This window comes from Chlamydotis macqueenii, chromosome 2 (genome assembly GCF_036417535.1).
Source record: "Chlamydotis macqueenii isolate bChlMac1 chromosome 2, bChlMac1.mat, whole genome shotgun sequence".
NCBI lineage: Eukaryota > Metazoa > Chordata > Aves > Otidiformes > Otididae > Chlamydotis > Chlamydotis macqueenii.
This window is the reverse complement of record NC_141557.1, coordinates 39,046,079-39,190,257: the sequence shown is the minus strand read 5'-3', so window position 1 is coordinate 39,190,257 and position 144,179 is coordinate 39,046,079. Positions and strand designations below refer to the sequence as shown.

The window sequence follows — 144,179 nt, the reverse complement described above, 5'->3', positions numbered from 1 at the left end:
ACTTGGTGGAGAGTTTGAGCTGGAATAAAAGGGTGATGGAGTAGAGTGTACAAGGCTGCGACACAGAGAGCATGCCACTTGGGCCCAACCTTCTGTGTTAAAAGTCTGCAAAGCTATTAATACCCATGAACTGGAAGCGTAAAATGAGACCAATACAGTATCATGTCTTTGTGCATACTACACTTTGATATAGATAGCAACGCGAGATACAAATTAGTCGACAACCAGAACTTCTGCAAGACCACAAATGATTCACTTACCAGAGCTCAGCTAACTGAAGGTAATGGAAGTCAACCAGGTTAACTCCTACTCTGCATTCTCCTAACCTGTCACTCATATAGACAGACAGAAATGCAGAAACTTGTTAAACAGACTTAAACTGAAATTTTAAAAAGTCAATGATAACACCAGAATATTTTGAACAAAACCTCAGACTTGCATGTGTTCCGTTTTCTCATTTTCCTGCATTTAAAATTTATGTTTTCCTTCAGGTATGGGAAATGTAATAAAAGCAGTTAACAACATGATGTTAAGCTTCATTTGTGAACTGTTTGAGAAAAATCAGAATCTGTTCAGCCCATTAGTAAAATGAAAATTGTACAGGCAGAATTCCAGCACTTTTTAATAATTGAATCTAGATTTGTTCATTACAGTAACCTTCAGGGAACTATAGTGCAGATCCATGACACCAGCAGCTTTAATAGGGACAAAAATGTGAATTTGACAGATGCTATCAGAATTTTTCAACACTAAATTGCATTTCACTTACAGACTTAAATATATGCTCTTTATATCTCCTTACACAGAAAGTCATTAGCTTTATCTCACATTACATGTAAGGTGGAGAAAGTGACAAATACATAAGTGGTTTTCCACAGGTGAGGGCAACAGTTCGGGTGGAATCCTTCTCTGTGCCATCTCCAGGTACAGGGTTCTGAAGAGGCAATGACTGCGACAACAAAATGGCTCAGTTACTCACCCACACCTACCAAGTATTGGTCACATTTTACTACTGTAGGACAGCTTTCTCCTCTGCCTGAGCCTACCTTCACTTCCTGCCCAATCCTACGGCCTGTCTCCCATATTAACAATATTTATGCCAGGAAAAAAGGGATCTCTGTTTTCTAGGCCTGTATGCTTGCAACAGACTTTTAAAATCTTGTTTTCAAGTTCTAACTCTCACCTTATTTAAGCTGTTTCTAAAAATTTGGCACTAAATCGGTTGGAAAAAAAAAGTTTCCAGATGGAAATATTCAGATCTCTTGCTACACTACATATTAGTTGAATGGCTGCATATCTTAATCCCTCTCTATTTTGACTCCTTTCATACTTTCCTTCCAGGATGAAATCAAACCTCTTTGAAAAGGAGAGTAACATTTCCTTTGATGTGGGAGGAGGGTGGTAGATGAAGTACACAAAGGGTATCACATCTCTTGTATCCTCTGTTGCTTTTTCAGTCCATCATTAGGATGGAAATAGAGATTTGAGAAATGGCTGTGGCTATGCTTTCTGCAGACAGCTAAAGTAGACCTGTGAAAATGACAAAATACCATTCTATATTTGCAAGCAAGTGATGCTACGTTTGTGGGTAAATTTGGTCTTTTGGTAAATTTGGCAGACCATGCAATATTCCCTAACCAGAAAGCTGCCTGAGTTTCTGCACTTTGAAACTATTACATAATAGAAATGACAAAGCAATCAAAACGCAAGCAGTTTTTAGTGGTTACGGCTTTCCGTTATTTATAGCTTCATGTCCCTTTTGGGAAATGCCATCCCAAAATTAAACTTAATTTTAGTCTCCAAAATTAGGCAAGTCCTATGACTCAGTGGAGGAGAGAATGTTACACATGCATACTCCTAAATGGGGCGGGCAGTTTAGTCTATTAGAATTCATTAGAGACTGAGTCATGATTGTGAAACTGAATTTACTTAGGACAATAACCTTCAAGTGAAAATAAGTATGACAGCAAGCCAGTTCTCATTTCAACAAGAAATCAGGCAGTGTCCAAGCTTTCATAACTGCAGTAATCCATTAAAGTTCCTGCCTGGCAGGATTTAGGCTGCCTCCTCTACTTTCATACATAAGAACTTTACCACATATGATACCTGCAAAAAAAAGTCACATGGAATTGGTATTTGGCTGCCTGGAGTGTTTAGTCTGTATAATATCATTATCAAGACACTAAGAATTCATTCCCAATCTAGTTAAGGAGTAAAATTAGAAAGGGACCACATACAAAAATAACATGAATAAGTGGAAACAGCTGAAGTAATTCCCTTTGCACACAGCAAATAAAGTCTAATAATAATTTATTAAAACAAAATGTTAAATGCCAGTTGAAGATCTAAGGCCAAAGTTAAATATTAGGAGTACTATTTCAAGAATAAGAAGCCTTGAGTGCATTGCTCTTAATCACAGACTATTGACTGTTGTTGAAATAAAAAAAAAATAGCTCTTAAAGAATCAAATTGCTGTCTGTCAACAGCTTCTCAGTTTGGCAGGAGATAGCTGCACCTCACTATGCAAGAGCACAGTTTGAGTACCTACTTCTCGGGGGTTGAGCACAATGGAATCACTCTTCTGAAGTTCTGACTTTGTAAAGTGCTGGAGGAAAAGGATAACTTTGATGGTAGGGTATTTCCATCAATTCAGGTTCTGTTATGGGGTCAGAGAAGTAATGATGCTGAAGACAGGTTAGCTCAGTTTCAAACTTTGATAGCAATTGCAGAACAGCAAGCACTCGCTTTTCATTCTTTCCTGCTTGAGTGGTTGAGCAGTGTGCGGTATTCATGTACACTCAGGTGGTTCCAAATTTAATTCTGTCCCTAATGTACATAATTAACAATTAATACTGATGCTTCACAATTCATTTAAGCATACAGCAGTCCTCTGTTTTTCACAGTGGCAGTTGTGTTCCAATTCAATTGGGACCCTCCCTAAATCTATCCTCTAATAGCTTGCTTAATTTTATTTTTGTATTCCACAGTCCTTGATAACAGCAAACTAATTTCTATAACTCTGTTTGATGAAAATGTGCTGATGGAACTCATATTTCACTTCATTGACTGTAATGAGCTATTTCATCAAACTGTCCATGTGACACTATTATAGAGAAAATGATAAATTTACTAATTTATTCACTAGAAATTCCATTGGAAATTTAAAAAGGAAAAGAAAAGAGCCATGAAGTGAGTTACATTAGACTTCCACCAAATGATATGTCAGGGTCTACATGAAACAAAAGCACTGACTACTGCTACACTTAATGGAGCGTAAACATTAAGTATGTGTTGATTAATTACTAGGTTGTCTGAAACTCAGTAGAACAAAAACATGCACCACGATGCAGGTTTTCCCTTGTAAATATTTTCAAGCTTTGCCTACTCATCACATGTGGTGCTGCTACCATTAGAAATCAGTTTCATTCATATGCTTCCTCCCCATCTGTGAGACCTCTTACCCATGTTAGGCATGTGGATTTGGACAAATTCGGCAGCTGACAACCAAGCTTTTTGATTGTACCAAGTCTTCCTAATCAAGCTTTGCAGTATGCTAAGCAGCAAGGAAACAATCCCTCCAAAGATCATTTTTCCAAAGATTATTTGTATTTACCTCTTTTAAAAAGCAGGTATCTGCGAATACACTATCACATAGGATGAAACAGTGTTTTGGGAGAACAGTAGGGAGTATATAATTAGACTGTTCATCTCGTGTTAATATTAGGCCTGAAAATAGAGAGAGTATCACATGGCCTGCCTGGCTTATTTTAATTAGATATCCTCCACCTGCTATTACAGTTATGATACACGTATTGGATTGCTCTGCCACAGACCATCCTGAAACCCAGGCATCAGCCTGGAGAGCACACCAACGGGAAAACCACAAAACTAACTAGGGACAATTACTGACATTCTTCATTGCTTCCTATTTTGTACCTATGCAAGGGCTTTCTTCATCTGTACTCAAACCTGTAGCACTCTTCACCTGCAATACTAGCCTCCTGCACTTGTTTATTGTGGAAATTGATTTTGTAGGAGGTTAAAAAAATATTTTTGAAACACACATTATTTTAATTGCTTTCAAAGAAGTCTAAAAGCAACAACAAATTTGGACATAAAAGAATATTTCATATTATGGAATACTAACTTATTGGATCACATAGTTTAAGGGAAGCCATTTTACACAGGGAAGTGTGGCAGGGTTTTTTTATTTGTATGTTTCTGTTTTTTTAAATCTACTTAATGAAGATTGTCACTATCAAAAACCGCTTTCTTTGCTAGCTTAGTCCACTTGAAGGAGAAGTCTGGAAGACTAAAATCCAAAACAGATGACTGCATAAACAACCGTTTGAACAGCATATCTTGTATTCACTTAAAGATGCACCATTCATTCACACATGAAGAGAAAGCTACCGCTGGACACACCAAGAGGACTTGTCTTTTTCCTCAGAACCTGGATATTTAACATACACCACTCCCTGTTCAAAGCTGGTGACAACCTGCTGAAAGCCGTGACTGAGGAGCAATCATCTCACTGCTGCACAAGGGATGCCTTCTCAGTGTATGGTACAAGGAAAAACTGCTCAGTTTGCACTGTTTAAATCAAATCACAAACAAAGAAATCCAATGATTTAATAATGATCTAATTAACTGGCAATCAGTAAACTATACATTCAGGACCAGTATCAGGGATACAACACATAAACTACAATATTAGAAGGTCCCAAACTGTTAATAAATACCTATAAATTTCTAAGCACACTATAACTAATCCCAAGAGTTACAGCCCCCTCTACATTCACACTTACATGTACACACCACCCTCTCACAGGGCTCGAGAGTAACAAGCCCTCACCACTCTTCCCCACACCACTGATTCCCCTGCTCACACTGACATCTCGCTGGAAATGCGGGTCCTCTTGCTTTGTGTACCCATGCTGCCCTCTGCAATCTCCATGTGGCTGAGAAAGCACCCCACAGGCTCGCATGCACAGGCTCTTACTTTTTGCACCCTGTCCTGTGAGTGCAGTGGCTGGACCTCTCCAACGGAGGGGATGCTCTGTTAGGTCTAGACAGAGTTCATCATGCCAGTGGGTGACTTGTGGCAGGATCACTGCTGCTCTGTTCCCACTTCTCTCTCCCCTCCAGTCACAAATTTACATTCTGCTTTTAAACTTTTTTTTAAGTTGACTCATCCATTTATTTCAAAAGTTTCTTGGTTAGAGGGAGGGCCATGCGTGTACCTCAATTAAGTTATACCAACAGGTTCAAGTGAGGAAGAAGGCAGTGAAGAAGCTCTTTCTGAGAGAAAGGATTTATCAGCTTGGCCATATTTCTATCTTCATGCATCTAAACAGCACCTAGTCAGAAAGACTTCACACTCCATCAGTACAAGGTAGGAGGCAAGCTCAACACTGATGGTACCTGACTAAGAAGATGGTGGCTTACATTGTGACCAAACTGCCTGCTGGATTGCACTCTCCCTGCTTGGACTAGGCCTCTGGAGAAGTGTCATTTAACCTCCCGCTCTGGCTCCAGCTTTAATCCTCAAATTGTCATAATATTTAGACATATGAATGATCAGGACCCTGTTGTGCTAAGGTATCTAGTTCTTAGGAATATAACCTCCACAGGTTTTCTAGAGGTACAAACTTTACTTTAAAAGTAGGTAAACATTGAGGAATGGAAGCTGCTCTCTTTTTATGAGAGCAAGTATACCACTCTCTAATTAAGATATATAATTATATAAGTCCTGAGTATATCATGTGCCATCAGAGTCTTCCTAAGAGATTTCTTGTAATAGGCCAATTAGTAGTCCCTAGATCCCTATCCTGGAATTTGGAAAAAGTAAGAAGATCCAAGAAAGATCGATTTTGATGCTCTTAGTAAAACAGACACACACCCATCTTCATGCTCGACCATCAGTAACCACTATGCTGATGATACTCGTACAACACCCGTCTGACTAGAGAAGTTCAGTTTCAGCAAGCTTTTCATAAAGCAAAGTTAGATGAATTAAACTGTCCCTGCTAAATCTGCAGTCTCCAGAATGCCATTGTATGGTCAATTTACACTTCTTTGTTCCAGTCTCATTTTAGTCTTTTTTTCTACTATATGGATTGGTGCCACAACCATCTATAAACATGAACACAGTCCTGGCATAACTGGAGGAGAAAAAAAAAAAACAACAACAAACAGTTTCCTGTATCGTATAAAGGAGCACCTTCAGCTCGGGTCAGATTGTCTGATAGCAGTTTGCCTGCAGAGCATGGAGGCAGCTAGGAGAACCAAGTGGCCTCTGAAAGTCACTTTTTTTTCTCTCCACTCTGTAGCAGAGGAGCAGAAGACACAAACTACTGGAAACATTAAACACACTTTGGTCCTCTTCACCAAAAATCTAAGTCTGGAGGCTGTTAGTGTTGAATGCCACTGTAGGGGTTTTTCTCCCTAGTGGAGCCACAGTCCTAGTAACTGTAAACAGAGTGGGAACACAGCAGAAAGATCATAAGCCTCCCAGCTCAATACAATCAATATTAAATATTTTATCAAGTCTATTAAAAAGGATATCGGTACAAGTCTTCAAGGAAAACAAGAGCAAAAGTCATTTAATAGAAAAGACTTGTAAAATATTTTCAGAATCTGACTCTAAGCAGAGTAACCAAGCACTGGAGACAGCAACCAGCCAAGCCTTTCTTCTTTCATAGTCTTCTTATAGATGTTCCAACTCATATTCAACCTTACAGCAAGATGGGTATCGCCTGTTTATACCAATATGAAATCACCTTTTTGTCACACTCTCAGACTAGGCTCTGCCCACAGTCCTTCAAGTATCAACCATGGGCAATATTACGATGCCTCTAATTTATGTTGTGTTTCTTACAGCAGCAAGGAGAGTGATCCCAGAACCACTTTGTGGAGCAATGGACTACTAATACAATTAAAAATTGCTCAAAGAAAAGCTCACGTTAGAAAAATAAACTACCTAGCTAGTCAAAACAGCCATCTAAAACATACATTTACCATAGTTAAAAGAGCATGAGACACTTGAAAATGAAGGACTATACAAAGCAGAGGCATACAAAAGTGTAGAATTATCAAGAAATCTCATTATGAAAACTACATGCAGATTTTTGGATTGCCAAACTGTTGCCAGTGGAGCTGAAATGCCCATTCTTTGACTGAAGTGGTCTAATACCGAACTGAATAAATACAGAGCATACTTAGGAAAAAAGAGACAGCCAGAACAGGACTGTGTTTAAGAATCACCCAAGTACAGCTCAACCCCGTGGAAATTACCAGCATTCAATTCTATACTGAAATATCTCGTTTCGCATCAATTAGAACACAATTTACACAGCACAGAAGTTATTTTAGGTGATGAGTTGTCATAAAACACAATCTTTCTACAAGGCAATGAATTCTACACACATTAAGACCCACCTATTTCTTGAAGCATAAGATTCAGCTGGAATTTCAAATTTAAGCTCCAGTTTCTAACAGGATGCCAAAAAAATTCCTGGCCAGCAACCTTGAGAATAAAACATGCTTATGCACTGATTCAATTGCACTCCAGCTTTGAGCTGGCACAAACCATTCATTGGGTAGTTCAGACAAAGTTTGCAAGCCTAACCAAACAAGCTATTTCATCAGCTTAAAAGAAACTCTTGTTGACATGGCAGATCACATGCCAGTATAACTTATTTCAGTCCTGTTTGCATAGACAAGATCAAAACACTCTTTAGAGTGCTTGGAAGCCAACTACAACTTGCATGTTTGATATCTGTATGGAAAATATAAACAAATCAATTTTTAAAAATACTTAAGCATTGTTTTGGACATCTACTCTGAGTCATAGTAACCACTTTAACAACTCCTAGGGCTCAGAAAGAATAAAAATTAACAGCATTTAATAAAAGCACAATTTCTTTGGCAATTTCTAGCTTGCCAATATAACCTTAACAAGATGCAAGTTTCTAACTGGATTCAGGTGACACTTTACAGGTACAGAAGGCAATTTCTTGCACTCTATCATTATTTGGTGAGGGACAGTTAATGACCTGGCTAATCTGAAATGTATTAATGAGGCACTAAAATGTTTTAAGGAATAAAGTAGGTGTTAAAATTTCTTTGATACATTATATTCGTTTAACGGTAATTCATTTAAAAGTTGCAGGTCTTCTTAATGGGCATATAAAAAGGTTTGTAATACAGAGTTTTTTCTCATTATTCACTTTCAGAGTTCATTTACCTTTGATTCATTTATAAATTCAAGCAGGCTTTACTGTTCTTAGAAAAGGAAAAAACACACCACTTCATATACTTTGGCACATTTATGGTGGATTAGGAAAGAAAAAGACAGGATATAGAAGAACAATCTGTAACTCAAAAATAAAAATATATTTAATTATATTGCTCATTTCTCAGTCCCCTCTAATTTTTCTATCCTGTAACAATGGTACAGCTAAGGGCTGAATCCAGAAGGCTTCAGAAGAGAGAGCTTCCAGTCCCTCCAGGGGCAAGGTGAAGTCTCATAACTGCCTCTAACTATTCCAGTGATAATTACATTTCAGTAGACAGTGAACAGTTTTTAGTAAATCTATTCATTAACTCAAATTCAGGGAGAGTTTTTGCAGTTCAAACCAGCGAGAGTTTTGCTTTATTTCCTGAACAAACAAACAGAAGGTATGAAAAGGAACTAACTGCTCTAAAAGAAGAAGGGAAAGAACTAAGGAAGGCTCTGAATACTTATCAGCTAGAGAAAGAAAGAAGCAGCAGGGAATAGCACGCAATAAAAATTGTCTGAGTTACAACTGGTAGCCTTACCTACCCATAGAGAAATACTACAAAAAGTTAGAGAGGTTTTCTGGACTGGATCCTTAAAGTCTAGATGCTTAGACTCACAGGTAGCATCATAAAATCTCTCTTTTTTTAGACCTAAGGAGCTTCACTTCAAAGCATCTGCAGATTTTTGTTTGCCCCACTGTCATAAGCACGCTGTTCTAAAACCTGCTTGTAAAAATAGCTAGAAGCCTTCTTAAAGTCTAAGTCTACTTTTTCTTGTGATCAGATTTTACTCATTTGCCTTTATATCAAGGTTAGCACTTACCATTCTTTCTCCTCCATGTTTTTTTTTTTCCCCTCTGTAGTATATCTGGACCCAGAAACTTTGTCTCCACCTCTTGCTTGTTTTACTAAACTAAATCAGCAGGTTTTCTGAGACACAGAAGTCATTATTTTGGCAGCAGCTGACCACAAACAATATAACTGCATCAAGGTGGTATTACAGCTGAGGCAATTAGCCCTGTTGAGAAACACCGCTCATTAGCCCAGGAATTCAGGCTGCCTGAGACAGGCTCTGATCATTGGCAAAGTGGGCAGTTACTGAGAGCTGCAAAACAGGCATGATCCTCTACCTGCTTTGTTTATGCCAAGCATCTGGAAAACCAAACTGACTATTATTTCTGAGGGAAATGTCAGGATATCTAGACTACTGGTTGGGTCAGCAAGTTAAATTAGTATGGCTGTTCCCATGCCTTTCCCTGCTCTAGTTGGCATTTCTGTAGCAAAAAAAAAAAAAAAAACACCTTAGCCTTATGCTAAGCCTTTAAGTGACAAAACAAATTCTGTCTGTGATGATGAGAAGCCTTGAGGTAGCGCTGACAATGCTTCTGGGATCAGGACCACCCTGCACACTGCTGCAGTGGACCATTTTGTTCTGGCTGTTTCTCAAATCTGCCAACATGTCCCTAGCTTCCTTTCATATGACATACTTTCCATAGAGCATGCCAAAATTCTGATTTAGCTAACTGATCCAGCAGGAAAACCATCACATCTCTGTGAAACTGTAAAAAGAACAGAAAAGGAGTAGACATTAAACCCACATAAGCCAAGATATTTTTCAGAATTTGAAGTACTGATGTTTTGGACTGTGTACTGTTTCAAGGTAGAGTTGCCTGGATGAATTCTGTCCAGAAACAAAACTCCTAAGGTCTTACTTGCTTTACTTTTACTCATTGTAATTTTCTGTTTGTAGCTTACTACATGCTGGGACAAAAGGCAAAAGAGGACACAAGCAGCAGTTAGTTTTTCGTCATTGTTACTTTTTTTGGTAGGGACTGTCGGAGGGTTTTTTCCTCAATTATAACTGTTGCTTTGAGAAGACAGTCAAATAATGATCCCCGTAACCATGGCACAAATCTTTTTTGTTAGGCTATGTTTTACTATTAGCATTTGGCCTTCCTATGCAATTACAGTTCATCAAGCATAAAAAGTATTTGTCAGTCTATTAATTTTCCACTGGAATCCTCCAGTATTGCTCGCTTGAGTGTGCAGCCCAAGCTTCTTCGGGATCCAGCTGGTAGTGACCACTGTCATTAAAGTGAAATTCCAACTGCTGCTCAGCCCTCCCCTTCACCAGTGGCTACTAACTTTCTCATGCAAAATCTATCAAGCCAAAAATGTCTGCAACTGTTCTCAGGCCAGTGCTGAATTATTTTGGAAAGCATGACTAAAATCAGTTCAGTTACTTGAGTTAAGCTAGCATGAAAAATAAACTGTGCTTCTGCCATATGTCCTGATTGAAATTTTCAAGCATGGAAATCTTAAAAATGGCTAATTCTCCACACGTCAGTCCAGGTTGTTTTATAAATCTTTGCAGAGGAAGGAAAAATTATTCATGGCTAATGAAAAATGGTTCAGTAATTGTAAACTTATGAGCATTTTAAGTCACGCATTTGTTTAAATTTTCCCTGAAATAAGGGATGAGTTAATGCTGCTCGAGTTTAGAGCTAATCAATTACCAGTAATGCTCCTTGGTGAAGTCTGTTTTAGCATATGATTAAAGCGTGGGTCTATCACATTTTTAAGTACTTTTTCTTAAAAAAAAAATACAATAAACAACACTGACACAACATTAATGATTCAAGATCTATAATTCTAAGACATCCCCAGAAATACGTTCTTCCTCCAGTATCAACTCTACCTTATTCAACACATTCAGTACTTATGCTCACTTTCCCACACTGCGTGAATCTTGATGTACTATTTTTTCTGTTATTTAAACTGTTATCTTACATACAATATACAGAAAGAATACAGTGGCCAAAACAACAAAATAGTGTTACTGATCAAGTATCAGGGATAGGGATAGCACCAGTCTTAATGGGGAGCGAGGAAGAAGGGCTGCATAGTCAACAGGACTGTATTGCCTACAAGTCAGGGTACACCAAGCTTGTAAATCACGGATTATGGAGAAAAGTAGAGGAAACTTTGAGCCTTTGGACCCCTCCCCAGTAAACTGGCATTTGCTCATACAATGCAGGAGCCAAAAATTCCTTGAGACTCCACATAATCAAATGGAAGGAGACAAATCCTGCTTTAAGAGCTTTCATCTTTGAAGATAATTGAGGGTAAGGGAAAGCGAGAGATTATGTAAGTGGCTTATTAAATGTGTGACAGCGCCTGTCCTCTTGGATGTGTTTTATTTGAAGGCTAGAGAGGTAAAGTCCGGAGTTATGGGTTGAAACAGTCAAAGAAGTATAAAAAAGAAAATAGGGTAAAAATATTTAGATGAAATAAATGAAAAGAGCTACAGCCCAGAGCATATGAGAAGCTTAAAAGACCTACCATCCTTCAAGGAAATACCACTACCTAAAATGCAAATCAGTGGAGAGTATTGAGCTAAAGATCTTTTTTTTTTTTCTCCTCATTTCCTAACTGATCTCTCTGCTGAAAGGTTGATCCATCTAGAACTAAAAGGAGAAAAATTGCATACAAATTAAATAAAGATCTCAGAATTCAGCCTCTAGTATTTTCACCTGACCTGTTTTTCACATCATCACTAACAAGTTACAGCTTTATGTTAGAAAGGTAAAGCATCTGTGTAGTAGCAGTAGGCAGTGTTCTCATTAAGAGTAACTAGTGTTCCTACAACTATTTGAAACACTTTTTTTTTTTGCCATAACATCAAGGCCAAAGACTTGCAGAAGTAAACTAATTGTAGCAGTGTTTGTCCTAGTTGAAAACACCTGCAGCTACTCCTAAAACCTGATGGTTAATGTCACTAATCTAATCTGGGAAGCAATGACATGAAAGGTATTTCTCTGGCAATGATCTTGCTGGATAAATAACCTTGTTTCTTTTAAAGATGAAGACCAAAAAAAAAAAAAAAAAAACCAAACCAGAAACAAAAAACAAAACCCACCAACCTACAATAATATTTTATCATAAGTAATAACATTTAAATAACTATTAAATCACTGTAGAATCACCATCATGCAATCAGCACCTTCAATGGTGCATTATCATCTACAATTATTCCTTTATATTTCCTTTTTTTATTGGAGTTGCGTGTGTTCAACTGCACTAAAGCATTTCACAGCTCCATGTTTACATCGCATGCAATGCTCAGTGACCTTTCCATACAGGCCTGTTCACAGGTCTGTCGAACGTGACCACAGCACAGGCTCTCTCCCCTGAACAGTGTCCAAATGCTTTTGCAACAATTCCTGTAATAGTTCATATTGGTTGTGATTTGAGTCTGTATGCTACAGAGCTAATACTTTGTTATTAGTCAATCATGAAATGTTTCTTAATGAGAAAATGCTTGCTGCCTCAGGCTATGCTTCAGCCAATTTAAAGTCAGATCCAGTATTAGGTTTTTGTGATATTTTATTTTTACACTTTTCCTGAAAGTTCTTAACACTAATATAAGTAAATAACAGAGGGATTCACAGTTGTAGCCATTTTGATATTTTTGCATACTTTTGAAGTCATCATGTCGAGTAACGACTTCTTGCGAAAATAAATTTAAAAAAAAAATTTTAATCTTGTTAGTACTGTGAACAGATGCCAGTAATGGCGAATCCTTCTACCTCTAGCAGAGCAGACATTACTGGACAGAAGATCCATCTTCTACGTGAGAAACTAGGGGTAGGACACCTGACATAGATCTTCCCCACGTGACTTGGTTTAGTAGGGATTCTCTGATTTGCACAGGATTTTGCACCAATCCACAACAGCTGCATCTTTTCAATTTAAGTGGTTTTGTTATGTCCCTATTCTTCTCTCAGTGATTCCTTAGTGGCTAGTACACTCAAACAGGGTGGAAGACAGCAGGACTCAATTTTCCTTTACCTCAGTGGATTAAAACTTATTTTGCCAGGAAACTTAATCACTTGGCTGTAAGTTAAGGGGAAAGGAGATGCTCTGCACTCTTCTTGGTGTGGTTGTGCCACTGCACAGCGAAAAGAACAAAGATTCCTTGAGAAGCAATGTTTCAGCAACGTTCTGTTGCTAAAGGTTAAAGCTCCTCAAAAAGTCACATTTTTAAAATCACCTTTACTTCCCCACTGTGACTTTTATAGGCTGGCAACCAACAGGCTGCCAGAATGGGGAAAAGCTGGCAGCACTCTGCTGCACTGGTGCATCACCCAGCAGTGTATGGATCCCAACACTGGAGTAAGGACATACTCACCATGTGGCCATGTAGCACCCGTGCCTAATAACCTGGTGTATCAAACCTCCTGGAATGTGACAGGATTGTTCCAGCTGAAATGCATTCATGAATCTAAATCGAGATTCTAATTTGTGGAGCTATAAATATCAGGTGAATATCTAGACTCTCACTCACAAGATATTCTAAATACCCTCACTGAGGTGTCTTTTCACAAGTGTGAAGATGAAAATAGAAGACAGACATAGGGCCCTGAAAATCTTCAGTTAAACATACAACATTTCCATCTGTTATCCTTTCAGTTAATTGAATCCTTAACACCAACAACTACAACTCTGTGCCAAATCTATGAAGCAGTGCTGCCATCTTACAAAAACATGTGTATGTCCTGAGAAGAGAGCATATATACTGTGCAGCCAGATACCTTATATTTAGTAAATAACTTGTGTTTAACATTAAACCTCCTTGTGCTTCTGATGCAGTTGCCTAGTTGCAAATGCAATGTCAGATATTTTTATCTTCTGCAAAACTATGCTTCCATAAGCAATTATAATCTAATTAAAGTCATTAATGTTTATGCCCTAGGAAAACATTCAGTTATTTGTAGGCGTCTGAGTTGTTCCTGTCTTCCAATCCTTGTTGCAATTTTCGCTTTATTGAGCATTTCTAAATATCCACAAGTTATTTCACTGCCACCCCAAAGCAGTGCCACTCTGCAGTCTACGGCACTGTTTTCAGTGCTTCCATTTAGACTTAAATTGAATAAAAATGAGTAATACATCTATTATAGTTTCAGAATTGGAGATACAGCTTTTGCAGCCAGATTTTATAAAGTTTTCCCTTATAGAAAAAAATGTTCAAGCTTTTCATACCACAAATCATGCCTTAATCAGAGATCAGGACTCTCTATGCCTTTCAAGTACAAGCAGGTATCTAGGAGCGTCTGAAAGAACACACTGGTGATTTCAAAACCTACAGCACTACTATAAGGCTCTATAAAAATTATCTTGGAGCTAGGAAGAGCACATAGCAAAGTATCAGTGAGGTAAAGAAGACAGTGTTGGAAAATTTCCTGTTATTTACCAATTATATACCCAATATTATATACTCAATCACTAAATAATATTTCACAAAGTGCTAAGGTTTTCTTTTCAAAGTTTCTTTTTTTTTTTGCTAGGACTTGATCCATAGACATTAAGGCCACTATAAAGGATCCCACTGATTTAAGTAAGCTCTGGAGCAAAATTCTGTGTCTCTCTGAGGCCATGAGGTAAAAGAAGGAAGGGTCGCGTCATTACAGCAGTTTTTCTTTGCTTCCCAGGTTCGGATCCTTTGTACTTGGAACTGAGAATGTTTGGGTGCAAGGTGAAACAGCTGGTGAAAAAGCACATGATTTCATTTCAAGCAATCTAACTCAATTACTACGGAGGGTGTGGGTAGTGATCTGCGTGTATCATTGCTGTCAGCCCGAGGGAGGATCACTGCTGATGGTCTGTGACAAGCGAAACATTTTCCCGGCTGTGTCTATACTAGTCTATCACCAAAAATGTTCCCCATCACTGCAGAAAACAAGGTATTTTAGCTATAGCTATGAAAGAAGTATTTTCTCATGCAATGTAATTGCAGATTTTGAACATTTTTCACTCCATGTTGGTGTGAAACCAAAACTTCTTGAAAGTTTTCAGGAGAAAGCATGCTTTCCCTGGAACTCTCAGACCAGGTTCAACGTGTTGTACAACCTGGTCTAAACAAGGGATGTAAGGCTAAGCCTTCTTCTAACAGATCATGAGCACCAGGCTGTCTTGGGGTGGATTTTATTCTCTACCGTTGGAGGTGTTACATATATACGCTACCTACAAACACTCAGACATTTTACTGCAGCCAGGACTTGATCCCAGTAGAGTTTATGTACTTGATTGTTGTGGTTTGGGACTACACCTAATTGTCTATCTTCATCTTTCTTCAGCATAGGGTCAAGACAGCTGTCCCAAACTAAAGCTAAATATACTTCATTTTGACAACTGCTCATTTTACGACAAAAGTAATTTCAGGAAAATATTCCCAACCAGTGGCAGTAGTGCTTCTTTTGGAAGAGGTTCTAAATAGCAATCAGCATGGCCAGCCTGACCTTGTCCGAAACCTGCTCGGAACAGATTTAATTAAGATGACTAGAAAGCTAGAATACAGCCTGGCATGGCCTGTATTCTCCATAGACAATTTTTTTTAGCTGAAGTGCTCTTTAGTAGGGGTCTGATGTCCACATAGTACAGTCCCATGATCAGGGCATGCACTTCATTGTCACTAATATGAAATGAGTGGAGTTAAGTACATATTGTTACATACAAGTTGTCCTAAGTATGGATTAAGAAATAATTGTTCCTTGGAAATTTTTCTTAATATGCATAGAATTAAGAAATGCAAGCAGATATTCTGTGGGGCTTTAGTCTCAATAAGGCAAATATAACTTTATTTGCAAAGTTTTTAAAGCTGACTTAAGAATATATACAGAAGTAGCCTTCTTTCTACATGCTGTTCCAGTCACTATCCTAGGAAAAAAAAGCAAAAGCTAAAATATTTTTTCTACATTTTCAAATAGGAACACATCAAGCAATTCTGAACAGCTGAGTTGCTTGTATTACTCAGCAGAAGTGCTCGGCAACATTTAAGCATGCAAAATTTGTATATTTTTAGATTCCTTCAGCATACCTTGTTTAGTGCGCATGTCAGGACACCGTAAGTTTAAACATCATGCTGAGAAGGTTTAATTATCTGCTACTTCCATCACGTATCTCCAGCCTACACTTTACTATCCAAGCTATTAACTGAAAATTTGGAATACAACTACAGATGAAAGTGGATTTATTTGATTAATGTGTGTATACAAGTGTGAGTTCTCTTGTGAACTATTCAAGTGTTGAGTTTAATTGAGCTACAGCTGGTGCTGACTGTGTTTTCAGAGAGCAGGGATTTACTGACTGATTGACTGTCTCTCCCTTTTAACCTGGATGAAGATGCGTTCAGTAAGAAGTGAAATTTCCTGATGATACAAAACCACAGGGAGAAGAGTGAAAAAGAGAAGAGCAGTAAACGGAATAGAAATGAGTACATAAAATCAAGTAGCTTATACAAAAGGAAGAAAACTAGCCATACCAGTTGGAAAATGCATTAAATTAGGGATTTTATTTATAAATCTGCAATTCAACCTGGGGATGGAGGGACAGGAGAGGGGAGGAAAAAAAAAAAGAGCTACTATTCCAATGACAATGCAAATCTCCTTTGGAGAGCCAGAATAAATTAAATTAATGAACTTTTAAAACCCTCCAGCTGAGAACTTCTCTCCCTTGTTGCCAAAGTTAGATGCAGCTGTTCAAATCGTATCACAGAGGGAAAGCAGAAAATTGTAAAAAGAAAGAAACTAAAAAATTGTCTCCCCTGCTTGTGCTGGTCAAACATTCGGTGTGACCTGACGTAAGTACAGCTTATCCTAAGAAAAATGGGTGAAACCAAATGCAAACAGCCAGGGTGCCAACAGAAGTATAAAAAGCAATAAAGCTATCCTGTTAAAAACAAACAAGCAAACAAAAAAAAAAATCCCCCAAACTGCTACAGCCTTCATTATCTGGAAAAACACTGCAAAACTTAGCCCTTTTCAGCATTTTGACTGAATAGAAGTTCTGGACAATCATCCAGAAAGAGGCCACCACAGGGGCTCTTCCCAGCTATTCCAGGTATGCAAAACCAATGCTCCACATTCATCCTGTTCCATCTTCCAGCATTAAGAGAGCCCATCCTGCTCTTCTCTAGGTGGGAAAGTCACTTCTATACTTCAGATATTTTCTTGTTTGACCTTTGTTCTTTTTCACCAGTAATTTCATTGCTGTCTTTCCATAAACTGTGATCTGTTCTTTCTATGCAGGTTTAATACACTCTTTTTAATTTTGTTTATTTTTTCTCTTGCAGGGGAATAATACTGTAGTTTTTCACTCTACATAAGTCTTGTTGCTGCCCAGTTATAAATTAAGATGTTCTAGAAATATGGGGGCTTTTTCATGATGTATGTTTTCATTCACTGGGAAATAATGGGTTTTACACAGAAATAATTGAGGAAATGTAATTATTTAGAAAATCTTAGTAGTTCTGAATAATGGCCCTAATATAATTTTGTATGTAAAATCTAGGAAGCTGTAACACCAGAATTTCCAAATGACAGAGTCTATTCCCAGCAAATGAGACCTGACAAGTCTAAAGAACATATTGAAAGTGTAACACTGTATTCATATGCTAGCCAGAACAACTTCTCAAAAGTATCTATCCTTATCCATCTGTCTTGAATGAATTCAATGCAAAAAAAAACCAAAAAAAACCAAAAAAACCAAAAACACTAAATAATGAGAAGAAAAAAGAAAAAAAAAAAAACCTTACAAAAATGTCAGAAAATACACACACTCCCAGTAGTAACTTCTAATCACTGACTATCACGATGGCAGAGAGCCCTAAATTCCCTGAGTTCTTTGTCACAGTGTGCACAGTAAAAACAACACAGAATAAGAATGAGCAGGCACTTCTACTGTTGACACTTCTTTAAATACTGTCCTATGCCTATGGATAGAAAAGAAACAAATTGTGAGGAAAAGTTGATGAGAGTTCTCTATACTCAGCAAAGTACAGACAATATGTTTACAGTTCGGTATCCTCTCCTTTTTTTCCTCTAAGAATGTCCTTTCTCTACACCAGAAATAAATCAGGTGTCCTTCTGGATTTCTGGAAGAAATATTCTTCCTTCTGGAAGAATATTTAAGAGGGATACAAAATTGGTATAAATTTAAAGCATTAGCAGTAAAATAACAAAATACAGTATGTAAACTGTTAATAAGCTTAGGATTAACAACCTGAATTTCTTTAAATTGTACCAAGAGTGACAGCTATCGCTTCATCCTCGCAGGTTTGCGCACACATTACCAAATATACGTATATTGTATTCCCATTTTACTCCAGCAAAAGGAGATAGCCTTTGCTTCAGCCAGCAAGTCCTTTACCTCTCCTGTGCTAAAGTAATTAAAAGCAAAGCTATAAAACTTCTAATACCTCCAAGGATTTATTGAAATCCCACAATTTTTTTTTATTATCTTTCTCCAATATACTATTTATAAATCCTGCCCTTGAGACCTTTTATGCAAGCTGTTTGTAAAGCACATTCAGTTTGCAGAGTAATCTGGCTCCACCAAGTGACGATTGCTGTGATTGCTAGCCTACACCTGGACCGAAGATAACACAAATGGGTACTAAATATTAAACTAATTTGGTAACACTGGGATTTTGTTGGAGAGCTTTGAACTTCAGTAATTCATACATTTTAAATAGATTATTTTGTTACAGTGTAGATGGTAAGTGAAAACACTGAAGCATTGTAAGGAACTTATTTGCCCCACTTCTCCTGGATGATGCTGAAATTTTGTGTTACAAAAGTACCCATACCATTAGTAACTACAACAACAATACCTATGAGAATAAATGTAGTAGGGTAGAAGGGAGGCAGAAGAGCAAATTATTTCCCTCAAATTAATTCCATAACTTCCAGATGCCATGCAGGTAGGTAAGTAGAGCAAGTCTACTGGAATATGAGGAATGTGTGCAAATGAAGGTACTACGCAGTCCTTAACATAAAGTCTGAAAGAACATGCTTTGGCAGGCTGAAAACAAAGTGGATGAAAATCACAGGTGTAAGGAAGGCTATTCTAATATGTTTCTTCTGCAATATTATTTTTGAATGACAACATATTCTGAAAGGAAACTTTCAGAGGAGGTTGAAGGGCAGGGAGATACTATGCAAAGACAGACGCAGAAACTGAGATTGCGCTGGATTGCTCCATCAGCTTTGTGAAGCCACTCAGAGATCCTGGGCATAGCTTTTGCAAGCTCACAGGTGCATGAAAAAGTAGGTCTGCTGAAACTTGAAACTACCATAAGGCAGTTTATATGTTTTAAGTATCATTGTTAGTCAGCTGTAAATTTTACCATACACAGTAGGATTTCCATTATTATCATTATTACTTGCGGTTTCGTTATTTTTGGTGAGGAAGACTATGGAAAAGTCTATGGAAAAGCTAAGCAAGCTGCCTTTTGTTAGCTCAGATTTCTACTTCAATTAATTATTAGCAGAGACACCAGTAAAATGGGTCAGCAGCTATTGCAAAGTATCATAAACCCACGCACACAGATATGCACATGTGGCCACACACGTGGGGCATACAGACTATTAGAAATTAAGTTAATGTCTTTCACATTACAGTTCTCTCTGCCATTGTTCCTAGCTATAGAGGAGCACATGGGCTATACAATAACACACACAGTATTTGTTTTACTTGTGTGCTCTCAGTTACATGCTCTGCTCCTTTGAAAAGACTGGAGGAGGAGGAAGCTGGCTGAAGACAATGGGAGATAACTCAGCATGCTCAAGGGAGAGAAAGTCAGAGGGACCTCAAGAAGGAATAGACAGGAGATCCACAACAAAGAACAGTCAGGCTCCAGAAAGACTAGAAAGAACTTTCTGAAAAGGACTACACAGAAATAGTGGACACTCAGCAGCTGAAATCCAGGATCTGTCTGCAAAGTAACAGTGGGCAAGAAGAAAACAGTGCATAAATCTTATTCCTGTTCCGTTGCCTCAAGTTGCCTTAAGTTTTCTGTCTATAAAAAAGCAGAAATGCAACTTTTTATTTAAATTAAGTGTGGCTTCTTTTAAGTTCAGAAATTTTTTTTGTCTTTTGGGGGAGCTCATTATAAGATGAAAGTCTCAGGCTTTTCCACATCAAAGCTATACTCCACTCTGCATCTTGTCACAGGAGAGAACAGACAACCTTGCAGACCAATAGAAGCAGCTAGTGTCCTAGATCCTGGTGCTACTCTGAGGAAGAGCAGGGGGTTGTGAATAAAATAACAGGGAAAAATCACCTTAGAATCTGAACTGACTCCTTTTGAAGAACATAGAGGTGCTTCTTAAAGCCAGATTTTTGCTTAGATTCTCTGTCATATTGTGTTAATATGTCACTGTATATAAAGTTTAAAAAAAAAAAAAATAAAAAGGATTACTTACTCTCTTTGCTGAAGACTGGGGGGAAAAATAATCTTGGTTTGTTTTTGTTTTTTTTTTTCCACAGATTTAGGCCAGGATTCTGTCCTTAGCATTCTTGGAGTTTATTCCTTTAGAGTTACAGATTCTGTATGATTTGCGGACATAAGTATCAATTAGTGGGAAAAGCAATCCTTGGAATCTAGAACTATCAGTGCGACTGTTACTGTCCCTAACAAACACTTGCAACACCAAATTCCACTGGTCCACCCAGAGGCACCCACTCTAGGATTAAAACCATATTTACCCCAAACTGTAAACTGACTGTCCAGCAAATAGCAGCTTAATCAGAGAGCAGAAAAGAAGGGAATAGGTAGGTAGAAAACAATACAAATGAAAATAAGAAAATTTAGATCCTGGTAAAATCTGTACTCAATTGATATGTTTGGGCAGTAAGCTGGTAATTTTGCATTCAAGTTGTACCTTGGTGCAAGATTTCAGGACCAAAAAAAAAGCCTAAGTCAGCTTTCATGAGGCAACAGAGAAGCCATGATAAGCCAGCACCAAGGCAGACATGCCAAAATAGCAACTTTAGCAAAAGGATTATGGCAACTGCAGACTTCCTCACCACTTGGAATACTTACTCACTAGTAAGTATTTTCTGTTTGACTACAGAAGACCACAGACTAAGATGTGAGCATCTTTACCATCAAATAATGCAGTCTGATAAATTAAATAAAAATAACAGAATTAAAATGGGTTGGCAACTGCGTAAGATGTGGTGGTTCAGCCTACAGGCAATCAGATAAAATACAATGTCCACATCAAACTTCTATTTTATGTGTAGCAGTACCTTTCTCCTGTTTCTAGGACTTCTGTGTTTCTACATATATTTTACAAAAAAAAAAAAACCGCCCAGGTTAGCTATAATTTCTTAGCTGGCCTAAGCTGACACCAAGACTCTGTGTGTGTGTGTGTCTTTTTATTTCCTTTTCTGATTGGGGAAGCAGCCAGCATACCTGATGGAGGTGAGACAGTATCTGTAGGAATGAAACTAGGAAAGCCAGAAAAAAAAAAGTAGTTTTATCTAAACATACATAACAGAAACCTAGACAGACTCTCCTGTGACAGTCTGCATCTACTCTTTCCAAAACAAAAATAGTAGGAGAGATGTGTAGGAAGGTAACTGAATGTTGAGTGGGCTCAGTGCCTGCAATTTAATTTTCTCTACATCATAGGCACAAAAAACTGTCATTTGAGCAACTGTTTAGATTTGTGCTTATTTATTGGCAAACAATTATTTCAGTCTAATTTACCTCATGAAATTTCTATAAAATTGCCTTGTACTAAAGCATTTTAAACTTTTCTATTAGGTCGCCTCCCAACCTGTTTACATCAGAAATTGTTGGCTTAACTACAGTGAAAAACCTTCTGGGAACATATTGATTACATTAAAATTTGTGACGTAACAGCTTGATTACTTTTTTTCAGTAGTATTCCAGCATTTCACAATGATTTTATCATGCCAAATACTATGCTCTACTTGTATTGATCTAAATATTGTTAAGATTGAAGGAAATTTGGTAACAGTATCCCATTTTTCACATGTTCTTAAATTTTGAAATGCTTGAATCACACAAAATAAACTAGAAGAACCATGGAACATCCATTAAAACAGTCTTTTTCAACATACTGCTTCTGTGCTTCCTCTTTCTTAATGCAATCTCTAGTTCTTACCATACCTATTGTATCTGCATATAAGTATAAAATACCAATACTGGTATCTTTTTATTCTGATTTCTCCAGTAAAATTGAGGGAAAGTATTCTGAAAGGACAGAAAAACAGATGAAATTGTGAGAATGAAAAGCTGTAACACTGGACACTACAATACAGTTCAGAGTAAGATAACAGAGTGATAAAAGACAGCAAGATACAGACAAGCAGTAGAGAAAAGTGTAACGATAACAGAGCTTGAAGAATTCTGCCAGTGTTCTGCTTTTCTGTCAGTCAAAAATCTTGTCAAGTTTGAAGTTAACATCCGCTCCAGTTCAGTTGCCTTTCCTTATCTCTCTACCACTGCCATGCCACTTACAGCTTTTGCTGGTGACAGATTTGCTTTAACTGTTCAAATAAGCATCAGAATGTTAGTGGCAGGCTAAACTATAGAAACAAAACTACCCCAACCCTTATAAGCCATTTTAATGTCAAACATAATAATGACATTTTGGCCATACAGTTGTTACTTTTCTTGATCCTCACGAATGCTAGTCTTTCTCACTTCTTACAGAGAAAGGGCAGCCTTAGCGTGAGCTGAGATACATTATCAACAGAGGCACTGAATGATGGTTGGAGTGTATTGCTTTGTTATAACACTGACCACTCTTCTTTTGCCTCTGTTTTCTGTCTGGTATTACCCACAACATTTCCCACAACGTGTTCAAGTAATAAAATAACCCTGCTTGTTCTAATATGGGCAGTGTACCTAGAGCAGAACCAAATTAACTACTACTGGGTAGCGACATTTGCTGCTCTGTATATCCTTGGCTATAAATTATATCCTATCTTCTCTCCATTGTTCTCTGTGGCAGACTGAAGTAATTAAAAAGTGCTTGTGCAGGAGCTGCCGTGAGAGAACAAAGTATCAATCTACATCTATGTCTTCCACCTATGAACAATTCTTAGCTCTTTGCAAGTCATTCACCCATGACCCAAACCTCTGAGAGCTGACTGCAGCGATACAACCCCAGGAGGAAGGAAAAGTGCTTTTCCACACTTCAGAAAAATCCTCCTAAACTGAATATTCTGATCTAGAAGCAGAGCTGGTTGTCTAGACATTTTTTCTCTGTCCAATGCCAGTTTGCTCTAGGCAATGTGCATACAGAATGCTGCTATTCATTTCCTCTGTCTTCTGCTGTTCATCTTGTTTTAGCAGTGGCTTTAAGGAGCCAGTAAGGATTGTAAAGTACCTACTGCTATAAAGCTTCAAATAAATACCTGTATTTAGCATGTACATATAGAGTAGTTGTGTTTAAAGAGAAAGATAAAAGAAAAGACATCAATTCTAATCCCAGGCTTGCCCATATAAACCAAGACCCTCTCCACTGGCATCACAGTACCCATAGAGGGGAAGTATCTAAGAGTGGGAAGCACTCTGCTCCATCAGGACGCAGGGTTTCTGCACACATCATTATATGGTTAACATTCACCTTTAGATTATGGCAGGTGTATTAGCATTAAAAAAAGCTACACTAAACTATGCTGTGGTATCCACATTTCCATTATGTCAGAGAGTATCATCATCAAGATCCACTATGCCAATGAGAGTGCATTTTTGTCTTTGTCTCTTTATTCTACTAGTGTGTCTTTGAGCTATTTATTCATCAGGGAAAAAAAAATGGGTAATGATTAGTTGAAAGACACATTTATACAAATACAATAAAGAAAAAAACCAGTTTTGTCAGTAAATGTTCCATTCAACTGTTAACAAAACTGTAAAGCTTTTTTTAAAAAAGTTTACTCATTTAAAACTACCTGGAAACACAGAACCAGTGATAAGTCACACTTCAGTAACATGAGGTAGAGGTTGGTATGAGATTTGGGAGCAGAAAATTTGAGGAGGAGGAAGTTGCTTCTGACTGCATGTTCTGTAACTGCTGCATACTGGAGAAAGTCAGGGTTCCAGTCAACTGACAGGTGGTATAATGAAATTAAGATACATACCCAATGGAAACACTGAGAAAACATAAACGTTGATATACACTTTATTGACTCATGATTCCCCCTTTGCTCATTGTATCCATGCAGTTTCAAAATTTCAAACTGGTACTTACATTGTTGTAATAGTGCCATGGGATTAAGACACTCTTCTGGGATTCAGGATTTTTGCTGGCACTGAAAGGGAAGATTTTGTGGCAACTCGGATAAGTATATATCACAGTACTTACAATAAATTACGTCTGTAGTGGAAGGGACAGCTGTATCTGACCCATATAATAATCACTGCATATATTTTCCTCTCTGGAATCTCTCTCATTAATGGATCAAGATACTTATTAATCTTTCACCTCCTTACTTTTATTAAACTGATGAATAATTGAAAGCATTTTAGAATATATATGTACAGCAAAAAGACACTGAAACAATTAATGCAGCTGTGCTGATTGATTGATAGCTTGTTAACTTTAGCTTAATGAACATATGTCATCTCATGCTTCAATTAACGCACGCTTGTTTTCCTCTTACATATGTGGTTTTAACTATAAGTAGAACAAAGTACTTTCGAGAAAGAAAAATATAAAAATTGTAATTAGAAAGCGGTTATAGATAACTTAGAAAGAACAGAGAATACACTACTAATAACATGTTCCAAAATAGAAGTGGTCTAGAACTGTAGCAGCTGATGGGCCTTATTTGATGAATCTTTCTGAAATGTGAAAGAAATAGCACATATGGACATACCTAAAAAATAATGACACCTAGATGATACTCACAATTCTTTTTGACCTTGCTGAAGGACAAATATCAATTGTCTGGTTGTCAAAATCTTATCATTTAATAATTTCTGCAGGATTTTTAGCCAAACTTGCTCAATTTAGTACAAGACCTTTTTCCACAGATAAGTCTGTACCAGCTTCTTCAAAAAATGTTTGCTCCCTCTCTGTTTTCAGGGAAGCAGTGGATGCATCAGCATCTTACAGTCCCCAAAGCTCTCACATACCAAATATTCTTAGACTCCTGACGTGACACTTCCAAGTTGATGATAGCTACACACATCCTACTCAAAACTGATTACGACTGAACAGTCTGAAGGCAGCTCACAAATGAGCCATCTGATGGCCCAGGAGAAAAGCACTGTGAGGCAGCATGGGTGTGCAAATCACAAGAAATGAGAACAAAGCTGACTCAGCAAGCTGTAGGAACATAAATGATCTTCCCCAACTCCAAAGCTAGCAGAAAGCATGACAGTTCTGTGTGCCACTTATCAGTCTGACTTTCCAGCTAAAGGAAGGAAATACTGACAGTGCGTAAAAGCCACTTCTAAGGACATACTCTAACAGAGAACACTTTGCAGTATTAATTAATTTGGTTTTACACATAATGGTATATTGTATATACTTTTCCTTTTTGTTTTCACAGTATGCACTGCATTGCATACGTTGTAGTGTCCACCCCTGTATCTTGCTTTGTTAGAGGTAGTGAGATATGAGTCATATCTTACTACCCTATCCTAATTGAGCTATTCTGACGGTTAAAACCAGATGGCATAAACATCTGGGTTGCCTGATGCAGAGCTGGACATGGGGCAGCTGAAAAGATGGGTGGGGTATTTAAGTTGGGTATCTGGAGGTTATCCAGCTGACTGCATTAACAGAAGCTTGCTATCAGTCCCAGTTATCTCCTGGGTGCTCTTCTGTCCCAGTTATCTCCTTCTGGTGATCACCAAAACCGAATGAAAAAGTAGATACAATGAACCTAATTATTTCCCATTAGAGAGTCATACGAATTTACCCTGTTATTGGAATCAACAGGAGTTTTTAAAATATTTTCCAGCAAGGATTATCAATAACTCTCATAAGCATCCACTAAAAATGTTAAAACTCCATATTTTTTTGAAAACTTTGATCTTGGTAGCAATAAAAGTAACTAATTAGCATTGCACAGAATATTTCATCTCTGATTGCTTGCTTAGTTGGGAAAAACAACAACTTTCTAACTTTGAGCCCTTTACATAGATCACTAACAGAATGCGTTGGACACCAGCATGTAACACTACACTCAAACTCTAATGAGAAATATCTAGAATGCTCCCAGAATCACAGCTCAGACGCCAGTAGTTTGCTGTAATTATATGAAGCAACTATTTCCTTGTAATAGAAGTCAGTAAATCTAAGATGAGAGCAAATATTTTAATACTTCACCAACTCCAGTCACAGCAGCAGCTGTTTTGCCACATGAGTACACCCGCTAGAAATAAACTAATAATCTAGAGCACCTCTGGCATCAATCACAGCATCAATCTTCATAGAAGAAAATATGAAATTCCTTACTGCAAAGAGTCAGTTGAGCTAGAAAAATTCACTACTAGGAATCCCATACTATAAAGAAACAAAATAATACAGAAGGTGTAAGCTGCAAAGAACCTAACAAAAATACTGCTTTCTCAACTGTCTTGAGATGAGAACAATGCAGAAATGAGCACACCTTGGTAACAGTGAAACTGTGATTATCAGGATACAGAAATTCAACAATAAAAAACAAAAGATAACCTGCAGAAAAATGCCAAAGTGCTTCAGAAAGAGATGTAACAAAATTAATTATAACATTAAATACAACAGAAAGGAAAATTATGAAGAGAGTTTTTTTAATCTTGATATAGGTATACTCAGGGAAAAAAAAAAAAACTAATTAAGAGTAGCACTTAGATAGCAATGAGGAAAGCATGATTTTTCAATCAAAGTAAGGTTCATTTAATCACAATCAGTGTATTTGTGTTAAGCAAACAAATGACTAATAGTTAAAAGACCTTACCAGCATTGCTAGAAACTACCAATTGCTACCTGGCCAAATGCAAAACACCTGCTAGCTTTAAAGGAGACAAAGTTTGTGGGGAAAGGTATTAGTTTTGGTTAGAATAGCTGGCGCTTAGCTGAAAAAAAAAAGCAGACAGAAAGAAGCAAAAAACTGTAGAGAGAAACTAAAATTGTGTTGTTCTCATTTTCTGTAGCACTACTGACTAAGAGAATCTAACGTGTTAATTTGCTCCTAGCTTTTCACGCTAAATCTTAAAAGAAATTTTGTTTCTTTCTGACATGATCTCATGTCTCAACAGGGGATTGTCACACTGCAAGAGGAACTGTGCTGACAGGGCAACTTACTTGCTGGCAGGAAATGCAACCTCAACTTCATCATTATTTGTTGATGAAGTCAGACAGTAAGTTAAATTATATTTATTTACACTCTTGTAAAACCTACACAGATGAAGCCAGCTATTCTGAACTGGAAAAATGAAAAACACATAATCTTCCAAGCAGTGGGAAAGGATTTCTGTCATGATCTATGAGAATTTTTCAAGTTTGAAGTCAGCTTGCCACACCACATCCAAGCTGTAATGAATAAAATCAAGCGGAGTAGCTGTTAGGAAAGAAAAAATGCAGTAGCTATGAAATGCTAATTTCTCAGATACAAGAATATAAATTATTCTACTGTTAATATCACTTAGCTGATTTCTTTTTCTTCTCCCATTATAAAGCAGTGTTTAATCAAAGTTCAGCACTCCACATTCAATGTGCATAGATGTTAGCATACACTTATGAGTTACAGTTGCTAGAAAAATGGCATAATCAAATAAAAGGCCCATTGGGTGGTAGGGAGGTGAGCAGCAGCCTTGAGCCCTGCACTCCCCAGGGAGGCTTCCCTGACAGCCAGGCCAGCCTTCTCCCAAATTCACGGCCACAAGTAAACCTTACGGAGCACCAGTCGCTGCCAGGATTTTGGAACAGATTCTTTCATAAAACAAGTGTTTGAACACAGGTTTAACCCAGCAACCCGTAGAGTATTTTCGTTTCCAGCTGCTGCGGCAGGAGTTCGGAGCGCTCCACAAGAAGAGTGGGACAGGCTCGTCTCGCTGCCTGCTGCGGAAGGCGACTGCTGGAAGTAAAATACCTAAAGCTCATGGTTTTTCGCGTTTTGCTGTTTAACACACACCCGTTGTTCTGCCTCTGTGTCCTTCCACTACGGCAGCTGAGGTGGTGCGGCGCGGGGGGGGGGGGGGAGACCAAAACAGGGCACATGGGGCACGGCGGCCCTGAACCCGACTCCACCCAGAACCCCTCGGCGACACCAGCCCACGAGCAGGAGTGGCTGCCGCGAGCGAGACACCGCCTCCTCAGCTGAGCTACTGCCGGAGTGGGCTGGGCTCAGCGCGGGGGGGAGGGCTGGGCTCAGCGCGGGGGGGAGGGCGGGGCCAGCCGCGAGGCCCGGATGCGTGCGGAGGCCATGCCGTGACGCCACCGCGCCGGTCGCACCCAATGGGAGGGCGCGGCGGTTGTTTTTGAACACCGGGGAGCGGTGCCAACCGTCCGGCCGAGCGCCGGGGCGTCCGGCGGCTGCCCGCCCTCCTCACCCGCCAGCCTGGAAGCCTTGCGCGCGGGCAGCCGTTGCCGTTGTTGCTAGGAGAGCCGGAGCTCTGCGGAGGACGCCGAGCCGGAGGTGTCTGCTGCGGGCGAGCCGACGGCGGCTGGAGTTTGGCGTGAGGGCGGTATCGTCTCTGCCTGGGGCTCGGGCAGCCGCGGCCGGTGCGTGGGAGGTGCCCGGCGGGCGCGTAACGCGTTTCTGAGGAGGTACGGCTGGTCGCGGGGTGGGCGGGTGGCTGGGTGCGTGTGTGTGAGGAGGGGCTGCCTTCAGTGTTAGGGGAGCCGGGGGCGCCCGCATACACACAAGCCGCCGTGCCGCTCCGATGCGGGTGTTTGGAGGCCTCGGCCTGGTTTCCACCGCGGACGCCGTGCGTTTTGCGGTTCGGATAGTCGGCACTATTGACAGTAGCCACGCTGCAAAAACTGTTTTGAAAATGGCCGTAGCTGTGTGTCTTTTCGTACGCGTGAGTCTCTTCTATGTGTGTGTGTATGCAACTTAAAAATACCGTAAGCTTCACTCGTGTTTCTCTGTGCCTTTTGGCGTTGGGGAAAGTTGTGCAACACCAGCTTAATGAGTTCTTTGCCCTTTGTATTTCTAAAGGTAGAAAATGGCTGGGCGCTTGAAAAAGCCCTTCAAAGACAGTCTGGATGCTATAAAAGAACGAATGAAAGAGAAAAGAAATCAGAAATGGATGAGACTGGGTAAAAATAGCCAGATCTCCACTGTGAAGTCCAAAAAAGCCAGTAAGATGCTTAAATATCTTAATCATTTTCATAATTTTTTTTTATTTTAAACCAAGTTGAAATACTCACTGTTCTGTTGCAGCCAACAGCTCCTTGCAGATGAAGAGCATCCAAGAAAACAACAGAGCTCTAGCTAAAGCTTTGCAAGAAGAAAAGCTCAAACTGAGAGATGCACAGGCTACCATTCTTTATTTAAGTAGAGAGTATCAAGATCTGAGGGTGCAGATGTTTGACTTGGAAAGAAGTCTTAGGTTCCATAAGGCCCAAGGACTTGTGCAGGTATTTTTAATAATAACTTTATGATTTAGTGAGGCTAAACACCAGAATCTGCACCAATCTGCTGATCTCTTTATGATCCTAAATGTTCCATTAAAGGTTAACTCAATATATAGAACAAGTTTTTACGTATTTTCACCTAATCTGGTCGCTAACTAACTATTTTCTTTTTTTTCTGGCCACTCTTTCTTCTTTAATTAAAATCTGTCTTCTATGAATTTAACATTTTATAACAGTTGAAGGTACGTGACACAGATATCTTGTGGATTGAGTTATCTCATAATACTGATGAGAAGTTAATACATTGGTAGTTGATATTAGGGTGTGACAGTGTTATTTTCTTTCTTTTGTCCATTAGAATCAACTGTCAGCCTTGAATGAGATCATTTCAAAAGTTTCTCAGAATTTACTGGACTCAATTGATCTCCTTGGCCCAGCAAAGAATTTGTGTTCCATAGATGTAGTGAGTACCTTTTCCTCTCGAGAGACAAGATGTTACTTCTTCCCCTTACTCCTTCCAGCATAGGTGCCCATAGTTTTTGAGACTTGAGCCTTAGTTTGAAGGTACAACTAGTCCCACAGTTCACGCTATGACATGGGTCCACACTGGGGAGGGGTGTAGTAGGTTGTTAGTGGGACTGAGGATCTGCTACAAGGTGGTAGGGGCACCCTGATTTTCTGTGCCTTTGTGACTTGTTCCCTGTACCATATTCACAGTTCCTTCCCTGTCCACTATCTGTATGATTGGGCTGGTGATGAATGTGCTGAATTGCAGGATCTGAGTATGTGAGGTGCCACAGCAGTTTGTGTTAGCCAGCCAGAAAGAAAGAGTCAAGGGTTTCTTTGGCCCTTCCATGGGCAACTTGGCTGTTGTCTAAAATTTGTATATGGTGCAAGCTTGTTTCAGCTATTTAGTCACAGTAAGATTTATTTTGTTGACAGAATCAGAGTGTGCTTTCTTCAGCTCTTGAAAATACTTGCAGTGTCGTAGGACAAATACATTCAGTGTGAGTATCTTTTATTAATACCTTTTTATACTTGAAAATTCTTTCACAGTAAGCTTAATTTTCTGACTGGAAAAAGGGAAGAAACCCAATGTAATGAAGTAGTTCATTGTTATAAAATATATTGTTACTCAGTAAATACTACTTTTGATATTTTCTCTAGAGGACCTCTACAGTGTGCTGGTGGAGATGATCGAGTACATCCAAGTTGGATAGAGGCTGATAGTGAGAGAAACAAGCTGTCTAATTCTATGTCAGTGATCTGTGAAGAATCGGACTGTACCATTTCCTTAACCAAAACAGTTTTAGACAAAGGTAACTAAAGCAGAGTATCAGACATTGCTGTATTCTGACTCAGGAAAAGGAATGTGTAAGTTTAAACATGTAATTACTGCTTTTGAAATAACTGTCAAGTAATTTTCCACTTATTATCATAATGGTTAGATATTAATGTTGTTAACTGGTAAAGTTTTTGAATGAAGATGCCTAGCAAAATGAGAGAGGAATTTGAAAATGCTTTGTCTTCTATGTACCTGCAATTCAGTTTCTTTATCTACCAAACTATTCAACACAGTAAAGTCATCTTTAGTCACACACTTTCACTTATGAAATCAACAATTGTTAACAAAGCAAAATACTTGGGAAAATAAATGAGATGTACATAACCTTTCCAGACAGAACAGTTCAGAGGAAAATACTAATGTAGTATGCTTAACTGCTTTTTGTCTGCAAGCTGTATTAACAGAGCTTATCGTGATTGCCAAATACTAGTTTATACAAATCTGTGGAGAAAATATTAAGAATAGTATTAATATTTGACAGGTTCAGAGTTTGCACAAAACCTTAACAGATTGTTACTATTTAGCTTTAATATGACTTTTTCTCTCCCATTACAAGGGCAAACATCTGATGTTCATCTAGACAACATACCGTCAGAGCTGGAAAATATTTTGCCAAGTGAAGAGAATGGATTTAGTAATGTGTTATCAAAAAGTGTGTCCACCAGGCGTCACTATTCAAAAATGAGAAATCACAATGAACTTTACATTGGTGTCTTGGACCATTCAGAAGCGCCTGATTCAACAAAAGAGCTTTCTAAACAGGACGAAATTACACTTGAGGAAAGTCTAGAGAAGTGTACTGTAGAAAACATAAATTCAGATATTCCTCAGTTGAATGAAAACAAGGTAGGTTCAGAGCTGATGTTGAGGCGGATAGACTTTGAAACTGCACAGTTCAACTTAAATGGTAATTCTGATCTTAAACAACGCAAGTGTGAAAGCAGAGAAGACTGTCAAGTAAGGAAAGAGAAGCATCAAAAAGGAAAACTGGAATGCCCTAAAAATACTTCCAGACGAAGACCAAAACAAAGACAGGGTAAAGAGGCTTCCAAAGAAAAGTTAGATTTGTTGGGTGACTCCAGTGATGCTTATGACTTTCATTTTGAAGAGCGTGTCCATGTTTCACCTTTTCGACAAAATAAGGTGAATTACACAGATACTGATGCAAATGACAAAGACGACTTATCTGAAACTAATACCATCGAGTCGAGTGATGATTCAGATGATAGCCTCTACGAGCCTTACAAGAGTAAATCGAAAAAAAGGAAGAGTTCAGTGGACAAGAAAGATACATCACCAGTCCATGTGAGGCCAAGGTCTAAAAGATGTTTGGCACAGCGTGAGCAGAAACTTCATAATGGAAAAGAGACTGAGAGCAATAAATCAAGTGACAAGTCTATTAGTAAGTGTAGAAAGTGTTCTGTAATTGCTTTTGTTTCCTTAAGAGAACTTTTGTTCAAGGGATTTACACTTCTTTATTTTTGGGGTTTTTTTTGTTTGTTTGGTTTTTTTTAATAAATACAAACAGAATAATGTTATTAAAAAACCATTAGATTAATTCTTCTGTCTGCGGTTCCCCTCCCCTCCTTGCCCCCAGCAGAAATTGGAATTAAAGATATGTTTTATTTAGGAAACTGGTCAACAGTGAATTAATACTGTATTTTTGATGTGTTTAATGATGTATTAAAGCTGAGGAAAGAGAGGAGAAGAAGAGTATAAATTGTGAGAATAACAAAAATCACACTTTTGCCTGGCACTGCTTAAGGTTAATTTATTTTTCCAAATTAAAATCCTGAATATTTGATCCTCTTATGTATTCTCAAGTGGAAATATGAAGATGATAGTTATAGCTGAGAGTTACTTCACATCTATGATGTTCATTTGCATTCTCTTTTAAGCTACCTTGCCTGAATTGTCTTAAGTGTGCCTAATTTCTTCCCAGGGCAGCCTTCTGAGCCATCCCATCGTGGTCATCTCTGTGATGTTACCAATACCACTTCATTGCTCCCCAACACTGGGAACGCCACTGGTGTCCCAGAAGGACCACCATCTCCAAAACGGAAGCGAAGCTGTACTCTTACTGTGAGCTATAAAGAACCAAGTATTGCAGGGTAGGTGTCTTACTTTCCAGTTTGATACGAAGCGCATGATACTCCATCAAATGGAAGATTTGAGGGGATTGTTTAAATATTGGAAATAAGTTCTTAACAAAACATTCAAAGAGAGGTCTGATGTTAGTAATATGCAATAGTTCATGTGAAATTGAACTTACTAGCTGAAAGTTAATGTTTTGAGTGATGTGGGGAACAAAACTCAATTTTGCCTGTTTTTTGTTGTGGGTTTTTTTTTCTCCTAACAGGAAACTCAGGAGAGGAGATCCATTTACAGATACAAATTTTCTAAATTCTCCAATCTTCAAACAGAAAAAAAATGTTAAATGCAATTCTCTTAAGGAAGTATCTTTGTCAAAATACGAGGAGAAATTTGTTGTTTGTCAATAAGATTTCCCGTCATGACAGCAAAACTATGCTCACTCCATGAAGAAAGAAAATCGGTCATCCAGGAAATTATTGTTGCACAGTATCTTACAGAAATATGCAATTATTTCTATGTGTCTAATTTTAAGGCTATAAAACTAAGAAGTTTTGTTTTTAATCCAGTTACTTGCTTTAATGGTATAGAAGACATAAGGCTAGTTCTATAACTAAGGTGTTTCTGTTCAACCTCTTTTGATAGGATCTGTTCTCATAGTAGAAATATGTGATAGAGAAGATGGTGAATGTAATTTTATTACTTATACCCTGTTTGATCTCAGTGATTGGCAAAGGTGAATTTTAGGCACTTATAATCAAATGGTTTTTCTAAACAAAATCTGTATAAACATTGTTATTATGTAATGGTGGTTGTTTTATATTGAAGTTCATAATAAATATCTTAGTTTTTGGAAAGTGCTTGAAGTTGCTTGGTGTTCTTTTTGCAGGGTTTCCATGTTTGCTTCAAGGGTAGCAATGTCAGCAGTAGGCATACTGTAAGCTAGTGTACTCCTTCCCCACCATACGTGGCATAAACATTGTTTAGAACCAAGAGTGCCAGTTGTAATTTGATTATGTAGCTGGAGCTCTCAAAAATAGCAATTTAGAGTTGGTTAGTACTGCTATGAATGCAAGTTAGAATCAACTTGAATTTTGCTTTGTTCCTATCTGGTTATCTGTGAAGGTTGGTGAAGAGTGCTCTGCTTTGGTGGAGGGTAAAGTAAACTGCTCTTAGGGGACTTAATAATTTTGGCCCTGCTTTGCCAACTGCCTTTGTGAGAGGAAGATCTGCTGTATCTGAACTGGCAATAGGCAGTATGCTAGAGAGAGCACTGTTATAAACTGTCCAGCAAGATTTCAAGGCTGCAGCTTTTCTTTGCTTGAGAAACATTTAAGTAGTATTAATGGATACACAAATACAAAGAGGAAAGCTACATTCAAAATACATAATGTGAAAGAGCAAAAATACGGGTTATTTTGTTTTGCAAGATTGCCCGTCTTGACTCTCCCTCTTCCAGAGGTGTAAGATCTCTCCCTTTCCCTAATAAAAATGTATAGTGTTACCGACTCTTTCACTGGTAACTTCTTACATTAGTCTCTCAAAAGTAATAATAAAAGCTGCAGCTACTGAGCTTTTGAAAATATTTGTTCATAACACAGCCTTTGGATGTTGGGACTGAAACTTAACCTTCCATTTGTATCCTAAAACTTTAGCTCTGGGCTTTATCATCTTTATTCTGACACTCCTTAGTACTACAGGAACTTAAGCAGAATGGTTTAACTGCAGGTGCTCTTTTCTTTTGGCAAACAAATCTGTAACAGCTATTTATCAGGAAGAAAAAAAGAACAAGGGATAGCAGAGCAGCCCAAGGCATGTGTAGCGGGTGTGGGGTTTTTTTTGGATTAAGTAAGCTTGAAGAATTACTGCAGTTCTATCACACCTCCAGGAAGGTGTTGCACCCAATCTCAACTGATATTCCTAGGAGGGTCCAGGACACAGCCTAAGCCTCTTTTGACTGTTATTTGCTACCCTTTGAAGAGTACACTCTTAACATGTTGTGGCACAGCACTACAACTTAGTGGATGGGGGGTGGGGGGAGGAACCAAACCAACTCATCGTTCTCTCTAATTGCTGTCAGGTATTGGACAAGTGTAGGGTTTGTTTATAGCATGCAAAGTAAATGCACCATCTGAGTAACATCACAGTGATAGTAGGTAAGTACAAGTTCAACATGGACTGCAGTTCGCTGTTATGTGTATTGTGTCTTGTGAATAAATGACTCTCAGATAAAAATGAGAAAACAGTATGAGCATGCTTTGAGCTGAAAAATGGGAACTTTTGAACAGCTAAGCCAAAGAGGGTTGAGGAGATGGAAGTAACAGCACTGTAGGTCACTTAGTACGGAGTTGGGAATGCTACTTGGAATTGTCACAGCTTTCCATACTGAATTCTCAGCTCAGCTTAGCACACCATGCTCCCTGTGAACTCAGTGGCGTTCTTTGCATATTTTCTAGTGTAACTGGAAGATGCACTCGGGGAGATTCATTGTGCTCAGTTGTGAAATTGCTTCAGTGTATATATTTGTAGTACAACAACGAATTAATGAAAAAAGAGGCCAAAATAAGTAGGGTTTTGTACATATATAATTTAAAACTATTCTGTACCAGTACAATATATTAATTTTACAAATGTAAAGTTCATCAGCTGTTAAAGCATTTGCAAAAACACATCCTACTGTAACTTTATTGCACAGTATCTATGAAAATATTAATTCTTAAATTAGAAAACAAATGTTTCAATATAGAAGAGACAATCTGAAAGACAGTAAGAAAATCTACTCTGAAAATAACAGAATTTCACAGGATACCAAGCTTAACAGGTGCATCTGTAGGCCCAATCTACAAAACAGGATTATAGCATCCAGTACTGGCTATCAAAAAAAAAAAAAATACTCACTGTACCTTTGTTATAGATCCAAATATAGGTCAGACTAATTTCATACAAAACACTATGGCAAGTAAGTCTAGTGTTAACATTTTGAATACCTTGTGTACCACATTTACTACTTCCAGGTAGTTCCTGACATCTACTTGCTGAATCAACTTGTGATTTAACATTGCACAGGCATTTTACAGGAATATATTCTTTGCCACAACACAGGATTGGGGTTTTTTCAGTCTTATAACTATTGAATTTTACCAGTGTAACATCTGTAAATATAAAACACCAAGAATTAAAGTTAAATCTGGTTTTCACAAAAGCAATTATAATTTACAGTTACAAACTCTAATTAGAAAACGTCAAGTGACAACTTTTTGGCCTGTACTGATCTCCATTAGGAAGTTAAGTGTACCTCTTAACGGTAGTGTAAGCAGCAAAATATATATATGAGATATATATATATGAGTGCTCAATTTGAAGATATACTAACATGAGCTGTAAAATGTTAATGTGTTCCTGGGTCTAAATAATCACAGTTAGTTCATAAGCATTTATAATAAAGCTTGGTAGAAAATCCAGTTTACCACAGAGCCAGGTATGGAAGCTAGAAGCTGTCATATGTTGACTTCGTTTGTGTGCAATAGTCTTATCTCTGCTAAATAATCTACATAATTTGTCAGTGAAGAGTAGTAAATAGGGTGGATCATGAAGTGCATCAAAACCTTAACTCTACTAAGCCAATCAAAATTCTCTAGTATATGTGAATCAGATTTGCTGAAATTATTTTGGGTACTTATGTCCTGCATAAGCCAAGTTACTATGACATTACACATCTAGCCAGATTTTTTTTTTTTTAATAGTGGTTATGAGATTAAAATTTGCAGGTAAAATACTTATCAAAACCCAAAATGAACAGAAAAACTTGCATCTATCAAAGATTACAGGCAGCCCTTTTTCAGAACTGGCTGCTCTTCTCTCACAGCTTCTCAACTAGCTGAGTGTTTCTTTTAAAAAATAATATCTTATAAAAAGATTCTACAAAGAAACAAGTGTTTTAGAACCCTCCCCAAACTGTTGTTTTCCCTTACTGTTTTCTTTTTTACTGGAAAAAAAAAATAATAAAACTTTATCAAATAGGTACTGCATTAGGTAAGCTATAACATCTGTTGTCTAGGAATTTTCTTCGTATTCCCAAACATGTGCAATTTCCCACACATTTTTGTGGGGTTTCAGAGCCTGTAGCTGATAAACTTATTATGAACATACGGTAATGGGCACACAAAAGAATTTTTTTTTAATTAAATACATTATAAAGCATTTTAATAAAATATTTTTTGTAACTTCAGTATAATACATGTTTGCAAAACTAAGAGGGTTTTTAAAAGTGCTAAGTATTAAACAGAAGTTTCTTGAAACCTTAAAGTCCCATGACTCATATATAACGGCTTCTCCTGCCCATAAAGTAGGCACACTGTTTAGTTGTAAAAAAGACAGTGTTACTTGTCAATTAATCCAGCTTCTTTAATTTTTGTGTAGAAGAATTTCTCCAGTATATTGGCACATTTGTAGTATTCACTCTCGGGGGGGTTGTACTCTCTGCAATTTGTGAAGACTCGCTGCAAGTCTGCCATGAATAATTTCTTAGACACGTAGTACCTATTCTTGAGTCGCTCACTCATTGTTTTGAGATCTGTACAGGAGAAAAATAGATTAACAGCCTTTGATTCAAACACTTTTTGTATGCAATATCCCCTTAGACTGATTTGCCATTTAACATGACCTGGCAAAGCTAGGATTTGGAATTCCTAATTGCCTTCATCTGAGGCATTTAACTTCAACAGCAATTGAGCCCCTGGAACTAAGCAATATTTCACTGTAAGAATGATCTTGTGTTGAGTTTATTTTTTTCTTCTTTAAAAGATTAAGGCATCATTCTTTTGTGTTCTTATACTTCTCGGAGTTTTGTGTGGATATTAGGTGTCCCTGACTCTCTTTCTGTGAGGCAAAGCTGTTGTCACCTCTGCTGGAGGGGGCCTTAGAAGTGTACAAGCAAAGAATTCAAACATCACAAAACATGTATGTTAACCTAAAATCCTCACTTCTGTGCAAACACAGCAGAGACGAGACATCTATCCATACTACAAGCAGCACTTGCAGCTCTGAAAAAAAAGACTATATTTGTTCCACACTCTGCATATATTTTAATTACATCTTCAAAGTTTATAGTTACATATCCCCTTTTTAAGAGTCATGTGAGAACAGACCTCTCCTGCTTTCAATGCAACATACAAAACCTTTACTTACAGAACATTCTTTAAGAAATGTTTTCCTTTATACCAAAATCAGTCATCAATAAAGTACTTAAATCATCTCAGTGTTCTCCACACAGTTGCAGTAATTCTTATCAGGCATTTAAAAATTTTGTCTACATTACGAATGTTCTAGGAGTGAGTACAGGAATAGAGGTAGTGACAGGAATAGAGGTAGTGGGAGGTGTGCTGGAGGCCTAGGCTTTTCTCACCTCAGATGCTCTTACAACTATTTTTTTAGCAATGTTGAGCCAGGCTTCAGCAGCAACTTTGCAAAAACATAATAGAAACAGCGGAAATGGAGATCAACTGCCAGCAGGTATTGCAAGGAAAGCAGAGACCAAAGACCTCCAATGCAAATGAATTAAAACCTCAGATTTAAAAATACGATTGCAGGTATTTTTAGTTTGGTTTGGTTTGGTTTTTTTAAGGGAGATTTGACCTTGGTGAAATAGAGAAAAAACCCTGCCAAATTGCCAAGAAGGGATTATTAAAGAAAAGTTTGATGGATGCTCTCAGATACCTCTTCCAATGATATATAACTTGCCATTCACTAGTGTGCACAATATTTTACAAGAGCAAAGCTCATTCAGCTCCCAATAAGTCTGAAATTTCGGTGCCTACATCCATAGAAAACTCTGCCACAGGAGAGTCTCAACACTCTTTCTCTTCATTGCTAGAAAATACATTTCTGTCAGGGATATGGGAAGCCAGCTGCTGTTTTATAAAGTACACCTGTATTTTCTATTTGGAAACTATAAGTTGAATATAAAAAAAAAAATCATTAAGCCAAATTGGTATACACAGGCTAGGAGCCTGTGCAAAGCAACATGAACAAACACTTTCATTCTCTAAGAATGAATTGATAGTAGCCTGCAATGAGCTTGTATTCAATTTTCTAATAACATTAAAAGGTACAGAAACTGTAATCAGAAAGACCGAGGTGAGTATTGCATAAACAGTGAAGGAGTAGCAGGATTCACTTTTCAGTCTGCTGTAACACAAATCAAAACAAGCATCTGTTTAGAACAGCACTAAATCATCACTGAAATGATACGACTCAGCAGTCAAAAGCAAAGAAAAACATTAGCAGTTGCGTACTTCCCTTTGCAGGTAATCCTGCATAAACAATAGCTGCGTGACTTAGAAAGAAAAGTAAATAAATAAATAAATAAATAGCACCTCAGACAACTTTGGCAAATCTAAAATACAAAGAAAAAAGTTAACTTACAATCAGTTGCATGAAGCATTTTCCTAAACTTAAATCAGAGCAAACTGTTAAGAATTAGAAAACCCTGGTACTTTTGGAAAGGTTTTCTCTATATGATGTAGAAAGCTTAAATCTGTTTTTCAAAGCTACTCAAATGCTCAGGTGTTCCTGAAAGTTTGTCTTTAGATTTTTTTAACATACCATTAGGATCTGCAATGACCAGTTACCACACACAAGAATGTATTTGTACAACTCACATAAACCAGCTCAGTCCCGAAAATTTCCAGCTGACTGCACCATTTAAGAGCTTGCTAGGGCTCTCTAGAGCATACTAAGATTTCACATATGTACACTATAGATGCTTCACAAAGGTCACAAAGCAGTCATAAATTTCAAATGACAGCATCATACTCCTGGCACTTCAGAGCTGCAAGCTATTCAGCTGCAAGTAATATACATAAAACAATCAGATTACAATTTATCTGCTATGTTTTCAGCTATAAAGATTTTTAAACTCTATACTTAAAAAATGTTAATGGCATTACCCATGGGAAACCTTATAACTTCATAATATCCAGGAGCTTCTGTTCTCTTCACAGGTTCCATGAAGGGCCAAGCGCTTTGATGGCTCTTTGGTAAAGAAAAAAGTAAGGTATCTAATATGGAAACTCTATATTGGAAATCATTTAAAAATCTTCACAGAAGGTAAACTAGAACTAGCACTCACCTTCACCTGCTGCAGGATGGTTTTTAATGTGCTGTAGAGTTGATCTGGATCCTTGGGCTCCTTACTTGAAAGAAAATATGAATACAAAAAGATTAGCTTGAATCCCTTACCTTCATTCCTACGATGTGCATCTTACCAAAAAGCAACTCCAAAGTTTCAAGCATTTTATGGAAGAAATAAAATTTAAAAAACCAACAACAACAAAAAAAACCCATAACCAAAACCCAATGACACTCCCCCACCCAAAAAAAACCTCACCCGAAAACCACTTAAGAACTCATCCCTTGAAGATTATTTATCTATTTTCCAATGGGTGGAAGGAAATATCAGATGACATTGTTTAAGGACTTTTCTCACAGGAATCTCCAAACTGCTTCATCATTTTATTTCGTGTAGCACTCACCCTCTTTCTTTTCCGCTTGGTTTCCAGCCGGTCTCTCCTGTACACCAACAACATGAGACATTATATGGGAACTACAGTAGGTCAAAACATTAACTGAGTTATTGCAGCTCTAAAAAGATAAGCCATTTCAGCACTGCTGCAGTAAAATGGATTTGTTTTAATAAAAGCTACTGCTAATAAATAACATAACCATCTAGCCTACAGCCCCATTCAATTTCTTACATGCCTCTTCCTCCAGACTGCTGAAAAGATTCTAAAATATTCCTACATGAAACATCCATTTTTTTTTCAATAATTCAATACATATTTTACCACAACCTCTGTAAAGAATAATTATGTCAAAGTCATCCAGTTTGATTCCCTAGGGACAGAGAATAAATTGCAGAAAAGCACAGTTGAAAAAAATCCCACAAAAAGATGATACTTAAATGTCCTAATTCTGTTTTGTCCTGTAAGTCCATGTTTAGCACAGAACTCATCCTTGTACAGCAGCGCAGTGCATAACAGCGGTGCCAGAAGGCAATTGCTGACTACGCTGTGACACAAATCAAAGAGGGATCACATATAAATAAAATTACACACATGTGCATAAAACAGGATCAGCCTGGGATGCCTTGGGGAAATCTTGAAGACAGCGATTGTAATGGAAACACAACAATCTTCATAGAAATCAAACCAGCAGACCAAAACAATTACATTTTAATCAAGAAGAAATATGTGACTACATTAGTATTTCTAGTCTTGGACCTTTCTTGGGCTGTTCTACTTCTGTTCTACACTAAAAGAGGTTGATACGTACTAATTCCAGGGATGCTTTCTATAGGAATCTGCCGTACTCCATCTTTGAAGCAAGAAAGACCAGGATAAACTTTTCGTATCTGAGCTTGTTTCCTTTCTATGAGCTTTTTAATGATCTGTAATAAAGCAGCAGAGAAAATTAAAAAAAAAAAAAATTAATAATTTATTTGCTCAAAAGTAACCCAGAGGATACATGCAAAACTGTGATGAACAGAAATGCTCTTGTTTCCTAATCTACAGACCCACTGAAGCTGGTAACAGGGGTGAGCTACCGGGCTGAACACTGGTTCTGCAGATGAGGCTACCAAGTCTCTCAGCTGCCTACTTAGGCACAAAATGGGAAGAAACGGAGTCACTGCTTGCTGTACTGACCACAAGCTGCACAGCTCCTTGGAAGGAACCAGTAGAGGTAGGGAAGGAAATTTCCTGGAAGCAGGTTTGGGAACTGGCTCTAATTCTAACAGCTGGTGCTTCTGAACTGCTTCAGCACAGCTGGTCAGAAATTTCAAGGCACATATTGAATGCACATATTTCAATGCATGTGTATGTTCATATTTCAAAATTTTAGAAATACTTGTTCACTTGGAAGTCTCCATATAACTGCAGGAGTTGCTTAGATATCAGAGATACTGAAGATTTTCTCTCGAGGAAGTCAGAACAACGCCATTCTTTGGAACCAAAATTCTACCTCGCCTGTAAATGCCAGGAAAGGCTTTTCCAGTTCTGTGGTGCACTCTGTTCTGCTTTGCAATCTTGTTACCTCAGTTCTAAGTAATGTGCTTTGCTGCTCTTGACACACAGCAAGATGCTTACCTAAGCTTTGTGTGTCCTGAATACGTCGCTTTCAAAATGGTTTACTTCATAACTGGGAGTAAACAAATGTACCACAGTTCGAGACATTATTTTCTTTGGAAATAATAAAGATGGACATATTTTTCTTTCTAAGGACCTCGACTCCCCCACACATAGTATTTTCTCTCAAAGAAGAGGAAAAGAAAAAAATCAGACTTTCAATAGAGGTTACGAAAGCTAAGAGAAATACAGTATACAAGAGCACCATGGCCAGATTTCAGCATCATGTCAAAATACTTGCAAACTAATTGTCAAATCCACCTTAAACCCTCTTACAATTTAGGAACTAGTGGCTCTTTCTGATTAAAACAAGCTGTTCAATCAGTAACACTGATTAATAACAAGTCAGCAGGTCACAAAGCTTTGCATGAAGGGATTTTTCATATTTTTCAGAATTGACTGTAAATGAGCTACAAATCAGGCAGTGCAAACTCACAAATGGTGGTCTGTGACCGGTACCTAGTGTCGGGTGACATGGTCTTAGCAGCCATATGTATATAGAATCACTGAATCACAGAATGGTTTGGGTTGTAAAGGACCTTTAAAGGTCATCTAGCCTAAACCCCCTGCAAGGAGCAGGGACATCTCCAGCCACATCAGGTTGCTCAGAGTCCCATCCAACCTGGCCTTGAATGTTTCCAGGGATGGGGCATCTACCACCTCTCTGGGCAACCTGTTCCAGTGTTCCACCACTCTCATTGTAAAACATTTTTTTCTAATGTGTAATCTGAATCTGCCTCCCTCTATTTTAAAACCATTACCCCTTGTCCTGTCACAACAGGGCCTATTGAAGAGTCTCTCCCCGTCTTTCCTGTAGGCCCCCTTTAGGTACTGGAAGGCCGCTATAAGGTCTCCTTCTCTTCTCCAGGCTGAACAGCCCCAACTCTCTCAGCCTGTGCTCATAGGAAAGGTGCTTCAGCCCTGTCATCATGTTAGTGGCCCTCGGGACCCTCTCCAACTAGTCCATGTCCTTCTTATGTTGGGGGCTCCAGAACTGGATGCAGTATTCCAGTATTATACTCTAATTCTTTAAATAAAATCTTAGATCCCATGAAAAGCTTCACTTCTAAAATGACAAGACTAGAAAAGTCTGATGTCCAGTACTGGCCAATACCGGCAGCAAACCAAATCACTACATAATCCATTACTGTCAACATTCAAAATTCTGGTTATGTTCAGGTATCATCTTCACGGCTTTTCATTTCAGCAGACAAGTGAACATTCTTCATAAAGCTGCAGACTGAGGGCTGTTTCTAAATTTCTTTGGAATAGGGAGAATAAAAAGCCTGAACAGTGTTTTGAGTGTCCAAGAGGCAATTCTAAGATAGCACTTCCAAAGGAGTATATATTTATTCTCAGAGAAGATACAATAACATAGATCAATATATAATAACAGCTTTCTTTCTAATAATGGTAGACATGGAATGTCTGGAGGACCAAGGCACTTTGTCTACAAGTAAAGTGTCTCCAAGTGCTTCAGAACAATATGAACATCCCACCAAATAAGAGTGTGAAGTATGCAAAATAACAAATGCTAATAAAGCAGTCCCAGAACCAAAATCTTTAACTCAGGTTTTTGGAAGTGACATGTTCATGGTTTGGGCCTAGAACTGTATCACTGCAGTTAAGCATGCCTGAGATGTAACAGGCTACAAGAGATACATCCACTATCCATTCACTCCAACAACATCCCATCCCTGAAGGGAAGGTGACATGCCCAGTAGCAGACAGGGATCTGAAGAGCAACCCAACCAAGCAGAAATGAAAGGGAAAAAATTATTACCTATGTTGTGTGGACATATGAAAACTTTCCCGATGACTGAAGTTAAGAAACCTTGTAAACTAAATGTATAGCACTCAGATACTGTCTTTCTTTCTGCGAGTATGTGCCAAATAGTTCTACTGGAAGGAAAAAGATTGTTCCACGAAGAAGCATTTTAACAAAGTAAAAAATAAAGAGATTTGAAAAAATAATCCTCTTTCTTTCAAGCAAAATACAGGACATGAAGTATAAACATTCCGTTCAAAAGTCACTCTAATGAACACTACTGTCATTGGGCGGGGGGTAAGGGGAAGAAAAAAAATGACAAAACTGCGTTACAAATCAATCTCACAGGATTTTGCTTTGTTATCATCTATGACAAAATTTAGCTATGAAATACTCCTGAAAGTATTGGTACTTTTCAACGCTTCTGTTATCGTCGAGTTAGTAAGGTAGAATTTAATCCTTTAACTGCAAAATTATGGCACTGGAACTTGAATGAAAGAATTATTCTAACTCATGAAAGTATACATTCCAATGTTTTAAGTATCAAAGCAAAGCAGAGAGCTAACCTGGCACTGACTGAATTGTTTCTAAACATCTGAATAGATTATAATATTCACTATTTCATTTCATCCTTTACCTCTTTCTGCTTTTTAATTATGACAGAAAATTCCGTGTAGGGGATCCTTGGATTTAATTCACATCCCATTAATGTGGCACCCTCATAATCCTTGATGTAGCCAACGTATTTTGCTTTTGGTACTTTAATATCTTTGGAGAAACCCTGAAAAAGGAAAAAACTCAAGTTGTCATGATGTCTTTTTCCTTTTATGTTTGTTTTAACTGAAATGCTGTGATGATTTAGAACTAAATTCATCATAGTATTAAAATACAGACAATACAACGGAAAGTTACAGATCATGGTTCATAGCGTTGCAAACAACATCTCATTGAAGTCACTTGATACAAGAACAGTTAATTGCTTATATGTACAGGAAAAGAAGGGAGAAAGGGGAGATAAAGACATGGAGGAAAACATTTTTAATGTGGACAAATCTCCCTGATTTTTCCAAAATTATACTATTTTAATATTAAAGGATGCCAGTCCTATAGTCGTTAGTCAAGGAAAGTTGCTGTTGAAGTCAATGAGATTACAGTAATTTTATATCCAGAAAAAAATAATATTTTTTTAATTTTGTATTTCAAGTGGAAAAATAAGATAACAAATCCTATTAAAAGTTCCAAAGTTATACTACAGTCTTCATACAGTTCAAAAGTTACTTGGAAAACAAACCCACAAAAGAATTAACCAAGACAATAAAAATCAGTGTAGGACTCTCACTTTGGTTACATTTAATTCTTCTATTACAGGGGTATCTATGAAACTTCAGTAAAAATCAGGAACCCAACCAGGACTTCTGCCTCACAATTTACCACCAAAGGCTTCAGAATGACATGTAGACTGAGCACCTTCAAATTGGGGAAGGGACATTTCAGGGATGAAAAGAGTCTGTCTGCACAGATCTGATAGCAGGGTCACAAGCCTAGCTTTTACTCATTTTGAATGTGTGAAGAGCAAATTGTATCCGCTTTATATACAGAATCACAGAACAGTTGAGGTTGGAAGACACCTAAGAAGGTCATCTAGCCCTATCCCTGCTCAGACGAGGTTCTCATCAGACCTGGTTGCCCAAGGTCACGTCCAGTCTTAAAGACTGCCAAGGACAGAGGTTCCACAAGCTCTCTGGGCAACATTTTCCAGTATTTAACCACTCTTAGGATGGGAAGAAAAAAAAATAAAAATTCTTTCTACCTAGTTGCAGTTTCCCACGATCCAACTTGTGTCAGTTGCCTACTCCTATTGCTATACATCTCTGAGAACAGTCTGACTCTATCTTCATTCTATTGTCTGACCAGATAGTTGACACCTGTTTAATCTATCAAATCTATTTGACAGATTAGACATCACAATCTTTCCTGAACTTGAACCTCATGCTTCAAATCACGAGGAGCTGTGAGCACAGGTCAGGTAAGCTCTAGTCTGCTGTAGGTATGTCTGGTCCTTTTTTAAGACTTCTTACAGAATCAGTGAAGGAACTGAATGAATGAAGAAGCAACCAATCCATATTCAACTGTTTTTTCAGACTTGACAAATTACAGGATATACCATACACCTATATTCAGATGATTCCATCAAAGTATAATGCATTATAAACCAATATCATTACACAAGATGAACACAGAGCACATTTTGCAGATAAAAAAAATATACACATAAAACTGCACTATGCATTTTATCCACCTACTTTGTCATGTCTACTTGTTTAGTTCATCACTGCTAGATGTTAACTTCTTGCAGCAAGTGATTTCTTATATTGACTTACCTGTTTTTTGAAGTAGCCGATAGCATACTCATCAGCATACGTGAGAAAGTTGAGAATGTTGTGTTTTATGTGGTATTCCTTCAGATGATTCATTAGATGAGTCCCATAACCCTGTGTGAAATGTACAAGAAAAAGCCATTACAAAGCCTTTGGGGACTGTGCGTATTAGAAACTGTGGAATGATTGTTACTACTGACTGTTTTCCAAAATGCGGTCTTTCCTCTAGTTCCCATTTTAAAGATTTTCTTATAACTAACTTAGTAAGGTGTACTCAAGAGCAAAGTGTTTTCAGCCTTTTAAGGGTATCTTTGTGACTCAACAGAAAACACAAAATATCACAGCTTCTAGCGTCTGATTCACTATTAACCTAAAAGAGACCAAAACCTAGATTGTCTCTAGGAGTAAAGCATGGTTCTAAAGAGGTACATTGTCCTGAAAGTTGTAATTCAAGGTACACGTCTTTTTTTTTTTCTTTTTCGGTTATGCATCAACTATTAACAGTCACCTATTTCACCATATTCACATATATTGTAATAATAATTAGCCTTATCACTTAAAAATTGCAAAGCAGTAGGAATACCAAAGTGACTCCTTCTAGAAGAACCCATTCTGAGACAAGATCTCGGTTTTACTGTGTTCTGTGCACCTGTAGCAGCAACAGCCTGTGCTTCAAAGGATTTATAATCTGAACTTATCATAGGGCACAAAAGGGAACAACGAAACCATTATTACAATAATAAGCAGCAGAAAGTTATTGAGTCCACCATGAAATAAAAACCTGTGCCTTCTGACTGCACATAGGAATAATTTCCATTTTCACTCAACCCCAAAGTAAACAAAAGGTACCATTTATTCACAATTCCAAGTAAGCTATAGTCTTCCCCTTCTGCTGTAAGAGGAGTACACATAAAACAGACAGGAAAGCCCACAATAATGTGCTGTTCCTGCATATGTTCCAATTTTAACATCACAGAGAGTAACTGGACACTTAAAGAAATATACACGGAATGTTTCTGGGTACTCTGTTCTTGAAAACTGAGGACATTTTTACTTATGTACATAAGCCAGAAAAATAAATTAGAAAATATATAGTTCTGATTTAATTCATAATTTAATAGCCTCAAACATGAAAACAGCCAGATGAAAGCACATTAGGATACTGTTGAAGTTCAATACAAAAAATTTAGTAGCAATACATTTTCTTTAAAACCCTGGCAATCTGGGTACGAAATCTGTGCATTAGTCCTTCCTTTCCAGCTAGTGTTTGGAGTATCTGGTAGTCGACCTTATATTTGAAATTAAGACCTCATATGTGTAAAAATAAGTACTTCTGAATTTGAGGAAGCTCTTAAAGCTGTATGTTCACTCCTTAAAGTGGCACACATCATGCATGGTATCAAATACAAAGAAGTAGTTTGACAACTGCCGACACATTAAGTGGCACAGCATTCCTTAGAACTCGGAGGTGCTCAAGATAATCAAGAGACTTTCTAATTGCAAATTTGAGTTCTCAAATTCTTTGAAGAGGATGAAAGCCCTGAAACAAAAATTTGAATGAAAAACATTTTCCTTAAATGCAAGCTACCAGTACCTGAGCTAGCCCAGCTCCTCACTTCCCTTCTCATCAGCAGGGTGAAAGGAACAGCCTATGGGAGACTGACATTTTATTTACACCTAAAACACTGCAATTCATTCCAGTAATTCTGAAGCATCTCATCTCTGACAAGAATGTCAGCTTTGTGTCTCAAAGAAATTCCAACAATTGTGATGACAAACATTTTCTGCTGACCTATTATTTTTATAATCTTCAAAGGATTTATTCATTCACACAAACACTTGCCAAAGTCTAACAGTCATAAAAGGAAACTAAGCCATGTACAGTAAAATTTAAAATAATTTTGTAATATAGGATCAAACTATCTCAAAAACAATCCAACTTTTAAATATCACATATAAAGGAAAACAGCACCCATGTTTCTTACTCCAGCCTCAAATTGAATTAAAATAGGAATTCATTTTTCCCAACAGTAGGCAGTTCACTCATGTGAACATTTAGTTTTTCTCATTTACCTGCTGGTAGGTATAGGAATGTGGGAAGGCCAATTTTCAGAAAGATCTTCACATACAGTGAGGCACCCAGAGAGCAACAGCAGAAATTGTGCATTATGTGTGCATATGCAACGTAGGGAAGCTTTCTGGGGGGGGGGTTAGATTTATTTGCTCTATTAACTGTTTAATATCTTTGTTGGCAACAAGGACAGTAGGATTGAGTGCACCCTCTGCAAGTTCGCCAACAACACTAAGCAGTGTGGTGTGGTTGACACGCTGGAGAGAAGGGATGCCATCCAGAGGGACCTTGACAGGCTGGAGAGGTGGGCCCGTGCAAACCTCCTTAAGTTCATTAAGTTCAACAAGGCTGAGATTCAGACTAGATACAAGGAAGAAACTTTCTACAATGAGAGTGGTAAAACACTGGCACAGGTTGCCTAGAGAGGTGGGACTGAATGTCCCTATCCCTGGGAATATTCAAGGCCAGACTGAACAGGGCTCTGAGCAACCTGATCTGGTTGGAGATGTCCCTACTCTCTGCGGGGGGGTTGGACTAGATGACCTTAAAAGGTCCCCTCCAACCCAAATTATTCTATGATTCTGTGATTATATTCTGAAAGGTTATTCCTAGAGAATCACAACACACCTTTGGCAGCTTAACTTGTGTAGTGCAGTTGGTTGTTTCAGTAGAATGGAAACAGCCCTTATGAATTATCCAAGCTTAGATCAGACATACCTAAAGCATGGTCTGTTATTGTTCACATTTGCTAAAACACTTGAATACTTCTATGACAGACCACTGCTCTCTAACACTAGAGTTGAATAAAATCAAATGTAACCAGAGTACTACAAATTGTCACAGGCTTGCTGTCCCACTGTGTTACCCTTCCACACTCAGAGCTCTTCCCTTCAAAGCAAGGCACACAATTTCTGCGTGTTCAACGGCTACAAACTCTAAATTAATTCACATCTCTGCTGTAACAGTTTCAACTGAAAAACATAAAGCCACAGCACCATCTAAAGGCAAAATCCTGAATGAAATGGTTACAGTTAGATCTAACCATAGTCCTGGGAAAGCAGGAGAAATCTCCTGTATTCAGAGTGCTCTACATTCTCTCAACAGAGCAGCTAGTTCTCAACACTCGGAGAACATTTTGTGAAATGAACTCCAAAAAGAGCTTATAGAATAGCACATGTGCTTGTTCTGAGATGCAAAACTATACCTAAATTTTGGATAGATCTCATTTTCATTCAAATCATGTAACATCACAATGTGATTGAACACGAATTACTGTCACACACAAGCAATACTTATTTCAGTCAACCATGAGGTGTTACGCTACTATTGCTGACAACAGAGGAGTGAATAGTCCAAGAATGGGAGACAACTGATCACTATTTTTGTGTTGAGGAAGATTTTTTTATTATTATTATTAGAAGTAATCCTGCTATTATGCTGATGATTCTAAATCTGTGCTTTAGCTTTTGTGTAGCATATTCTGAATCAGTCTGTCTTTCAAATTCTGTTCAGAAACTCTGCAATATATTCAATGTGACTATTAAAATTACAAGCATATGCAGTGGCAAACGGAACTCAAATACATTTAATGAACTCACGTAGAGAATTATTTTTACCTTGACTTGCTCATTGGAAGTCACAGCACAGAAAACAATCTCCGTAAATCCCTGGGAGGGGAACATCCGGAAGCAGATACCACCGATAACACGACCATCTTTTATTAATGCAAGGGTCTTGTGTTTCCTGAGTAGACAAAAATAACAGCCACTTTAATTCATGTACATAGTACATAATGTGCTATTACCCTCCTTTTTCAGAAACTTGATTCACTTCTTTCCGTGATGCTAATGCAATTGAATATGCCTCTGTTAAGTCAGCTGCTTGTATCTACAGAAGAGTTTCTATTTTAACATCATGCTTTGAATTTACCACAAAATTAATCATTCATGCAGCAAGGTCTGGGCCTTGCCAAGTACTCCTAGATACTAGGATAATGCCCAATAAATAAGAGTTGTATTGCTTTCATTGCTTCTATTGCTGAAAGTTATGCCATTGCACAGTTCTCAGGATGATTTTACCCTTACTAAACTAGAAATTAATGGAGTTACAGGACAGTGAGTCTTTTCTAAGGGATTCCTGTTTCCTTGCATGCACTCTCTACAGCTATGCTATCAGTTTCAAATGCAGCTGATGAAGCAAGAAATGATACTTCATGTTTAGTTGAATCAAGAACGGAATAAATATCCATTTCTGTTGCATTTATATTGACTGCTGGGAAAGATATAACAAGGTGCAATCTGAATGCTTGTGTCAAGCATTAAGAATTTCAGTGTCATCCTCAAGGTCTGGAAAGATTTACACTGCACCTGTTCTCCAGCTTACTCAATACACAGTATCATCACATAAATTGTATAAACAATACAGTAAATTTACGGAAGATAGCTTTTTTTTTTTTTTTCAGGGGGAAGGTTAGTGCCAAAAGCGAGCCCCTTCCAAAAAAAAAAGGTAATCTGAAGAGTAGTTATATTTTATGTGCCGCTGTTGAAGGAGATTTTATACATTTCATGAATTCCTTTTTCTTGTACTTATTTTGGTGCTTTTTATTTGTGGAATGACAGCAGCAATGTAGTACCTTGAACTTTTAATTTTGTTTCCTTATGTTTGAGTTGTTTAAGCAACAAGATTCAGTAAGGATGGGCACTTCAGAAATAAGAACATTAAAGGCAATAGTAAGCAACGTAGTAGGTGAAAGAAATTTGGGAAGACAACTGTTGGACCCCAGTATCTCCTACTTGATGTAAGTTTGTGTGTACCCACTACTCAGCAGAGGTCCCCAGTGTGTGTTTATGGAGATTTACACCAGATGCTGGGGTTCTCCGAACTGTCCAGGCAATGTGCTTCACTTCCTTTGGGTCAACTGTCTGCCACAGGCACACAAAGGAGAGCATTTTCTTGCTGTAGAACTATCCATACCTCTTTCTAAAGCACAAGCTGCTCTCCAGACAGATATCTATACTGAAGATCACTTAAACTACCAGCAGTTCCTCTCAGCCTACTAGAAGAGTCTTTCCCAATAAGGGACAACCTAGAAAAAACATAGAATCATAGAGTCGTTTAGATTAGGAAAGACCTTTAAGATCATCAAGTCCAACAGTTAATCTAGCACTGCCAGGTCCAACCACTAAACCCCTCCTTAAGCTCCACATCTACACGTCTTTTAAATATCTCCAGGGATGGTGACTCCACAACTTCCCTGGGCAGCCTGTTCCAGTGCTTGACAACCCTTCCAGTGAAGAAATTTTTCCTAATACTCAGTCTAAAGCTCCAGAAGGTGGTCATGGCTCAACATCACTACTTCAAAATTTTGCTTTGATGTTCAGTTATGAGGAAACCTGGCTTCTTCAACCAGTAGCCTCTGCTTGAGATCACAGTGCTGCTAAGGCTCCTAAACTCAGACAAGATCTTGATTCTGCCTCTCTCTCTCAACCGAGCAGTGCTTACCCCAACACAGGAGAGGTAAGAGTCTGAACTGCTGGTGGCCCTCACAAGAACAGTGCTGTTCACCTCTGAAGAACCTAGGAGAAGGCCTCAAGATCAGTCTCCTGTGCCTGGAGACCAAAGTCCTGTCCAACAGTCCCCAGCACTGGGCTGTTTGTGCTTCAGGCACAGATACAGCAGCAGCGTTTATGGGCACCGAGAGAGTAATGCTGAGTGAATGCTAGCGAGCCTAAAAGCAGAGGAAATTATTCCATATATGTTTTCATAACTGCTGCAGCTATACTATCAAGCACAAAGACAAAAGCCACCAGTGGTGGAGAAAGGCTATTCCACAAACCAGGCTGGGTAGTTGGCTGCGATCAGTTCAGTCAGAGTTCCTCAAGGTCTCTGCTGACACACAGCAACGAGCCCATAGGCATCCTCCACTGTGAAGTGCTGCAGCCAGTACAGCAAACCCCTAGGCTACCATTGGGCATGGATTGTTCAGAGGCAGAAATTCTGGGAGATCATACTGGTTGGGAGGAAGCAGGCTCTGCAGGAAACACAACACTGGAAAAGTGAATACTTCTGAGGAGAACCTCCCTCTCTGCTTGAACAGCACAGGAGCAACTCAGTCAGGACACTAGGTTAGGTGAAGGACCATGTGCAACCTCTGGATGTTCCTACAGCCAATGTGTCTCTTTTCAAGTACATGTGGTGTAGAGTTGTACCCAAAGCAAGACTTGCACTGATAAAGCAAGGAAACTTGCACTGATAAAGAAAAAAACAATGTGCTTGGGTGAGGAGTGATTTCTCCCACGCTGACTTAAATGCTGCTTTCTTCATGATCAGAGACAGAGGATAGAGCAGCCTACAAGTTAGCAGGGGCCTGGAAAACACTAAAAAGCACCATAATTACTTTCTGACTTTCAGTTCTAACATTGGAAAGCACAAGATAGGTAGGAGCCTTCCCCACAGGCCCACATTCCACAACAAGAAGCCACTTGTCATTAACACAGCCACTGAGATGGTATTTAGATACAATCCAGTTACATTGGCCAGGTGCTACAGGGGCTTGAAAAGATGGCAAAAGGGTATCATGGGCAGAGCTGCCCTCCATGCCACCTCGGCTGGTCCCTTCCTACACCACTGTCTGCTACCAGCACCAAGCTCTCTTGGTCTCACTTGCCAAACCCCTCTCCAGCAGCACTCACGGATCAAAGACCAAGCGCGTGATGTACTCCTTTGGCATTCGAGGAAGCTGATGGGAGAACACGTTCTGCAAACCAACCAGCCACATCATGATCTTCTTATTGGGCTTTTGGTTCAGGGAGTTGCCAACCACGTGGAATTCAATCACCCCTCTACGCTCCTCCAGCCTTGCCGCCTCATCCCGGGCCGAGTGTGCCGAGAGGAAGTTGGTCTGTACCGCACGAAAGAGGAACAAAATCACGTTTTGGAGATTTCATGTCCTCTGACAGAACAGGCTTAACAAACAAACAAATTAAACCTGCTCTTTGTTCCAAGCCATCTTTTTACAAAAACAGAGCTGACAGTGATTGGACTAGATGACCTTTAAAGGTCCCTTGCAATCACAACTATTTTCTGATTCTGTGATTACCTTTTCTTAGCAGGAATTACACCATCAAATGAACTGGATATAAGTCTATACTAAGTGTACAAAGGCTTATTCAAACATCTCTTGGTAAAGATTAGGTAACAACAGCTACGGTTATGACTCAACAAGTTCCAAAATCTCTCAAGGGACAGCATGCATCCAGTTGAAGCTTATGCCACTAAGTTTTCATATTTTGTTTAGTCTAGCCAGCTTGGACAAAAGTAGTGGATTCACCTACACATACTGCAAATCACATATTTTAATGGCTATGCAGACAAAATCATAGTTTTTAATTTTAGTAGTGCTTTCCACTATCTATGCCACTATTGTAAGAGCCTAAAGAGAACATTTGAATTCCTATTGATCTTGCTGTTACACATCTAGCAATTTCATCCATATATTTAAACAGAGATGAAATTAATACAGACAATTTATTTAACTTTTTTTTTTGCAAGATCATTTTACAATGCCAAAACATTGTGCAATGCATGCACATACTGTTTACTTTTTAGAGCAAAGTTTGGCTGCTGTGTTTCTAGTCACTGCCAGCCTCAACAGCCAGACTGGCACGGCATTTCTAATGTGCAGAGCCATCAGTCACAGTATACTGTTTGAGTAAGAAATGTAGGTGGTTCCAAATCTTCAGCAGTCTCTAGCTAAATCTTGGCAAACAAGAGCTGCTGGCAAAACATAGCCTGGCGAAGGGAACAGAAGGAGGAAAAGCCAGCCAAAAAAAAAAGTGTGCAATTCTGTACATGGCACAATTCTGCAGTTCTGTTTGTTTTTCTTTTGCAGCAGTAAAAAAGAGCAACTGTGGAAGACAGAGCAAATAACTGTTTAGATCAGCCCTTCTGCACTACATAGAGGTTTTAACTTTAGATCTTTCATTCTGCTGCAATATTTGAACCCCATTTACCTTGTCTTATGACCTACATCCATGACAAACAATAAAAAGCATACTCTGGAATTGTTATGTAACAAAAGTATCCTCCAAAATAAGCTGGGATTTACTTTTTTACTATCACTAGTTTCCAAGTTTCTTTGCAAATGGTACACAATGCATTAAAAAAATTGTGGAACTATTCTTCACGTTAATGATGCATTTAATCAATATTTTTTGCTCACCTAATCATACTCTTTGAAAGTCTCTATTTTTCTTACTGACAGCATGATAAGTTTCGTACACTCTTAGCTTACCATACTCCAGCCATGTGGAACATTTATTGAAAACAGACCATTTACAAACAGACCAGGTCTATATATTTCTCACCTCTGGCCCAAGCATTGCTGCAGGATCTGTAATTGTTGACATTACTTCATTGATTAACTCAATAGGAATATCTCCTACAACCCTTGGTCTTTTTGAATCCTCCAGAGAATAGGGTTCATTATTTTTTCTCTTTTCCCCTATAAAACAAAACCAGGACAAATTAGAGCAACCAAACTGTCACAGACTAGCACCGTGAAGTCTAGCACTTTTGCTATATTCTTTAATTGTATGCCAAGTTTAAGGGATTTTTTTTTAATCCCTATAAAAGGGGAGAAAGACAAAGAAATGCAATCCAAACACCACTTACCACTGCTGCAATTTTGTCTTTGTGCTGGGATATTAGCATGAAGCAGGATGAATATACCTCTCCTTCTCTTATACCTCTGTAAATTCACAGTGAAACTATTTGCTTCTCTTTTTGCTTCAGCATCCTCTGCAGTGAACCTTTGTACTGCTGTCTTGGAAAGTCAGTGCTCAATACACAAATTATAGTGCATACTTTTGGACAATATGAAATCTTGTTTTGGAATTCACTGGAATTAAGTATCCATTAAAGATTTCTTTCATCCTTTTTGTAAACCAAGCAGCACTTCATACATATTTGACTTAGAAAATCTACATGAAGTTTCCAATTCAAAATATATCATGTTAATTATTAACTGCTCTACTAACTGCAGACTAACATGTAATATAGCAAAAGCAACTAGTTAACAAATTCATGAAAGAAAAATCCAGCAAGGGCTAGTGGGTACAATAGTATTGACAGAGCCAGCTGCTAGCTCAGGATTTATCCAAGCAGCAAACTGCCAAATACTAGGAAAGCATACAAACAGAAATATTACTCCATGGTTACCTTGTTTGTGTGTTCTTTTCCTAAAGATCTACTACTGGTCATTGCCAGAGCCAGGATGCAGAAATTCGCCTTTGTGACCAGCACTTAGCCGTGAGATTAAGTTGATTTGGTTTTGTTTGTTTGTTTGTTTCCTCCCTCCCCAAAAAAGAAAATCCAACAATAGCTTAAGATCTTTCTGAAACGACCAGGTGGTTTAGGGCCCACTATGCCCACTATTTTACATATATTGTAGAGATTGTTTTTCCAGAGTTATAGCACTCTAAATATATGAGGATCAAACTCTTCATTGCCCTTTTCAGACTTTCAAGCAGTACAATTGTTTTCTTAACAATGCAATTTTACTGTTAACCTCTCTTCATTGTGGAAACAGTTTATTCCTGTTCTTTATTCCTCAGTTTTTAAAACAGTTATTCATATGTGAATGGACTTTCCTTCTTATTTTCCAAGGGATTAATTTCTTGTTTTAAAATATAATTTTTTTTCAGCAGTTCATCAAAAGCTTCTGGAAATCCAGGTACACAAAACTCTTTCCAAATACTCACCACTTCCTTCACAGATATGTACAATTCATGAGTTCTAGAAAAGGCACACTGAATTTCCACATCCCATTACTCAGACATTTATTAATTCCATTCTTAATCAGTTTATTATTGTTTCTTCTAATTGTCTGAACTAGGAGACTTACAATTGACAGTTTCCTGAATTCTCTTAGAAATCCTTTAAAAACTAGTTTTGCATCTGTGTGTTTCAATTTTGTAGCGCAGAGGGCAATTTCAATGACAGCTCAGCTGCACAACTTAATAATTAGTTTGTCAATTCCATATTTCTTTTCACACTCTCAAAAAATATAATTCTTATAATGACTACTTACTACTCATTTTGCTGATGTGTAATTAAAAAAAAAATCTTCTCTTTCCCACTTTTAAGACCACTTCCCAATTTGTGTCTCAAAGAAAGCTGCCATTTAGAAGCCACCTTAAGTTTCTCTATAGTGAACACTGAGGCTAAGAATTCATTTAGCTCTTTCTGCTTCCTTGAGGACTTTACACGAGCTCATGATCATCTCTCTGACCTACAAACTCTCTTGACAGGCTCATTAATCCCGAGGTGTTTAAAAACGGATTTATTAGGAGAATTTATGCATTCAACAACTTTTTTCCCCCCACACTTTTTTGTTTTTAACCTGACCTCATTCAGGTTTTAAATTTAACCTGGCTGGTGTGTTTGTGCTTCTCTTTATTGCTCAAATAATATTGCTCAGTATCTTCAAAGATTAAAAAAAAAAATAACCACAATGGCACGTTCTAATCTGTCTTTATTTAAACTAAACTCTTCTTCATGGCTTATAAGACATGTACTCCAAGTAAAGTGTTTTTCAACAGCCTCTGACACCAGCAGACCTTTCTTCATTTTAACTTAATTTAAACACACCAAGGGTTTTTTTTCAAATACAATTGTAATTTCTGCTAGTTAAACATTACCATAGTGGAGAAAAAAAAAAAAGGTGTGTGTATGTCTTTTAGCAATAACACCTCAAGGTCGTGAAGGCAATGGTCACCATATACTGCAACTACTGATAACACTGACAGAAGTCCGAAAGCAAGTCTCCCTCTTCATTACCTAGGTTTGTGTCAAGGGCAGAAGAAACCTTGCAAGCCGGACTCATATTCCCACTGCTGGGTTGGTCCAGAGATGAAGGGCTTGCACTGTATGAAACAGATCTTGCTACCGGAGGAGGACTGATAACTGCAACGGCATAAAAGACAAACACAAAAATATCAGGACATGGAACCCATTACAGTGCTGATTGTCACAATGAGGGGACCCAACTTCACACCCGCCACCTGAGAAGTAACAGCTAACGTTGTGCAACAGAGCAATGACACCAGTTCACAAGCAGAGACATTAGAGCTTTATCTCAACATATTTTTCTAAACTTCTACCTAATGAGGGACCGTATTACTGCTGGATGACAAGAGTTAGCTTTACTTTATTGCAAATATCAGGCTTTATTATTCCACAGTGCTGAGCACAAGCTAAGAAAACAAACTTCCTTCACACACCTGCCAAGTCTGCTGGCATTCAACCTCATGAAAAAGCTTTTTGTGGGGGTCTACTGAAAAGCAAATTTCATCATTCAGCTTCAGCTGTCCATTTTAACAGTGTTCAAAGACTGGTTGGACAAATCAGACTCAATAAAGGGAGAAGCTGTTGCACCAGTTAAGAGGATGAAATTATTATCTTAAAAGGCCACAGACTAATACCTCTCTCTCTCTCTACTGTCTCTATTTTTTTTTTTTTAAACACTCATCCCAAATCATCCAGTTTTCATTTGTGTCAGGACTTCTGGCAGGCAGATGGAGGGTTGAAATGACAGCTCGTAGTCTGGATATCTACAGTCTTTCTCTTGGCATGCCTTTATCCTGGTGTCATCACCAGCAACAACTCCTTTGCGCCATATTTGTGCCAGTGCTTAAGAGGTGTACATTAAAATGAAGCACTGAAGAAATGTACATGGCAGAATGAACTCTGAGAACAACATGATTTTAGAGTTGCAATGAACTTGTGCCTAAGGCATCATTCACCAGTTCATGGTACAGACTGGCAATTTCTCACAAAAAAAAAGCGCCTGTATCTGTCACAGTGGAATTTCCCTACTACTCTAGGAAATTTACTATCAGATAAAGTGCTGACATGATGGTTTTGTTCAAAGGATAACCAACAATTAATTCAAAATACTGAATTGTTACAAAATATGGAATTAAATACCTGAACACTGAAGTCAACCCCTGAGCTGCATAAATGGATTTTTGAGTAGGAAGGAAGAGGAGAAGGGGAAAGTTAAAGAAAACCATCATCAATGTCTCCCTGCAATTTTAGGGATGACTTACACCTCACTACCCTAACTGAGGAAAAGTGAATAAAGATGCAGAATAGCCAATGAGGCACATGAATAAGAAACAAAGCAAGGAAAAGCCATTAAAAAAACCTCAAGATAATCAAAGGGATGCGTGCAAAGGCAATGAGACATCTGATGTGGAAGGTCCCTACGTCCCTACTTCTAGGGAGTCGGAGGACTGGCCTGGATCCTCATGTGAGGGGACCACTGTCCAGAAGTGACTCACCACGGCCATTTAGCCACTGACCACTCTCACTTCCCACATTGAAACTGCTTGGGCTGCTTGAACACTTGGGCGATTTGCCTCAGCACCCAGTCTGTCCCACTGGCACCTTCAGCTAGCTGGATTTCCTTGTCAAAAATGGGATCTTTATATGAGGAAGCACCAGAGAGTCAGACACCTGTGCTTACTCAAGGCAGAGAAATTTCAGTATAGCCTGGTATTTATAAAGCTATATTTATAAAGCATATCTAAGTCTTGTTCCATAGAATTCATCATTTGTACAGGTTTATCTCTATATTCAGGTGCTCCCTAACCCATCACTAAATGCAAATTACCTGTCTGGATTCCTAGCTGGCCAGTTCGGGAACTAGACACCATGAAATCCTGATCCCAAATGGGAGAATTCTGGCTGTACACTTCTTCTTCCAGCATCGACAGAAACCTAGGCACAAAATCAGGTGAAATATTAGCTCAATAGAATCATCCAAAACAGGTTCTTCTTCAGAATAAGCATTTGCAACTTTTCAAAAGAAATTGAAAAGTATTTAATGATTCAGTAATAAAAAGCTGTTGGTCAATTTCTTTAAGAAAAATAAACAAACACACACACACACAAAATCACAAGCCAGACTAGACATTAAGTATCTTAATTCAGTAGAGTGCTTTCAGATATGAAAATGTATAGTTGATTATAAGCAATATTTACCTAATTTGCAAATGCAGAAAGAAACAGTTACAAACTACTTTTATAGAACAAAACTGTACACTGATAAGAAAGCTATGAGTTGACAGATGCCAAGGTACTCATGTTACGCAGTGACATGTCTATTTTGATAAACCAGTGTTTTGCAGATGCATTTGCTTTCTGCCTCTTACAGATTTATAAAATCACAGTGTTAGTTAATAACATTGCTTTTAGGAAGATATTTTCATTCCTTTAAGTGTGCTACTGTAACATTTAATTGCATGTTTGTGCCTGCATAACAGTATTTTTAATCTTACTTTGGTGCACTTACAGAAACACCATGACTTTAAACCTCTTTTAGCATTATTATGTGTGAGAGAAATTCCACAGATCAGACTATCCAGCATGCCTGCCTTCACAGGGCAAATACATCAGTTCCCTTTCAAAAGCAAGATAGCTGCTTATCCCACAGCTGCTTTGCACAAAAGGGATTTTCAGACCAGAAGTTGACACGACACATTTTTACTCTCCAGAGTCATCTATATGTATAGAAACTGTCCAGCTGAAACCAACAGGACTGTTGAGTAAGACTTTCTCAAACAAGATAAGGATTTTCAGGATCAAGTCCTACTCTTGTATTTTATATATAGGCCATTTATACCTAAGCACCGCCATGCGTGATGCTTCCTGCTATCTATGGCTAAAAAGTTTGTAACAGCTATTTGACCATCTGTGGTGGAGGAGAACACAAATTAAACTTTAGCAAACGCCACCTTTACAGGCAAGCACAGAGACTCTGCGCTCAGACCCCTCGGTGACTGTTTCCTGGGCACACAGAGACATAACCTGTGGGTGCTCCCTTTGCCCGGGACAGAGCAGCCAGCGCAGCCGGGAGCCCTGCACTGAAACCAGGCACCTGCTCCGCACTCTGAGCAGCAGCTCCTCCATCGGGTTCACACTGTGCAACACCAGCAGAGAGACAAATGCTTCAGACGAGCACGGCCCATAAAAGATTTAAAATGCTATTCATATTTCCCACAGACCATCAGCAAACGGTGCTTGTCTTTCTTTTTTTCCTCGCAGAATATTAAGAGGAACTGCAGTGAATAATAATGCATTTCAAATTACTTAACTAGGCTGTAAAAGGCAGTGGAAACGTATGCACACCTCCTTCCTCTGCAAATCTGCTCCTTGTATCAATGTGGTGTTAAATCCTTTTTTTTATACCTACTTTAGGGCCAGATCATGATCCTATTCCCAGATATACACAAACACTCCTGTATTCATAACAGTCTACTCCAGAGAGAGTTTACATTCTTCAAAGTGGTAAAAGCCACTATTAATAATAGTAGGAGCAACAAATCCCGGCTCTACCCAGCTTTGGAAAGCTCATATTGTTTTTTGTTCCCCTGAGCACTAACCCAACTCCAGCCCCAGACAGTAGTTTGCACAGCATCAGTGCCACCAGCAATCCTGTAGGTTCAGTTCCACTGGTGTCAGGAGGAACAGACTTTCAAAATATGGGCTAGAGAGCCAAGCCATCCTCACAAATAAGAATATTTTTGAAGTGATACGCTATTTTAATAGGAAGTATACAATGAATGATCCTGTCACCAACACCCTTAACCAGCAGTAAAATGTTTAAAATTAAGGCCTGTCAAAGTTGAGCATGTTTCAAGACAAGTCATGAAATACGTAATGGTTGTTGTTTAATTGAGAGAGATTGTCATCAATAGTCCAGTACTGGAACAAATAGTTAATACGAAATTCCTGAGTTTAGGATTCATTGATGCAGCTTCATACTTTTTCCCTACTGCAATGTTTAATTAAACTGAAATTCTTAGGTGTATATAAACTCCAGTATAACACTCCCTTTTTTACTGCTCCATCACAAATCAGAAGCAAGCATATGTTTTCAGAGATCTGGACTATGTGGCTTCCAAGGACTACAGAAAAAGAAAGTAAGTGACCAACAACACCTTCTAATAGGCAATAAGCAGAATCCCCCAGCAAGAGGAATAATCCTTTCTATAACGTAAAGCCCTAGGACAAAGCCAAGCAAGCATTTGTGTACACCAAGTACATTAGTTCAAGCTATGGCAGAAAAGACAGCTGCAGTATCTACTTGTTACTCAATAAAAGGAGAAGTAATTTTAAGCCGCAGGTAATTTTTCTATTTCCATGCCAAAGTTGCATACTAGTGGTTAACCTTGAATGCAGGCACATTGCAACCCCTTACTTTGGAAAATGAGTGAGGATTAGTGTTCGTTTCTCTTGAGGAAGCTTGTCTTTTTCTTGCCTGGCCTGCTCCAGCAGTTGCCGTCTCATTACAGTAAAAACAGAGCGAAGCAATGTCCTACCGAAAACCTGGGTGGTTTCATACCGAGGTAGACTGTCACAGAACTGAGGAACATTGCAATAACAAAGCCACCTGTAAAGGGGAATAAAAGCCAAATAATTATCACCATCTAACATATGAATTAACGTAATAAAACCACTACCCACATCGTTTATAACGCAGCTGAGAGCTATATGACCATATAAATCAGTTCTACACCGAGTCTGGACAGAGTTAAGCAGCATTTATATTGCTCAGTTTTTTAAAGAAATGACAGCCAAGTACTTTTTAAGTTTCCATATATTCTTTTCCTCTGCAGTCTAGCTTCCACAAAGTGCTCTTGTTCCAGATAATAACCACAGATCACATAAAATTCGCGTTGATGTCAGGGATTCTCTCCACAGCTCATTCATTTAGCCTCTCGTGTCTCCTGCCTGCGACTCCAAAGACCCTTAGCCTGGGCCCATTTTCTCCTCTGTAAATGTCTGCATTTCCCCACACAGACACAAAAGGCATGACACTTCTAACCAGCTCCATCCCAGTCTGACTGGACTCCCACTCTGCTCTCTCACCAGCTGGCTTTTTCCCATTACTCCCTGACCCAATACTCCTTCATTTACCAGTAACTCCCTCTGTAATGAGTTCGCATTAAGAAGTACATATGAAAATACAGCATGTCGTGTTACTCTTCTCAAAAAAGGGATCATGAGACTGAAGAGGTAGATCAGAAGTACACTGACTATGTAAGTCACAATATCTGTTAATTTTATAAACAAGATTTCAGTATCTGCGTGTAAGTGAACAGTCAACAGCTTCTGTAGATTTAGCAGAATCAGACCACAACCACTATGAAAGCTCCAACAATTAAAAAACAAGTTAAGAATTGGATGCAACAGACTGTGCTGGATCCTGCACTGGTTTTCTCATCCAGACCCAAACTACAGCCTGTCTCAAAATGCTCTCCCAAACTCTCATGTCTTAATCTTTGCAAATACAGGAGTTGCAAAAGAGTTGTCAGACACAGTTGTTCACAGACCTCCACTCCCTGTTCTTGGCTGATAAATCACACCTCTCAAAATACAAGGATGAGTGTGAAACTCTGATATAGTTTCACTCAAATCATCAGGTTTTCACATGAAGTCGGTGACCGCAAGAACTCATGAGGTGCACCCATGGCGTGCACAGTGGCTTCCTCAGCAACCAGAGCAGTGCCCTGAACACAGCGGAGGGGAGAAGCTCACACTGACAGGTTAGATCAGATGGAAAGAGGTGGCACTTTGGGTTGGAGGGAACCTTAGGGACCGTGGGCAGGAAGGTTTGAGAAACCACAAGCCACAAAATCATTAACAACAAAAATTACCAACCGAAGCCAATGCTAGCTGTTAATTCCTAATAAAAGTTGACTCCAATCAGCCCTGGCTATCTGACATCTGTATCACAAACAAATGGAGGTCAATGACCCAACAAACATCGTCTTTGGAGCCCCACGGATTATCGGTTACTTTACGCCAGGTCATTATTTGAGGTGACAAGTCCTCTCAGAGCATTCCGGTTGGACACAGACACAGCCCAGCCTGCTGTATCACCAGCCACGGCCTCAACTCACACCAGAGTTTGCTGTTTTCCTTCACAGAGCTGAGGTTTGTCAGAGGAAAGGCCACCAGGAAAGTGGGCAGAAGGTGATGCTCATCCTCAGCCAGGAAAAACGTCCCTGGCCATTCCTGGGAACAGGTGTGCTGACAGAGACGTGAGCTGGTCAGCTGCTGCTGGCACTCATGGACCGCATCTCAGCTGCAGGAACCTTAACTGCTGTCCCTGCACTAACTGAAAAAGACATTGTGCTGCTGTTATGAGAAAAGTCAAATTAAGAGAGACCCAGATTTTTATCCTAGCTCTTCTTCCCCCAGTGACTAAGTTATTCCTTTGAATTATGACAACCTACTAAAAGGTCATAACAAGAACTATCATTTTAAGGAACTCAATAGTACCTATTCACCACTTAGCATTCAAGCACTTACAGAATTATTTTGGTTTTTCAAATCTTCCATGATATGGTTTCAGACTGTGATGCCTTGCAATGCTTAACGTTATCTTCTTTCTTTTTAAAGTTGAATAACAACTTGCCTGAATTTTCAGTACACGAAATAAGGACCTTACACGAGCCTCATATCTTAAGAAGACTGAGAGCAACTTTGCAAACACAGGACGTGCAAAAGCATTGTTAGATACAGATGTTTGCAACCTCTACTCCCTGTTCTGGGCTGATAAAGCACACCTCTCAAAACACAAAGATGTGTGTGAAACTCTGATACAGTCTGACTAAAATAGTTTTCGTGTAAACTCCATGACTGCAAAAATGCACCTATGGCAGACAAGTACTCGTGTATTCCTGAAGTGTGCACATGCCATATTTGTAAGCAAGACTTGTAACAAGGAAAAGCAGCGTTACCTGGTATAATTCACTTTATAGCCCGCAATATCATCATTGGGTGATCGTAGTCTTCGCTGAGAGGGTGTCTCCAGGTGCCAGTAGTTAATGCGGTTCAGAAACATTTTAGCCAGTTCCACTATCGTTTGCCTTTCCTTCGAAGGTAAGTGGCTAAATTTGTACTGCACAAAATTATTTACACCCTTAAAACAGAAGAAAACGATGTTTAATTATTTAGCCATAATTTTTGTAGGAGTGTCCTTGAACATTCTTCACTTTATGCTTATTAACCCTGAACTTGAATTACATGGGAAAGAAAACAAATACCAAAGACCATGGACTCCTTTCTCAGCTATCGTGTAGCTGCCACAAGCTGGTTCCCCTGAACAGGGCAGCAGGTACATCCAGATGTTTTTATTCTATCCACCTCCAGCAGCTGACTTGAAGGGAGAGAAGGAAAATTCTTTATTTTTCTTTGCTTCTCAAAGTAAAAAAACTTTTCAGGGAACAGAGAAAGTTACCCAGTAGGCTTTCTTCTATATGCTCGCATATGCACAATTTTGCTGATAACCATGCCGCATCATTTATTTCCTCTATAAATCAAGCATCACCTGTAAAGCAGCTACTTTGCAATGGTATCCTAGGACTTCCAGTTAGGTTTGCGTCAACACATCATGTTATTTCTCCAAGACGTGCCAGTATTTCACAAGTATGCGCCCTCATTGCACTTTGTATATTGTTTACTTTTAAAAAAACTACTGCCGTTAGTTAAAATGTGGGACTTAAAGTGCTGCAATACATAGATACTATAAATCAATTATAACAGTGCTGCTTAGCAAATAATTTTGTGTGACTGAGTTGCTGAACTGACAAAAACAGAGTTGAAAATATTCCTCTGTTTTAAGGGAAAATTATTTCAAAATAAACTGCAAAAAGAATTACCCTTTCATCTCTACACTTTACTTTCTTAAACAAATTGAACAGTATGAAGAATATGACAAAAAAAAAGATATTGTACAAAACCTTTTTAATAGTATATCTTAAGGAGCAGGAGTGTATGGGGACTACATTCGCTTATTCTTTGTTTATACTCAAACTAAAGGAGAGTTTAAGGGGAAGACTTCTCAGACATTCAGCAGTGAAGTGTTTTTATTTTCCTAAATTATAAGAAGTGAGAGTTGCAAGGAAATAATTACTACGCATAACAGTCCCCACATTTACAATAGCCTGTTTAACAATAGAGCATCCATTCATCTACTGATGGGAAAACATTGAGCTCCTGCTTCAGCGAGGTATGTGAGCCTCTGCACAGTGTCACTGGAGCCAATGGGCCAACTTGTGTGCCAAAAATGCATTCTCACGAGCTTGCTTAACCAAAATCTGAATTTGCCATATGTTCTTTATCCATTGAGAATTACAAAAGCCTCAGTTATTCTTTGGTTTCGGCTCTGGGTTTGTTATGAAATGTTGTGAGAGAGAAGGCTATGATCTCACTGAATCGGACTGTAACATTTTCATTGATTTACAGAAGACGAGTGTCATTTTAATATTGGATTTCAAAACTTCAACAGCATTTTTCATCACTTCAAACAAAGAAAGAGTTGAACTGCCACACATAAAAGTAGTATTTTAAATTCATTCTTTAAAATCACAAAAAGTCAAGCTTCATTAAGGCATTAGATGAATGATGAGAGAAGTCAAATAATGTAACTATTGTACCAACACTAAAGGAGAAGCAGCAGCAGAGGTCTCCTACAGTCCCCTACTTTGTCCTGAGTAATACATAGAAACATCTGCAAATTCCCTAAAATGCCAGTGTCTATGTTTCAAAAAGAAGAAAAAAGAAAAAAAAACAAATCCAAAACAAACAAACAAAACCCCAAAACTTCCACCAAATCAAAAAAACTCCACACCAACTAAATTCACATTTTGACTGTTTACCTGTTCAATGCTAGGTTTCTCAAACGGGGGACTTTCCAAAGATCCTTCTACAACAGGTTTTCCCATCTGTAAAATGCACTTCCTCAAAAGCTGTTAAAAATACACAATTTTCTAAAATTAGCATATTGGCATACCTAAAGTCAATGGGAGTCACGAGTGCACAACACACTGTAAGCAGTGTTGAAAATCTCCTGGCTATACATCTGTTTGTTTCGTTATCTAAATGTATAGCTACTGAACTTCACTGTGAATTCATCTTCTTTGAAATGCATATGAGAGGCTTCTCTGAGCAAATGTAGGCAGCTAAGTTCACATTCATGTCAACTGGCTTTTCCCGATGCATAAGTGAAAAGGGAAAGGCTTGCAGAGCGCGCAGTTTATAGATGGGACTCAGGGTCAGCTCCTGAATCATCTGGAGGACTTTTGGAGTAAGATATGATGCATTGCACGTACCACAATGTCTAGCCACAAGAGCATCACGCCAGAGAAAAAAAGTCTCACCAGATACAGTCAATACATGCATGAGGGGCAGTGAAATTGGCTTATGTGTGAGAGAGTGAAAAACCTGAGAAGACACTACACAAGTTCAGCTTACTTTGAACAGGTAGAAATAAACTTGTTTGGTGTCTGCATCTTCTTCTTTGTGGACACAGGTGAACAGATACTCCACATCCAATACAATCCCCAGCAGCCTATTCATTTCTTCCTCAGACACATTCTCCAGGTGAGAAACATGAGCAGCTAAACAAAATAAAAATACAAACTTGTAAAAAGCCTACTGAGAGAACCAATAGCACAAGTATTCCCCAGAATATCTCAAACTAAGCCCTAATGGAAAAGGCACTGATCTTGTAATAAACTATTTAAACAGAATGTCTTATCAGAGGTAAAGAATAATAGAATCATGGAATTCTTAAGGTTGGAAAAGACCTCTAGGATCATCAAGTCCAGCCATCAACTGAAATATATGTCACATCAGAGCAGCTTGCAAAGATAGTCCAGTGGTGGTGATTCTCACAGCAGAAGAACTACGGCTGGTTGGAATCACAGCGTCTCTTAACACTTAAAACACTTAAAATCCCACAAGTCCTGTATATATTAATATGTTGCATTGTATAAATAAATACATATATTGTATGCTTTTCAAAGTTTCTTGACTGAAGAAAACAAATCCGTAATTCCCATAAATTAGGTAAGCCAGGTATCAATGCAAGTAGCACACTATTCTGCGAAGATTAAAAAAAAGTCAGCTCCATAAATAGCCTTTTTGTTTTAAACTGGACATTATTGGCTAAGTCTCTTACTTTCATATCATGTAAATCCAAACTATGCTTTGTGCACACTACAGTAACAAAGCTTTTGGAGATGGTACATGCTCATTTGTTCAGAAGTTTACAAAAAAAGCATCTTTCAAGGTATCATAATTTCCAAGTGACAAATTCCCTTTTTTAGTCTCCAAAGATAAATACAGTTGCACATTTGTAATTTTTAAATGCTTGAAGTTTGTACGCGTGAAACAGGACATTCATTTCAAGCTGATTTGAACAACTGGCCCCAGGAAGAGGGAAGGCAATTTAAAACCAAAAGTCAATTCCCAGAAAGAAGATATTTGCATTACAAAAAGCAGTGATCTTTGCTGATTTCTGGCCAATGTACATGGCATGCATATCCTTTCCTCTGAAAGGACAAGAAAATACTCTTTAAAAGAAGCAGAAAAATATTTTTAAAGTGGGTCATATTAGTTTTTATATATTTTAATAATTCTTATCAATATTTACTTCTTAGATAATTATTATATTGTCTTAGACATGCCAATGTGATTAGGACTGGTAAGAAATTTTCAACATAAATCTGATGCCTTAGCAGGGGAGGAACTGGGGAGAAATAACACTCGACTTGAAAATGACCATATTGATTGGCCACCCACCAAAGATGGTTTGTTTTGCAAACTTTGGTATGACAGCTGCCAAACATTTAAATACAATAAATTTGTGCAGCTTAAAGTAAAAAGGACACCATGCATCAGAATATAAAAAAAAAAAAATGTCAGCAATCGTTTCCACTTAAATGAACATTTATAACATAAGTGTCTTAAGTTCTGAGCACAGGCTCAGAACTGAAAGGGGGATGACCATCATGGGCTTTCTTTAAGGACAAATATTCAGCATTCTGGGCAGAATAAAATCTTTTCATTTCTGTCCTTGAGACAGATATGAAGGTTTAATGTTCCCAGCTGTCAGTTCTGATCTTGTAAAAGTAATAAATTCCCTCTGAGATGAGCATTGCATTAGCAATTGATAACACACTAAAGAAATCTTGCACTCAACTAACAAATGAATAAAGCATCCGCATAAGAAGCCATTTCCACACAGTTTACATAACAATATTGTAAGTTACCTTGACTACTTTGTGGCCATATTTATACTTTTTTTAAACTAGAAAATTATTACCCGTATGGTGAATGTAAAAGTATCAGAAATTTATTACCAGCATATGTTTACTTCTGGTATCCATTTAGTACAGTCACCAATGTCTGTATATCAGCCCAAGAAACTAGCTTTCTTCAGATGTTCACAGCCCAGTCCCAAATTCTTGTGGCCATTAGTAAACCCTTTACTAAAATCAAAGCTTTAGTACACCAACATCAAATACTGCATTACTGTTGACTAGAGTTACACAGTCCCATCCACCTGCATTGCCCAACTGGTACAACCCTCCTTCAGCTGCTGTTATGTTTGAAAAAGAATAATAAAAAAATAAAAATTAAAAAAAAAATCTGTAGGTTGCTACAGCTTGCAGAAGGAGAAAGCAAGCAGAAAGAGCAAGGTCAATGCAATGATATGAAGACCTGAAAAATTACAAGTCAATTATTTTAGCTGTACTACTTCAATAAGCAAGTACTTGAGTGTACAAATTAGGAGCAGTGAGAAAATAGACTAGTGAGGAATGTGTCCCCAGTCTATCTCAAAATCAGTGTGTACATAAAAAGAGTAGTAATGTACATACAACAGGCAAACCAAAAAATACCCAAATACGCTACACAAAGTTGCATAGCAGGAGCTGAACACAGTGCTGGGAAACAAAAAGACTGAGTGTGTATATAGTGTACTAACACACTAATTAACTAGTTCTAAAAGTGACTCAAGACTGATGCCTTGGATTACCTTTGAAAGAAAATAGTAAATTACAAAAAGGCAAAAAACCCCGAACATCCTACATTTTACATGAGGTATGGCTTTAACTAGTCCAGGAATTTCTACACTGCTATTTCAATGGTTTTCCAAGGAAGAGAAAATGCAGCAGAGATGATAATCTGAAGCCTGCACACCTTGTGGTCAGTCTGGTTTTAAAGGAATTCAGCAGTAATTTGGAGGAGATGAATAGGAAAATTATCTTGGAAAACACTACTGAAAGACATATTTTTGCGAGTAGCATGAGGAAGCAGGCAGCAACTCATTTCAGTTTTTTCAAATGAAACATAATCCTCATTAGCTGCAGCAAGCAGAATAAGAAATTTTTACCTTTTCTAAAAACAGCAATAAATAAAAATACAGTTTGTTCCATAAGGTACAATTTCACGGATACTGGTTTTGCAGTACTGGTTTCCTGGTTTCCCCTGGTTTCTTAATAGACGAAAAACAATCTCAGCCTTTAGAAGAGCTGAGTTTTGCTACAAAATACACAGCCATCCACAAATTCTGCTGAAGAACAGGGAACTGACATACACAACATCTCACGAGATTTAAAAAAAAAAAAAATTAAAAAAAAATAAAAAGAAGAAGAAGAAGAAACAAAAACAAAAATCAGGAATGAAAGGGACGAGTAACACAAGCTACCCAAAAGCAGCACAGAGAAGTTGTGCAGAGAAGCTGCGCCATGAAAGGCTGAAACTTGGCTAAAGCGACTGAACTTTCTGTGATACTATGCATTTTTTCAATCTTCACCTGCAAGCAAACCCAGAGATTTGGGATATCAGGAAAGGAAAGAAATCTGCTAAAAAGCCCAGAAATGGATCAAATGTAATGAGAGCACAAAAAGAAAAGGGAGCAGAAATAGAAATAAATCCCAGTTTAAAAAGGTATTCCACAAAAAAATACAATATTATTTTCAAAAGTAAAATAAAACAAAAAAAATCCATTGTGAAAATTTTAGATTTCCTTTCTCTTATTTCAGTGTCCTAAATTTTGAACATAAACAAAAATTAAATATTCTTTTCAATAAGTTCTGAATTTTATTTTACCTCAATTTTAATTCAATATTTGCTAATGTATACAGAAAAAGTCATCAGCTTTTATTTTGAATAAGCACAAATTCTTAGAAAAATAATACAGCGATTCACCACTCTTTTTCAGGCTATGTGGGTAACAAATCATTATTTATTATTAGTTGGGGGAAAAAAAATCAAAGCCCCACAAGAGTATTTAACAGTGGATTTTGAACAGTTGTTTCAAAGATATGCAAGCTGTCGGCACAATAACTTAGACAACGCTAAGATGTACAACCCCAAAATTATTTGCTGTCACATGGGAAAGGCACAGTTCTCTCTGTAGTTAACAGCACCTGCTTTAGCATCGTTACAGAGTATTTTATAGTTTATCCTATAGTAAGAAAACGTAATACAGCCTACAGGAGAGAGTCGCTCACGTTGTAACTAGGCAGCTGACAGATAAAACAATGTGAGGTTAATGCATACGCTACACAAAGTATTAAAATTGCTATGGGTAGCTTAACAGCGCTTTTGCATTTTAACAACTTAAGAGTTGTTTGGGTTGTTAGGAGTTGTACCTTGGTTCAATTTCCTCAAAATTGGTTCTAGGGTATTTCTGACATATATTAATCTAAGTTAATTGACATTTATGTCCGATGGCAACCTCCATTTCTAGGTCTTGGCATGGCATCTTGCCATCCGTCTCGCAGGAGCGGGGACTCCTGGGTACAAGCAGCCCGCGGGCCACAGCTTACCCAGTGCGTGGCCGCAGCTGCGGCATCCTTCAGCCAGGCTGACCACCGCCTGCTGCAGCTCTGCCCGGGGGGGCGTGGGAGGCGGGTTGGGGTTCTTCCAGCCATTGCACTTGCAGGATTCCTCAGCCTGAAATCAAAAGCAAAAGGGGTGTGGATCAACAGCGCAGAAAAACAGGAACTTGCTGAAACTGTTATTTCAAAAGCAATAAAAAGTAACAGTACTAATTACAACTCTTTTTTTGTTTTGTTTTGATGTTTTGTGGGGGATTTTTGGAGTGTTTTGTTGTTGTTGTTGCTTTGTTTGGTGTTGTTTTTTTTTTTTTTTTAATCTACCACACAGCTAGACTTCATTTTCTAGAAATAATCAGAAATAGAATAGCACCCCAAATAGAGAGATTAACATGGTTCTGGTAAGCAAACTGTGCTCAGAAAAACACATACACAAACTCTGGCTAATTCCTTTATGGGAAGCCCCCACTCTAGCTCCTACATGAAAGTAGTATTCAAACATTTACTGGTACATCAACATGTATAGACCCTGCCCTGAGACAGCCGTAATGATTTAAACACAAACAGGTTATCTAACAGGCAAGACCTTTATCACTGCCTGATCGGCTATACTGGCAGCAAGGAATCACGCAACTAAAAAGACGCCCAGGACAACCCAGGAGGTGGTAACTAAATACTGCAATAAGCAAACAATAACTACACTGCTGGAAAAAGCTGTCTAAAGCAAGGCTTGGCCACAAAAGCAATGTATGCCAAAGATGAGTGATGTGACTGATGAAACCTGCTGCTGACCCTGGAAAGTTTATTTATGCTCAACACCACTGACAGACTGCAGCTAAAAGGGGGGACCATAAAGGGAGAGGTTGGGAGTTGGGTAACTGCATTTCAGAGCATTCAGAAGTCCGAAGTCCCGATCCTAGTTATCCAAAAAGCAGCTTTAAAGGAGGGGATTTTCTTCTGCATCTACAAAAGATCTTAGTTATTTTGATGGCAAAGTTCTTCTGACAGCATTCATATCCCTATATGAAGATCTAATCGGAAGAAAAGCATGTTTTTCTACTGTTCAGAGAAACCTGTGCACTGGGCTGTAACAAGATACACATGAATTTGCAGTGCCAAGACCTCAGTGAGGACAATATGCCAACTGCTGCATAATATTTACCACTGAAAGAACCCTAGTAGGAAAAATTATGATGTTAATATATCCAGCACTAATGCGTCATTTTTCAAAACCGATTCTGAATATATTTAATGCAATCTATTCCAGGAACCTATTTCATTTTCCTTTTATGTTTCCAAATCCCATCTCACCTAAGGAAGAAGCAACCAGGAGGAGCAGAAAGGACCACAGCTTGACAGCTCCTGAGATTGACAGCTTTGTAGATGGATGGTAAATTGTTCTTCCAGACCAATTTCAATATTCAGCAACCTTAGCACCAAGAAAACCACTGCCTGCGGTTTGCTAAGCACCACGTGATATTTTTACAATTTCTGACGCTTAAGTCTTTATCCGGCTGGGCTCCTGGCCCCAGGCCCTATGGTGTCTGCCTGCGTCCAGGGTGGTATGGCAGGTACAAGTGGCATTTTCAACAGCCAGAGCCACCAGGATGACTCAGAAATCCACCTGCAAGCACCCAGCAAAACCACTTCCAGCTACTTCCCTTGGAAAGCATGCAACCTGCGTGGCCTGAACCCTCTGGCTCTCCAAACTTACTGCGTGGGTGCAGACTGCCTGCCACCCCATGTACTTACAATGTGGCATCAGGGAGGTTTCAGTATGAAGTGTGGGGAAGATTAAAACTTTTTTTTTTTCCCCGCAAGTCTCATAAAATGCAATCTGGATGGATTTATGGTGAATTTTATGTTATTTTTCTATCATGTTTTCTATGAGTAATATAACTGGCAGAGAAGTGAAGAAGGCCCGGTGTTATTTTACAGCAGAAACCATCTCTTACAGTTTCACAGGCATTGAGCCAGTTTTACTTTTGCTCATCACCCAGACCAACAGGATCTCTTCAAGTTTAATGACTGGAAAGAGAGACCAGTGACACCTGCAAACCAAGGATTGCACTGGTGTGGGAACTTCGGACATCTGTGAGATAATGTGAAACCACACTTTCAACTAGCATCTCCAGCTAGACAAAAGTGATGCCAAGTAAGCTATCCACATTCAGTCTGTGGGAGAGGCAACACTGCCACAAAAGTTTTTGCAGTTGAGACAAAGATAGAGAAGCTGTCACAGAAAAATCTGTCAGAAAATGAGATTATTGCCAAAGAAAAATCTATAGATAATAATAAAGAAATTCTCAAACAAAAATTGATGGAACATTATTTCAGGGAAGTAAGATTTGATCCTCCCCATGCAGCTGTCCAGAAAAATGTTCAACATTGTAGATTACTGACATAATATCATGCTTATTGTTAATTGCCTTAAATCATACCACAATGAAACATGTCCAAAAACCCCCCCTCAAACTAGGCACAAGCTTTTGGAGAATTTTTTTCTCCAAGTGGAAGCAGTGTTTCACAGAAGCTCACCACACAATGTTTACTATCAAGCCTAAAAGCTATAAACAGTGAGTAACTACGCAAACTTTAGTGTCACACAATAATTAACAGCAAAGATGCAAACAAACAGATGTACGAATCATGATAACTGCTCAGTTAAACTGCCAAAAATAAATATCAACCCACCCACAGAAGGATAAAAACAGCGTGTTCAATGGCAGGTTTTTTTCTGCCCTCGGTAGTATTTCCTCGCCAGATCTTTTTGAAGCAGACGTTAATTTGTATTGTTCAAATTATTCCAGAGACCTTTCTCAAACAACTACCTGGGTGTTTTGGGTTGGTTTGTTTTTTTTTTTAATCTCTCTATAAAACACCAGAATCAGCGTAAACGTTCTGTTAACCAAAGAGAAACACAGCCCGAAAAGGTCCTCTTTAAAACTAAGCTTTCATTGTAGATGCTGACAGTGCAAGTATTTTGCAGTGAATACGCAATGTGCATTCCTCAGTGGCTTAAATTGCTGAGCTGTTTTAAGCGTTCCACAGCATTCTGTTCATTCAATCCTTTCTTTGACTATCTTCAGCTTTTTCCTTTCTTTCTTTCTTTTTTTTTTTTTAATGTCACTCATCCGCTTTTCATTAGAAAATACAGTATGACTTCACCTCCGCAAAAACTTAATTCACGATCAGAACAGTTTTGAGGAGAGGAAGGAAAGGAAGCATTTGAACGAGTACATCCAGTCCTTGGAGCCTTGTTTTCTGGGACATCTGCAGAGTTTTGATAAAGCCACTGGAGAAAGCTGGGGACTTCTGCCATACTGAGGCCTGCAAAGTGATGCCTGTCATCTTTGTAGGCCTGGGCATCACAAACACTGCATCTTCATTGGCAGTTTTTAACAAAATTGGGTAAGTGCAGTATGATAAAACACAACAATTACACACTGTTGCCTACCCTCCCCCCTTAGAAAAAAAAAATAGTGCAGAAATCATGTACATTTTGCACTGTACAATATAATTTCAATCATTTTTTGGACCTCTTCCGTGTTAGATGAAGTGTTACAATGTGGGCAGTCAAACTGTCTGATAGCTCAGAGCAGTGAAAGCTGCAACTCTGAACAAACTAACGTTGCTATTTCCTTTAAAATCCTGAATATATTGATAGCAGGTCAAAAATGGACAGCGGAAAAATATAGCAAATTTTAACACGTGTTTTTAGTCTTTTTATTTCAAAAGGAAGCACCTGAAAGTTACAACACTGCACATCTCTGTTCCTTTTAAGTGGCTTTCAGGTGTCAAGTAATAATGAACAAATGAAGAATGTTACTGTAACTTACAGACTGAAACATTCTTCCCCTCTTCGTATACTGAAATGACCATAGGAAGGTGCAAGACGCAAGCTAACTTAATCACAAAGTAAAAAATCCCAATAGTCTTAAACCAGATTCAAAATGGCTGCTGTGCTGGGCTCTCTTTCCAGCTCAAAATCCTACAGGTTGCCCTGCCTGGTAACCGAAATGCAAAGCAGACTCAACAGATTATATATATACAACATTACAGATCTTTCTATTTCCAGCAAGTGTATTTACTCTAGGAAAAAAAAAAATATTCTTCCCAACACAAACACCGTGTAAAATACCCTAGAAGTATTTTTTTTCCTGCAAGCAATAATCTCAAATTGATGCTTTTAACAAAGAACATCACACAAAATGATAACAAATACGTTGACGAATGTAAAATACATATTTTTCCTACTCAAATGTCCACTACCCATTGATTAGACAGTTAGACACTGCTTGGAGAGCTACTCATACGTCTCAGGAAATTAGCTGACCCATTTTTCTTTAACAATAAAAAAAAAAAAATCAGTTCAATGCTCAGCTCTAAGGACATATTCTTCATTTATTGATCATTCCAGGTATTTTTTCCCCTGTATTTTCCAGTTTCACTTACAGAATAGATGTAGGCTACCATATAAAGCTTTTATTAATAATAGGGGCCCAATTCCCACCTTGTAATGTTAATGGTAGATTTCCTATTTAATTTAAAGGAAGATGCTCTAATTGGGCCTGTAAGGCACTGTAAAAGAGATTCACCCCACTACGCAGATGATCGTAAGAAAGCTTTAGATGACTTGTATGTCTCCTTTACACTTCTGCACAAAACAACTTCATCTTAATCTGTTTTATAGAAGTCAGGAGAAAAATGTTTTTTATTACCGAAATGGTGGTACATATTTACCCTATAAACTCTTTTTTACGTGTAGGAATAGGAAAATTCCATAGAGGTCACTCAGGCATGAAAAGTGGGGAGAAGTTCCTCTACCAAGGGTCAGCAGCTGGTCTAGAGCCCGAGACCCAGATTTTACTTCAACCTCTGCCACTGGCTCACCTGCCATGGGGCCTTGGCCAAGTCATCTCATCATAATCTGCCTCACTCTCTGTCCATTTTGTTTATCTAAAGCACAAGGTCTTTCTTCAAGGAGGCCATATTCCCTGCTACTTCTGCAAATGCCTCAGGCTACTGGGCTGTAACTATATTTATAAGCATTCAGGCATTGCTGTAAGGCAGATATAATGAGAAATAACCGATTTTACAGAAAACATAGTGTACTAAAATAGCACGTATTTCAACTTGTTTATAAGAAAACTCCCAGTGAGTTGTATTTTCACATGCTGCAAACCAATACGGGAAAAAAAAAAAAGCCAAGGAGAGTTCTTCCTCCATCTTCATTAAATATATTTATGTGCATAAGTCACACAGTGCTGCTTTTATATAAAAGTGCTGCAAGCTCGCATGCCTAATGCTCAGTTTCACACTGGACAAAACCAAAATGTTGTATGCAGCCATTCATACGTGCAGAGATATAGCAAGTGCCAAATACAAAACCCTGCGCAGCATACAGCACTACTGTGCACTTCCAGAAGTTGTGAAAACTGTGCCAACTTCTAATATATATCTCATTGTTCAGAACGTGCTTTCTTCCCCTCCTACACACACAAACTTGGGCATTTAAGAAGGTTTTTTTACAGAGAGGAGCCTGTTCTCTCCCTTCCACCCCAACCTTTTCTCAGAGGGGAACAAGTCAAGCAGAGGAGCTCAACAGCTACAACTCTTCCATCTCGATTCTTTCCTAGGAAAAAGAAACAAACCCCACATTTCTCTAGCTTGGGCACCAGCTTCCCACACTTCACTCTCATTCTGCTCAGAACACATGCACGCTGAAGATGTCTTTGCCAGCAGTCGTCGTCTGCATTTCCCGTGAAGCAAAGGGATCACTGAAGAAGGACCAGGAGGTCCCTCCTGGGGACTGAGCACCCTGCCCCAGAGCAGCACCTTCCACCCTTTTCCGCTCGGCATTTCTGCTGTCACCAGTGAGACTCACCCTCTACGTGGCCACCGACCTCTCCATCATCTTGCATTGCTGCTTTTCATCCCTAGCCTCTGCTACTCCCAGCATCTCTGACGTTAAGTTCCTAATAAATTCTGCGTGCTGAATTTTGACATGAATTTTACGTGGGCGAAGGTGATTGATGCTAAGGATGCCACTGCATATTTTCTGCACTCCAACTTGTACAGCCGTGTGTAAATTTACACAAGATTCACATATGGCCACGACCTAAACGAACACAGATGTCCCCTTCAGAGATGGTGCGAGTGTTTGCCCTCTCTCACTCTTTCGCACTCACACAGAAATGCAAAATAAATGGAAGAGGAGTTGCAAGCCAAAGTGAGAAAAAGTTCAGAGCTACACTCTGCACTGCTACAGTTTCTTGCAAACCACTAATGTTACAAGCCAAGCAGTGTCATTTTGGAGCACCTGCCAGGTGTTCAGGAAGAAAAATAAAACATTCTTCCTCTCTGCTCCATCCTTCCTCCTTTATCCCCCAGGATCAGTTTACAAGGAGCTTCCCGTCTGCCTACTTGCTTCTGTCTTGAGACCTGAAAGCAAGCTGCCTGCCACTGAATCAATGAAGAGAACTGAAACAGCAAAGGTGGGCTCTGCATTTCAATCTGAACACAGAGCAGCATTGAGTGCTGTGGCTGTGCTGAGATCCCGCAGGAGGAAGAGGCCCTGGGGTGCCCTCGGCCATGGGCCCCACTCCATCCGTCACCGGAGCACCAACAGCCACAGACCCAGGACTTCTCACAGAAGAGGGCCAGCAAGGACACCCTAGCAGAGCACCAGCAGTACCAGGTGTCACCGCGCTGTACCCCGCTGCCAGAGCCCTGCAAGAGGGAAAGAAGGGCTGGCGGCGGGCCGCAGTGTGTCCTCCTCCCCTCCCAAACGGCACTCGTCTCCCTTCCAACAAAGCACCTGTAGCAGTCAATGCATGGGGCTGGTGAGCTCCCAGAAAAAAGCAATAGCTTAGCTACCTCTGTGGGGTAAAGCAACAGAAGGCTTTTGTCCTCACAAACGTCACCTGGAGGTACATCAGGGGCAGAAAAAAGAACTGACCGGGGCAGAAAAAAGCAATTCACACCTGCACTCCCAACAGCCCATGAAAATCTTACCCACTCCACAACCAGCTTCACTTAACAGCAAGTCTTGATAACATTAAAACACTGGGAAAGCCTCAAAGCATGCCACCCAGCCCGCAGTGAGGGCCATGAGTTTCAAGAACGCCAGCTGCTCTTTTAACTTACTGACACTGGTGTAATCTTGCAATGTCCCATGCGTGCACCAAAGCTTTAGTGGAGGTGCCCGCGTATTTGGAAACAGCTTAGAAATTTAAATGTCCGTGGCTTCCTTCACTTGCCCTCACACAACGGCACTGCGCCGTGCCTTCAGCATGCAGCCAAAGCTCCTCACGCCACCAGGCAGGATTACAAAGACACACCTTGATGCTTCCTCACGTACGTTAGCATTTAGTTTGGCCTTTGTTAAGTGAAATTTGCCCTTTTGAGGCTTCCAAAGCAAAGGAACAGAGAAAATAAGATGCACGCTCCTCACAAACAGCTGTTTTCCACGCCAAAGCATTACGATCGGATTTGACATCAGCAGCGCCAATCTGAACGTGTCAGCCCCGCTGTGCATCCAGGACCCGCCCTGACAGCAGCGGCGAAGCCAGCGACCCACACAGAGCTGCGAAGTCGCGGGCGATCGCTCTGACCTGGCTTCCCCCTCGGTCTCCCGATGAACGGGCAAGTCCCGCTTCTCCCAGCAAGGAGAGAACGGCAGGTGGAGGGACGGTGCTCGAGCAGGGGAACTCCAGGCAGCTCTGCCGAATCCCCACCAGTGACCGGACACAACTTTCCCAAGGGCGGAGGCCGCGCCCCTTGGCTTCTCTGCCCAAGCGAAGCCGGCCACGGTGCCGGCTCGGCGGGGCGGGTGGCAGCAGCGGCTTTTGCGATGCCAACAGCTCCGCGCCCCGCCCGACGGGCAGCCCCCGCACCGGGCCCGGAGCAGGGGCGGGCGGCAGCCCCCCGGGTGTCCCCGCTCCCCGCCAGGATGTTGACGGGCAGCGCGGTTAACACCGCGCCTACCGCCGGCACCAGCAGCCGCCCCGCCCGCCTCCCGCGGAAGGAAGGAAGGACGGACGGACGCCGGGGACGCGCACCTCAGCTGCCGCTCGATTCGGGCAGGAGGAGGGCGGCGCTGCCCCCGCTCTCCCGTCATCGGCGCTCTTAGGATTTATTTTTGCGACCGCGAGTCGGAAAGCTGCGGGGGGGGGGGGGAGCCACCGGCACTGCCACTTCCGCGGGGATCGCCGGGCTGCAGCCGGGCCGCCTCCCCCGCCCGGCACAGCCCTTCCCCACCGCCTCCCTCCCTCCCGTCAATCCCCACCCTCCGTGGGCGGGTGGGCGCCGGCGGCCGGGTACCTTGCAGGCGGAGTAGACGCCCAGCTTCTCCAGCTTCTTGGCCCGCGGCGCGGCGCGCAGCTGCGCCTTCTTCCCCGCCGTGCGCGCCGAGCCGGGCCCCCCGGGGCTCTCGGCGGCGGCGCTGCGGGCCGGCCCCCCGCCGGTCACCCCCACCCCGCCTGCAGCCGGGGAGCCCTGCTGCGGCCCGCCGCCGCCCGCCGCCCCGGCAGGCTCCGCCATGCCCGCGGCGCGGCGGCAGCCGCCCGGCCGGCCGGCGCGGTGCGGTGCGGAGCGCCCGGCCCTAGACCCTCCCCTTCGCCGCGCCGCCGCCGGCTGCTCCCGGGGGGGGAGGGTTGGGGGAGCGGGAGGAGGGACCCGCAGCTCCACGGGCGGCTCCTGCCCCGCCGGGCGGGGGGGGGGGGAGCGGGCGGCACCCGCCTCTCGCCGCTGCGCACCGCGGGGGGCGCGCCTGCCTCCCTGCGCGGAGGTTGAGCGGGCGGCGGCGTGCTGCTGTGGAGCCAGCCCGGTCCTCCGGGAGGCTGCGAGGAAAAGTTGCGCGGCCGGCGGCGGGGGTTGCGCGGAGCGGCCGCGGTCCCTAGCCGCGGTGAGCCCGCGGTGCTGGCGCAGCCTCCACTCCCCCCCGCCCCACGGCCGCTACTTTGTTTGACTGAACCATTGCCGTTCCCCACCACGCACTTTGCAGCCGCTTTTAAGCGATTCATTTTTTTTCCTCCAGATGATCTCGAATTTAATCTATAAATACCAGCCAGTTTTAAATAGGAGAATTCAAAGACTCTCTGCTCAATTGCTCAAGTCATGTTTGGTTTTTTTTTTCTTTTTTTTTTTTTTTCTAGGCCAGGAACAAGTGTTGACAGCAGGTTAGTTTGTGTCTCAAAGGGATTACCTTTTAATTGCAAGCTAATATTAAGCAAATGATCCCAGAAACTGCGCTCTACACACAGAAGCAAGCACTTCGGGTTTGAGGCGCTTACACTCCGCTGCGCGTATGTAAAAACCGTGGTTTGAGCAGCGAGAAACCACAAATGGCAGCTCTAATAACACGGCTTCAAAGGTTGGGATGGAAGCTGGGCGTTTGCGTGGGATCTGCATAAACCTGAGGCAGCAATATTCGTTTGGAACACTGGGAAAATTCCCGTTTGGAAGGGAATCCCGGCGCGTGAAGAGCTCCTGCAGAAGCAGGGCCTTGCCGCCGTGTGAAGACGACTCCAGACTTTGGCAAAGTTAGGAGTCGTATTCGGGGGGGGGGGGAGGAGTGAGAAAACACTTTTCCCACTGGTCCCTCATTTTCCCATTCTCTCCCCCTCGGGGATATTTTTAAGCATGAGGCGAGTTGGTATTTACACAAAACGATGGGTGGGGAATAAAACGCTGTAATATTTTTATGAAGGAGGAGATCTGGGTGGGTTTTGGGGGCGGGAGGGGGGTGATGTTTTGAAATCCACAGCGGATTGATTGAGGAGGGGGTCGGGACCTGCCAGCCGCAGCCTCCCCCGCCGGCTTCCCGGCCCCGGGGTGCCGCGGCCCCGGGGAGCCGGCGGCGGAGGCCGGGGCTGGGTTAGGGCTTCCCAGCAGCTGTGACAGCGACCCGTAAAATGGCTGCTGCCATCCCCGCTGCTTTAAGACGGACTGTTAAGGTGGAGGAAGACGCTGTCCTCGGCAGCGGCTGCCCCAAGCTTCGCAGCGAATTAAAGAGCGGGAGAGAAAAAAAAAAAAAAATCCAGTTTTTCTTAAATTTAAGAGGAATTTTTTTTTTTCCGTGTCTGAATGGCATTTTAAAATAACAAATAGCCGCTGTGTGGTAACAGTCACCCAAAAAATTCTTTGCTTGCATTTTTTTTTTTTTATGCCGATTAGGTTTCTACTTTTCTCCCGGCCTCGAAAATGAAAATGTTATTGCTTAGTTTCACTTTCAGGTTTCCCACTGCTCTGCCTCGGTGGCGAACCTTACAAGCAAAGAGCACGTCTGGAACAACTTACTGGCTCCTATGGACAGCTTAATGTCTGTGCCCAAACACAGACTCCAAGATTTTCTGAGAGAAGCTTTACATCCCCCAGTATGTGTTTATGTGTTTTCTTCTCTCTTTTTTTTTTTTTTTTTTTAAAGTCACCAGCTTCTCCTTTAACCGGTAAGCTAATGATATGTAACCCAGCATCAAGTTTGCACACCTGCATGGAAATGAATTGCAAGCTTCAATTCTGAAAATACATTTACTGTTTTGCACAGGCGAGTAACTCCGCTGATGTGTGTTAAGGCCACTCAGCGTGCATTTATGTCTGAAACTGCACAAGCAGTGTTCACAGGATCACAGCCTAGGCGAATGACCTTATTCTTTCACCTGATTCTTCAAAAGCCTGACAAGTTTTCACTTCCATTACAGTAAAACTAAAGCTGAAAGTTGTTCGGAAGCAGATAGAGAGTTTGGTCAAGTGCTCAAATATTTAGATTCCATCATGTGTCCCTGGGGATCTAATGGTAAAAACACTGCTGTATTGCATACAGTGAGGCATTGCTTAGTATAAAGCCAAAAAATACTTTTGCTGCAGTTCTCCCTCAAATCCTCAAGCGCACGACTGCCTTACAACAGTGTGTCTCTTTTTTTTTTCCCTTTTTACCTTGCTGCTCACTAGATAACCAGAACAGTAAGTCTACCAGCCTGTGGCTACGGATACAGTTACTATAGTAACATTTATAAACACTAATTTCACTACACATGCAGAAGTACTGCCTCTGCTACTGCAGAGAAGCACCTTAGAAAGAAATCACTCTTTAACCACAAATAGGTAAGTCTTTATCTTTTTTTTAAACTTTAAGCTTGATTTAAATTATTGTTCTCATTCTAACTTTGTGCAAATATATTGTTTGTTTGGTTTTTTTTTTTAAAAAAAAGCTTGACTTTGCCTTAAACTCCTCCAGTGACAGGTGAAATACTACATTCACAGTTTTTGGCAAGAATAAGGAATGAAAAGATCATTTGCTGGCTGGAAACATTGGACTATAAGTTGGCCTATGTTGACTTGTTGTGGCTTCAGTGAACGTGATTTGGCCGTGATAGGTTGCACCGCATTAGGGGAAAAAAAAAAATTATGCTTTGACATACAAGCGTATACATGTCATTCTTTTCTTGATTTCTTATATCCAAACTGTTTTTTTTTTCTGCTGACTGAATTTACAAGAAAGTACATATTAATTTTCTAATGGTAATGCATGCATAACTCCGTTTGAGCACAACAGAATCACTCTGGTGCTCATTTTTCATCATTAAACATACACTACGAAGATGATACTAAATTAGATTCCAACTCAAAGCATTATCTGAAAAACCCTTGCTACATTTTTTCAGTTTCTGTCCTTCGGGGCATGTCAGTGGGTTTGCACAAGTAGAACTGACTCCAAAGCCGGCGTTTAGCAAGCGCTGGCGGGAGCCGAGTGAGCCTAGCTGCCTGCCTTACCACGAAAACTCAGGTGAGTAGCCTCATGACTTCAGGAAGGCTGTACTCATCTGCATCAAACAAAGCAAGCCGGGAGCTGGATGAGACGCGAGTGCCAGCTCCTGTGATTCTCAGGTCTCTCTCAGGCTGCTGGTGGCCCTGGGGAGATGCCTGCTCAGAGCTGGCACTCCTTGGAGATGTGCATCTCACCTTTGTTGCTCTTGCCCGGATTCACTGTGAACACCCAAACCCGTGAACGCAGGCTAAAATGCAAGAGAGCACATGCGCTATTCCAGCAAAGGAGGCAGTTGTGTTCTTGATGTCAAGTCACAAAAGAGGAAACTAAAATGCCATTTAGGGTGTGCCTGGTGTTTGCTTATTACCTAGTTGTCATTTGGGGCTTTGGGGGCCTATCTATCTTGGTCACGCAAATTAAAGAATGACTCAACTAATAGCAGCCTAATGCTGAACACTGCCTCTCTGAGAGGTACGTCCCAGCCTGCTGCCGAGCTCTGGGAGCTCACCCTTGCCCCTCATCCCTGTCTCCCAGCCTAGTCGAGGCGAGCATGCCTAACCCAGCCCCCTCTCCCTCTCCTTTTGTTCAGGATGGGACTTTCCTCCTGCTCTCCCACCTGTTTCTATTCTTGCCATTCAATGCAAATATGAAAAGCGGAGCTCTTGCCCCTCTGGGGAATTTCTCAGAGTACAAAATCCTGTTGTGTCCTTTCATTAGCGCATTCCTTGTGGGTGAAGTGGCCTCCTTCTTGTCCACCGTACATTCAGGACTCCTATCAATATTTTATGAAGCACTGGAAGTATTAACAGTACAAAAGTTTTGCTCGTTATGCTGTCTGTAGCATCTTGTCAGCTTCCCATGGTGCTAACATGTGACTTTAATAATGCAGATGGCAGACCTTTGTCTGTGATAGGGAACCTCACACCCCATTGACCCAGTTTCTAAAGGAAAAAAATATGAAAACACCCCAGAGAAAATGTCAGTGCAACACTCATTGCTGTTTTAGTAACATGAATTTCTTGTTAACGACAGAGCCCTTGGCAGTTTTTATTCACTTCTTACCCAGAGGATGCTCTTTTGACTGCAGTCAGAGTTTTGATTTAACAAAAAAAAAAGTGAGAAAACCAAAGGCTGGGCTCAGGCATCACAGGACATTCAATGCCTTTACCAGTACAATGTGAAGTGTGTGTGCAAAGTTCAGAAGCTGCTTGTTAAAGTTATTTAGCCATCTGCAGTCACTACATAGGCTTGCACTGTGTTATTTCATGGTAGTGAGAGCTCTAGATTGCTTCACGCAAACACAGGATGTGCTATCTATTTTTCCCTTCTATTTTCTTTCTTCTGCCTCCTCACAATTTTTTCATTTATTCCTTTCTCTAACATCTTTTTCTCTTCTTTCTGACACTTAATATGTGGCAGAGATCCCTGCAATTCTCTGGGACCACACTTTGCTTGGGCTTTTGCTGAACACCGCATCCTCACGTAGGGCAGGTCAACGGGTGCTGGCAGCCTTGCAGACCCCCGGGCTACTGGCACAGGCTTGGCAGGCAGGATGGATGGGGCCTCCTTTCTGCTAGCTGCACCTGAGCAACCGCTCACCAGCAGCCTTGATGTAACACTGATTTAGATAATAAAACTCCACATGAAAAAATCCCTTTTATTCTTGTAAGATGAAGGCCCGCCCCTGGGCCTTCCCCATATCTATGTGGGAGAGCACCTGGAAATCCTGCGAACTAGGGACACAACTGCCAACACCACAGCTATCTATTTGGCTAAGCTGCAGAAACGAAACAGGTTAAAAACCTTAATTTAGAACAGCTGTAATTGTGGTGTGTGCGGCTGGAAAAAGCAGAGGAACCCCAGGAGGACAGCAGTAATCCCAGATGTGGGTTTGTTGCGTGAGGGAGGCAGGGTGTCGCTGGGAGGAGAGCGCAGGAGGCACAATTACGTCATCTTCACCCATCTTCCACTTCTGCCACAGCTTTTTCCTTCTGGATTCCCAAAATCTCACACTTGATGCTTCGCAGCCTCTCTGCCCCATGCAGGCACTCAGTGGGTTGCGAACTGCCACCTTCGCCTCACCAAGACAGACCCAGCTATCAGGAACAAGTGCAAAATATCTGGGGCGTGGGAAGACTTATTTTTGCTATTCTTTGCTACTTCCATTTCCCATTTCCCATTTTGATGCTTCCTCCCAGCCAAGGAGCTGCACCTCTGCCCCAGCAGACAGTGTCACAAATTATAATTCTCATCTAAGAAGACCTAATGGCAGGGATTGTTTCCATTTCACAAAATGACACAAAACTGGTGAGCCTGGAATCCTAAGATTCCAGTTTTGGACTACAATTAAGAAGATAAATAAGGAGACTAATTATCTTAATTTATTCCATAATTATTTTAATTATTAATCACTTCCTTCTTTCTTGCCTATTATCAAGTCTAGAGCTGGGAGTGTTCCCAAGTCCCGAAGGCAGGCTCTGCCCTCGGCATGCTCCTGTGACTCACCAGGTTCATCTTTGTCTCTTCCCACACCTTTCATAACAAGACTTCCTTGAAGCTGCATCATTGCAGTAAGTAGGCTACTACACATACCTAAGTTGACTCACTTGGGAGATGTCTTGTCCCTTCTGCATCAGTACCTCTGGTTTTGGAAAATGAGAGGGCCAGCTCTGCTAAAACCAGTGGCATAGGGCATGGCTACTGGGACAGCAAATGAGTTTGACTTTTCAGGCAAGGAGTTTTTGAGAGGTCTTATATGCATTTAATAAAGGCTACCTAAGGTTTTTCACATATTAGCTCTTTGCTGCTTTGGCCAAAGGTGACCATGTAAAACTGGGACGTGGTAGGGCAGCCTCTGCACAGGTGACAGCACTTGCCCACACCCCGGCTTGGGCTGTGCCACAGGGCACACACCGCACAGCACTGTTAAGCCACACCATGGCAAATGGTACAGCCCCACCGTCACCCGTGGTGGCTCCTTGGCAGGGGCCAGTCCCAGTGATGCAGAGAGTCCCTGCTGTGGTTTCTATATGCAGGTACAATGCATTCGCTAACAATTTTCCAGGTGAGATGCCATTGCCAAAATGTGACAGGCAGAGGGAAGGGGAATTGGTGAGAAGGAGAGGAGCAGGGCTGAAGGCACAGAGGCAGCAGGAGAAGCACTGCAGCATCACAGGTGCACGGGAAATCAGGGACTGAGAGGGAAGCACTGGCTGAGGCAGGAGCAGAAGAAAGACATGGCAAGAAGTAAAGCAGGGAAGAAGGAAAAGACAGGCAAGGAAGCCAGTGTTCACTGAGCAAGAATTTGCAGCAGTGAGGCCTGTTTATACATATTAGCAGATAATCCTGTGATGAGAAGCTCACTGTGACTGTGACCTCCATTTTACATCGCACAGCCCTTCTCTGCCTCCTCCTGTCACCCACAGACAGGCAGGTATCTTCCCAGTGCTGCTTTCAGCATTAAGAAGAGTTACCATTTTCTAAGGCTAAAAGTATGTAGCAAATAATAACAACAAAAAAACCCTCAAATCTCATGGAGGAAGGAATTCAGACTGGAGATTGTGTAAGTTAAGTGCTGATGATGACAAAAGTGAGGAAGAGGCACGCTCTGGGTGGAGACAGGAACGACATGTGTCAGAGGGAGACAACTGCGTATGGGGCTCTTCTGTTTGGATACAGATCAGATCCCGGGTCCTCGAAGCTGATTTAGTCACATCTTCACTAATTAAAAAATGAGATTGTGGTGCCAAACCACAGAAACGGAAAACAATCTCACCTTGCCATGTGAACAGGAAGCAATTCCAAGTGCCACAGCTAGACAGGGCTGCCAGAAGTATGAGGTTTACGGAGGTGATGGTATCCCTCTGCCATACACTCCCCTGCCTCGTGTTCTGCCCCCCTTACAAGAGGTGAAGCAGCTTCCCTTTCCCAGCAGCAAGACTAAAGCACTAATCAAGAGGCTCTTTGCTGTGATACAAACAGTAAATAGGACTTTTGCCCTTGGAAAACGCACACCCTCTCAAACCATGGTTCCCTCCCCATTCTACATCTTCTAATTTTTTTTATCTGCTTCTATTTTAAGCTCAGAACGTTGAACAGTGCTGGGTTTTGGCTGCCTAAATAGGCACAGGGAAACTGCAGTAAGCTAGAAAGCTGGATTTTATCTTTTGCTCTCTGAGGCTGAGAGCACTTTAGCTTCATGTGCTGTCAGTATCTCACTGTTATCCTTTAACCTGACAGAAAAAAAAACTTGTGAGTTTGTATCTGCTCCTGATGACGGAAATGCAAGGAGAGAACGAAACACAGACTAATCTTTTTACTTCATAAGAGATCAACAAGGGAAACATTTCTTTTTTAATTTCCTTTTTACAAGGTTTTCAGCTATTAACAGAAGCAGTGTATGCATACTATAAAAAATAAACATCAGGGCTGCCTTTTTAACAATTATGAGCAAAATGACTGCAACTGAAGAGTTGTGGCATATCTTCTTATCCTACATGAATTATTATGTACATTATCCTGGTTATTTACACTTTGTAATAAAGTGGGACTGTGTTGGTGGTCTGAAATTGTGATGTGTTAGCACTTACACCCACTTACAGAGATATAAACATCTATAATGTGTTTGTTAAGAATTAAGTTTTACTGAGGTCAAACTAACATTTTGTTGAAAGTTCTCTATTTCCTGTCTCTAATCCAAGGGGCTTTTATATACACTAAATGTAAAATGGGTTCATATTTTAAAGGCTGACAAAAAGCAGCTTACCAGATTTTCTATATCTATTAGTCCTAATTTTTCTCATGCCTGAACGCATCATCATGATGACAGCAGTGAAGAGGTTTGTGTGATCTCCCAGTCACAAATTCAAACTATGCAGAATAAAGGAAAAGGCATCTGCGCAAGTGTACCTTTTGCTGCTATTTTAATCACATACCTCCTTAACCTGCCCTGCTAAAATGGCGCAGCATTTCTAAAGGAGGCTGATGCTCGCCTCTTGAGAAGAAAGGCACTTTCCCATAACTGATCCTACAGCAGATTGGGAGCTGTGGCCACCTGCAAGCTCCCCTCTGCAAGGACAAGGTATACTACAGGGTTTTTAAAGTGGCTCTGCTAATACTTTAGTCAGTACCACTTTCTACCAAAGAGATTTTCTTTTGAAAAATTTATACATTGATCTACCTCAGCTGATCAGAGGCACCTGATTCTTTAAGAGGTATTAAGAGTAATTGGAGCTGGAGGAGGTAGCGGTTTTCTCTTTTAATGCTCCTGTAATTCTCAAACAGCTGATGGAATTTTGTCAAACAACTGTCATCACAGGGGAAAAGTGCATGCCTGAAAAACATAATGGAAATGCTCATTGCCCAGAGATGACGAACAGAAATAGTGAGAAAGAAGAAAACGTACTTCCCAGCTGAAATCCTGAAGAGAGAACAGTTGCAAAATAGTTACTTTAAGGTGTGGCTGTATCAAGTTTAAATAGCCCCGGAAAATGGGCAAGGTTGAAACAGGATGAAGTTACCAAAGGCTACTCTTGTAAGGTGGCTGTGCGATACTACCACAGCTAAACCACCCATTTGCCCTGATGGTGGATTAACGGCATCTTGTAGTTTTGTTTAATGAGGGGGGGCCTAAGGTGGTAGCTTCTGGAGGAAACTGCTAGAAGTCGCTCCCCTTTGTTCAGTGGACTGGGCCGGGCCTAGGGCGGACCCGCTGCTGGCCAAGGCTGAGCTGATTGGTAGCAGAATGTTCCGGCATAATGCCTCTGCGATAACGTATTTAAGAAGGGGAAAACAGGGGAGGAAAAAAAAAAAAAAAAAAAAAAGAGAGAAGAGAAGATGTGAAGAAGCTGAGCAGGGGCAGAGGCACAGAGGGGCAGGCGTGGGCCTCATGGGCCTTGCAGGCCTCACCCTCTGGCCTCTCGCCAGGCAGCCGACTGGGCCCAACTCATCCCAGCCTGGCTGCAAGAAGTGGAGATGAGAGGAGATGGACGACATGAAGAGATTGTGAGAGGCGTCTGCCAGCCTGTTGTGAAGAACTTTTCTCGTGAGAGGAACGGCTGCAGACGCCAAGGTCAGTGAAGAAGGAGGGGGAGGAGTAATGCGGCTCCTGGCCAAGATTCCCCTGCAGCCTGTGGTGACAACCATGGTGGAGCAGGTTGTCCCTTTGCAGCCCATGGAGGTCCACGGAGGAGCAGAGATTCACCTGCAGCCCATGAAGGACCCCACACTGGGGGATGTGGATGCCTGAAGGCAGCTGTGGCCTATGGAGGGCCCGCTGGGGCAGCCGTTCTGGAGACTGCACCCCGTGGAAGAGATGACCCACACCGGAGCAGTTTCAGAAAGGACTGTGGTGTGTGGTTGGGACCCCACGATGGAGCAGGGGAGGAATGTGAGGAGTTCTTCCCCTGACCATGAAGCAGTGGCGTAAAACAACGTGATGAACTGACCACAACCCCCATTCCCTCTTCCCCTCTGTGCAGCTCGGGGTGGGGAAGGTAGTAGAGATAATGTTAAGCTTGGGAAGAGGGAGGTTATCTTGTTCTCTGTCTCATTATCCTGCTGTTTTTAGTAATGAATGAATAGTTTTCCCCAAGTCGAGTCTGTTTTGCCCGTAATGGTAACTTTAAGGATTTTCTCCCTGTCCTTATCTCAAACCTCGAGCCGTTTTTCTTACATTATCTTCCCGTATTCTCTCGGAGGGTGGGGGGAGTGAGAGAGAGACTGTGTAGTCTGGTCCCGATCGGGGCTGAACAGCAGTAACAGTTTTAAACTGGAAGAGGGTACACTTATATTAGACATTAGGAAGAAATTCCTTACTATGAGGGTGGTGAGGCCCTGGAACAGGTTGCCCAGAGAAGCTGTGGATGCCTCATCCGTGGAAGCATTCAAGGTCAGGTTGGATGGGTCTTTGGGTGACTTGGTCTAGTGGAAGGTGTCCCTGCCCAGGGCAGGGGGGGGGTGGAATTAGATGAGCTTTAAGGTCTTTTCCAACACAAACCATTCTATGATTCTAACAAAGGTTAGCTGGAAATCAGAAATCTCAGAAGAGAATAGAAATCTGTAACAAATGCATTTTTGTCTGCTTTCTCATCCATACACACATAAATACTAAACACTAAATAAAATTAACACAATTAACTTAACAAATGTAAACACTGTTTTCGTACTTAGTAGAGAGACAATGTATCGGGTGGCAAGCTGAGCTTCTCACACAGTGTCAGGATGTTGTATGATGCCAGAGTTTCTTACTAATTTCTAATTATAGGCAGAATTACTAGTGCTGCTACCAATAGGGTTGCCTCATGTTTTCACTAACTTATCTGCCACATATTAACTGTTCATACTGAACTTTTCCAAGCCTGAAGTAGAACATTTGAAAGAGTTCCAGGTAATACGGTTTAGCTGTTTCCGAGAACATGATTCGAAAATATGTTGGTTTGCATGTATTAAACCAAAATTCTAATAACTGTTTTATAGAGAAACGTCCAAGCTTGTCAGGTTTTAAACTAAGGTTTGGAAATTTGAGTGGAATGGTGTCAGTGGTGCACCTTTTGTCATTCTTGTAAATTTACCCAAATCAGAGCAAGTTACAATACGTAAAAAGCATAATCAGTTTGCCGGTGCTGGGTGGAGACATGCCAGTGCGTCGGTGCTGAATTTGGGCAGTGCCCTCTGTGCCGGCTGGCCTCTGCCAGGGCTTAGTGTCTCAATAGGACTTACTCTACAGCTCCAACTCTTGGGTTTGTAGCACCAGACCTAAGAATAGCCAGACAGCATCAAGGTAGGAGACTGAGGAGAGAGAGAGAGAGACTGAGCTGGCAAGAAGGGGAGGCTGGAGCTGAAATGGGAGAGAGGAGGTGCATGGGGACAGGAGGAAGGGATTAGCTTCAGCTGGAGAACAGGCAGAGAGGCTTGTGGTGACTAGATCCTATGATGTCCTTGCAGTACCTGGCCTTGATTCCACATTTTCAGCCTCGTCGCTCTTCCACAAGCTCTGTGGCCAAGCGTGACTGTCCTTCCATCCTGATGGCTGGAGAATATAGGGGGTGTGTGCTGCTGCTCGCAGGTTTCGCAGCTCAAGGAGCAGGGGTGTTTCCTACAGACCCAAAAAGCTCACACACTGCTTGGCCCATTTCATAACCCTTTTGTTCTTCATTATGCCTTCTTGATTTAGAAACTGACACATTCAAAATCCATCCTACAGTAAAGGAACATGAACACTGCAAAATAAGCAAGAAAAACAATAGAATATTGTCCACATAAATGTAATTTGTCTTCTGTCTGCTTTAATACAATGGTATAAAGTAATTTAATTTTTTTCTAGTTGACTCTTAAAGCCCTCACAACTAAAACTGGGAGTAAGATTTGATTAAAGAGATACACCAGTGCTTCTGGCCTTGTTTCATATCAGTAGATTTTTTTTTTTTTAATCTTAATCTTGAAGATGCTTCCCCCTCCCCCAAGCAGGAATTACACTCCATTGCCATGTCTGGAAAGTGATGAATAGAAACGGAAAAGCTGATGAGGAACTACATCGTATCTACAGTTCTAACAGTGTGAAGGCACAGGGCTATGCATAGAATCACAAAGCGGAAACAACTGACTGAAACCTCACCAGGTACAAGAATTATCTAAATTGTGTCACAAACTCTGTACTTCCAAACTTTTCATTTCTTGAACACAGATACCGAGTTTTAACAGTATTAGTTACTATTTCTATTTAACTTCACATGGGCTTCCCAGTTTCTTGATCACGTATGCATTAGTACACAATGATGCAATTCAGTTTGTAAGAGAGTGAAAACAAAGCTAAGGTACATGTAGTGTTATCTAATATTAAAATTTTGAAATATGAAAATAGAAAAACTCTTAACATATTTAACTCCTTTATAGAATGACACAGGAGGAAAAATCTCAGGACAAAATAAACCCACCTGATTTTGAACTTTCCAGAGATGAGGAAGATCACCTGAAGAAAGTCACAATTGCACCCGAGAACGATGACTCCAAGTGCATTTCAATTCTTTGCTCTGCATGTCAACAAGCAATATACCCATACCACCTTCTTTATCATAAAAAAACCCACAAAGCCCTAACTTTGCTGGGCTTTGACAGCCCACAAACTCAGATTGACAACAAAACACTTCTAACTCAGAGACAGAAACTGATCTCAAAACTGACCAGGACTCCTAAATATTCTGAGACACAGATGCAGAAGATTGATTATTCATTTGAATTCCTCATTGGTAATCACACTTCTACATCGTATTGTGATCTTGCTAACATTAACAATCCTAGTACTTCTAAGAAAATAAATAATTCCTTAATAAAAGCAGTATCAATTTGCCAAGATAGAAATTCCAAATGGCAAGGAGAGATGGAAGACAGATTCATTGTGCTTGACAGCTATGGAAATAGGTCAGATACATGTTTTCTGGGGTTAGTTGATGGCTCTCATGGTGCAACAGCTGCAGAAACAGTTGCAGCAGAGCTTCCACTTTTATTTCTTGACCAGCTTGCTCAAACGGATTCCTCCTACAAAAAGAGTAAGGACGAACAGCAAATTCTGGATTCTTTTGCCACAGTAATCAAGGCAGATTACAGGGAAAAAGAGAAGATTTTCTCTGATAAACCAGGCAATGATGAGACTAACAAGACCAATACGTACGAATGGATTCACAAAGCCTATGCCAAGTCCTTTTGGAGAATGGATAGACTTTTACGACTGGGAAGGAACGAGGTTTCCAAAGTTCACTGGAGTGGCTGTTCAGCAGTTACCTGTCTGCTAGAAAGAATCCCCAGCAAAGACATGGATAGCACTGAGGAAGAAGAAATAAAACATTCTGAAAACACCACGCACAGTCCATTAGCCAGGACAGCCAAAGGTGCTGCTGGGTTACTGCATGTTGCTAATACAGGTATGTACATTCCACACTGAGATTTTTTTTCTTCTTAATCGGCCCAGTAAAAAGAGAAAAAATAACTTAATCTAGACATTTGTTGCCAGTAACTATCTAGAGATAAAAAGCAGCAACTAATTTAACTTGACAACCTGAAGGAGACGGGATAAACTTCCCTGCAACTGATAATGGGTATCAGACAATAAATATTAAGCTTATTAGACAAGTAGCTTCAATATGATATTTGAGTTAAAGCAATAAAGTCAATATAGTAATGTGAAAGACAGTTAGGAAGCATTCCATAATACACAAGTGACCTCTGTAAGAGTAGTAAGGACTTCTCTTTTAATCAAGAGTTTTGTGATTGTCATCATTTTAGGGCATGCAATCACCAATCTGATTTTAGATCTGATAAACATGTTTAATTGGCACAAGGGATTTAAGATATTATTTTTCTTAATTTGTTTCATTGAGACTAAGTGCCACCACATTTTGCTACCAGTAAACTGAAAACTGATCTGTGAGGATCATCTGAATTACTAATTTCTGAAATGGCAATTGGTTGTTATTCACTGTTGTCATGGAAGATCTATTCAGATCTGTTTCCTTATGAAGCAGAACCCTGCTTTGCCTTTCCATAGCGTAGAAAATCAGTTATTAATTACAATCAGAAACACTTGTACATTCCTACTGCTTCTCCACCCAGCCTTGCTGTAGGAAGCATGAGATAAAAGCTCATGCAGTTCTTAGCAACTCATTGTACCTTCCCACTTAGTGATTTTTGTTACCAGTTAAGTTCTCTTGTGTACATAAGACAGCTGTATGATTACAAGCAAGACGCTTGCTTTCCCATAAAGGAGTACACAAGCAGAATTATATTAAAAAAGCTGTTAGGTGAATCGTTTCAAATTGATTTGTCTACGGTTATATTCTCTAATGTCTCCCAGTCTCTGCTTGAAGCACGTGCCCAGCACTGCAATACTTGTCCAGCACTCTCCTTAGCATTAATAAGGAGCGTGCTAACACTGCAACTTTCCATCAACAGGGGCACTCTTTGCTCCTCAGATGGGTGTATTCACAAAACTTTTAAGAACTTCTTCGTATCTCTTCACATGAAGTTCGATGGAAATTAAGCAAGATGGTCAAAGACCAGTAGGGAAAGGGAAAAATAATTTGAGGCGCTTCATTATTTTCAAGATGAAAAAAAAACACTTAACACCAACATGCAATCCTCTGCCGGTCTGAGGAACACTATAAACCAACTTGAACACGACTGACACTGAACTAAGTAACAGTGGTCTGTTCCCCCCTCCCCATTCCTCTCCTCCATCCTCCTGATGCTTGTTGCCATAGCCATACTTTTTCTACCTCAAACAAGCATTTTTGCAGCTACTTGGACTTTACTGTTATGGGTATCAAAACTGGTAGTTTAGCACTAGCTCAGATTTTTTTCAGAAGATCTAGTCATACCTTTCATGGAATACAGTATTAACTCGCATAAAGGTTGTGATGTTTTCAGATGCATTTTTTTTCACCTTATTGGGGAAGGACCTAATTTTTATTACATTGAGCTTGAGAGGTAAGATGAAGGTAAGAACATTTGGTAGAGAATTCACTTAACCTAAGTTTTCTGGTTCTAGTTACCTGCCTCCATCCTTCCCTCCCAGATGAGGTTTTCTGCTGGCTGCAATTAAAGATACTGTAAACTCAAGCTCTGCTAATGAGTTAAGGCTTGAAGTTGATCAGAGCCTTTTATGATTAAAATCCACATTTTTGAACCACTGCTAAATACACATTTATTTAATCTAATACACTTAATTTTCCACCAAATGTATCACATCAAATAAAAAGATATGCACAACATCAAGCTTCATTTTACCCCCAGAATGTGTTCTTACAGAAATACAGACTGTTCCTTCAGCACCAGGTAAGCAACTGAAGAGGATGTTCAGATATGCAGAGCAGAAGATGGTGGCATCGGCCAGCTTCGTCTTCTTCATTTAGTCCCACATTGAAAGGTCGGCTAGTTTTTGTTGCTTTTTTTTTTTTTTCCCTGTCTCTGGTTTGCAGACAAGAGACTTGCATCCAAAGCTGACTAAATTTTACTCTTTCTTCCAGTCAAATTGCTCCTCATGGGTTATATTATGCCCATTGTTAGGCTTACAGGTGGTGGTCTTACTCCGAGTGTTCAAAAGAAATTTTACACTATCTTCAAACTCTCCACAGAAATCAGAGGGAGAAAGAGGAAGCAAGCACAAGGAAACATTCACACAGCAAAACTTAAGTCATATACATTCTATAATCAATAAAACCAGCATGTCCTTCAGTTTCATATTCTGAATCACCTTCTAGAGAAATCTGCCTTCACACAGACTACACTTAGCTGTCTCCTACGCTCAACAATGCCAATACTGCCCAAGAAATACAACTACTGTATAATCAGTGCCTACTTATAAACACTTTTCCAATATCTGTGCCCTAGTCTAGGCAGATATTAAAAATACAATATAAATGAATACACTGCAGCCAGGTCAGTGTCTGGAAAGCTACCACCCCACTCAAGTTCCTTCTGTAAGACATCACTTTTGCCCTTATGCCAACACATGGGAGATCAACAACCTCCTCTAACACAAAAAATGGTCCTCTCCCAGCACAGCTATAGAGAATCTCAAAAAATACATCACTTTGTTTCAGAGCTGCTTTTCTTTATGCTCTGCATTCAAGGCTAACAGGACTAGTCACCTGCAGTACTGCAATTTCTAACACTTCTCATTCTCACCCTGCAGATTTCAAAAGTGTTGAGGGAAAGGTAAAGTACCTCTTCCTACTAAAGGACTCGACTTCTCATGATGACTTTGAGAACTCTTGCTCCCTTGGGTCCCTTAACCAAGGAAGAGACTTAAGGCATCATGTTAGTAAACTGTAAATTCTACACGATGTCCAAATTACTTTCAGGTACTAGAAATTTTATACTGCTAAAAATAGTTTGAACCTGAAACTTCTTGATGAGTTCATTCAGCCATCACATTTTGAAAACAAACACTCTCGTAAAAAAAAAAGTATTTGAGAAAAATAAGCACTCTTGCTTTTAAAACAGTTAAGGTGCAACATTTCTATCAGACCGCACTTTAAGCTGAATGAAATGTCACTTAGGACTCCTCATAGAGAGTTTAACTGCAGTCAGAAGAATAAGGTTCTCGAACAGTCTTCTGAATAATGGGAGGGGAAAAAAGAAAAAAAAAAAAAAACAGAAAACTTTGCTGTAAAACAGATCAGATTCATTGACTGACATATTGTTGCCTGTGGCTGTAGATGATTGAACTATGACCTCAGGTTTTTTTTCCCCCCATCTATAGCAAAGGCTAACTGTTAATGTAATAAAAGTATCTTAAAAAAAATCAGTACACTAAAATTCAAAGTATTATCTTATTTCAATTTTAGGTAATGCACATGCAGTCTTATGCAAAAATGGAAAGAGTCACTGCCTCTCAAAAGAGCACAGCACTTCTAACACAAGCGAGAGAAAACGCATACTTCAGAATGGTGGGAACATCAGCACTAATGAACCAGATGGATTAGTAGAGGGGTACTTGAGAACTACAAGGGGACTTGGACATCACGGAGATCCAGTACTGAAAAGATCTGTTATACCTGTACCTCATACTGTATCTGTCCCCATTGATGATACTTGCCAATTTCTTATTTTAGCTTCTAATGGGCTTTGGGAGGTTCTGGATTACAATGAAGTACTTGTATTAACTCTAACAACATTCACTCATTATCTGAGAATGTATCAGTGCATTCACCAAAACGGAACTTTGCCGTCTAAGTGTCAGTATTTGATGCCCCTCACTCAAGACAACTTAAATGACTCAAAGACTATTAAAGATCTGCAAAATAGATTAGAGATACTGCATTCCAATGAAGACATTTTCCTCACTGACTCAAAAGGCAACCTGAAACAAAATAAGTCAAAGTGTTCTAGGAGGAACTATTTGCAAAGTGAAGACGGAGTTCCCAAGGAAACCGATGATCACAAAAATCAAGCTGATCCAGAACTGTCTGTTTTCAGTAACAGCGAAGTAAATTCACAGAACAGAGAGATAAAACAGTCCAATTCTAGCACACAAGACAGTTCTGAAGAACTGAAACAGTTTGAGGACAGAAACGTTCATCTATTTAACAGTTTTCAGCAACACTCACAGACCACAGTGCAAGAAGAAACAGACACTGACACTTTCTGTGCAACAGGTCCAAGCTGCACTCATGAACAGCTGCAAGAGAATGTAGTACTGGCAGGAGCATCTAAAGACTTGAAACAGTCCCCAAAAGATACAAAAGCATGCCTATCTAATTATGACTCAGTTCCACAACTGGCAGAAAAAATGGACTCCGAAATATTTTGTGACAAACTTGCAAGTTACACTGGTCAAGAACTGCTGAAGATTGTATCGCCAGTGGGTTCTAAACCACCACCACAGTTTGAAGAGGACACAAAGACGTACCCATTCAATTGCAAATCACAAACTGCAGGAAGAGGTAGAGTCACCTCTGAGACACTCTATGACAACGCAGCAAGCTACATTAGTGAACAACTGGTAAAGATGGCATTAGCTGCAGGTTCAAGAGATAATATTACTATTTTGATTGTACTTCTAAATGGATGTGATAAGATATCCAATTATATCAACAGTTAAACATTTATCATAGGATAACTGCAGTGCCACAGTACATATAGTACAAGGTTATATTTAGCTGTTCTATGAATTTACTTGTAATGATTTTAAATGCTGACCCATATAGTAAATCAGACATCTTGCCTGGAACTGTGCAAATGCAATAAAACCTTCTGAAACTCTCAATAAGAAAGAGTAATCAAAAATATATTTTTTTTTTCTTTTAAACCACTTTATTCAAACCTGAGCACCTCAATATAAAACTAAAACATGATGGGTGAACTGTCACTTTCCTTGCTAAACCCAGATTACTGCAAATTTAAAATCTGCACAAGTAAGTTTCTGCTATCAGCTCAACATTTAAATAGACTAATTCATCTCTTCTGACACACTTGGTAGATTTCATATAATGAAATTAACTAAAAGAATTAGTGCAATATACTGGACAGATCAAAATAAAATGTACTTTGGAAAACAAAGTTGCAAAGTTCATTACTGACAGACAGCAGTACTTATGTTACAGATACAGGAGCATCATTTATTACTGTTCTAGCCATAAAGGAAGAACTCAGAACCCCCTTTGATTAGAGAGGAAGAAAGTTAGCCTTAAGTAACTGTACATTCTGTATACCTTTAAGCAACTCTTAAATATTACAGAAAGTATTAAACAAATGTAGACTACAATGCAGAGTACCTATTTACAGTACATTAATATCCAAATTTAAAATCAAGTCGGATGTACATAATCGTTAGTGCACTATTTTTTTCCTTAAGGGAAAAACAAACTGAACTGTAATGGCCAGTAATGATCAAAACCAAGTCACAGACACCAAGTTTGTTGTGGTTTTACTTGAAAAGAAAAAAAAAAAAATCCTAAGTCATAAAGTTGAATTTACTGGTCTGTACCCTCTGAACAAATTATAAATGAAGTTACAACTTGATTTATCACTAACTCCTTTAGATAACTAACTGGGTTGATATAAATTACATACAGTGTACCAACTACATCTCCACTTTCCTGCAAGCATAGGGTTCCTAAAACTGTTAATGCAAGTATTATTTGTAATTAAATTATTAAACTATGGAATGTATAACTAAACAGTAGATACCTGCAGAAACAACTGGTTGCATCAATACTGTAAGTTTAATTTTTAGACCCTGTTTCTAAAAAGGTTTTAAAGCACAATTGAGAATTATGAAAAGTCCCAATTCTATTTATTATAACAGTAATCAGTATTGAGGCTACGGGAACTGGCCAATTAGGTCCACGGAAAGTAGTTCTTCTACACCCCTAATGGGAAGTGATTTTTAAAACCTTTCAACTGAAGGAAGTCTATTCTGCTTCCATCTCTCCTCTACTGCTGAAACATTACAGCCAGTGGTGGATACATGCATGTTAAAATTTTAGGTAAAAAGAAAACTGTATCATGAACTTGACTACTATTGTAAGTCTCTTCGCTGTTTGGAAGCTGTACTGGGCCAGGTTAAGCACTCCAATTCCATGGTTATTAACAGTTAGGAAGCAGAAGAATATTCAGAACAGTTTAAAGCAATTGATGTTTTAGTTACTACAACATTGACTCTTGGGTTGTTGTGTGGGTTCAGTAAGGTCTACTCCTCTTCCTCTGGCAGAGTTGGCTCCTGCATTCTGTGGTTCATTCTTGGGTAATTTTTTTGCTGTAGAATCAACAAGAAATAAGAGTTAAAACAGTCAGAACTATTACTCTGTATCAATATAATCACTATAAAATCTGGTTTGATTCAGTACATTGGTAATAGAAGTTAAGACACTTAACTTCTTAATAATGAACATTATCTAGGTTTTCAAGAGCGAAATGCATTAGTAACTTGAGCAGTAAAATGTATCTGCACAGGTGTGCTATGGTGTGCTATGCCAGTAAATGATGGCTCTTGTGGGAATCCACCTACACAGAATAGTCTTTAAGATCAGGATGTTAATGCTAAAGGATACAGAAAGAACGAAAACACACAGAACAGACAGAAATGGGTCAAACTACTGCTCAGTTATCCAGCCAGAATAAGTATTTGCATAAAACACATAAAATGGCCCTCAGCACTAGATCAAGTCTCTCCCTTTTTTTTTTTTTCTTCTTCAAGCTGTCTCTTCTCTCCAGCTCTTAGAAGTCAACTGACTATGATAATTTCTTTGTTGTCCTTGTAGCTTTGGGGTACCCCCTCTGTCCTAACATGAAAAATAACGATGACAAATGTTACCCTTCTGAGCAGTAGCTCCTCCTAGCAATTTTCCGATGGAGAGAAAGCTAAGTTCTACATAAAAGGACTTCCGTGGGGCTGTCTTGCCCATGTCACCAGGAGCCAACAACCATCCCTGTTCTACAGTTTGGCTGCATGCTTCAACTCCAAAGTAACTACTTTGGCCAGCTTTTTAAAGAACAACTTTTCCTAAAAGGAATGAAATGCCAGTGTAACAACCAGAAAACCAGCAGAGTTCATGTCAACAAGACATGTTGTGGTGGTAGATAATATCAGGGTGCTAGGTAATCTCACCTAGGCTCCCTTTCCCACAAAAGGCTGGACCAGATGATCTTTTGAAGTCCCTTCAGCTTGGGCTGTTCTACGATTCTGTAATAGAACCCAAGAGTCCATGTGGTACTAAGCTGCTGAGACAATACAAAGGGACAAAGTACCAGTAGGAAAACGTCTTCAGAGCATTGTCATTTTAGATTCTAGACACATTCTAGAACTGTAAATTAACATAAATTTTTTAAACTGGAAGTTCTGAATGAGCTCTAAAGCAGTCAATTTACAAGCAACTGTAGCTTGCATCCCTCAATTCTGTACATGTTCTCATTTTTCATCTTCTCCCATTTTTGAAGATCATTTTTATATGTGGTCTTGAGAACTGCATCCATGTTGTGCAAAAGGTCATTCCAAGTGCCATGCAATACTTGTATCCTCATCAAGATTTCCTGTCATGGTCCATTGCTGCAGAGATCTTGTTCTGATGCACTGACAAAGCTGAATTTCACCCACTGATGTGAAAGAATACTCACATGCACAATCCACCTTGCAGACAAAATACTCAGGTACTAATTGGGCATGATTTTCTCAAATTTACTCTGTATACTTCATTAAAACATGGAGAGATAAGGATTACTGTTGATATAACAAATTATATTAAAAAAAAATTTTGGGGACTTTTTTTTTTAACAAGATGCAAATTGAACCTTTAAACAAATTGATTTTAAAATTTCACCACAAAAGTGTAATTGAGCATTTCTGTATCATTAAGTGCAGGCCTATCTCAAGTATTTATGAGAAAAACATACTTTCCACTCACACAGTGACGTGTTTTTTTCCCCCACCAAGTATTTATAGTCAATATGAAGCAAGTACTTGTTATAAAGTGTTGCTATAGAGATAGTTTAATTTGCATCTGCTGGAAGTTTGAACTACCCCACAAATTACCTTCTGGATTACTGATTTGGAAAACAGAAGATAAGAGCTCTTTATAAACATTTCATTTTTATAGCAATGCTGTTCTTCACGAAAGGAAGTGGGATAGAGAGGTCACTGTGGTGCAAAACATGAAACAGATTTAATAAGGTTACTTGACACTATACATCACTAGTAGGAGAGCCACTACCATGATTAAGGTTATTACTAAATAGGCTGGTGACCACCTGAAAATGCACACTTTTCTTTTCCTCTACTTTCAAATTTTATTAACAATGAAATACAATTTTGTGTCTATCAATGGAATTAACAATATTTCTTAGTAATTTATCCTCACTATTACATGTCAGCATCTTTACAGAAATACCTAAGATTATGTTAGGGCTAAAAATGTATTAGTAAATTTACTGTTCACACAAAGCGTCCTTCACTTATACTTGGATGTTGAATTTAAGCACACATTTGTCATCTTGGTCACAACTTTTGGATTTTAGATAGCTGCATGTGGAACTGAAACAAAACTTTAACAGAAAAGTATATTTAGCAAATATTTTGTTTAGACTAAAATTAATACTTGACTTTTTTTAAGCAAGTCCATTATCATTCTCTCATTTTGAAATGTTCCCAACTTCAATTACCACTGTCTCATAAAAGGTACATTATCCAGGTTCTGCACCTACCCCAGGCAGTGTGGAATCTGCTGCAAAAAACATACCATCAAAAGGCATGCATTTATATACTTTCACTTACATTTTTACACTAATTTGATTAACAAATGCCGAGTACATTTTAGAAAGCTTTTAAGGGTTACCTGTAAAATGGGAAAGATTTTTTTTTCGTATATAACAACTAAAGCTGAATTTTGCTTGAAGCAGTACAATTTTTCATCATGGAATCAAAACTGGTGCATGAAACTTGCTGACAGAATTCAAAAGTAACCTAGCTTAGCTATTCCAAGTTAAGCCAAGTGTTTTTTGGTGCTTTTCAGAAGAGCTGCGCAACTGTGTTTCAAATAAGTTTATCTGACTTCTGAACATCAAAAAAGGATATGAAAGGGCCTAAGGAAACTTCAGTGCCAGAAACAATTTAGGTGAAAAACAAAGATCTTGGGTTAGGAAGATTGTATGAATCTCAAGAAAAAAATTCCTTTAAATTCTCAGCTTGTTCATAAACTCACCAATTGCCATGAATATTTCATTTACGTTCATAGATGTTTTGGCAGATGTCTCCATGAACAATAAGCTGTTGTCGTCTGCATAAGCTTGTGCTTCCTGAAAGTTAACATAAGAATGCATTACTTAAAGAAAAAAAAAAAAAAAAATCACACAATCATTACACATTGTACTCTTATTGCTACTAAGGAACAATTTCTATACCATTTTGAAAGACAAAATTTGTTGAAACATCCATGTGACAACGTGTTATTCATCAGCTATGAAGAAGTTATAATTCCATCAGGCAACTAAACATTTAGAAATGCACTCTTAAAAATCCTTACTTATCTTAAAAATGTTCAGATGGAAAAATCTCAGGCAAAACTAAATAATAAATATCTTAATATCTTAAAAAGACAACCTTGATGCAGAACACTAGCTGCGCTAGCAAGAACGCCTAGGATGCAGAAAGCACCGTGAAATGTCAGAAAGTCTATTACCCTGGAAAGAACGCAGTTTGTGATCTTTCAGCCACTGAGGCAGATGGATCAGAACAGTTTCATTATCCTGACAGAAATTTACCATTGTAAAACAAATAAGTAGTATTAAGTATCTTGCCACATTATCTCCCTTTTCAGTCTGAATTTTGATCTGAAATACACTATTTATAAAAAGTTTCCTATTTTTGCCACTTCCTGTTAGCCAGTTCAGCTGAGAATCCCCAGCTTCTTATGATTATTTAACTGCCTTTGCATACAATAGGAAATTTGCAAAAAGCCAGACTACAGAATACCTATGACCAAAAAAAAAATCTACAGCATTCTATATTAAGTGACATCTGCTAAGATATATGTAAATGTATCTGAAATAACACATGAACAAATACCTAGAAATCTAAGATGTGCTTTGCAGTGAGAAAGGATTATCAAGCCTGCAAGGAGCCCATAAATCCACATTAACAAAAAAGTGAACATTTGAAAAATATTAAGATTCTAATTGTACAAAAAAAAGAGTAAAGGTAGTTCTACTTTGGTAATTAAATTTTATTAAGTTTTTGACTGCACACATGTATGAAATTTTCTTTAAATACCACAATTTTTCACAAAACACAAAGGCTTTTTGTCACACAGCTTTATGTTACAATTGTCATGGAAGTATAAAATTAGAGGAATGAGTTGTTGAATTCTGGTAGAAAAATACCTAAAACACTGCTAACCTTCATACTCCAACTCCTATAGTTACAAAGGGATACATTACTATACACAGTAGTATCTCACACAGTGACAACAATACAGATTAAAACTGTAAGAGAATTAATGACTAATAAATAAAATCTTAATTCAAATTCAATCATTCATGAATGGACCGGAACCACCTGCAGTTAAGTTTTATTTGCTTTGGAAAATATTTTCTGATGACTTGGTTAAACTTTCTAGAAAATAAAATATAGCAGTGAGAGCACAGATATATCCACAAAACCAAAAAGAATGCCGTGAAAAAGCACAATTAAAACTTCAACATTGCTTCAACAGTATAGCCCATAGTCTAAAGCAAGTTAGGCATGTCTATCAGCTTTGACTGTGATACAACGATCACAATTCTCCTGCTGACAAGCCAGAGAGAATGGTTTCCACTGACAGTTACTACTGTCTCATCCACTGAAACTGTAGTTACTGGCAATTTTGGGTAGAAGACAGGAAGAGGTCACATCAAAGACCAGAAGTTCAATTAGCCTTAAAGATATGCAAATAATTTAGTTATTCCTCAAAGTCAAACTTAATTATTAAAAAAAAAATCTATTGCTACTTATCACTTGCACAGAAATAGATTTTTTCAGTAGCACGTATAATTTAATTTGTCTCAGTTGACGTTTATATTTAACAGATTGACCTCTATAACAACTAACTAGGCTATGTATATAAGCTGCTGGTAGATGTATTTACTTTCTATTGCAAGAAAATGCTATTTCTATAAACAGAAGTTGAGTACATACCTGGAAATCCACAGCTCTTTTGTTAGCTAGATCGGCTTTGTTTCCTGCTAAAGCTATTACAATGTTAGGACTTGCTTGTCGCTGAAGTTCTTTGACCCAATTTTTCGCTCTGGCAAAGGACTCCTGTTAATGATTGTAAAATGATGCAACTGAGTTTTATCATCCTTTTGTACTCGCCTATTATCCTAATCTTTGTTATCTACACTTCAAGCAAAAGGCCAACCCAAGGCTGCTACCTTTGTCTAAAAGCACACTCCAACTTGCCAACTAAGCTTTTAAAATAAAACATTCCTACCTTAGTTGGGATTATGCTGAAAAAGTAAGTAAAGATAGGAGAACTTTATGTAGGCAGAGTAAGGAAAGATAAGTGGTTAAGAGAGAAAAACGGAAATTTTAATTTCTCCTCTAGAAGAGCCAAGTTTATGAACAGGTATATTGAAGGGGTCTCAAAACACTTTCTAATTACTGAGCACTTTTCATCACAGTACAGAGTTTCTGGGTTTTTTGAAGGTTTTGGTTTTTTAAGTCTTATTTTACTAAAAACAAGTGAAGCTTATCTGATCTAAGTTAAAATAAAAATAAATCAAATAACCTTAGGTTTTTGTCTCAATGGCTTCTGCTTCCTTTCCAATCATTACCAGTAACTTGCAATAATACAATACTACAATAAAGTCTGTCACTATCAGAAATAAACTGCCATCAGCAATGTGCTGAGAGTAACAGCTCAATTCTGGTGAACTGATTTAAAGGTGGGCTTGAAATACTTCTACAACAGAATTTGCTTTTTTTCCTCTCTTTTTTTAAGTACAATAAAAACCCCTAGAAATGGTCCTTTGGTAATAAAAGTTTAGAAACACAATTTAACATTACATAGTCCAATATGAAATGAGTAACCTGATCTAGTGGAAGATGTTCCTGGTCACTGCATGGGAGTTGGACTAGATGACCTTTAATGGCCCCTTCCAACCCAACCATTCTACGATTCTATGAAATGATTAATAGATTCACACAAGTCAGTGAGAAAAAGGAAGGAAAGATCGATGCAACACTGCTAACTTCCAAATAACCTTTGTGCCCCTCTAATATAGTACTTACCTCATTTGTAATATCATATACCACTATAGCTGCTTGTGCTCCTCTGTAGTACATGGGTGCTAAACTGTGGTACCGTTCTTGCCCAGCTGTATCCCAAATTTCAAATTTTACCGTTGTATCGTCAAGACATACAGTCTGGGTTAGAAAAGCAGCTACAAAAAAGACAGAGATGCTGAAACTAGAAGTCTGCTTACATCTCTACATTCATATAAAATTATGGTCACAAGAGACACAAACATGATTTCCTTAAACAATTCAAGTCTATTATTAAAATACAGCTTTAAAGCAAGCATTAGCTGGCAGACCGAAACTCTGTCAACACAGAGCGGTTATTTAAACAACCAGTCTTTCCTCAAGTTAAAGACTTAAGAGAAAGCTTGTGGTTATTCAGATTCACTATTACAAAAAAAAAAAAAAAAAAAAGAAAAAGAAAAAAAGAAAAAAAAGAAAGTATTTTTTTTCCATTTATTGCTTTCTTAAGTCTTCTAGATACATTTCATCCTGCTTCAACAGACTATAGAGTACCAGTAATAGCACTGCATTGTGCTATAATCCAACAGCTCAGATATTTACAGTTCTACATATTTACATTACTTGAATAGTACCTTAAAGCTTTCATTTTCAACTCCTGACAACTTAACCTTAGCTAATGGGTATGGAAGAAAGAACTGCTTCTCAAAAGTTCTTGTTCCTAAAGCAGCCATATTTTTTACTTTGCAAGCAATCTCAAGAATTAATTTTGATAGCCTGCAGTTTCTGGGCAGCTTGCATCCATTGCCACTACAGCTGAATGTATTACCATAAATAATGATCTTCTAACTAAAGAAAACAGTAAGTAACTTATTCCAAGTCTTCAAACAGTTACTCCTAGTAAAGATTTTCTATTCAGATTAAGGTACATATTAGAAATATGGAGGTGAGTATTCACATAATATAGAAACTCTTATCACAAAACTAAGCTAGAAACTCAAGAACTTTGCGGGGGTGGGGTGGGGGACAGACACGGAAAAACAAGATTTCCTTCTACTGAGTTCTCTTAAACCTTTTGAGTTTTAACTCAGCCATCTGTTCTACCTTAGCTTTTGAAGTTTAAAAATAAGCACACAACTATCACAGTGATCTGACAAGCTGTCTTGATTACCTGCTTTATAGTCAGGTTGTTTGCCCAGTTACAGTATCTACACAGCAGAAAATGCAACAACTCCAAGACTTTAGATGAAAGTTTGCGCAATCCAGCATAAATGCTTGGAGTTGTTTTTCCAGTCATGACAGACTGGCTTGCACTTGCTCCTTCCACAAACAAAAAACAACAACAAATCTTAAGACCTTCTGCTTGATGAAACGCTAAGGGAAGCCCTCTGCTTCTCTGAACTGTGGACTCTCATCACTAAGCATATTGACAGATTGTGGTAAGTTTAAATCTGAAGACGCACTGACCCATAACCCTTGCATACCTGGAATATTACCCTGTCCCACATACTCCAAGACATCATATCCTATGCATCATTGCAAACCTGCTACAACTTTCAACTCAACTTGTTAGAGTAAATCAAAAGCAAGTCAATCTTGCTTTATAAAGGATGCTAACTACCATACAGAAGCTGACTAGTTAAGCAGTCAGGTGTTCCAGCTTCAGGGGTATTAACATCCATCACAGATGAGCAGGCAGGTTGCAGAAGGTAAAGGCTTTGATGTTCCAATGTTAAATCACCATAAATCTCTGTAAATGCCCAATATCCAAGCAGCAGTAAAACAAGCTCCTCTTGGTAGCTTCCTAAGCAGCCCAGAACCAAAATAAAGAGAAAAAAAACATACGTCCTGCATCAGACTAAAGGGCTTCCTCCTCAGAACCAGCTCAGTATTATATTTCTCCAAGGCAGAGACAAGATGTTAAACAAGTGGAATCTTAAGTTCTTACAGACATTATTCTCTTCAACAGAAGAATGTACCTACACTCCACAAATGAAGGGATGTACTCAGGAAGAGAATTAAAACAAGGGGTTTATTCTATGATATGCTCTTGGTTTTTTTTGAAAGGAATATTTCAACCACCATAAAATGCCAGTTAATTTCTGTAAACAAAGTAACTTTCTTCTATCTTGCAAGGCCATAGTAAATTGGCAATTGATCAGCTGTGTTAAATATCTGAAAGCTTATCATCCTTAACAGCTGTTCTTCGGTCTTAAGCAACTAACAGGCATTGCTACACTTGTCAGAAGCAGCAAAGTCTAGTTATGAAACACACCACCACCACCCAACACGTCTGCCTTTAACTGCACTCTCTTTCAGACGTTTTTATTCAGATTCACAATGTACATAAGCCTCTCTTTATTAAAAGGCCCCTCTGTATACAAAGAAAATTATGCCTTAGGCAACTGCAAGCTACAGAGTTAGACAGCTTTCTCTATACAAAACTTTTTTTGAACCCCAATACTGCTACATTTAATATTTCTCAGATGTATTATATGGCATTTCCTTCTTTCTAGCTTATACAGAAGAGGTGCAAGTTAATACAGGGATTACAATACAACTCTAAATCTGAACTTGAACTTAAGCTTTTGTTAACCTTTGTATAGATTTTAAACAGTGTAAGAGTTTGGGTTATCCCTAGTACTACCCAGACACTAAGACAGGAAAAAACAAAAAGGAGGTTAAATGAATTTGAGATCATCAAAAATCAAACAATTTCACTTAGTTAAAAAAAAATGCTTATAAAATTAAAATCCACATTGATATTGGGAAGCTGATTCACTATAGATCTTCGAGAATGGTCTCCATATTAGCACATAGCTGTATGAGATAACACAGAAACCTTCACACTAACACTCATCCTAAAGCCACTACAAAACACAAAACCAAAATTGGTTCTCCATTTATGCTGACAGACATACAAAATAAATACATGTAACAGCTAGAAAGAGGGTAAAAATGATGCAATGAAATTGTTTGTATTTATCTTTTTAAGCTTTGTAGATTTTTTTTTTAACATTTCAACAATTGTTCACGTGTAAAGACAATACAGACCATGAAATGGCTTCACATAAATATTATAATAAAACAGATCAATTTATGCAAGCAGCAACAGGGACTACTAGAGAACATTTATTAATCCATAAAATCCATACTTTGTTTAAGTCTACACGCCATTAGGTAGTTTTAGGATAAGTTTAAATTTAACCAAGAGGAATACAGCTCAAAGTACAAAACTTCCAATATACAATATAAGAAATCTGATGGAGGAAGGGGACAAAATCTGTTCACAGTCAAATATTTTTTTTTTTTTTAAATTCTAGTAGCCAACACCTGTTTTGTTTGAAGTCACAAAATGTAAAAACAGCACATTAAATTCTGTGATAACTAACAAAGAAAGGTATATTCAGGAATGTAGCAAGTTCTCCCAAATTAAAAGCAAAGCCTGGGCACATAAATGACAACACAACCTTTTTGGAATATGCAGCACTTTGTTTTCATAGAAACTAAGTTCTTAATTCTGATTAAGCAGTTATTTCATGCATTAAGCATACAGCACAATTAAAATGGCCACACTTCCACCGACAAGCAAAACATAACATCAAGCCCAGTTTCAAAACTATGCAGTTCCAGCACACATTTGCTTTCACCACTTGACATGGATGTTTGCTACAGCCTTGTGCCAACTGCAATTTTTAGCTTAGAAAGTTATAGTTCTCAATTACAGACACAGGGCTCAGATTTGATCCTTGCTGTCAATGACTCATTCTACAGGTGTCATTACAGTCAAGGCTGCCAAGGGCAGGGACAATGTAAACTCAAAGTGAAAGAAATTAATAGGATAATTTTCTCACCTCCAATCGTACTTTCTTGAAACTCGTGAAACTGTCCTTTTACAAAACGAAGCACCAAACTTGATTTGCCAACTGCAGACTCTCCTAAAAGTACTAGTTTGAACTGGCAAATTTTATTTCCAGCATTTGGCCCATTGGGTCTTGTTGCTCCTCGATTGGCCATGCCCAAATTAGAAAGAAGTCCTTTGTTTCAAGCTCTTGAAAGCAAGTTCCAGGATTCAGATCTTAGTGGTGCTTCTGCCAGTAATGACCTGTTTATGAAAAGACAGTGGGTGGTATTAGATTTACAAACCAAGTAAGAAAAATCTAATTCACTAATGCAACATGGATTACATACAACTTGTCCTAATATTTACCAAAGTCAATAGTCCACAGTACACTGTAAAGATGTTAACCATAGACAAAAATCTATGACAAGTGAACCAGTTATTCTCCTCAATATCTAGTCTTCCCATTAAAGTTTCAAATTAGGACTCTAAAATTCAGTCATGTTTCTTCTTGCACAACTTCAGTCTCTTATTTCCTAACATATCAAGACTGAAGTATAACACAACAGATTCAGATGTTCACATTACTGGTAAAATACCAAATGACAAAAATTAATATTTTTTTCCCATAACTTTGTTATTTCTAACCAATATTCTGAAGTCAGTACCAATAAAAGTTACTAAAAATTGAGCAAATTGGGAAAATTCAATCACTGCATCAAATTCTTCGCAAAAATACTTAATTCACTTCTATCATAGATATCAAATGCAATTTCCTTAAATAAAAGTACAGGAGATCTTGACATACAAGTCATTAATACCTTCTCTAGTTAACAATTGTACTTCGAGAAGGAAAAATACAAAGACTTTCTTATGTAGAAAAACTGATTGTTTTGACTAGTAAGAATGCCAGATCACTTTGCGCAAGCCACCAGAGAACTATCTATGATGGCAAATTGCTATTTCCAATACTAACATGTCCTAGTAGATCAATATTCACAACAGAGATCTTTGTTAAGAATAAGTATGAACAGTGTATTCCTTAGTCTACCTACTCTTCTTTCAAACTCCTTAAAAATTAAAAATCACTGTATTTATTCATATGGACAGGGAAGCCTTTAGATTCCACTGATATAACTTCTGAGTCTACGATTTAAGCTTTTATTTTTAATAGGAGAGATTAAATCTTTTGCCAGTAGACATTAAATCTTCTTTGCTGTATGAAAGATTGGCATCATAATTTTCTGTATTCTCTTTCCTCCTGGTCCCTAAAACAAAACTCCAAGTCAGCTCACAGGAAATACACCTAAGTGATGGTCACTCAGCTCTCAATAGAGAAGCATCCGCTTCTGTGTTTCTCCTAAAAAACCAAACAATCCTAAAACAACCAAACCAAAAGACTAGCCCATAACTTTATCCTACTCCAGTTTTACTGGAATTGTGCACTTTGTGGGGATACAGCTTTCCTAGCATCTAGGATGCAAGTAGGTTAGTTTAGAGCACATTCTCCTGATGCAGAAAATGGCGTTACTATGTTGCAAAAACGTAAGCAAACCTACTACCTTCAAATGACTTCTTGCTCTTTCTTCCTTACAGTAAAGCAACTACATTTTAAACAAAGCAGTAGTCTCTAGTTATCTTCCCATTTCAAACCACTTAGCACATCTATCAGGCACTTGAGCATTCCAGTTTGCTACACACCTAGCTTGGACACTAAGCCTTCATTCTCCTTCCTAACTTTCCCTTTTGTAAACTCAACAGAAGTCCTGAAGAATCTTCTTTCCTGTAAAGTGCTTCCAGCACTCCAGCAGGACCCATCCTGCACTAAGATACTCCCTTACAAACTAATTTCCATGCAATAAAGAAAGAAATCTTAGCATTATTTATTCACAAACATAACAGTTGAAAAACTGGTATTTTATTTCTTAATGTAAACAGAACTTGAATATAGGTCTTAGAAAAAATATTCTCAACATCTTAAAGACATTTCTATCTGCTCATGTTGCTCTACTTCCCATATCTCTCAAAATAATTTACCTTCTTCCAGGTAGGATATACCAATCCTGTATTCATCCCTGTCTGTCCTCAGTTTGCATCCTGTTTGACTATTATAATATCCTTATACCAGAGTCTTTTTAAAGTTGCACAACATGATCTAAAATATCAAATTTTAGAAACATTTTCTTACAACCATGTGAAAGTGCACCATAGTGAAAGAATGTTTATATAAAGCAAAAAAGCCACTGCATATCCCACCACCATTAAGTACCATGATAATTACATACTAAAATTCTTACTAATTAGATTAATTTTGGTTGCATATTTTAGAATACAGGAATGGATCCAGTTATTTTAAAAATACCAGACTTTTCATCCTTACAGCATAACCAGTTCACACACAGCTGGTATCTTGTTTCTCAGGCAAGACTTCTCCTCCCTTACACCTGCTGCTGAAATATGCTTCAGAAGTTGTGGAATAATTTGGATAAAAATGGATTAGTGACAATTTAATCTCCCTAATTGTACTACAAGAGAGAAAGTAGCAAGGCACAGCCAAAATATAGGTAGCTCAGAATACTGTTAGCCATTTGTTTATCTTTTCCTTTGGAAAAATAATGAAGACAATTAAGTTATTTTTAAAATTAAATACATCTGCTTGCTGCAGCATTCTAGTGTGTTTGGGTAACCATGAAATAATTAAAAACCCTTTAATCTTAATCTACCCCATGTTTTTCTAGACTCTACAGCATTAATAAAGACATAAGGACTACATCCAATGACGATGCGAGTCAGTACTCTTTGGAGCAAGTGACTTCCAGATGAGACAGTGAGGAAATCAACCCACTACACTGGTTACTCGCTGTGACTACTTTTTAACTTGCTGTTTCCCATACTGAGAGCAAAAGGAGGTATGACAGAAAACCAGCCAAGATTGATTTAACTTGCATAGTGTTTGTTTCAACTGGCCATTTACAGCTTTCAGTTATTCAGATTTATATAACTTACAAAACAGTAATTACTACCCCTTGCAAAACTCCTTCAAAACCCAAAGCTGAAATAGGTTGTCAAGAAAAATACCACATTCAATTTTTATAGATGCCCAAGTTGCAGAAGCTGTAGTTGAGAACTTCAAAGCTTACACCCTTGTAACATCTCCACTACTCTCACGAGAAATCATTCTAGTCAGTCAGACACCATGTACAAAAATAACCAGCTGTCAAGCTGACAGAGATCACACTACCTGAGAGGAAGGCCATCAAGTCCCAGAAACATACCGCAAATATCACTCATTCAATAGTCACACCAATATATCTAATAACTTAATAATAAAACCTACTACAGTCATATCACCCACTGTTTAAGTGGATAAAAAAAGATCAGGATTTAAAAAAAAAAAAAAAGCAAGACTGAAGACCTGATAGAGCACATCCAGACAATTTTGATCTATTAAACAAGTTAGAAACAGCTTCTATAAGTGTATATGGAAATCAACATGTTTTGAAGTTTCAGATGATACTGAAACTGTTCAGTAAGTTCAAAACATGGCAGCATACAAACATGAAAAACAAGGAAAATATTTTCTTAACCTGAAGAGTAGTACTACAGTTTGGCATAGCCATTACACAATGTTTTTGGCCTATTCTTTTCATATTTGCGTGCTAAATATAGTGCCTCACAAGAATTTAAAAGTAGATTTCAATGCTACAGACACCATGCACACTTCAAGCCCCAGGTCACATTGATTCTGCAGTTCCTTAAGTCATCTGTAAAATATTAGCCTTGAGAACCGAAAAGAAAGGAATACACAAGAGAAGAATATTTTACTCAGTACCCTACACAAACACACACTGCAAATCCAAGTATTTTCTGACAAATCACTTTCAACACAATTCTGCACATTTACTTTTAGGGTTTAGCAGCCATATCTATTTTTCACCTTTAGCTTTGGTGAAAATTTCCAGGAAAAGACCCACCAAATCCCCTGCCCTGCCATTTTTGTATGCTGAGTAAACTTTATAACCAATGTGTTTGGAACATATGAAGAAAGAAAAGACACTTCCATTCATCTACACAAAAGCAAGTACACAGCTGTTAGACTTGAACCAAGCTCTTAAACTGATATGTATGGAAGTTATGCAAGGGAATTACTCACGTAAAAATCTGCTGAGGAAAATGCTATGAAAGTTTCTTAGTTGGATGGCTTCATATGGATAGAAATGAGGGATGTTTTCTTACTTGTATGGAGTTTAATGTGAGAATCTAAAGGGGGCCTATAAGAAAGATGGGGACAAATTTTTTGGCAGGGCCTGCTGCGATAGGACAAGGGGTAATGGTTTTAAACTAGAAGGAGGTAGATTTAGACTAGATGTAAGGAAGAAATTTTTTACCATGAGGGTGGTGGGACACTGGCACAGGTTGCCTAGAGAGGTGGTGGATGCCCCATCCCTGGGAACATTCAAGGCCAGGTTGGACGGGGCTCTGAGTAACCTGATCTGGTTAGAGACATCCCTGTTCCTTGCAGAGGGGTTGGACTAGATGACCTTTAAAGGTCTCTTCCAATCCTAAAACTTGGAAGCAATTTTTTATATACTAAAAAGCAAAGCCCATTTTACAGTCTTGGGCACTACAAAAACATAGGCTCTTCCAGTAAGTAGGAACCTTCTTTCCTTTCATGAATATCCCCCAAAAGCACAGTAGTTCCATGCTGAAGTGTCAGAACAAGAAAATTTGGAGCATATTATTAGGAAATACTCCAGTTAATCCTACCAATTTACCAATGCTGAATATTCTCATCACTCTAGAAGATAAATTTATATGCTGCTGTCTTTGTTAATGAGTTTTATTTATGAAAGAGAAGAGTTGTAAGTATTTTAAACAAAATTGGCATAGTGATCTGTTAAGCTTGTGTACAAAATACCAGTCCTAGTCAATATCTACAAACTCGCAATTAATGCCATAATTCAGTCATGTAAGCATTCAGATCAGTGCCTATTTAAAACTACAAGAAAGCTAATACAGAGTTATCAAAATAACACTAGTGACAAAAGCCAGCCTCTGAAGAGATTAAGACAGCTAACACTGTTCCTACAATGAATGAGATTAAGCGTGTCATCAAAGACTGCAACAAAAAATCATGATAAATTTAAATCTGGAACATTTCACGTTTATATTCCAGAGCAAATGACAGTGTTTCTTACCAGTAACACACTTATTATTGTAGTAATTTCTAACACCTCTTCACACTTCATGAACAGAGACGGATTATACAATGCTGAGGTTGCAACCATTATCTTCTTTAAATTTGTTTATTCTGGACTATCTTGAATGTTTTAAAAAGCAGTATCTAAAAAGCCTTATTTACTAAGCATTCCCATTAACCAAGTTTTTTTGTTATTGCCTTCCAAGTTTGGCAGAATTAGTGTGGCATCTTACTGCACTGTTCAAGACAGTGAGATGTACAACTACAAAAATGCTTGTCACTTGCAAGCCAGTTTGCATTGAAACATAATGAGGCAGTAAGTTAATCAAGTGAATCAACAGTCACTGCAAAAAAAATTATAGCCTTCCAATTAAAGATAATAATGATCTCATAACTCATATGAATGATGTACAGTAACAATTGCTTTCAGATAAACTAGTTTATCACACAGGAAATGTAAGTAATGGTGACTGTACTATCATTGTCTCTAGCCACCTCACTTCAGCCAACATCTGCCTTTTTTCTGACATTTCTTATTACAGAATAACAATACATCCATTATAGCCTGACTCTAACTCTGAAAAGTTACTACCAAATTGGAAAGAACAAAGATGCCATGCTTTCTACTTGGTCTGAATGTTACATGGAAGATGATGATTTATTTCATCTGTCTAATTAGCCCTTCAGCCTCTCTGTTCCATCCCCAGGCTCTGAAAGAGGTATAAGGTAGAAAAAAAAAAACAACAAACCACAACACTGAAAACACAGAGTAATTTTTCATGGCCCTGTTGTTTGGAACATTTGAATAGCTCTTAAACAATTCATCTCTCCTCTAAAACATAAGAGTATAGGTTGGTTCCTCCACCTTACTTTAGTTTTATGTCTAGATACACTGAAGTCTTATATAGAGCACATCCAGTACACTAGGCCTGCGGTGATCCCCTGATGGCGACGTGTGTCAGAATATTTTGCTTCCCATCCTACTCACGGTCCCTCCTCCGGCTGCAAGTGAAAGGAAAAGAGAGGGACTCATCTCCCAAAGGCCCCTTCCCCATCTCACACACAACTCGAAGGAACCAAACCCTGCCCCTGCCCTTGCAACTGAACCCAGACAAGGAGACCTGACTGCAGGAGAGGCCCCACGCAGGGGAGGATCACCGCTCTCCCCTTCTCGCCGCGGTCCCGGGCCCGGGCCCAGCCCCTCCAACCGCCGCCGCCGCCTCCCCTCCCCCGCTGCTCCTTTCCAGGCAGAGGAATAAGGGGAAGTGGGAAAATCGGGGGCGCCATTTTGAGACTGGAAGGGAAAGACCAACCTCTCCTCCCCGCAGGCCGGGCCGCCCACCTCGGCAGCCCGCACCTCGGCCCAATGTTCCCGCAGGGCCCGGCGTTGGCGCCCGGGGAGGCGGCCGCGGGCAGGAGCCCGAACCACAAACGCCCCCCTCATCCCTCCCCCGGACGCCGGGGCCCCACCACCCCGTGAGCGCGGCCCCCCGCCCCGCCGCTGCCTCCTCACCTGGCCGGGCGGCGGCGGCCGGGCGGCGTCGCAGCGACGTCTGTTTGTCCGTCTGTCCGGTGGGGCTGGCGGGTGAGCTGGGGCCGGCTGACTGGAGGAGGTGGGGGGAAGGGGATGAGGGGAGGCGGCTCCTCGGCGGGGCGCGGGAGAGGGGTGGGGGCGAGGGGCGGGGGCGCAGCCGTGCCTCACCCAGCCTGCCGCCGACTTCCGCCGCCGCCTCTGCCCCGACCAAAACACACACGTACTTCCGCCGCCGCCACGTCACGGTCACGGCCCGCCGGCGGCATGCGCTTCCGGTTCGCCCGCCCGTCACGTGACCCCCCCCTTTCTTTCCCACCTTTTTCCTCCTCCTCCTTTTGTTTCCTCTTCCCCCCTCCCCCCGCCTTCTGCATGGCCGTTACTATGGCAACTGGGGGTGGGGACCGGTATCCCTTCCATATTCCCCCTATTGCCCTATTGTTGTGGGGCATCCACAACTTCTCTGGACAACCTGTTCCAAGGCCTCACCACTCTCACAGTAAAGAATGTTTTAAAAAAATGCTTTTAATGCTTAAAAAACCCCCTCATTTTCCAAAGCTATTAGTCAAATAAGTTGAAAGAAGGAACTACCCAGGGAAATCTGAATTACAATTGGGAATTTACCTAACTTTTTAAGAAAATTTAACAACCACTGACAAAGCCTTAGAGGCAGGCTCATTATTGGGAGAGTGCTAAAACAGCTTGCTAACACAGAGCAAGTCTTGATTGCTTAATAGGTTGACACAAACAATCTGACTTCATATGTGCAAATATTAAATAACACACCTTGCTCCAGAGGTTGTTGGACATACATCATCGGTTTTCTGTATTACTGCTGTATTTTGGGAAGCCTTTGTGATCCTGTCTGCCTTTTTTTTTATGTCTGTAACAGGAAGAACACTGAAAAATTTGAGGATAATTTAGGGACGGGCTTTAAGAATGGTTAAAAGACTGGAAAAGTTGCTTTGTGGTGGAAGATGCAAAGACCGGCTGACCTTGTGAGAGAAGGGTAAAGACTGCTTGGTCACAGACTGTAAGTGGGCTGTATAGGAAACAAAACAGTGATGATAAGTGTTTCTTCAGTCTAGCTGATCTAACAAGGTCTAACAGTTGGCATTTGAAAGACATTTAATAAGTTTGTTAGTAATGGTATTTAATTATTGGTACAATTTAATGAACCTTCTTTAGATACTTCATCACCGAATACTGAATCAAGATTTGATGTTGCTCTCTGCTCAAAATATGCTTTAGTTCAACCACATGTTTTTAATTGAAGCAAAAATTAAGTTAGGGAGAGCCTATGGCCAGTGTTATACTAAAGCTGAGTCTCCATTCTGCAATTCATTCATAAAATATATGACTTTAGTGTTAGTCGTCCATTCAATCCTCTTGCCAATGCAGATTTGTCTTCTCCTGTTGTTGCCGCTACTTTCTTTCTGGGAACAGAAAGAAAGGTATAATCAATCATGTTACAACCTTTTTTTTTTAATCATCACCACTCTTTAGTGCTGCTTTATAAATATCTCATTACTTGTAAAATATTGATGCTGATGGCCTTGTAGAATAAGAGGGAAATAAACAAATATCTATCTGTCTGCTTTTCTGTTTTCCTTTTTCTTTGTCTTTTTTTCCCTTCCCTAGTATGGACATAGCAATACTTTAAAAATTACTGAAGTGAATGGAATAAAAACAGACTGTTCTTTTAACCTTCTTCAATTTTTTATTTTCCATGGTTTTTTTCCATTTTTAGCAGATTGGTCTCAGACTAATAATTTCACCATTCTGCTTTACTAAGTAAAAATTACTCATTTACATAAATGCTTTTTGTAAGGCCAATATGTAACTTTAAAAAGGGAAAAAGACTGAGTTCACTAGTGATGTAGAACGCCAGACTAGCATCAGAGAAATGTGTTTGAAAGTAAACAAGTTTTCTGAGCTGTGAGCTTGCTGAAGCTTACAATAAAAACTGCCTTTTAGAATATTTGTAAGAGTTGCCTTATAAATCAGGTAATCCTGCCCTAATGCACTGCTTATATTGACATAACCCTCTGACTGGTTTCAGTATGTTCAACTGGACTGTGGGATTTGCTGAGCAAGACATCAGAATCCTGATAAGCAAATGTTTTTTACTATATATATTACCAGCCAACATCCAAGCAACCTGGCAGCTGCTCGCTTGCTTGCTTGCTCACTTACATGCTCACTCACTCACCTCCCTGCAGCAGGACAGAGAGTAGAATAGGAAGAACAAAAGCAAGAAAACTTGTGGGTCAAGATAAAGACAGTTTAATAGATGGAGGAAAGAGGAGGGGAGAAAGGCAATACAAAGGAAATCACTCACCACATCCCACAAACAGACCGATATCTGACCAGTCTACAAGGAGCAGCCATGTTGAAAGCCAGCTCCTTCTTTCTCTACCTCCAATTTTTATTGCTGAACATGATGCTATGTGATATGGAACACGCCTTTGATCAATTTGGGTCAGCTGTCCTGGCTGTGTTCCCCTCCCAAGTTTCTTGCCCACCCCAGCATACTTCCTCGGTGGGGGTGATGATGAAGTGGGGAAAAAGAGGAAGCCTTGACCCTGAGCAAGCACTGTTCAGCAGCAGCTGAAGCATTGCTGTGTTATCAACACTGTTTTAGTCACAAATACAAAACATAGCACCATGCAGGCTGCTATGAAGAAAATTAACTCCATCCCAGCCAGACCCAGTACATAAATGAACAAGTTTTGGATGAAAAAAAAAATATTACACTGTGAATGTTTAAAATTACTTGAACTTAAATTCAATTTAGAGATTAAATGCTCATGTCATGCGTAGCATTTCTTGTTTCACTTAAACTACTCAAATGAAAAGCCACTGATAGAAGATATGATCCTAGTCCATTTTGGTTTCCAGCTGCAAGCTTACGCCTCTTGAGTAAGTTGTGATACCCTACAGCTGCAGAGTGAGTTGGATCAACCACTGATGTCATGCAAAAATTATTCACCAAAAGACGTAGTTTTGTAGTGGCTCAGCTGACTGAACCAACTCATCTGTATCTGGTGCAGATGAGAGTAAAGGAGTATGAGTTCAGCAAAGGCAAAAAGCCAAGAACCACCTGTTTGGCAGTAAAATTTGGTTAGGTGTAATGTAAAACCACATGCTCAGTTTACACGAGAAGAATGAGAGAAAACATAATGTAGCAATGTTCAGAAAATGAGAACCGTAACATTCTGTATTTAGGGATTAGATATTCTACACTTCTAATATAGATAAATAAATATTTTCTAAAATTAGAATAATCTTTCAGATTAGCAAATGTATCTGAAATTCAAGGCTGAATGAAATTTTTGATGCAGGAATTATATTCATGTGATATAGTTGGACTAATAAAAAGGGGGCAAAAGTGATAATGTATTAGTTTCACATGAGAGATTAGAGAATTTTCCCCTTGAAATCCTTTGAGCAGACTTGAGATATGTTGCAGTAGGCCATTTTGCTGAAACTGCTCTCATGAATGCAAATCTCACATGCTTTTTGTCAGTGAAGTATATATGCGGTCCATGTTTTGGATTATGTGATGGATGCACTCCAAGACTTGGATCCTACAACAGCAGAGCTATGATACTGATGTGCTGCTAGCGAGCTGGTGTTACAAGTATGACATTCCTACTGGTTAACTAACTCCCTGACAGCAACACAGAGCTATAGAATGTCTCTTTTGCCTTGTGAAACTCCCAAATTTTTCATAGCTGACTGAAGCTAACATACAGGGGCAGCAAACAGCAAAGATTCACTGTGAATGTATGAAATAGAGGCAGGAGAACATGCAGCAGTGAACAAATGACCAAGATCCAGTTACTGTATCTTGGGCTTGATAGGTCTGTGAATGTTAGTGGTGAAGATTAGTGTCTTCTGTTGTAGTCTGGACAAATGGCTGTTCAAGTAAAGCTCTGATATCACCCAGATAGCCCTACCAGTGATCATATTTTCATATTTTATGCCATCTTGGGTCATATGTCAAATACCAAAAGTGAAACTGTGTTGGATGATATTAACCAAAAAAAATTACATTAGTGGGTCATGATTTCACCAGATGGATTTCTATCTATTTCAGCATTTTTCTACAGAGTTTAATAATAAGCTCTGTTCAGTCTTTCTGTGTTTAAATCTGACTCTAGATGTGTAATAATAAATGGAAGTTGACTTTAGAGGATGTGCAGAATCTCTTTATTCTGTTTGAATTTTCTTTGTTTCACTTGCCCAATTTTTTTTTTATGTGTCCATCTGCTATAACATCCTTTTTTGTGTCTTTCTTCTGCCTCTGCTCGTGTGTATTTTCTCCATACATCCATTGGTTTGGTTGTATCATAACATATAGACTATGTGTGGTACATAGAAAGCAGTAATTTTATATCTGCAAATGAGTTGAATAAAAAACTTGTGAGTAACCAGGCAATAACGACTGCAAAGTGTATCAGCATAGAATCATAGAAGAGTCTGGGTTGGAAGGGACCTTTAAAGGTCATCTAGTCCAACCCACCTTCAAGAAGCAGGGACATCTTCAACTGGATCAGGTTGCTCAGAGACCTGTCCAGCCTGGCCTTGAATGTTTCCAGGGATGGGGCATCCACCACCTCTTTGGGCAACCTGTTCCAGTGTATCACCACCCTCTGTCAAAAATTTCTTCCTTATATATTTCTTCCCTAGTCTAAATCTACCTTCCTTTAAAACCATTACCCCTTGTCCTATCACAGCAGGCCCTACCAAAAAGTTTGTCCCCATCTTTCTTGTAAGCCCCCTTTAGGTACTGGAAGAGCACTATAAGGTCTCCCCGGAGCCTTTTGTTCTCCAGGCTGCACAACCCCAACTCTCTCAGCCTTTCCTCATAGGAGAGGTGCTCCAGCCCTCTGATAATTTTTGTGGCCCTCCTCTGGACCTGCTCCAACAGTCCATGTCTTTCTGTACTGAGGGCTCTAGAGCTGGATACAGCACTGCAGGTGGGGTCTCACCAGGGCAGAGTAGAGAGGGAGAATCACCTCCCTCAACCTTCTGGCCACGCTTCTTTTGATGCAGCCCAGGATATGGTTGGCCTTCTGGGCTGTGAGTGCACATTGTTGGCTCATGTCCAGCTTTTGATAAACCAGTACCCCCAAGTCCTTCTCAGCAGGGTTGCTCTCAATCCCTTCATCCTCCAGCCTGTATAGGTACCGAGGATTCCCCTGACACATGTGCAGAACTTTGCGCACAGGCCCACTCTCCAGCCTGTCAAGGTCCCTCTGGATGGCATTCCTTCCTTCCAGCGTGTTGACTGCACCACACAGGTTGGTGTTGTTGGAAAACTTGCTGAGGGTGCACTCTATCCCACTGTCCATGTCACCAACAAAAATGTTAAACAGCGCCAGTCCCAATACCGACCCCCTGGGGAACACCACTCACCACTGGTCTCCAACTGGATATGGAGCCATTGACTACAACTCTTTGAATGCAACCATCTGGCCAATTCCTTATCCACTGCATAATCTATCAATTGAAATTATGTCTCTCCAGTGTAGAGAGAAGGATGTTATGTGAGACAGTGTCAAATGCTTTGCACAAGTCCAGGTAGATGATGTCAGTTGCTCTTCCCTTAACCCCCAATGTTGTAACCTTGTCAAAGAAGGCCACCAGATTTGTGAGGCATGATTTGCCCTTAGTGAAGCCATGCTGGCTGTCACTAATCACCTCCTTATTTTCCATGTGCCGTAGCATAGTTTCCAGGAGGATCTGCTCCATGATCTTGCTGGGCACAGAGGTGAGACTGACTGGTCTTTAGTTTCCTGGGTCTTCCTTGTTTCCCTTTTTAAAAATGGGGGTTATGTTGCCCATTTTCTGGTAAGTGGGAACGTCACTGGACTGCCACGACTTCTCAAATACGATGGACAGTGGCTTGGCAACTTCATCCAGCAGTTCCCTCAGGACCTGTGGATGCATCTCATCAGGTCCCACGGACTTGTACACCTTCAGGTTCCTTAGATAGTCTCAAACCTGCTCTTCTCCTACAGCAAGTGGTTCTTCATTCTCCCAGTTCCTGCCTTTGCCTTCTGTGACTCGGGCAGTGTGGCTAGAGTCCTTGCCAGTGCAGACTGATGCAAAATCTGCTGAGTACTTCAGCCTTTTCCCATATCCCAGGTAACCATATCTCCCATTTCCTTCCGGAGAGGGCTCACATTTTCCCTAGTCTTCCTTTTATCCCCGATGTACCTATAGAAGCTTTTCTTGTTGTCCTTCACGTCCCTGGCCAGATTTAATTCTATCAGTGCTTTGGCTTTCCTAACCTGATCCCTGGCTGCTCAGACAATTTCTCTATATTCCTCTCAGGCTACCCTTCCTTGCTTACATCCTCTGTAGGCTTCCTTTTTGTGTTTGATTTTGTCCAGGAGTTCCTTGTTCATCCATGCAGGCCTCCTGGTATTTTTGCCTGACTTCCTCTTTGTTGGGGTGCATTGCTCCTGAGCTAGGAGGAGGTGATTCATGAATATTTACCAGCTTTCTTGGGCCCCTCTTCCCTCCAGGGCTTTATTATATGATGCTTCACCAAGCAAATCCCTGAAGAGCCCAACATCTGTTCCCCTGAAGTCCAAGGTGGTGAGCTTGCCGTGCGCCATCCTCGCTGCCCTAAGGATCTTGAACTCCACCATCTCATGGTCACTGCAGCCAATGCTGCCCTTGAACTCCACATTCCCCACCAGTGCCTCCTTGTTGGTGAGAACAAGGTCCAGCATAGCACCTGGACTATTAGCATGGCTAATGTCCTTCAGGAGTTTCAGGAAATTTGCAGTGTTTTACATTGAGTTCTCTGGCCTTCAAAGACCGTAAGGAATTTACAAAATTAGTGCTCTGAGTGCCATCTATGCCAGCACCATAGTCAGGATGAGAACTATGTTGCAGAACATGGGGTCTTTGTGCTTTATAAAGAAAGTAAAATGCAGGGTTTAGGCAGTTTCTATTCCTCAGTTTTAGTCTGAACAAGACAGAAAAAGGCACTATATTCTGAGAACTGGATATTAGCAAATAGTGGTAACTTTCAAATGACAAGCACTGTTTAGTAAAAATGTACTGCTGTAGAAGGAAATGTTTTTCCAAAACAGATTTCTGTAGTGATTGGATTTTTTTAATCTAGGAAATTTTTTTGTTGTTGTTAATTCATTAGCTTATCTTCAAAATTTACAGATTCTTCCTACCCTACAAATATTCTTAGTGCACACTAACTAACTTTCCATCTAAGAAAGTATGAATATGATACCGATTCCTAAAATGAGCAAACTTACAAGGAGAAGGGGCAGTTCTTTTGTTGGATATATCTACATGGAACTTTGATTTCACATTTTATATCTGTACTGTGGACTTAAGAAAATACCTAGAAAACAGAAGTAAGAAACTCTAGCTTTTACTAACATTTCTCATATTGTGTATCCACCCATAGTAGGCTGAGAATGCACTTAGCCTGGCTTTTTCCAGGCTGAATCCTATCTACTTTTAGTGCAATTCATTATGAAGGCAAAATCTTTACAAATTCATCCACTGCTATTTTAGTTTCATTTCTGTGAATTCAAGATTCACATTTTAAATATTTTTTTTTCTGATGGGGGTGAAAATATGGGTGCAGTTTTTACAGCTTAATAGAGGATTTTTTTTTTAATATAGGAGGTGAAAGAGGTGTATTCTTCTCTACCTTTTTACTAACCAGTTTTCTACAGTATCCACCCTGCTATAGTAATTTATAATAGAAGCAGCTCCTGCAGATAAAAAAATGTTTTCCTGCTTCCTCTGGCACCTGGATGCATCTCTCATGGAAAGCAGCCAGTGACGCATCTCCCTCTTCCACAAGGAGGCTAGCAAATGAGAGTATTTCTAAGAGCAGGTTTTTGATCTGAGGAGGGTTAGGGTCTGCTTCCAGGAGATGCGTGAAGGATAGCTAAGAGAAGCATGTATATTGTTAGTAGGTTTCAAAGTGATTTATAGGGACCCACATCTCTGCTGAAAAGGAAAACTAGAGAAGGAAAACAGAGAAGTCTGAGGACTTCTTCTCTGCTTGTTTCTGCAATAGGTATTATTTTTACATCAACAGGTCCTATTTTTCTGACTTTGATGCAACCCACTCCATCAGGGCTGAGTGGATTCTTTCAATCAGCAAGTGTGGCCACCTACTGGGGAAAAAAAACAATGTAAAAATAAAATAAATCAGAAATAACAGAATGTACAATCATGGTAATACCTTAAGCACAGGTAGATAGCCAGCTAGAAATGCAACAAAGACAAGAATAAATATTCAAGTTCCAGTTTCCTGTGCCGCACTATTATAATTTTGGTGATACTATACATTGTTTTTCCTCTCTATAAATAGTTCCTTCTCCTGCCAGCTTTATCCTTACCCCGTTACTCCTCTCGATTAGATCAAATCCATTCCTGATTTCTAACACTAGCAGTTTTATTCAAACCACAATTTCACCTTTACTAGATAGAAATTGCACCTGATGTGAATGGATCCCAAGGCAACAAGTAACCAATCATTTTATTTTATGTATTAAACTACCAACAATTGTTGCTGTATTTGGCAGGAGCAGTCTAAACTTTAACAACAATTGTGACAAGTACAAATGAACCAAACATATTAAGAGTTTACAAGAGCTTCTTTAGGTCCCAAGTGGTTGTGGATGCTCTGTATTAGCAGTGTTGTACAGCCATGCCTACAGCAGAAAACCACACCTGCTTTTGAAAAAGGGCACCAGCAATGGCCACTGCTTGATAATAGCTGAAGATAACATATGTTACCTGGAGAAGATTAAGCTACATTCACGGGTGTGAGAAGCTAGCTGATCATAGTACTGACATGTACCATCGATGCCTCTGACAGCCGGAGCAGGTAGTCAGGCATTCCTACCACCCGGCAGCCTGGTTATCAGAGCGCAATTGCTGTCCGAGCCTCCCATCTTCCATTTGTAGGAGAGGGTCCTGAGAATTCAGTTTTAATTTAGCTTCCTTCATTTTAAATCCTTATCAAACAAATGTTAGAGCTGAGAATAAAATGGCAACAGCTGGTCATGTTTGTTAATTAATTACGGTTAAGGTCTGTATGTTTATCTAAAATTGGTTTTGCTGTCATAGGACTATAGAGAATGGAGCAGGATGTGATTAAATTTAGATGTTTTGCTGGAAAGGAGGAGAGAGTTTACTAAATGTCACCTGAGAGTAAAAGTCTTTGTAAGAGCTGAGGGGGCTTTTAAACAGAGGTAAAACTTTTTCAGTCTTACCCAAGCTGCTTTTCTGAAATAATCCGCATCTGTTTCTAGAAGGTAAATGCAGGGGTTTAGGTATGTGATGTGTTGGCTCATTTCAGACAAACAGTAAGAGGATTCATGTGGCCTGATACATGGGTAGTGCTGACAGGCTCCTCTCACCCACCTCTGTGCATCTGGGTAGATGGGAGATGCAGTTTCCTATAGGGGAATAGTCCCAGTATAAAATATTTTACTAATACATTGTGATGGTTTAGCCTGAATCACCACACAGTTTCTCGCTCACCCTCCCCCTCCCCAGGGGGATGGGGGAAAGAATTGGGAAGGAAGGAGAACTCGTGGGTTGAGATAAAGATAATTTACTAAAATAAAAAGGGAAAACTACAATAATAATGGAATATAAGGATATTAAAAAATATACAAAGTGAACAATATGTGTTTTCTCACCACCGGATGTCCCAACGACTGATACAGCCCGTCTCGAGCAGCGATCACGGAAACAAAACCGAGCAGCAAGCAAAGGAGCAAAAGGGAGCCAACAAGGTAGAGGGAACGATGCCAGCAAAACAAGCAGGAAAGATGGATGCCAGGAAGGCAGATACCCACCCTCGCCTGCCCCCATGAGCATGACGTTTATGGCATGGAATACTCTCTTTGGCCAGTTTGGGTCAATTATTCTGTCTGTCTTTCTCCCAGCTTCCAGCATCTGCCAATTAGTGAGACTTGGAAAGCAGGACGGTGTCCTTGGTCTCATTCACAACAACTGGTATCATCAGGGTGTTTATCAACATTCTTCACACACGAAATCCAAAACATACCAGCTACTGAGAGGAAAAGTTAACTCCATCCCTGCCAAAACCAGGACATATGTTTATACACGTGACAACATTTGTGAAAGAAGATGTATTTTTTTATTAGAACAACTAATAAAGATTTAAAGTTTGATCAGATTTTTAGCCGCGTAAGGCCTTCTTTCAACCCAAAGGTGTCTCAACCCGCCTGGCTGAAAGCTGGTGGATTTTCAAGAGCTTTAAATAATTGTAAGAAACGTTCATATGCAGTTGAACTTGAATTATTTCCTTAAATCACAACGGTTACAAAATAGCAATTGGTTTCCTGGCTTTCTCCAGGGGGTGTGAGTGGGGTGGGGGGGACACGGTGGGTGGTTGGGTGTGAGGAAGATGGCGGGAGCGGCGTGAGGTGGGGGGTACACGGTGGGTGCTGGGTGCGAAGGAGATGGCGGCAGGCGTGTGCCCGTCGCTGCCTCTAGGGGGCGCAGTGGCGCAGTGGCGCCGCTGTTACCAGGCGAGCGGGGCAAAGAGCTGCGGCGGCCCGGTGCCTCCATGGCGGGGGAGGGGGCAGTCACCTGCGAGGGGAAGTTCACCGGCGGCTTTTCCGAGCTTCGCCGAACCGGTCCCACCGTTGCTACCCGTCCGCTCTGCGCATTTCTGGGGCCGGGGTCTCGCTGTGAGCTGAGGGAAGAGGCTGGAGGTGGGACAGGCAGGCGCGTCTCGCTGCAGTCCCCCTCAAATGCGTGTGGCTCCTTTCCCCCCTCCTTTTATCAAAACGGGAGTAATTAGATAACATCTCGTGCAAGGTGTCAGATCCCAGTTTGACTAGTTGTGCTTATTAGTACAGTGGGTTCGGTTATGCCTTGGTTTTTTATTGTCTTGTTTAGGCTGGAAAGTTGCATCCCGCTGGCAATAGTTTTACACAGGGTGAGTTGGTTTTTCAGATGCTCCTTGCGAAACTTTAGTAACAATTTCCATGACCAATTGTGCTTTAAGCCAGGCGGTAAAAAAAAAAAAGAAAAAGAAAAATCAGTGAGACCTTGGTCATTTTTTTTCTACATCCCTTCTCTTTAAAAACCACTTTTTTTTTTTAATGTTAATTTTTGTCACATAGGATCACAGAGGTAGGATTGTAAAACATTTCTGGCAGTTCTTTTTCTCTCGAAAAATTAAATTGCAAAATTAACCATGCATGCTTAGATGAAACTAAATATCATTATTTTAGGCATTTTTTTTCTCTGGTAATACAATTATAGTGGTTATTATTAAGAATTATTATTACTTCTGATGGAGGTTCTTCTGCCTTATTAAGGATGTCCCTCAGAATTGTGCCTCCCATGGGCCCTTCCCCTCGCCCCTGATGTGTCAGAGGGTACCAAGACACAAATGGATCCCTTAAATAGCACAAATGGATCCCTTAAATCCCACTCTCCTTTTAAATGGATAATTTAAAAAAAACCAAAACTGTGGTTAAAATATTTTCTGAAACTGCTTCATTGATGGTGGAATAGTTGTGAATCAGGTTAAGGTTTCTTAAGTTGGTAAATGTAACATCTACTTTTCATGAAGTATATGTGAAGAAGCTGTTACCCATCTTAAAAGTGGAACCAGGTAGTTGAAACTTAGCAACTCTTCCATTACTTCTGTTGCTGATGTGATAAAATTTAGGCTGCGGTATATTGACCTGATGCTCAGAATATCGGTGTCTGCAGGAGCATGTGCATGTGTTGCAGCCCTAAAATGTCCTTGTATTTTGTTCTTACCTCTGTTGGAATCACACTGAAATGGCTGCAGTATGCTTTCTTTTCATTAATATTTTGTGACTATCTGGTGTAAAATAGTTTTTGCTTTGCCTTATATGTAGCCCATTACTACAACTACTGTAAGAAAGTTTCAAAATACAAGAAATCCAGCTCCTGGTGTTGAAAGAATAGTCTATGGCAAGAGCAGATTATCCTGACATTCCAGCTCACTTGATGCATGGCACAGAGTCACGTTCTTCACTCAGTGTAAGAATGTGACTCATTTACTTTTGTTTAAGAATGGACAGCTTAAGAATGTTCTTAATGAGAGGAACTGATTTCCTCATAGATGAGGATAAAGGTACATAGCTGAGTGATTTACACTGCAACATTTCACTACTGTTGTAGATTATCTGAATTCTGAGGTGAATTAATAGGATTTAATTAGCATGATTGAAATAAGAAAACACTTGAAATCCAGTGACTTTTATCAAATAACTTTTGCAGTGACTACTGAACTATTCATTTTGTTTCAGCTTCTAAGTTAATGAACAGTCTTCTATCCACAAATTTTGCTGCATTCTTCTTCACTGATTACAAAGGTAAAACCTGTAGGCTCTTAGGAAGAGAACTGGTATCTGAGAGTGTGCTTATAGTTCAGTAAAATTATCATGTATTCTTTCTTACCTTTAGGTTGAAACTGATTTTGGTAGCTAAAAAGTGATGTTTTGGATAGGTCAGATTATTTTATGTGTATTCTTTACTTCAAGATTTATCAAGGATGTTGAGTAGGACATTTATTAGGCATATTGTAAATGAAAAAAAATCAAGTTCTTGGTGTCCCTCCTCATAAGTTTTACATCAAATGGATTGATTTGTTTAGCTTGTACAATCTGTTGAAGATTGTTTCACTTTGAATTATTAATTAAATGTGTTGTGGTTTTGTTTAGTAGGGGGGGGCCTAAGGTGGTAGCTTCTGTAGGAAACTGCTAGAAGTTGCTCCCCTTTGTTCAGTGGACTCGGCCGGGCCTAGGGTGGACCCGCCGCTGGCCAAGGCCGAGCCAATTGGTAGCGGAATGTCCCGTGATAACACCTCTGCGATAACGTATTTAAGAAGGGGAAAGCAGAAAAAAAAAAAAGAGAGAAGAGAAGATGTGAAGAAGCTGAGCAGGGGCAGAGGCACAGAGGGGGAGGCACAGGCCTCATGGACCTTGCAGGCCTCACCCTCTGGCCTCTCGCCAGGTGGCCGAGTGGGCCTGACTAGGCCCAGCCCGGCTGCAAGAAGTGGAGAGGAGAGGAGATGGACGACATGAAGAGATTGTGAGAGGCGTCTGCCAGCCTGTTGTGAAGAACTTTTCTTATGAGAGGAACGGCTGGAGACGTCAAGGTCAGTGGAGAAGGAGGGGGAGGAGTAATGTGGCTCCTGGCCAAGATTCCCCTCCAGCCTGTGGTGACAACCATGGTGGAGCAGGTTGTCCCCCTGCAGCCCATGGAGTCCACGGAGGAGCAGAGATCCACTTGGAGCCCGTGAAGGACCCCACACTGGGGGATGTGGATGCCTGAAGGCAGCTGTGGCCCATGGAGGGCCCTCTGGGGCAGCTGTTCCAGAGAGACTGCACTCTGTGGAAGAGATGACCCACACTGGAGCAGTTTCACGAAGGATGGTGGTGTATGGGTGGGACCCCACAATGGAGCAGGGGAGGAATGTGAGGAGTTCTTCCTCTGACCATGAAGCAGCGGTGTAAAACAATGCGTGATGACTGCAACCCCCATTCCCTCTTCCCCTCTGTGCAGCTCGGGGTGGGGAAGGTAGTAGAGATAATGTTAAGCTTGGGAAGAGGGAGGGGTGGAGGGAGGTTATCTTGTTCTCTGTCTCATTATCCTGCTGTTTTTAGTAATAAACTATTTTTCCCCAAGTCGAGTCTGTTTTGCCCGTAATGGTAACTTTAAGGATTTTCTCCCTGTCCTTATCTCAAACCTCGAACGGTTTTTCCTTATATCATCTCTCCCTATTCTCTCGAAGGGTGGGGGAAGTGAGAGAGAGACTGTGTAGCCTGGTCCCGATCAGGGCTGAACTATGACAAAATATTAACTGGAATAGTTGGAACCTTAGTGAGTTCTCTAAGCATGGGTTTGGATCAATTGTATTACCTACTACAGTTTTCAATATTTCTTTATATAACATCCAACAAGAGTCTAATAATATACCTTCTCTACAGTCTCCATTGCTTTCGGTAGCCTGAAAAATAAAATTGTTTGGGAAGATCAAAATACCTTGTTTTGACATTTTTTAAACTTACTTTGTTGGACAAACACCTCTTCCCATCTTCTGTGTTACCTAACAGCTTGGATATAATTAATACTACATTTGGAACAGAAGTCATCCACGGTAGGAAAATTTAATGTTAAAACATAGTTATTCTACATACAAGATAATCTGCAATTTAGTATCTAGCACATATTCTATGCTTCCAACAATTCCAGCTTAATAGAATAAGAATGTGCTAGTATTTTTCAGTTATGATGAACAAAAAAGCAACTGAGAACATTTGGTAACTAGTGGGGCTTTTGGCTCTGTTCCAGATATGTCTTTGTAGATTTCCCTGGAGAACTGTTTAGGTATCTGACAACTTACCTTCCTTTTTCCAGCTATTCTCATAGGTCTAATAAAAGATATTTACCTTGACCTATGAATCTTTCCTCTGTAGACTGGAACATATGTGTTGACCATGTAGCTCTCTTGCAACAGTTATATTCATCTCAGTTTCTGTGGTTTTTTTCCCTAGTCACATAAGATTATGCTCTCAGGTTACTACAGATTGACTAGAAATGTGGTAAGAAGTATAATTCTTCCACAGTATTAGCATCTTTTCTAAGAAGATACTATTTAAAATTAAGAAACAACCAAACAACATGCCCATCCCACTACCGCAGCTATATATTTATTCCTTACTTTGCAGATGTATCAGCTGGAGAGCTTATAAATCCATCAAAAACTTTTGAGGAAGTGGATAAAGAATCCAGAGAAGGACATGATCTGTACATTGTGTCACACAATGATTATTATGTGGGTAAGTTCAAAGGCTGATAAGAAACCGCATAGAAAGTTCTAATATAAATAATGGTACTTATTCCTCTTTTCCTATTTTATGCTATTTTTTGAGATGTAAATTACTTATGGTAGTACTTATTCCTCTTTGAGATGTAAACTACTACTTTTTACTACCGTATTAATATAATATAAATTCTTTTTAAAAATAGTGTGAAAAAGTACTTACATGCAACTGAGAGAGCATGATGTATCTAGAACTGTAGATCACTTCATGGTGGATGTATTAGACAGGGTAAGAACTTAATGAAGGAGTTGGAAGCCTGATTTCTGTTGCGTGCTGTTTGAAAAACAAAGTATTTCCAGGAAGCTAGAGACTCATAGATGCCCTGGTTGCTTATTGAGTTTGGCTTTGTTAATGCAATTGAGAGCAATCCCAGGCTTAGAGCCACAGACTGTGAGCCTAACCCATTCCTCTGGTTCCTCTGTTTTATCAGGACCCAAACAGAATTTCAGGGCAGCTAGACTTTCTGATGGGCAGCTCAGCATCAAGCTCTGGTTACAAGGAGTTTCAGGCTGCAGGCTGGCTCTCTGGAATGCAGGTTCCTCAGCCTACAACATCTGCCCTTCCAGTGGGATGTGCCTCCATTGCCTCAGCCTCTGGGGGCTGTACATGTATGAAGTGGTCTGCCCAGGGATGTTTACCCTTTATCTCGTAGATCTGTACAGGAACAGATGACAAATAGCACTCTGAAATGCAATATATGTATTACTTTTGCAGCCACTTCTGTTTTTCCCAGTTCCATCATTTCCACAGGCTGAAAGACTTAACATTGCTGCTCTACAAGATTAGTATTATAATAAAATTTCCCATTGTACCAATACCAACAGTTTTATAGGTGTAGGCCAAACATGTAAGAAATGGCAATACAAATATTTCAGTCATAATAATGTAAACTTTACACGGAGGCAGTTATGTGAAACTGAAATGACAGCACTGTATTCTCTCATTGAGAAATTCTGCTACCAGTACTATTGGTACAAATTTATACTATTGGTATAAATTGGTATAAACTTGTAATTTTATTTCACCTTTTCCCCACCTTTGTTAGGTGTTCTAGTGGAATTATTAGTTATCTGTCTCCTTTGTAACTTCCCTCCATAAGATCATGGAGAGGCCAAGCCAAAACCAGACAGGCAGTCAAAAAAAAAAAAAGTAGTCAACTGTGTGCCCCAGTTTTAAACAATAACATAAAAATTCCATGCTGCCATACAGCCAGGGGAAGCCTTTATTAGAAAGCATACAGAGAATAATATTATTTGAAAGTTCTAATTACCATTCTTTTCAAAAGGTAATTGAAAAGAACAGGAAGAAACCGAAAGGCATTTTCTCCTGTGACAAGAAACATGTGCTTGCAGCTCACTTACACAGAGTACTTCCATGGTGCTCTTGTAGGTGAAACTTCATTTTACAGGAAAGATTAACAGATTCATGAACAAGTAGGGTATTATCTTGTTTACAGTGAAGTCAGTAGCAAAACTTCCATTGAAGTCAACATAGCAAGAGTATATCTGGAAGTGCAGCACGTCAAAAACATTTTTTCTTTTAGTGTTTGTTTTTAACAAATAATAAATTAAATGGTACATGTCTGTGCTCAAGTATGGACATTATAAAGTGATTTTTTTTTTGCATGGCCCTCACTACTTAGACTACCTGATATTTTTTCATTAATTCTGTCAGGCATACTCTGACATAAAAGGACATACAACTATTCTGCCACTGAATCAGTTTTTGCTTTTTATTTTGCCTTTTATCTTCACTTTTGACTTTTTACTTTATTCCTAACTACTTAATAAACCTGGAGAACACAGATTAGTTATCTTTAACAGACTTGTTAATTAGTTATTTGCTTTTGTTTTTTCATTGTTTTATCTTGAGAATTAAGATAATTAGTACATTTTTCTTCCTCAGGTATTTTATACAGGTTGAAATACTTACTTTTTCCACAGGGGAAGCAATAAATAGGAAGTATGACTCACCAAACTTCAGCAAGTCTTTTGTTTATGGAATAGAAACTCCGCACTTTTAAATATGGGCAAAATGTATCCAAATGCTTAAATTGGCTCTGTAATCTCAATGTCCAAGTGGAGACTGGTGATGAGTGGCGTTCCTCAGGGGTCCGTGTTGAGCCCGGCCCTATTCAACATCTTTGTCAGCGACATGGACAGTGGGATAGAGTGCACCCTCAGCAAGTTTGCCGACAACACCAAGCTGCGTGGTGCCATCAACATGCTGGAGGGGAGGGATGCCATCCAGAGGGACCTTGACAGGCTGGAGAGGTGGGCCTGTGCCAACCTCATGAAGTTCAACCAGGCCAAGTGGAAGGTCCTGCACCTGGGTCATGGCAATCCCAGGCACAAATACAGGCTGGGCGAAGAATGGATCGAGACCAGCCCTGAGGAGAAGGACTTGAGAGTGCTGATAGATGAGAAGCTCAACATGAGCAGGCAATGCGCCCTTGCGGCCCAGAAGAACAACTGCATCCTGGGCTGCATCAAGCAGATCGTGGCCAGCAGGTCAAGGGAGGTGATTCTCCCCCTCTACTCTGCCCTGGTGAGACCCCACCTGGAGTATTGCATTCGGTTCTGGAGCCCCCAGCCTAAAAAGGATGTGGGCCAGTTGGAGCAGGTCCAGAGGAGGAGGATAAGGGGGCTGGAGCACCTCTCCTATGAGGACAGGCTGAGAGAGTTGTGGCTGTTCAGCCTGGAGAAGAGGAGGCTCCTGGGAGACCTTATAGTGGCCTTCCAGTACCTCAAGGGGGCCTACAGGAAAGACAGGGAGAGACTCTTCAGTAGGGCCTGTTGTGAGAGGATGAGGAGTAATGGTTTCAAAATAGAGGGAGGTAGATTTAGATTAGATATTAGGAAAAAAAAAATTACAATGAGGGTGGAAGTACTGGATAACTACTAGAATATTGCTGCAAGATTTCCTGTTGTCATGCTTCATGATGTAGCTGAAGCTAGGAATCTAAAAATACAAAAAAAGATGAGATGAGGAATGAAATTATACAGATTATTACTGAACTTATGTGAGACCAAGTATCAAATTTGTTCTCATTTCACGCAAAATGTTTTATCCTCCCTTGCACTGTCTTCACATACAGGCTTTTCTATGCAGCCTGTTGATTGATTTCCACAGATTATCCAGTGTGTGGTGTTCCAACTATTCATTCAGATATTCCTGCTCCTCAAATTCATCGCATCAGTGACAGAACTGATTATGGTGATGAGGCCAATGCTTATGCGTTATTATTCCCTTCTGTATTCAGTCAAAAGGGAGTGTATGAAGGAGAGTTTCTGAAAACAAGACCAAAGGCAGAGGTATAGTACATTTCTTCAGAATAATCTTCCAAGATAAATGTACCTCTAGCCATGTGGGAGTGGAAAGTCGTATTATCAAATAAACAGGTTGTGAAATTCATTGTTGCAACATCATAATCTTTCTTTACATCCATTCAACTATCTGAAAAATATATACTCTTCACATTCAAAATTATTCATAAAGGCGGTAGATACATATTAAATTTATTGTGATCCAACTTCAATAAGGAATATAAGGAAGTATGTCAGGTTGTTGCTACTCACATGCTTAAATGCTGTGTCAATGATAATTGGTAATTAATCTAAGGCTTAAGAGTCTATGACGCATCATTTATGTAACATGAGAAAAGCAAAGCAGTTGTAAAATTTCCATCCTCGCACATATTCAAAATTATGAGCGAGGTCCCAAGCAACATGATTTAATGGTAAATTTAGCCCTGCTTAGGTTATGTGGTTGGATGGATGATCTCTAGAGGTCTCTTCCAACCGAAGTTATTCTACAGTTCTATGAATAGATGTCTTTAAAAGCCCCACAAGATTTTTACAGGTGTGTCAAACTAGTTTCTATCACAGAGGGACGTTCAGTGGAAAATTTTACCCGAGGTGTCTCTCCTCAAACAAATTTGCAGGTTTTGCTAATGGCAAATTCAGCAAACTGCTTGAATATAGCTTATAAGTGCTCTGCTGAGTCGTGGTTGTAGGCTCAGATCTACAAAGGGCTTGTACAGTGATAGCAGATATAGGGAGTCACTCTCCAATGCCGTGCCATCTTATTTATCTGAAGAGAAAGACAGGACATGAGACTGTAGGGGACATACTTTGGGACCTATGATTTTTCAGTCTGATGTCTCTGGGGGCTGCTACCACTCAGTTATCTCACAGCCCAGACTTCCTCCTACGTAAATATTAAAACAACTTTGCTTCTTCTTCAGTATTGTTTACTCTTTTGCTTCTACATTTGTATGCATTTTCTAGTGAAAAAAATATTAAAAGATAACTTCATTACCTGAAATACAATTTATGATACAATTGTAACAAAATGTGAAATTCCAATCTAAAATGAAAAAAGAAGCTTTGACAACTTCTCCCTCTCTGATAGTCATTATATTAAATATTCAGTCACATTTGAAAGTGGATCTGGAACTTGAGTAGATATTTTACAGAAAAGAATGTTGCTAATTAGTGGCTGGGGATGTAAAAGGTATGGTGTCATGTTCTATACATATCCATAAAATGGCTTGTCAGAGTGTCCTGTACATGAGCATTTACCATTTTATAATCCAGCTCTGAAGGATTATGCAGAGTGTAGCTAACAGTAAATAGAATTCATGCTTCATTGAGAAGCTCATTATACCTGTCAAGAGCTAGATAGAACTCTTCTCTGTAGTTATAATGTAGCCTGAGATGTCATACTCCGCTGTAGACTATGCAGGCTATACAGAGGTCAGTACAGAACCATCTCCGAGTGTGTTAAATCACTCTGTACTCATGAAATGGACTGTTTAAGTATTTTAGTGATGGTCTTTGATTTCTTTTGATATGGAGTGTTAATACTTTCAAACATGTAATAGCTAATAAAATCATCCCGGAGTCATTTAATACTACTGGTTTTTGTATAGGCTTGTAGAAATGAATGCAAATTGTGACTATAAAGCAATTTCATGAGGTGACTCTTCAGGTTGGAAAAGAACAAAATAGTTCTAGGGCCTGCTGTTTTCTTCACTGGCATTTGTTCTGATCTATTGAAGAGGACAGACGTTATGTAACTGAGTAATAGTGTGTAGTTTGTATTCAACATCATCATGTTGATAATAGGTGAGGGTCAGTTTAACCCTATTTGCACACTTGACAGTCTGTGATTTAGTCAGTGATTATTTTATGGCTGTTGATGAGCTGGGACAGAGTTATATTTTAATATGGTGAAGCCAAGTTATGAGACCGTGTAGTCCTTTATGGTCCTCGCAGTGGTATCCTGCAATATTACTTTTAGTTTAACTTTTAAATTTCACTAGCTTGTTGAAGACATTAAATTGAATCTCATTTGTTTTTCTCATGAGTAGTATATTGATTTAACTGAAACAACACCTATGCTTAGAGAAACCAAATTTAGTCCATGTTTTCTTCCTGTAATTTCAGCTGACATAAGCTGTCATAGATTTATTGGCTAAGATGAAGCTCCAGATTTGCTGTACTGTGGATCAGGCCTGTATTTATACAAAAAACAGTTTTAGAGACAAATGACAAACAAGGTTGATTTGACTGTGTTAATGGTCTTTCTCAAAGTATGCATAAAATCTCCAGAGCACAAATATAACACGTGCACACACACGTATGATACAATTGAAGAAACCAAACATTTGCTGATACTAACAACAGGACAAGTCATGTCAAAGCCACCTTCCTCTAGTGAGTCAACAGGTCAGTGTAATGAGGCATGCAGCAGGAACATCCAAGTGAGAAATATGGAAAAAAATACTTCTGCTCAATTACTTTGGTATAAAACTATAGCAAGACCCAAAGCTGCTGTGAACCATTTCATTTTATTCACTTCACCCACTTATCTATACTAATTGAAGATCTTGCCTGCAGTATTCTTGCTGTGAAATGCAGATAATAATATAATCTGATTTATGTCGACAACTGCAAACAGTAAATATACATTAGATAAAAAGGACTTTACTTAGGCTTTTAGGAAACGTTTACTTTTCCTTGAATTGTCTGTGTTTGATTTTTCCAGTGTTGAAGTTGCATCAGCATTACTTTATTAACTAAAGACAATTTTGTACACCACAGCTTTCATCCCAATAAGATTCAGATTTACTTAAATAGGAATTTCCTTGGTTAAGGATGCAGGATGTGGTCTGTAGTTTTTATTTAAGAGTGGGAAAATACTCTTCAGCAAGTAGGGATTGCTGTAAGACTCTGTATAGTTCAAAGAAAGTGCTGACCAGAATTACATGAATTGTATTATTTTGTAGATTGCAGAAATTCTCTGCAACATTGGCGTGAACATTTCAGGTGAAAGATTTGAACACATATGGAAGCAAGCCTGAAACATCAGAAAAAAGAGGTTTGTGCATCAGGAATGTACTGGATGACATACATGGATCACACACAAAAAACAGTTGCTAATTCTAGTCTTTGGGCATTGCATTTCTTTAAATTGACATCAGTCATAATTCTGATTAAACATGTTTAATAATGTGTGTTTACAGAACTGGAATTCACTGTTTATTGTCTTTCTGAATAGTGGGTTCACCACATATGTATGAATCTTACGGCTATCATTGCGGTTAGTAGGAACTAATATCCATAGGAGTAAAAGAGGATATAACATGTTTGTAAATAGAACACAAATATTTATGTTATGTTTTTTATTTTATCTTTTTTTAATTGTGTTTCTAAGTCTAAATGATAGTACTTTGAGCAGGGACACATTTTGCATTTTTAAATTTACTTTGTTCTCTTACAAACAGAAGAACACTTTTGAAAGTACTTATGATAAGTGTTGCACATATGCAAGTTCTCTTAAAGATTATTATAGAATGGCATCTTGCCTTGCTTCTAATGTTCCATAATTTCTTGTCAACAAAAAGGTAGCTAACAGCGATCTGGTTGTGGTTAAGTTATTTGATATGTTTAAAAATTTGTGTGAGAAAGTGCTTTACAGTGAGATACTAAGGAAACTACAAAGTAACGAGTGTGGGATCTAAAGTATTGTCATGAAATAGACTCCGTAAGAACCAATGGATTAAGAAGTGCAAAACAAGTGCCCAGTTGTGTGGTAGAGGGCTCATAATCTTTATGCAAGCTTATGGATACTAGGTAGTAGTATGGAGCTTTCACAAACCAGAAAAAAAGAACGGATATTTTGAGGTGTATTGTGCACATTACATAAAAACAGAGGCTAAGTAGTTAGAGAAGTTTGGGAGGGCTTTCAGAGAGCTGACTGTTCACCTGTGACCAATGCAATTTCTTGGGAAGAGAGATGTTCACACATGAGAAACACTTGAGGGTCATTATGGAAATCTCAGTGAATATATACGCGGTCCAATAAGAATAAACGATGGAAAGCAAGTAATACTAAAATCTGCAACTGTGAACTGGAATGTTCACTCTTCACTGCAGTACTGACCTTGGTATAAAACAAATGGAAATTGTTTGGTATTGACAGAATGATTACTTTGAGACTTTTTCAAATTAGTTGAAAATAAAAATCCTTGTCCAATGTAATCTTAACATACAAGATTTCAGGAAGGATATAACTTTGTCACTCATTGGTACTTTAAATACCCTGGTAAGATTTGGAGGATATTGCCAGACAAAAGTTTTAGTGTGTTCTGCGATGTACGTAAAGTTTCTATGTATCTTAAGTACTAGGAATGCATGTGTAATGCCAGCTTAAAATTTCATTGTAATGCTTTACTCACATGAACTGCTAAGATTCTTATTTTGTCGGTATTCTAGGACCTTGTAATTTACTGTCTTTTTACATGAGATCCACAAGGCAGACTCTTTCATACATTATTGTAGCATTAATAGTAGCTGTCTTACATCAAGTAGAAAGAATTTGCTTTCTGGTATCTCCAGGGAGCAGATGGTGGAAATGCTGCTTGAAGAAGGGAGCTTCTTTCCTGCTGTGAATGGAAGTTGTTCTGCCCTGTTGTTGTTTTGCCTTCCCATCCTTCTGGAGCTCTATGCATGCACTGGAAAGCATGCAGGAAGCAGACTGTGCCTGTCCCAAGTGAAATCGTGACAGGAAGATGAATGTACTGCTAATTTCAATTGAATTTATTATATCAGGATTTCACTACCTCCAGTGAAATTCTCTGAAGCTCCCCTTCTGCTCATATAAGGTGGGAGGGAAGTATCCTTTACCTTTGTTGTGGTGCACTTCCAAAAACATAGGAAAGAAAGCTTCCCTGAAGCTCACTTTAGGGAAAAATGAAAAAAAAATAAAAAAAACCTGTATCTCTGCGTGTGTATTTATATATAAGAGCTGTTGTGTTTGTTCAGCATCTGGAAATTCTGTGTACCCTATTTTTTGAATCTGCGGTAAAGATACCCACTTCCTTTCCTCTACATTCAGTAGAATCTTTTCCTTTGTCAGTGAAATGGAATTAAAGTTGTTCTTGGGCAGACTGCTAAATAAGTCCAGGATAAAGATGACTGATAAATCATGGTTTAGTTTTTTGCCAGTTTGTTTCTAACTGCAGACTAAAAGTTCCCTTCAGAGCTTGGGTTTGAAATGAACTGGACGTGGTGTTCACCTAAAAAGGATTGATCACCAAACAGAGCTGTAAATTCTACTTATAGGTGCTTGTTTTTCATCACAATATACACAGCTAATATTATTTATTTGGCAGTGACTTGTGCTGAGTAAAGCAGATGTTGTACTTGATTATTCTTTTTACTATTGTCTAATGGAAAAATTTGTCTGTGCAATGACTTTTATTTGAGATGCTGAAAGATCCAGCCTACTGTCTTCCATAGAAATGTATGTATGAATAAATGTACACCTTGCCTTGATATTATTACTGCATAACTTTAATATGTCTTAAAAAGATTTTTTTTTTTTTCCAGTAAATTAAAATTACTAAGAATTGCTGGGTTTCAGTCATTTACCTGACTCAAGTAAATGTACTGGTCCTGGAACTCATTCTTAGAAGTGAATGGCCAGGTTGGTTTGTTTGGTTGTTTTGTTTGTTAAAAAACTGTACGTAATTATCTGGATGCTGAATAGAATGCTAATAATCCTTTATGCTAAGAAGAATACTTCAAATGGATGTCTAAGCAGAAAAGGGCCAAGTGTCCAGAAATATTATTTAAGTCTTCATCTTGCCAACACATATGAATAGGGAGGATGTTTTTGGAATGGCTTGTAGAGCCTAATTAGTTGGTGTTTGCCATAAGGAGGTATTTCTTTGGAAAATGGTTATTTGCATTTGACAGTCTATCATTGGGCACCATCTGCCTGTGTGGTTTTACCTTGCTGAATGGCCAGAATGCTTTTCTAGCAGATGGGTATGAGTTTAGGCATGCCAAAGAACCACTAAATGCTACGTGATTGAGTAGTTGGGATAGGATCTGTATTTCTTTATTACTCTTTAAAACTATATTAATTTTGAAAATGTCAACATAGATTATGCAAACCTGTAGGAAAGATTTTTGAGATCTGTGATCAGGATTAATCTGCAAAGGGAAAGATAGTTAAAACAGTCTTCACTGTGTTCCAGTTTGCTAAGATAGGTGCTTGTTGATTTCTGCCGAATGTGTGGCGTCTCTGAGCAGACGGAAGTAGATAGAGAACTTGTGCATCTCGGGTCCACATTCCTGACTTCCAATCTCATAACCATGGAAAATTTATATTCCTCAGGACACAAGTATCTGCAGCTGTGTTCTGAAATTATACTCAGGAGATCAGCTGGTAAATTCTATAATACCTAAATAGTAAGTCTTTGGTGTGTTCTACGTGTTTTCAAAGCTCACTCCTCATTCTTATGCTTAGATGTATATGGAAGTGGCAAAACCAAGACCTAATAAAAAAGAGAGGGGCCTGAATATCACTGACCAACTTTATTCATGTGGCTTTTCTGAAGCATCTCTTCTGCTAGTAATAGGGATCATACATGCTGCACCTTAAAAAAAAAAAAAAAGTCTTGCATGTAGTGTATAGTTACTATGTAAGGTTCTAGCACACAATCAGATCAAATGCAGACAGTAGCTTAAGAACACATACTTCTAGAAATAGCTTTTCTGAAAGCCTTGAAATTTTCTGCAGATTCTAGAAAGTGTCAATTATTTATTTGAATCTGAGGTGGAACAAAGAACTGAAATAAGACTGGAAGGAATTTCAAATGGTACTAATTAACCATTGGATGATTTTGTTTTCCCAGCAATTTTCAACTGGTTATAGAGAGAGACATAAGCAATCCCATATGAATACTTAATGAAAAGTGTGTCCCCCCCCAGTGCGTGACAAGGCTGAATGCAAAAATTTAGGGGTATTTTTTGCAAGTGAGCAATGAATAGAACATAAGTATCTGAGGAGTATCTGTACAGGGCAGCCCAAAGGTTCTGTTTAGTCCAGTGTCCTATCTGACAATGGCAGAAAATATGATTGAGGGGAAGTAGCACATGAGGGCAAACATTACGATGTTTCTTCCTACCAGTCTCTTAGTGCTTCAACCACTTGGACTTCAAGTGGTTGAAAGGAAGGATGGACCTTTCTGAAAAGCATGTATTTTCCTTATATTCAGTGATCTTAAACACATTTCTCTTCACGAACTTCCCAGTCTGTCCTTGAAACTTTGTGATACTCTAGCTTCCGGAACATCTTTTGGCAAGGAGTTACATAGCTTTAGCAATACATTGAACAGAAAAAGCACCTCCTTTGCTTGTTTTAAACCTTCTTTCTGATGGCTTAATAAGGTGTAAGGTGATTATTGGAAGAAACAACAAACAAGTAAATTTATAGACACTGTCAGTGATGCAGATATTTATAGACCTTTGTCACGTCCCTCCTAAGTCCTGGCCAGGGACTGTTTGCCTAGCTATTGCCTGTATAGAAATTATTCCAAAGTGTTATTTTGGCATGTTACTTTTCTCTGACGTTTTTCTGATTCTGCGACACAGTCGGAGATACAGTGAATATGTATTTAAAACTGGCAGATGGGAGCATTCTCTGTGTCGTCAGTTTATTTCCCTTAATAACAGTATTAGGAATGATTTCTGTATTTCAAACATGGAGGCAAGGGTAGTTTCAAAGATGTTTTGTATGATTATAGGGCAGCTAGCACAGACTGAGTCAGTAAGGTGCTGCTGAGTGCAGCAACCTTGTGATACGCAGTTGTATGCTTAATGCAGAGTCCCCCATGACGTGCTTTGCTGCTATAAATACAGAGTCAAGTGGATTTGGTTCCAGTTTGCATGTTGCTGTTAGAACAGAATTTGGTTCATTTTATACACCTGGACAATTTATGTATTTTCTTTCATAAAATGCTTTGGAAGTGTTGGATGGAAGAGGAATCCTAAGATTAAACTGGTTTTGCTTTAGTAAATACTCTATTTCAATGTCACCATGGTACATATAGCAAGGTAAATTGTTAAGCTGGTAGTGAGAGACATTTATTCTACTGAGATGTAATTCTTCTTCTGCATAAATTCAGCAAAGGGATCTAGCTACCTCTTACATCTATAATAGGCCTAGGTTAGTGCACAAGCTCGTGCTAACCCTGTGAAAATAATGATCAAATCCAGCCTGGTGGCTTTCTTAAATGCCAGGTCTCTTGATCTAAGGTAAAAGCTAATGCTATCTGCCAGTATGCTTTCTGTTGTTCAGTCACAGTGGGAGTGTAGAATAATGCTATTTCTGTACTTACTGGTCTTATTCCAGTAGATTTGTGTGGGTAACAAAACAGCACTCAGAATGATTTACTCAAAAGTACAGTACGGCTGAAAGCTAAGTGTGAATGGATTCCAGACTTCTGATCTCTCAGTAAGCATCTATCTTAAAGTCCTTATTTGCAGACTCTTTAGAACAGAAAGCAGCACAAAGAATTTCTGCAGAAAAACCAAGCTAATGATTAATTACCTAATTTGAACGAAACTTAAATTACAGTTAAAATAGTAACATGATGCATAGGGCTTTTTTTTTTTTTTTTTTAAAGTCTGCTTTTGTCCTTATTGTACAGGCAGGGAAATAAGGACTCATATTGCCATTTTTTACGACAAGTGTTAAATGTGTTTGTAGCTGTGCAGCCATCTACTGAAGACAGTACGCAAGTGTCCCTGCATACATGCAGGCATATAATTGTCTGCCGTAGACCTAGTTTTCTTTTCTAATTTAATCACAGAAGTGGTTAAGTAAGCCAGTTAACCCTTGTTAAGCCATCACTTAACGCCTTGTTAGACCATCATCAATGTTTAATACATCTTGCTTAAGAAGGTACACAGTTCACCTCTAAAATTACTTTGACAGGAAACCTAATACCATTAACAGAAGGATAAGATTAGGACCAAAAGCTTAGATACCATAACAAGCATTTCTCACTTGAATAATAGCTATTGTTTCTTAAAAGCTGTTTGGTTTGTGGGTTTTTTTAAATTGTTGGAAACAATAGCAGTGGCCTGAGTATGTTGTCACAGAAAGTGCTAGTACTTCGTTACTGGTACATTTTTTTGCTTCAGGACGTTTCCCACCATTTATTGTGTTTGTCAGCTTTTCACTTCAGATGATTTACCTAGGGATAATATTGAGGACAGTAGGAACACACAGCCTAGTAGTGTTTGCAGGTGGTCAGATATGTGCTAACAATGCTCCGGTGTCATGATTATTGGTCTTATTATTTGAGAACAAGAACAACAGACAGATTATTGAATAAAATGCTTCGTGACAAACATTTGTTCGTAAAACCTGTCATGGTTCAGATGAGTGATGATTGTTTCCCTTTCTACTGCTTCTTCACGGGAGAATTAAGCAAACAGAGTGCTATCCTGAGAAGAGCTTTGCATGAATTGAAGAGCTTTGGGCCCTGGGGCTTGAAAGATGTCAAATGTCATGTCAAATTCTCCCTCTGGTTAACCAGTTAACAGAATTGGTGGGGAAAAAAGACCTTATTTGGAATGAAAGGAAAAGAAATGAATGTTTTGTATGCTGTTGCACCGTTTTTGTGGATTATTCCCTTCTGAAGAGCAAAGAAAAGGAGATAGGGAAACAATCTCTCCTCTTTTTCTTTATTCCTCTGAAGAAAGTAGAACAAACACTCTAAGAAGGAAATAGGAGAAAGTGGGGAAATTAGAAATCAATAAGATATAAAAACCCACAACTTTTCTGTTCAAAGAGAAGAAAAACTTGTATCAAAATGACTTTGTTTGTTTTTCTTTGATAAGAACAGAAGTCTGAAGGGCCTTTGCAGTCAGCTCCATCTTTTTGCCAGAGAGCCTACATGGAATAAAGCTGTGATTCTCTGAAGGGAAATGCCTGAAAGTACATTGACCCTTTCTTGAAATAGCAGAGGGTTTGTGAGAAAAGAGGTATTGTACCTGTCTGTAGAGCAGTAGTTGTTCTTCAATATTAAAAGGTGATTGGAAAGATTAAGAGACATGTTGTGTATTGGATTTTCCGACAGTGGTGTGCCAGTACAATGTGTGCCTGGCTCCCCGGCATGTGCA

At 39.5% G+C, this 144,179-nt stretch overlaps 4 protein-coding genes across 11 annotated transcripts; 2 read left to right on the top strand and 2 right to left on the bottom strand.

Annotated features, from left to right (window-relative positions):
- The first annotated feature begins 29,263 nt into the window (after positions 1-29,263).
- Positions 29,264-33,577, top strand: SGO1 (shugoshin 1). The gene is made up of 8 exons (XM_010119001.2): positions 29,264-29,399; positions 29,482-29,678; positions 30,034-30,138; positions 30,618-30,682; positions 30,843-30,994; positions 31,577-32,422; positions 32,963-33,131; positions 33,380-33,577. Exons 1-8 carry the CDS (start codon positions 29,264-29,266, stop codon positions 33,519-33,521), a joined length of 1,812 nt encoding a protein of 603 aa, XP_010117303.2. The 3' UTR covers positions 33,522-33,577.
- Positions 33,578-35,678: 2,101 nt separating this feature from the next.
- On the bottom strand, positions 35,679-79,821 carry KAT2B (lysine acetyltransferase 2B). 5 transcript variants are annotated; one of them, XM_086742658.1, is made up of 18 exons: positions 79,539-79,818; positions 71,205-71,331; positions 66,838-66,983; positions 66,243-66,332; positions 64,323-64,504; positions 61,775-61,966; positions 59,186-59,292; positions 57,349-57,474; positions 54,877-55,012; positions 53,202-53,417; positions 50,127-50,253; positions 46,443-46,553; positions 44,699-44,842; positions 41,443-41,557; positions 40,644-40,680; positions 40,241-40,304; positions 40,059-40,143; positions 35,679-37,684 (listed from the first exon to the last, which is right to left on the bottom strand). In XM_086742658.1, exons 1-18 carry the CDS (start codon positions 79,755-79,757, stop codon positions 37,491-37,493), a joined length of 2,418 nt encoding a protein of 805 aa, XP_086598784.1. In that variant the 5' UTR covers positions 79,758-79,818; the 3' UTR covers positions 35,679-37,490. The 5 variants fall into 5 exon arrangements, with proteins under 5 accessions (XP_086598784.1, XP_086598785.1, XP_086598788.1 ...); XM_086742659.1 differs by having other exon boundaries at positions 53,202-53,410; positions 54,876-55,012; positions 79,539-79,816; XM_086742662.1 differs by lacking the exon at positions 79,539-79,818 and adding an exon at positions 72,525-72,637.
- Positions 79,822-80,708: 887 nt separating this feature from the next.
- On the top strand, positions 80,709-97,623 carry PP2D1 (protein phosphatase 2C like domain containing 1). Of its 3 annotated transcripts, none has more exons than XM_086742646.1 (5): positions 80,709-80,758; positions 81,440-81,592; positions 82,167-82,319; positions 91,450-92,900; positions 96,324-97,623. In XM_086742646.1, the coding sequence occupies exons 4-5, from the start codon at positions 91,877-91,879 to the stop codon at positions 97,577-97,579; spliced, it is 2,280 nt and encodes a 759-aa protein (XP_086598772.1). In that variant the 5' UTR covers positions 80,709-80,758; positions 81,440-81,592; positions 82,167-82,319; positions 91,450-91,876; the 3' UTR covers positions 97,580-97,623. The 3 variants fall into 3 exon arrangements, with proteins under 3 accessions (XP_086598772.1, XP_086598773.1, XP_086598774.1); XM_086742647.1 differs by lacking the exon at positions 80,709-80,758 and having other exon boundaries at positions 81,129-81,592; positions 91,450-91,600; positions 91,876-92,900; XM_086742648.1 differs by lacking the exons at positions 80,709-80,758; positions 82,167-82,319 and having other exon boundaries at positions 81,129-81,592; positions 91,876-92,900.
- A 145-nt stretch (positions 97,624-97,768) lies between these two features.
- Positions 97,769-115,977, bottom strand: RAB5A (RAB5A, member RAS oncogene family). Of its 2 annotated transcripts, none has more exons than XM_086742649.1 (6): positions 115,763-115,973; positions 109,063-109,313; positions 105,239-105,390; positions 104,144-104,266; positions 102,174-102,267; positions 97,769-99,235 (listed from the first exon to the last, which is right to left on the bottom strand). In XM_086742649.1, exons 2-6 carry the CDS (start codon positions 109,223-109,225, stop codon positions 99,120-99,122), a joined length of 648 nt encoding a protein of 215 aa, XP_086598775.1. In that variant the 5' UTR covers positions 109,226-109,313; positions 115,763-115,973; the 3' UTR covers positions 97,769-99,119. The 2 variants fall into 2 exon arrangements, with proteins under 2 accessions (XP_086598775.1, XP_086598776.1); XM_086742650.1 differs by lacking the exon at positions 97,769-99,235 and adding an exon at positions 99,242-101,693 and having other exon boundaries at positions 115,763-115,977.
- Between the last annotated feature and the right edge of the window lie 28,202 nt (positions 115,978-144,179).

Coding starts and splice junctions, on each gene's coding strand:
- RAB5A (XM_086742649.1), bottom strand. CDS start 109,225: ATGGCCAATCGAGGAGCAACAAGACCCAATGGGCCAAATGCTGGAAAT. Junction 105,391..109,062: donor TCAAGAAAGTACGATTGGAG/GTGAGAAAATTA, acceptor TCTTTTTTGTAG/CTGCTTTTCTAACCCAGACT. Junction 104,267..105,238: donor TATATGATATTACAAATGAG/GTAAGTACTATA, acceptor AATCATTAACAG/GAGTCCTTTGCCAGAGCGAA.
- KAT2B (XM_086742658.1), bottom strand. CDS start 79,757: ATGGCGGAGCCTGCCGGGGCGGCGGGCGGCGGCGGGCCGCAGCAGGGC. Junction 71,332..79,538: donor GCGTCTACTCCGCCTGCAAG/GTACCCGGCCGC, acceptor TTTTGATTTCAG/GCTGAGGAATCCTGCAAGTG. Junction 66,984..71,204: donor CAGCTGCGGCCACGCACTGG/GTAAGCTGTGGC, acceptor TATTTTGTTTAG/CTGCTCATGTTTCTCACCTG.
- PP2D1 (XM_086742646.1), top strand. CDS start 91,877: ATGACACAGGAGGAAAAATCTCAGGACAAAATAAACCCACCTGATTTT. Junction 92,901..96,323: donor ACTGCATGTTGCTAATACAG/GTATGTACATTC, acceptor TTTCAATTTTAG/GTAATGCACATGCAGTCTTA.
- SGO1 (XM_010119001.2), top strand. CDS start 29,264: ATGGCTGGGCGCTTGAAAAAGCCCTTCAAAGACAGTCTGGATGCTATA. Junction 30,139..30,617: donor ATTTGTGTTCCATAGATGTA/GTGAGTACCTTT, acceptor TTTTGTTGACAG/AATCAGAGTGTGCTTTCTTC. Junction 33,132..33,379: donor AAAGAACCAAGTATTGCAGG/GTAGGTGTCTTA, acceptor TTCTCCTAACAG/GAAACTCAGGAGAGGAGATC.